The 121,896-nt window shown below is 40.1% G+C and overlaps 6 protein-coding genes, 1 long non-coding RNA gene and 1 pseudogene across 9 annotated transcripts; 3 read left to right on the top strand and 5 right to left on the bottom strand.

Annotated features, from left to right (window-relative positions):
• Nucleotides 1–3,377: 3,377 nt before the first annotated feature.
• LOC122672087 lies at nucleotides 3,378–5,170 on the bottom strand (annotated as a pseudogene).
• Nucleotides 5,171–32,375: 27,205 nt separating this feature from the next.
• LOC122670527 (pentatricopeptide repeat-containing protein At4g39530-like) lies at nucleotides 32,376–35,174 on the bottom strand. Its single transcript, XM_043867444.1, has one exon. It carries the CDS (start codon nucleotides 35,122–35,124, stop codon nucleotides 32,839–32,841), a length of 2,286 nt encoding a protein of 761 aa, XP_043723379.1. The 5' UTR covers nucleotides 35,125–35,174; the 3' UTR covers nucleotides 32,376–32,838.
• Nucleotides 35,175–58,530: 23,356 nt separating this feature from the next.
• On the bottom strand, nucleotides 58,531–72,281 carry LOC122670814 (pentatricopeptide repeat-containing protein At1g26460, mitochondrial). The gene is made up of 7 exons (XM_043867811.1): nucleotides 71,644–72,281; nucleotides 61,435–61,657; nucleotides 60,815–61,291; nucleotides 59,950–60,156; nucleotides 59,708–59,845; nucleotides 59,423–59,611; nucleotides 58,531–58,934 (listed from the first exon to the last, which is right to left on the bottom strand). Exons 1-6 carry the CDS (start codon nucleotides 72,249–72,251, stop codon nucleotides 59,426–59,428), a joined length of 1,839 nt encoding a protein of 612 aa, XP_043723746.1. The 5' UTR covers nucleotides 72,252–72,281; the 3' UTR covers nucleotides 58,531–58,934; nucleotides 59,423–59,425.
• A 4,391-nt stretch (nucleotides 72,282–76,672) lies between these two features.
• Nucleotides 76,673–87,073, bottom strand: LOC122672088. Its single transcript, XM_043869589.1, has 8 exons — nucleotides 86,808–87,073; nucleotides 86,592–86,676; nucleotides 86,380–86,421; nucleotides 81,195–81,363; nucleotides 78,222–78,274; nucleotides 77,867–78,097; nucleotides 76,962–77,008; nucleotides 76,673–76,822 (listed from the first exon to the last, which is right to left on the bottom strand). The coding sequence occupies exons 1-8, from the start codon at nucleotides 87,071–87,073 to the stop codon at nucleotides 76,768–76,770; spliced, it is 948 nt and encodes a 315-aa protein (XP_043725524.1). The 3' UTR covers nucleotides 76,673–76,767.
• Nucleotides 87,074–87,266: 193 nt separating this feature from the next.
• On the top strand, nucleotides 87,267–94,000 carry LOC122670815 (protein Asterix). The gene is made up of 3 exons (XM_043867812.1): nucleotides 87,267–87,463; nucleotides 87,701–87,801; nucleotides 93,795–94,000. Exons 1-3 carry the CDS (start codon nucleotides 87,314–87,316, stop codon nucleotides 93,856–93,858), a joined length of 315 nt encoding a protein of 104 aa, XP_043723747.1. The 5' UTR covers nucleotides 87,267–87,313; the 3' UTR covers nucleotides 93,859–94,000.
• A 1,829-nt stretch (nucleotides 94,001–95,829) lies between these two features.
• On the bottom strand, nucleotides 95,830–109,468 carry LOC122638235 (COBW domain-containing protein 1). 3 transcript variants are annotated; one of them, XM_043831101.1, is made up of 9 exons: nucleotides 109,177–109,468; nucleotides 108,721–108,938; nucleotides 107,174–107,288; nucleotides 101,683–101,772; nucleotides 101,293–101,478; nucleotides 101,080–101,199; nucleotides 98,400–98,510; nucleotides 96,103–96,184; nucleotides 95,830–95,997 (listed from the first exon to the last, which is right to left on the bottom strand). In XM_043831101.1, exons 1-9 carry the CDS (start codon nucleotides 109,339–109,341, stop codon nucleotides 95,936–95,938), a joined length of 1,149 nt encoding a protein of 382 aa, XP_043687036.1. In that variant the 5' UTR covers nucleotides 109,342–109,468; the 3' UTR covers nucleotides 95,830–95,935. The 3 variants fall into 3 exon arrangements, with proteins under 3 accessions (XP_043687036.1, XP_043687038.1, XP_043687037.1); XM_043831103.1 differs by lacking the exon at nucleotides 101,683–101,772; XM_043831102.1 differs by lacking the exons at nucleotides 95,830–95,997; nucleotides 96,103–96,184 and adding an exon at nucleotides 97,191–97,504.
• LOC122638236 lies at nucleotides 96,582–113,506 on the top strand. The gene is made up of 3 exons (XR_006329388.1): nucleotides 96,582–96,708; nucleotides 98,690–98,695; nucleotides 113,479–113,506. It is a non-coding gene; the product is annotated as an uncharacterized LOC122638236 (long non-coding RNA).
• Nucleotides 113,507–117,403: 3,897 nt separating this feature from the next.
• Nucleotides 117,404–117,988, top strand: LOC122672089. Its single transcript, XM_043869590.1, has one exon. It carries the CDS (start codon nucleotides 117,404–117,406, stop codon nucleotides 117,986–117,988), a length of 585 nt encoding a protein of 194 aa, XP_043725525.1.
• Nucleotides 117,989–121,896: the final 3,908 nt, after the last annotated feature.

Raw genomic sequence — 121,896 nt, forward strand, 5'->3', positions numbered from 1 at the left:
CAATTATGGTGTGAAGTTGGCTTATATCGAAAGGTATCGGGGCATGCAATGTGAACAGCAAAACTATGAGTGTTTACCAGTAAAGTGCTCTCTATATGTAGGTCAGCACACCCACCACCAACATGTGTTTATCACAGTAGTCTCACATTAATACAGGGAGAACGAAGCTGGGTTAACCTTTCCATTCTAATGTCGATCCACTTCGTGCACTTTTGATTAATGGTTTCCTCCCACAACCTTACTCTTATTCATGTGGAAAAAAAGCGGTTTGACGGTGGATGGATGAAAAAAACCAGATGAACATTGGGATTAAGTCAGATTGAAGCAGCTGGACAGCAAAGAAGATGACTTGTAAAATCTCTGATGAATCCTCGACAGCTAGGAGTACTGCATGTATAAATTCATACCCATAATCATTTTAGAATGATAACATCATGAGCAGCATGGTGGACCTTTCGAACACTAATTAACCAAGTAGCGAGGACAGCAAATGAGGGAGTTTTTTGAAATCCTATATTTCCATGTTTTTGGACAGATATCGCTCTCTCCCCCCCCCCCCCCCCCCTTCTTTCATAATCTGATATTTTTACATGTTCTATATAATCTAGTATGAGCACATACTTACCAAAAGAAATCTGGAAGCACAGCGGAAGGTGCCACAAGACAGAAGGAACGGGCTGTTAAGAGCACTTATGATCCAAGTAGGTAGACAGACAATCTGGGTCAGTGAAATCACATCACAAGGCCAAAATCATCACCAATTTTGGGTCAAATTCTCTCTGCTAAATGAAAGAAAACCAACCTTTTCTGATTTCAACAATGCTTTTACTTCCAATACAGGCTTAAGAATCGTTTCAATACCAACATGCACTATATCCTCAAGTCCAAGTTTTGCTGCAGGCATAGAAACAGAGGATGACAAGAAGATGTGAGCTGCAGAAGTACAGATGTTGCAAATAATTCATCACTAGTCTAGAAGGACTGCTTATAAATTTTATTCTCATTTGACTCATAAGCAGAATAGTTTTCATTCCACATATACAGTTTAGAGACATAGGCAAAAACATAGTTGCCATAGTGGCATGGCAAGCCCTGGTTATGGAAAAAAGAAGCAAAATGGAGTTTCCATTTCAACATACAACCCTGAAGAGATCAACAAATAAACTAAAGAAAGAGGACATTTATATTCTCATATGTACACCTAAACAGAGAGTTTTTCCATCACAATTTTGATTGTGGCTAGCAAATCATTGATGAATACCAGAATGAATTGTGCCCACCCAGCTACATGTCTCATGGACCCTTCTTGCTGAATTTAGACGTGGTTTTGTATCACTGAAACAAGGATTTTGAGTCCTTACACTAACTAGAAACCTAGATGCTACAGACCTCATTTTCAAAACCCATACATACATTCACTGACATTTGTTTGTATGTAAAATTGCAGCTTTAATTCTCTATTATTTGACGTTTTAACAAAAATTGTTTTCTTTGTAATATAAGACATCCTTAGGCAAAAGTTCCCATATATTGGTATTTCCTACTTACAACTTGGTACAGCAAGCAACCAACAGAGGTATGCAATCCGCTAGAGCTACAGATACCTTAATGAAACATTGACCAAGAATCCGAAGTCATGTAAAATATGGAACTAAACTCAGAAATTAAAAGAGCATTCATGTAAAGTTAGAATCTAGAGACTACAATGGCCCAAGATCAGAATCTTTCACATGTCAAACTCATACAGAAGAAATTGAATGGTCCTGCATTCCAGATCACTACGGTTGATTTGATTTATGATCTAGGAACTTAAGATTTGGTATTGGAGGATGGATTCTTGTGGACCGCTGCCAATCCAGATCATTGTCGGTCTCAGTCAGTGGATCATTAAGCTTACGATGATCTAGTCCTAAGCCATGGTTATGATGGTGAAAATCCAGAAATAAAGCACCTGAAGTTTATAAAATAATAACGAAGCACAGGATAGATGCTTAAACTCTTTAACCAAAAAAAGGTAAATCTTTAAGTTGATTCACAACGCTCAAAGCTAAACAAGAGCCGCACTACGGAAGAAGAAATTAGAAGGTGGAACCACACCATGTGAATCAGATAGAATATAGTGAATTTGTAACAAACTAACAGCAGAAATCAAAGAAAGAAGCAAGAAATCCAAACGAGAAGAATGCCAGAGTTTCAAGAGCTTGAAAATCAGACCTTTGCCAGAGAAAAACAAGAAAGGTCTCAGAATCAGCAGTAGAGTGTTCCGAAACTAATCGGAGTAAGTTATTGTATCAAGACAACTGTTCTTTTCATTCAACTGAAGTACTGAACTGAAACAAATGTAGCTAGTATTACTTACGACCCTGAGTCCTGGTTCACTAACAGTATAATAAAACACAGAGAATGAGAATCAAAGTGCAAATGAGCAAGAAAGCTCGGAATGTCAGGTTGAAATGAAGACATTCATCCAATGTAAACAGCAGGAGAACGCGTAAATCATAAGCTAAAAGCCTCACCACAAGACAGAAGGAACAGACTGTTAAGAGCACTTATGAAGTTATGATCCAAGTAGGTAGACAGACAATCTGGGTCAGTGAAGTCACACCATGAGGCCAAAATCATCACCTATTGCTGCTACTATTGAGAAAGAGACTTTGCTAACAACCATTTGAGAGAAGAAAGAAAAAGGAATAAAATGAGGCGAAGAATGTAAATATACAAGTAGATAAATTACAAAGAGGTAAAACCTGCGAGTCAACAATGAACCATACAAAAGCAGAAAGTATAAATACCGACTACAAAAGAGTTCAATTCATTATCAGTCTCACAGCATTCATCATAACTCTTCAGGAATCAGAAGGAAAATAACAGTATGCGTACTTCCTGTATACAGTCCAAGGCACGGATGTTGTCCAAAGTATCCAAAGATGGGGAGAGTCATCTGGAGAGACAACTGATGCTTGTAAAATAATATCATGGGCTAAACAAAATTAAAGAAATCTGCAACACTGCAGAACTTATAACTGACTCTCAATAAGGGCTGTAAGGGGTAGATAATCGAAAACGTCAGTGAAATACTTCCACACATTTGCATTTCCATATTTTCTCAAGCATTCATCATAGAGAACGTACCTAAAAACAACACCCACAAAATAAAGTATCACCAATAATCAGACCACCAAAAAAGAGAGAAAACATATAGTCCATGAGCATCAAGAATGATCATAAAATCAAACAGAAAATATGTACTACCCAGTTCATACCCCTTTTCTTGTTTAATTGTTCAAACCATTTGAAAATATGCACCAAGTCACACATGGGCTGTGTTAACATCAGTGGTGAAACTCATCTCTTTAGAAATGCCGTTGTGGGGCTGATCACGTGCTGACCGTGATTGGGTTCTGCAACTTTCTTCATTTCTTCAATCAGGAGTAAACTGAAATACTTCTTGCCGAAAAGGAAACCTTTTGATGATGAGTGAGAGTGTGTGTGTGTGTGTGTGAGAGAGAGAGAGAGAGAGAGAGAGAATGTTTAGAGCAATGGGGGTTTGTGAGAGAGGAAGGAGGGATAATTTTAATGTTTCATCCATCACTGCAGCTGCCACAATGCAGCCATCTGGGCTCCAAATGAAATTCGGGAAGAAAAACAAGGAGTAAGGTAATCAACCATAATCCAGATAAGTTGAACAAAAAATTAAAAAGAAAGTTCCTTCAGATCAATACCTGAGCTCTGAATGAAACTCTTGATGTATGAAAAGTAAGCTCTGCCATCTTTGCCATTGATGAGAATTTCCACACAGTTAGTTGATTCTCTGTGAACCCATGAGAGTCAGAAGCTCCTGGTCATTCTTGTTCCATAGCAAAGAGTACACTTGTGAGCCACCGCCCACTGAATTCAACCAAGCACATTTGTGTGTGTTCCAGAACTCAATACAATGGTCTCCTACACCCCCACTAAAGGCAAGTAATTACTTTAGAAGGGACAAAGCAAGAGCTTTCACAGTGGCCAAGTGGTCTTGGAGTCTATGCAGCCAGTGGGTTGAAGAATTTGAGGAGGCCACCGCCTTTTCCCATTTATCTAGAAGGTTATCATTTCATCCGCTTGCTAGTTGCTAGCAGAGGCTGATCAATTAAGTCCACATACCTCTCAAGTATGTCTTCTACTGGTTTCAACAATCTGAGACCTCTCCTTCACATCATTGTTTATGATCAGACCAGTTGGTGGCCTCCATGAAGAGTTCAAAGCTGCAAGAACAAATCAAAGTGAAAATTTTCTCTACAAAGAACTGATCAGAAATACCTGAAAGAAGCAATAAAATGAAGAAAAATCACATATCTTTCTTTTCATCGTAGCATCCCAAAACTGGAATTCATAATTGTAATAGCTGAAAGCAATGTGTCATCCATCAGGGGCTCATTGCTTCTACCCTAGTCCAATGAGTTCACATAGTAGTAATATCCAAAATATCAGGCACATCATATATATTAAATTCCAAAACAATAAATTAACATGGAGAGCATGCTTCAAAATACCATCAGAGCAGAATGTCAGAATCAAATTACACTGTCAAGTGTCAATAACCAACAAAAGGAAGAAACCCACCCGAGGAATGTGTCTTCGAGGCTTTGCGCTTTCGATTGTTGAGCAGCCTTAAGTAGGAAACAGCTCAATAGGGGTGGGTGGCTTGTCTTCGAAAGCCAGAATCCATGTTCTGTTCATATTCAGAATTTCTGCTAGTAGCTTCCTGTGAAAACGTCTTCCTTCTCTGTTCTGGTTAATGGCTCTCCTGCTGGCTTTTTTCGATCCAAAGTTGGCATTCGCCAAGGTTGTCCCCTCTCCCCCTCTCCCCCTTCCTCTTCTCCCTTGCCCTAGAAGTCCTCTCCAGAAGCCTCCAAACCAAAACTGATCTCCATCTCATCTCCCCTCTCCCTAAATGCAAGCACAGCAATCTCTCCCATCTGGCCTTTGCGGATAATCTGATGATTTTTTTTAAGGCTGATCATTCCTCCATCTCGGCAATTATGGACTCGCTTCACCTTTTTGAGTCCCTCTCTGGCCTCCGTGTCAATCTCCTCAAGTCCAAAATCTTTCTTTCTGGCGACTCTGTCTCTTCTCGAGAATCCCTCCTCCGCCTCTTAACCGGCTTCTCCATTGGTGCTCTTCCAGTCATCTACCTCGGTCTTCCACTGATTTCAGCTAGGCTCTCGAGTCACCATTGTACTCCTATGCTTGACAACATTCGCAAGCGTCTCCAGCTGTGGAAAGGCAAGCTTCTTTCTTACGCTGACAGACTCGAATGCATCCGTTCGGTCCTCCAAGCTACCTACATCTACTGGACCGGCATCTTCCACATTCCTAATTCCACCATCAAGGCAATTGAGCGTATCTTCTGCGCTTTCCTTTGGAAGGGCAGTGATACTCCTAGATTTCTCCACCCTGTTAGCTGGAAGTCTATCTGCCTCCCCAAATTTGAGGGTGGTCTCAGCATTCGCCACATTCGAGACTCCAACACGGAGGGTATCCTTAAGCTCCTCTGGAGAATCTGCTCTCGCCAGGATTTTATCTGGGTGTCCCGGGTCTACTCCCACCTCCTCAAATCTGACTCCATCTGGACTGTCCCTATCCATGCCAATTCCTCTTGGATCCGGCGCAAGATCCTCTACCTCCGCCCGTTGGCCCTCCGAGCCATCTCCTCCTCCATTGCTGATGGTAACTCCACCTCTCTTTGGCTCGATCCCTGGCACCCTTTAGGGATTCTCTATAATCTTCTTGGCCCTAGAGCCATATACTCCTCTAGCCTCCCCAAGGATGACCAAGTCTCCTCCCTCATTTCCTCTGGTTCTTGGTCTCCCAACCCCTCCCTCAACCCAACCATCAGCTCTCAAATCTGGGCAACCCTTCCCCAGCTGCTGCAATATTCCCCCCCGTGCGGATAAGGTCGTCTGGCTTCCCTCTCCCTCTGGTATTTTCTCTTCCTCTTCAGCTTGGAACCATTTCAGAGAACCTAGCCCCTCTGTCCCCTGGCACAACCTAGTTTGGTTTAAAGGCCACATTCCCCGTCACAGCCTAACTGTTTGGAGAGCCCTCAGACTTTGCTTGCCTACCCAAGCCTTCCTTATTCACCGCACCATCCCTGTGCCCCCTTCTTGTAACCTTTGTTGGATTGGCCGTAAAGACACTCCTCACCTCTTCTTTGATTGCCCCTTCACTTCCACCATTTGGAAAAAGGCCCTTTCTTCCATTTGGCCGCGTAGTAGAAGGATCAGGTGCTTTGACCGGGAATGGCTTTGGCTCCTCAAAAGTTTTGCCGGGAACTCCATTTGCGACATTACAGGGAAGCTGATCTTCAGTGCCGCTATTCACCATATCTGGATGGAGAGGAATCTTAGGAGATGGACTTCCAAATCTAGATCCTTTGATGTGATTTGGAAAGCCATCTCCTTCGATGTGTCCTCCAAGCTCAGCTGTATCCGTCAGAGGCCAATTTCGAACTCCCCGAGGAACAGACATGTTTTGACTTTTTGGGGTCTTGATACTACCCTGTTACGGTCCTCCTCCTCTGCGTAGGCTGGAGGATCATCCCCCCTCCCCCTGTTTTCTTCTTTCCTTTCTCTCTCCCCCCTTTTTTTCCCCTCTTGTACATTGGTTCTTTGGTTCTTTCCCTGCCCCCCCTTGGGGCTTGGTAATATATTTAATTACCAAAAAAAAACACTCCCCTCAAGTTGGAACATAGATATTAATCATGCCCAGCTTGTTACAAATGTAATCCACTCTAGCACTCCCCAAGGACTTTGTGAACACATCTGCAAGTTGCTCTCTTGTACGAACATAAGTAGGAGATATGAGCCCTTGTTGCAGCTTCTCACAAACAAAATGACAGTCTACTTCGATGTGTTTCGTTCTCTCATGAAACACAGGGTTCGAAGCAATATGAACAACAACTTGATTATCACACCATAGTTGCATAGGTGAGTCGTTTGTAAATCCAAGCTCAGTCAACAACTGTTTCACCCACATCAACTCACATGTAACATGTGTCATGGCTCGATACTCTGACTCTGCACTAGTTCGAGCCACAACAGTTTGTTTCTTGCTTTTCCATGAAATAAGATTCCCTCCAACAAATGTGCAATAGCCTGTAGTTGACCTTCTGTCAACAGGAGATCCAGCCCAATCAGCATCTGAAAAACCCTCAATCCTTCCATGTCCATGATCATGTTAGCTTTTAGAGTGGAAGAAGAAGAAGAGAAGAAACTTCAAGAGAGCAGCCACGGTTTTGGTTTGGTGTGTTGTCTCAAAACAAGAGACTAACATGCTTATATTAAAAAGAATATATAATTACATACATGCCCTTGGCCTCATACAAATGACACAAAGAATACATAAAAGAGGGGTTATGTACATATATACCCCTGATACAGCTATTCTTAACACTCCCCCTCAAGCTGAGTCGTATATGTCATACATACCCAGCTTGTCTAACATAAAACTAAAGTGATGAGAGCTAAGTCCTTTGGTGAAGATGTCTGCCACTTGTTCATTTGTCTTCACAAAAGGAGTACAAATAGTCTTAGAGTCTATCTTCTCCTTGATGAAGTGTCTGTCAACCTCAACATGCTTTGTCTAGTTATGTTGAACTGGGTTGTGAGCAATACTTATGGCTGCCTTGTTATCGCAATATAGACTCATAGGTTCAGTCGTCTCAAATCCCAATTCTTGAACAAGTTTCCTCAACCACAAGATTTCACACACACCATGAGCTATGACTCTAAACTCTGCTTCAGCACTTGACCTAGCTACCATAGGTTGCTTCTTACTTCTCCAGGTGACTAAATTTCCCCCAAAAAAGGTACAGTATCCAAAGGTGGATCTTCTATCAGAAATAGACCCGGCCCAATCAACATCTGTATACACTTCAATTCTCAAGTGACCATTCCTAGATAAGAGAAGGCATTTTCCAGGGCATGACTTCAAATACCTGAGGATCCTGTAAACTGCATCAAGATGTCCCATCTTAGGTGCATGCATAAACTGACTCACCACTCCAACAGCGTAGGTGATGTCGGGCCGGGTGAGGGAGAGATAGATTAGCTTACCTACTAATCTCTGATACTTTTCAGCATCCACAAGAGGTTCACCACAATCTTCCCCTAGTTTGTGGTTCTGCTCAATAGGGGAGGAGATTGGTTTGCACCCTAAGTAGCCTGTCTCTGTAAGTAGATCAAGAACAAACTTCCTTTGGCAAACATTGATCCCTTGCTTGGATCTTGAAACTTCAATCCCCAAAAAATACTTCAATGGACCGAGATCTTTGATCTCAAACTGACGAGCCAAATAAATCTTAAGCTTTGAGATTTCAGTTTCACTGTTTCCTGTGACCACAATGTCATCAACATAATCAATGAGAGTCGTAATAGTGCTGCCCTTCCTTTGTATAAACAATGTGTGATCAACTTGACTTTGAGTATATCCATTTTGCAGGAGGGCTTGTCTGAACCTCTCAAACCAAGCCTTAGGAGACTGTTTGAGTCCATAGAGAGCCTTCCTAAGGCGACACACTTTCCCATTGTCGTCAGGATGCTTGAACCCAGGAGGAGAGTGCATGTATACCTCTTCTTCTAGGTCACCATGTAAGAATGCATTCTTTACATCAAGCTGATACAATGGCCAATCAAGGTTTGCAGCCATTGAGAGAAGTACACGAATGGAGTTATGCTTGGCCACCGGAGCAAAGGTTTCCTAATAGTCAATGCCATACACCTGTGTACAAACCTTGGCGACAAGTCTTGCCTTTTACCTCTCCACAGTACCATCAGACTTGAACTTGACTGTGAATACCAATCTGCATCCAACAGGGATTCTCCCTTTAGGGAGTTCAATAAGGTCCCAAGTGTGATTCTTCTCAAGAGCCAACATCTCTGTATTCATTGCTTCTCTCCATTGTGGATTTGCCATAGCCTCTGCTACATTCTTGGGAATAGATATAGACGAGATAGCTACAGTAAAGGCTATACCTGTAAGGGAGATAGAATCATAGGAAACAAACTTGGCAATGGGATTAGTACATGCCCGAGTTCCCTTGCGGTGAGCAATGGGAAGATCTAAGTCTGAGGATGTAGAAGTAGAGGGAGGTATACCTGTCTCGATGGATGGAGGCTCAGGATGAGGAGACAAAGAAGGATTTTGGCAGGTCTTCTTTATAGGAAGCCATGAAGAAGGATTTCTCCTGTCCTTCGTATACACCAGTAGCTCCCCCTGTTCTCTGTTCACCTGTGCACTAAGAGGCTCCCCCTCAACAACAGTATCCACAGAAGGTTCCCCCTCAACAACAGTATCCATAAAATTTTTCTTTCCCTTGTCAATCTGGAAAGGGGAACTAGGGACAAGAGAGGAGAAAGGAAATGAAACAAACTCGGGAACCTCTTCACCCTCAACACCACCACCAAGAGATGAACACTCCCCCTGAAGAGGTAACTGAAAATACGGTATGGTTTCAAAGAAAAGGACATCTTTGGAGAGAAGCCACCGACGAGTAGGAGGATGATAGCAATTTATACCCTTTGGAGGTGGAGGAATACCCAAAAAAGATGCACTTTAGAGCCTTAGGATCCAATTTAGTGCGGGCAGATTTGCTAATATGTACATAGCAAATACAACCAAACACCCTTGGAGGAAGAGAAAAGGAAGAAGACCATAAGGGTAAGACATCAAGAGGAACCTTAAAGTTCAAGACACTAGACGGCATGTGATTAATAAGAAAGACAGCAATGAGTAGAGCATTAGACCAAAAATTTTTTGGAACATGCATGGTAAACCAAAGGGATCTAGCCACTTCAAGGAGATGACGATTTTTTCTTTCAGCCACCCCATTTTGTTGTGGGGTATCAACACAGGCCACCTAATGAATAATGCCATGGTCAGAAAAAAAGGTTTCCAAATCACTATACATATACTCCCCACCTTTGTCAGAATGAACAATTTGGATTCGAGTTTGAAATTGGGTATACACTGACTCATAAAATTTTTTAAATGCAACATAGACATCACTCTTGTGTTTCAAAAGGTAAACCCAGGTAACCCGAGAATAGTCATCAATGAAAGAAACAAAGTAGCGGAAGCCACGCAAAGAGGTAACATGGGAAGGCCCCCAAACATCAGTATGGATAAGATGAAAAGGTGAAGTAGATCTATTACCATTAGATGCATAAACTGTTTTACAACTTTTGGCAAATAAACAAGGTTCACAATGAAAAACATGAGTGACAAGAAAAGAAGTAAATTAATGTGGCAACAGTTTCCTCATAACAGAAAAAGAAGGGTGCCCCAAACGACGATGCTAAAGCAAAATATCCTCCTGAGTACGTCCACCTTCTTGCCCACAAACATAGGACTGAGCTTCCACAACAGGGGAAGCACCAATCTCCAAAACATACAAGCCGTTAGTTTCACAACCATTGCCAATCACCCTCCTCGTCACCAAATCCTGAAAAAGACAATGGGTAGGAAAGAAGGTGACAAAGCAGTTCAAAAATTTAGTCAATTGGCTAACTGAAAGAAGGTTAGTGGCAAAGTTGGGAACATGAAAGACAGACTTCAAGGGTAAAAGTGGTGTAACCTGGATATCTCCCTTATTAGAAATGGAAGAGAAGGAACCATCAGCAATTTTTACCTTATCTTTCCCAGAACAAACAGAATAGGAATTATACAGCTGAGACCTACCAGTCATATGATCCGTGACACCTGAGTCAATGACCCAAGGTATAGTGCCAGAGGAGGAAGAGGCCCGTAGTACAATGGAAGTAGGAGTAGCAGAGGAACCATCCAGGTGGGCCACAATCCGGCGAAATGCGGCAATATCTTCTTTGGAAAGAGAGGATGGATCAGATTCAATGGCTCCAACATGAGCCTTAGGCCCCTTCTTTCGCTGTCCCTTCAGTCCCCCAGAGGAACCAGAAGGGGGCTTCCCATGGAGATCCCAACAAAAGTCCTTGGTATGCCCAGATTTGCCACAATGGTCACATAAGAATCGGCCCTTCGCAGCTCCCTTATCAGCCCCCTTATCAACTCCCTTAGTGGAGTCCTGAGGGGTGGAAGAAACAAAAGCAGAGCGCTCAACAGTGGGAGTAGTCCCCATGGCACCCCTACGGGTCTCCTCACTCTGTAGATATCCACACACCTCCTCCAGTGAGGGAAGACTTGGTCGGCCAAGGATTTGTACCCTAAGAGGCTCAAAGTCAGAATTAAGGCCGCCAAGGAGAAATAAGACCCTCTCTTTCTCAAACAACTGGTGCACCTTGACCTCATCATCAGGACACAACTGAAGATCTCTATAGTGATCATACTCCTCCCACAGGCCCACAACAGGACTATAGTAGTCAGAGATGCTTCTATCACCTTGGCGCAGGCTAACAATTTGTTGGAGAAGTTGGTACACCTTTGTAGAGTCCCCAACCCGATCAAAGATACGGGCCACACTGTCCCAAATGTCTTTTGCAGTCTCCTTACCCATAAACCTTCTTCCAATCTCAGGCTTCATTGAGAAAAGAAGCCAAGCCATCACAAGAGAATTCTCAGTGTCCCATTTGGAGTACCCTTACTCGGTAGGAAGGGGGGCCTTGATGCTACCATTTATGTACCCCATCTTCCCCCTACACCGAAGAATCAATTTCATGGATCGGGACCAATCCAAATAGTTGTGGTTCTCAAGCTTGGCAATAGGAAGTTAGATATTGGGGCTCTCAAAGGAAGAAGGGAGAGGAGCTGTTTCCATAAGGGGCAAGGGTGTCTCGACATTTTTCTCACCCATATTTGATCTCAAATCAGCCACTTAAAAGGAGTAAACAGCAGCACTTCAAGCAAACAGGTTTGTCTCAAAACAGTAGGCACAAAAATAGGGCAAACAATAGCCAAAAAGGCTAGAAACACTTGTAGATCTTCAGAAAATACTCAAACAGCAGCGGAGTAAAGATGAGTAATGCTCCTTACCCAAAAACGATGCAAATGGACCATAAAAAATGGCCAAACAAGGCTCTATTGAAGAGCAGGTGCCAAACAAGAACTCTAGCTGGCGGAAATTCTGGGCAGAACAGCCAAACCTAGATGCAATGGGAATGAATGGGTGCTTGCAGAAGGTTAAAGAAAAGCAAAGGAGATCAAAGAGGACCCCCAAACGAAACTAGAGCACCAAGAAGCATTCCATTCGGATTCCAAACAAGAGAGAAACAAGCTGGAGAAGATGACCTAACCAGTCCTTCGAACAACAGCAGAAAACAGGTGAATGAAACCCTTCTTCAAACTCCAAACTTCCTTCAAACACTTGCAAACAGCAGGATCAATGCTCTGATACCATGTTAACTTTTAGAGTGGAAGAAGAAGAAGAGAAGAAACTTCAAGAGAGCAGCCACGGTTTTGGTTTGGTGTGTTGTCTCAAAACAAGAGACTAACATGCTTATATTGAAAAGATTATATAATTACATACAGGCCCTTGGCCTCATACAAATGACACAAAGAATACATAAAAGAGGGGTTATGTACATATATACCCCTGATACAGCTATTCTTAACAGATCAGAGTAAAGTAGACCACGTCCAAGAGCCTTCTTGAGGTAGCTCAAGATACGAATAACAACATCCCAATGAGATGTCCGAGGAGCAAACAAGAACTGACTCACAACACTGACAGGGAAGGCAATGTCAGGTCGAGTCACAGTCAAATAGTTTAGTTTTCCAACAAGTCTTTGATACTTCTTAAGATCACTAAGAACATCACCAACATCAGCTATAAGCTTCAAATTAGGATCCATAGGAGTATCAAGAGGTTTAGATCCTAACAACCCCGTCTCTGAAAGAAGATCAATGGCATACTTTCATTGTTAAAGTGTAATCCCTTTCCTTAATTGAGCCACTTCCATACCCAAGAAATATTTCAATCTTCCCAAATCTTTAGTCTGGAACTTCTGCTGCAAATGTACCTTCAGCTTCTCAATCCCTAAAGAGTCATCTCCTGTAATGACAATATCATCCACATAAACAATAAGAAATATTTTTCCTGCATCAGAATGCCGGAAAAATACAGAATGATCACTACTACAACGTGTCAGTCCAAACTCCAAAACAATTTCAGTGAACTGACTAAACCAAGTTCGAGGCGACTGTTTCAGTCCATACAAAGATTTATTGAGCTTGCACACCATACCACACTCCCCCTGAGCAACAAACCCAGGAGGTTGCTCCATATAAACCTCCTCATGGAGATCCCCATGCAAGAAAGCATTCTTAACATCCAACTGAAATAAGGGCCAATGATGAGTAGCTGCAAGAGAGATCAAGATACGTACAGAAGTAAGCTTAGCCACAGGAGAAAAGGTGTCCAAATAATCAACCCCATACACTTGGGCATAACCCTTGCCCACAAGGCAAGCCTTCAAACAAGCCAAAGAACCATCAGGATTCACCTTCCCCACAAAGACCCAACGACAACCAATAGCAAATTTACCCACAACCAGATCCCATGTCTGATTGACCTCTAAGGCCAACAATTCCTCAGTCATAGCAGCCTGCCAGCCAGGACTAGATAATGCCTCTGCAACAGACTTGGGGATAGGATGTTGCTCAAGAGTGGTCAAGCAAGTATGAAAAAGAGAAGATAAACCAGAGTAAGACACAACGTTAGACAAAGGATGTTGGGTACAACTCCGAACACCTTTGCGGTGAGCAATGGGTACATCAAGGTCAGAAAAAACAGCAAGAGAAGAAGGATCAGGAGAAGAAATATCAGGCGAAATATCAAGAGAAGAAGTACCTGGGGAATGATCCACCGACGAAGAAGATGATGGTAAAGGAGGAGCAGGGGGGCCCAAGTCTTCCAAAGATGGCACTGGAAAACAATATTCTGTGGCACCGATGCAGCTGGCGACAATGGTGGTGGAGATACCTGTGGAACAGAAGACGGAACAATATACAAAGGAAAATCATCGTCCAAATCAGAAGGAACTACCGGAGAATCCGTATAAGGAGTAGACTCAAAGAAAGAAACATCAGCAGTGACAAAATATTTCTGGAACTCAAAGGAATAACAACGATAGCCCTTTTGAGTTCGAGAATATCCAACAAAGATGCATTTAAGAGCTCTTGGATCCAACTTAGAGATTCCTGGACGATGATTACGAATGAAACAAATGCTGCCAAAGGCAAGGGGGGGTTAAGGCAAATAAAGGAGTAGAAGGAAACAAAAGGGAATGACGTATCCTACCATATAAAACAAAGGAAGGCATGCGATTAATGAGATAACACGCAGTCAAGACAGCATCAGCCCAAAAAGGTTTGGCAACCTTCATTTCCAACAAAAGAGACCGAGTGACCTCCAACAAATGTCTATTCTTTCTTTCAGCCACACCAACCTGTTGTGGGGTGTCGGCACAAGAAGACTGATGGATAATGCCATGTTGAGTCATAAAAGTAGAAAAAGGAGCAGAAAAGTATTCCTTAGCATTATCACTACGAAGAATACGTAAAGCAGTACTAAATTGAGTCTTAACTTCATTCACAAATGCACAAAAGATAGAGAATAATTCAGAACGATTCTTTATTAAATAAAGCCAAGTAACTCTAGAATAGTCATCAACAAAAGTAACAAAATAACGAAATCCCAACTTGGAGGCAACCGGACAAGGGCCCTATACATCTGAATGAACTGAAGCAAAAGTCTGACTAGACCTTTGATTGACTCTAGGGGGATAGCTCACACGATGAAGCTTTCCAAACTAACAGGATTCATAAGGTAAACGCGAAAGAGACTGAAAACGAGGATCCAAAATGCATAGACTCTGCAATGATGGATGGCCCAAACGACAATGGACTTGGTGAGGAGATGCTAGGCTTGAACATGCCACAGATAAAGTGTCTTAAAGTAGGTATAGTCCCCCTGACTCACGACCCCTACCAATCGTCCTCTTCGTCGTAAGATCTTGAAAGATGCATGAATCAGAGAAAAAGGTTACAGAACAATTATAAGTTTAAGTAAACTTAGTAACAGACAAAAGATTAAAAGGAAACTCAGGTAAATAAAGAACAGAAGATAAGGAAAAAGAAGGAGTGGCTTGAATAGTGCCTTTACCAGTTACTTAGCTAAAGAACCATCAGCTAAGGTAACACTAGAAGAAGATACAGAAAAGGAAGAAAATATACCTGAGACCCCAGTCATGTGATCAGAGGCTCCTGAATCAATGATCCATGGGCAGGAAGCAGTCGAAAGACATGCAGTTGCATTACCTGTCTGTCCGAAAGTAGCAGTGGAAGGTTGGGAGGACTAAGAGATCTGGAACTGGGTAAAACGAGCATAATCCTCATCAGACAACGTCACAGTAGTCCTACCCTCAGAAGAAGATGAGGGAGGTGTAATCTCAATAGTAGCAGCAGAGTTGGCAAACTGTTGCTGTGGTGATTTGCCATAAAGTTTCTAACAAAAGCGTTGGATATGCCTTGTACGTCCACAATGGTGACATGTCCTCACCATACCAGAAGATTCGGATCCTGAAATGGGTGCTTTCCCAAGCAAAGGAGGAATAGAAGCTTTCCCAGAACCTCCTCCACGCCCACGACCACCACCAGCCCCTGGTCCAGTGGAGAGACCACGGTTAGGTGGGAAAGAAGCTAAGTCTGAACTAACTGTCAACGTGCACAGAATCATGAGTGCTCTCTCGTGATACTCGGAGAACACGAGAGAAAGCCTCAGAGAGTGTGGCCACCTTGTCACCACCAAGTATCTGGGAACGCATAAACTCATATTCCTTCCCAATAGCACCTAAAAATCCCATAACTGCAAGCTGCTGTCGTTGGTTCTGCATCTGCTGCACATCAGAAGTAATGGAAAGCAAAGAGTTCAACTCCTCATACATCCTCTTGTACTCGGCAAAGAATTGGACGGGAAGGCCCTTTCGATCAGACCGATAGAAATCCTGAGATAACTCGTAAATACGAGCTATGTTATTCTGCCCAGAATACAGAACATCCAAATATTCCCACAAGTCCTTCACTGTGTCAATGTGAGTGACAAGGTCAACAATCTGGCGGTCCCTGGAGTTCAAAAGCTGTCCCAAAATACATGCATCAACTGTGTCCCATGTAGCATCATCCTTAGGCTAGGTTTTGGTTAGGTGATCCTGCTGATCCCTACCAATCAGTACCAGCCTAACAATCTTCCTCCATTGTTGGAAGTTGTTGATCCCCTCTAGCTTCGTCTCAGTAATCTGGCTAGATGAGGAAGAAACAACTGCACCAACAGCAGCCTTTGATGATTCACCCATTTCAACAGACACAAGGTGAACAATAAGATAACAACAACACTAAGATAGCAACAAAACCTGAGAAAGTCGATCTCAGCTCCAAAACCCTGAAAGCTGCAAAGAGAAGTTAATCTCCACTCCAATGAACCACAAGAATCAACAACCACAATCTTCAAACTCAAGCCTCAAACAAAATTGACTTCAGTCACCCAAAACCTTGAAAAATCGATCTCAAAACCCTGAAAAGGGTGCCCAACCTTCAAACTTCAAAGGGAGATTGATCTCCAACCTTCAACACACCAAGAAACAATCTCCAAACAAGGAAAGGAGAGTTCGACCTCCAAAATCAGGCTGGAATCACCTCCAATACAAAAAATCAATCTCAAGCAGCAAAATCCTCACAAAACCCTGACAGAAAAATCGATCTCTGCTTTTTCTCCAAAAATCGATCAAAAAACATGATCCAAACTGCTTTCTAAGGCCTTGAATGTCTTCTCCATGCCATAAACCAGAAATCACCAACAAAAGAGCCCTAGTTCCCAGTCTCCATTCCAGAACTAGTCTCTAAACAGTACAGAAATGCAGCATAGGGTGCTGCTACCCTCTCAAACACAAACCGAAAGGATTCTCAATACAGAAACTGAAATGGATCAATCACAAATGATTGAAACCCTTGAAGAAGGAAGAGACAAGACACTAGGAAGGTGTAACAGTCCCAAATAGAGATCTTGCTCTGATACCATGTAATAAAGAAGAAGAAGAAAGAGGAGAACAATGGAAATCGGTTAACACTTGGGGAGGTTTCCACTTAGTGTTGGAGCTCCCACATCATTTCATATATATATAGTGACTTAGGATACACAAGAAACACATTAGGAAATAACAAAACAGAAAATACCTAAACTACCCCTGAATATAACCGAAACTTAAAACAGCCTCTACTAACAGATATATTTAGCTGAACAAACAGATTTGAAGAAGGTCCTCTGTTGCAGGAGATTCTGACCATAAGGAACAAGCTTGAAGGGGAATTCCTTGGCAAGCTTTATTTCTTCTCGAGCAGCGGAACTTGAGCGAGGACCAAAACCCTCCGAGTAAGTCACGTCGTGCACACAGGCTACCATCTAAACTTATTATACCATTCTCCCTCTGCTGCTTCTGCAGAGACAGGGAGGAGAGGCTGGATCAATCGATGGTTTTAGACACAGTGGAAAATGGAAATTGAAGAAAAAAGATGTAGAAAACAAATTCAAACAATATCTTAATGAAACAGAGGAAATTATCTTCCTTGCAGTTAAAAGAGCTTTTATCGTTGGTTGTTATTTCCTCACCGATACATCCCCCCAATTGACTTTACTTACAAAGGTTAAGAGTACAATAGATTGCAATACATGTAAAGAATCAGAATCATCTAGGAGGGACTTTACAAATATAGAGAACCATGACTAAGTGTGGATATATTCTGTCCAACAATACACTAATGAATGTCCCAATCTGACGGGGTTGAATACCCAACAAATCAAAAAATCTGTATGGAAAAAAGAATAATAATGGAAACCAGTAAAACAAGTGGGTTGTGTCTTTCCAAGGATACAACACAAAAATTCAGAAATTCCAGAAGAACAGCAGAAGGGCATGCAAAACTATCATATGTGCCTATGATACTTTCATTTTATAAACTAAAGCTCACATGCGGCCTAACTTAGACATAAACCAGGTTTACTTATCATCTTTCCTTGTTTCTAAAGGTCATAGGGAAATTCATTTACATTTTCAAGTTTCGAAACGAATACTACAACAATAGCACTATCCAACAAAACGTTTCCAATCAATATGTGCATAAAAATTTTAGATCCTCGTGCAACATATATTGTACAGTTCAGTTTTCGGCAAATCATTATAATCATCCGATTCATCAGACACTATTCAACCCAATGCAAGTTTGATCAATCTAATGCCATCAACCATCCAACATGTAAGAACCCAAAAGGGCTTATAAGTTATAAGGAACCTCATAAACCATCTCAATTCTCAGCCCGTCGAGCAAACTTCTAAATCATTTAGAAAAAAAGAGACAGACATAATCCATACTAATGTAAATCTAAAAAGAACATGAATCTAAAAAGAGACATAACCATAAGAAACAAGACATGAATCTAAAAAGTGACAGGACATGAATCTAAAAGGAGACAGCACATGTTCCAAAGCAATTATTGAGGTTTATTTCAGTGTTTAAATTAGTGGGCGAGCCTTAGTGCAACAACTAAGTTGCGCTTTTGCCACCTTTTGGTTGTGGGTTCAAAACTTGGAAACAGCCTCTCCTGCGAAACAGGGGGTAAGGCTGCGTACATTTGCTCCTCCCAGACCCTATAGTAGCGGGAGCCCTGTGCACTAGGTAGCTCTTTATTTTTCAGTGTTGAAATTCATAGAGTACATAAATCTGAAAACTAAGCAAGATGAGACACTAACTATACTCCAACTCCAAGTGCTTTTTGTTGAAATTGTTAGAGTGTATGGACTAGGGGTACTTTAGTACATGTCTATGTCATATGTCCTAGAGTTGTATTTTTATCTTTTATTTCTGTTTCTCTTTTACCTCCCTAGGGAGGTCCTTGTAATTTCCTAAGAATGTCTTAATGAAGTAAATGGATGTTAGGAGAAGTAACTCCTAACATTCACGATTGTCTCCAACTGTCTTCTTCTTCCTTTCTTCTTCCTTCTTCTTCTTCTCCTTCATGCTGTTAATCCTTCCTCCATTACTAGGATCAATCAACTATAAATATTAACTTGGTATCAGAGCATCAAGGTCCTCTGGTTTGAGAGTCGGCTAGGGTCAGCCTTGTTTCCTTGTTTCTTCTACCTCTCTTTGGAACCCTTCTTCTCTTTAGGGTTCCATTAGGGGCTGTACAATGTGATGCAATACATCCCTTTAGAGTTCCATTCTTTGATTCAATATAGAATGGAGGGCCTGCAGATATTGGTGAAGAAGAGTTGAAGCTCCAGCAACTCCACAAAGATTACCGCCAGCCTCTGCAACTTTTTTTTTTGTTTCTCCCTCATCTCTCAACTTTTTGGGATGAGGTTTGGTGCTTTTGGATCGTTTAGGGGTGTCCTTTCAACCCCTCCAACAGTCGGTTGAAGAGAGAAGCACCTCGAGGAGTGTTGCTCCAAAGATTGCTGCCCAGTTTTTTTCCGCCAGTTGGTTTCTCTTCTCTGTTCAATTCTGCCTGTTGGCAGCTTGGTTTGCTTTGGGGCTGGGACCTTTTGACTCACCTTGAGGTCCTCTTTAAGGCTTCTAAGGTCTTGATTGATACATGAAGCAGGTTTGAGAGCTTTACTCTCATCAACGATACTGCCAGCAGGGTATTCTCTCTTCTTTTTTTCTGTTGAAGACCTTGTTGAGGCTGTGCTATCTTGTGTGGTTCTTCATTATTGTGAGTGGCAGATTTGATTAGTGTTATGGCCTTGGATGATAAGTGCTGCTGTTGTTTGGTTTGTGGAAACATTTAGTTTGTTTTCTTTTTTCTTCAAGTGTATGCTCTTGGCTGCCTGTTGCTTGCTGTTCTCCTTGTTGTGGTTGGGTTGAGGTGTCTCCCCATTTATACAGGGCTTTATTTTGCATTCCCCTGAGTTGTTTGGCAGTATGTCTACGGTGTCTGGGGCTGATTCTGAGGTCAGTGGACCAATTCCGGCCAGTGGTATCCCACTTTTGGCTTCCTTTGACAATCCCAACACCCAAATATCTGTTGTGAAATTGGACAATACCAATTACTTGGATTGGTCCCGTTCTGTGAAGTTGTCCCTATGCAATAGGGGGAAGTTGGGATACATTACTGGATCTATCAAGGCTCCTACTACCATTGATGCAGGCTATGTCAAGTGGGAGACTGAGAACTCCACTGTTATGACTTGGCTGATATTCTCCATGAAACCTGAGATAGGTAGGAGGTTTATGAGTAAGGAGACTGCGAAGGATATCTGGGACAGTGCCTCCAAGATTTATGATAGAGTTGGTGATGCAACTAAAGTGTATCAAATCCTTAAAAAAATCATCCATATGAAACAGGGTGATAAGAGCATATCTGATTACTACAACACTGTTATCAGCTTGTGGGAGGAGTATGATCACTACAACAATATCCACCTGTCTAATTCTGAGGATGAGGCCATGGTCTACAGGAACCGTGAAAAGGAAAGAGTCCTTATTTTGCTAGGTGGTTTTAACCCAGAATATGAGCCTCTTCGTTTGCAAATCCTAGGGAGATCTCCTTTTCCATCTCTGGATGACGTGTGCAGCTACTTGCAGAGTGAGGAAATCAGGGGAGTAACTATGGATGTTACCCCATCAACAGAGAGATATGCTCTTGTTTCTAGTTCCCACAGAGACTGGAAAAGTGGGGGAAGAGGCCCTCGTGGAGATCACCGTGAGAGGTTCAAATGTGATCATTGTGGGAAGCTTGGACACACCAAGGACAGGTGTTGGGATCTTCATAGGCAGCCCCCTGGTATGCGTGGTGGTTCCTCTAGTGCCCGTGGAGGCAAGCGAGGGGGAGCTAGGGCTCACTCAATGACGTCTGAGTCTGAGACATCTGGACCCCAACCTGCTTCTGATTCCCTTTCACAGGATGATATTGCCGCCCTCCGCCGCCTGATGTCTCACCTTGGAAGGTTAGCTACTGGTTCTACATCTGGAGGGTCAACTACTTCTGCCTCAGCTCTGCAGGTCTCGTCTGCTCCTACTACTGCACCCACCTGGATTATTGACTCTAGAGCCTCTGACCACATGACTGGTATGTCACAGTATTATGATTCCTACTCCATTTGCTCTGGCCGGGACAAGGTAAGGGTTGCTGATGGTTCCCTTTCTTCTGTCTCTGGTAAGGGTAATGTGCGAGTTACTCCCTCTATTTCCCTTGAGTCTGTCCATCATGTTCCTGATTTTGCTACTAACCTATTATTAGTGAGTCACCTAACCAAATCCTTACATTGTTGTGTCACTTTCTTTCCTTCCTATTATGTCTTTCAGGATTTGGAGACAAAGAGGGTTATTAGCAGTGGGACTGAGAAAGGAGGACTCTATCTTCTTGAACCACGGTTACCTGCTCAATCTACTGCTGCAGCTTATGTTTGTGGTCGGAGTGACCGTAGTACTTTAGAGTTTGTAATGCTTTGGCATCAGCGTTTGGGTCATCCCTCTTTTGTCGTTATGAGGAGACAGTTACCCCACTTGTTTACTTCTTTCCCTTCATCTTATGTTTTTCAGTGTGAATCTTATATTTTGCTAAACATTGTTGCACATCTTATCCTTATCGTGGTAATAGACTCGCACCTTTTTCCCTTGTTCACCGATGTTTGGGGGCCTTCCCCTACTTCTTTATCTAGATTTCGCACTTGTTCATTGGGATGACTATTCTCGATCTACTTGGACTGTTTTGTTGAAACAAAAGAGTGATGTTTATGATGCTTTTAAGGATTTTTATCAACTTATTAGTACTCAGTTTGGTACTCGCATCCAAGTTGTTAGGTCTGATAAGGGGGGTGAGTACATGTATGTTGGGCTCCAACAGTTCTTTACTAATAATGGCATCATCCATCAACTGGCTTGTGTTGACACCCCACAGCAAAATGGGGTGGCTGAGTGCAAAAACCGCCATTTGCTGGAAATCAACAGGGGTCTTCTCTTTGGTATGCATGTGCCTAAGACCTTCTGGTCTGATGCACTTCTTACTGCTGCCTTTCTTATTAACCGGATGCCAACTCCACTCCTTGGCTCCAAATCCCCTCTAGCTCTTCTTTCTCCTCATTCCTCAGTTTTCTCCTTGCCTCCGAGAGTCTTTGGTTGTGTTTGTTATGTTCATGTCAACAAATCAGCCCGTACCAAGCTTGATCCCAAAGCTCTCAAGTGCATCTTCTTGGGCTACTCTGATTCAACCAAAGGGTATAAGTGCTACCATCCTCCTTCCCGAAGGCGACTTCTCTCCAAAGATGTCACCTTCTTTGAGTCTCTCTTATTTTTCTTCCCCTCAACATTCTGTTCAGGGGGAGAGTACTAGCAGTGAACAGAATGCTGATGTCATTCCCTTTCTATCTCCCTTGCCTACCTCCACTTCCCCATTCCTATTTGATATTGGAAAGTACAAAGAAGTGGATGTTGTTGATGATGCTAATGCTGATGGTATTGTTGATATTGATGCTAATAGTGGTGGTGATGCTACCAGGAAAACAGAATACAAGGGAATAAGATTCAAAGAAGATGGTGTATTCACAAGAGGTGAATCCTTGTTGAATGGAAAAGGGAAGCAACCCTACCAAAACCCATCTTTGGATCCACATCCTCAGTCTCATCCTCCTCAGCCAGGTAATTCCACTCCTTCTGAATTAGATCTTCCCATTGCTTTGAGAAAGGGGAAGAGAGCCTGTACTAACCCCATAGCCCAGTTTGTTTCCTATGACTCCATCTCTCCTACAGGTATTGCTTTTTCCACTGCTATTGAGTCTTCTTCCATTCCCAAAAATGTCACAGAGGCCTTATCCGATCCAAAATGGATGCAAGCAATGACTGAGGAAATGGTGGCTCTAGAGAAGAACAATACTTGGACACTAGTTGATCTTCCTAGGGGGAGAACTCCAGTTGGAAGCAGATGGGTTTATACAATCAAGTATAGATCCGATGGTATAGTGGAAAGGTACAAAGCTAGGCTGGTTGCAAAGGGGTATAGTCAGGTGTATGGCATTGACTACCAGGAGACTTTTGCCCCTGTAGCCAAGCATAACTCCATCAGGGTTCTTCATTCAGTGGCAGCCAATAAAGATTGGCCAATGTACCAATTAGATGTGAAGAATGCATTTCTTCATGGAGATTTAGCAGAAGAAGTATACATGCAGCCTCTACCTGGTTTCAAGTGTCCCTAAGCTGAAGGGAAAGTGTGTCTCTTGAAGAAAGTTCTCTATGGCCTCAAGCAGTCTCCTAAGGCCTGTTTTGAGAGATTTAGACAAGCCATCCTGAAGAATGGGTATTATCAAAGTCAAGCTGACCACACCTTGTTTATCAGGAGAGGTAATGGTACAGTTACAGCTCTCATTGTCTATGTTGATGACATTGTGGTGACTGGGAATGATTTTACTGAGATAAACAGATTGAAGTCTTATCTGGCTAAACAATTTGAGATCAAAGACCTTGGACTCTTGAAATACTTCTTGGGTATTGAAGTATCTAGATCAAGGAAAGAGATCAACATTTGCCAAAGGAAATTTGTCTTGGATCTTTTGAAACAGACAGGGATGATGGGGTGCAAACCAGCCACTTCCCCCATTGATTCGAATCATAAACTTGGTGATGAATGTGGTTCTCCTCTTATAGATGCAAGCAAGTACCAAAGGTTAGTTGGAAAACTAATCTATCTCTCCTTGACTCGACTAGACATCTCTTATGCAGTTGGAGTGGTGAGTCAGTTCATGCATGCTCCTAGGAGTAGACATCTAGATGCAGTGTATCGCATCATTAGATACTTGAAGTCTTGTCCAGGAAAAGGTCTTCTATTTGCCAGGCATGACCATTTGCAGATTAAAGGCTACACAGATGCTGATTGGGTTGGTTCAGTCTCTAACAGGAGATCTACTTCTGGGTACTGTACCTTTGTGGGTGGTAATCTAGTTACTTAGAGGAGCAAGAAACAACCAGTTGTAGCTAGATCCAGTGCAGAGGCCGAGTTTAGGGCCATGGCTCACGGAGTATGTGAGCTTATATGGTTGAAGAGACTTCTTCAAGACTTGAGCTTTGAAACTGCAGGGCCAATGAGACTTTATTGTGACAACAAAGCTGCCATAAGCATTGCCCATAATCCAGTTCAACATGATCAAACCAAGCATATTGAGGTTGATCGTCACTTCATCAAAGAGAAGCTGGATTCTGGGTGCATTTGGACTCCCTTTGTGAAGACAGGTGATCAAGTAGCGGATATCTTCACCAAGGGTCTCATTCCTGGTCTATTTAGTGCCTTATTGTCCAAGCTGGGAATGTATGACATTTATTCTCCAGCTTGAGGGGGCAGTGTTAGAGTATATGGACTAGGGGTACTTTAGTACATGTCTATGTCATATGTCCTAGAGTTGTATTTTTATCTTTTATTTCTGTTTCTCTTTTACCTCCTTAGGGAGGTCCTTGTAATTTCCTAAGAATGTCTTAACGAAGTAAATGGATGTTAGGAGAAGTAACTCCTAACATTCACAATTCTCTCCAACTGTCTTCTTCTTCCTCTCTTCTTCCTTCTTCTTCTTCTCCTTCATGCTGTAAATCCTTCCTCCATTACTAGGATCAATCAACTATAAATATTAACTGAAATGTGTAGGATCGAATGGCAAAACCCAAGGGGGGTGAATTGGGTGACAACTCTTTTGAAAAAATATATAATAAAACTTAAAGACAATGTAAGTAGATAAACAAATGTAAGTGCACAAGGAGATAGAGTGGAGATAGACAAGTAAAGACATCAACAATTTAGGGTAAGACTCTGTAGATCCTTAGATCACACAGGCCTTGTATTTATATTAAGTAGAATGATAAGGATCCAAGTACAAATAGGAATCAACCTCAGTCCTAATCATATTAGGGATTCCTAGTACAACTAGGAATACCAAACTAGGATTCGATTGAGGGAGATAAACAATAAAAAAGGAGAAAAATAAAAGGGAATAAAGAGGAAACATCCTAATCTAACTAGGGGTACTTCCCCAATCGGTTAGGAAGCAGTCCTAATAGAATTAGGACTGCTTACCCCAATCGGATAGGGGATAAGTAACCTATTTCAACACTCCCCCTCAAGTTGGAGCATATATATCATGCATGCCCAACTTGACTAATATAGGATGAAACAGCTTGCTACTCAATGCCTTAGTGAACACATCAGCTAGTTGATCAGTAGACTTCACAAAGGGAACACAAATGAGGCCAGCTTCAAGCTTCTCCTTGATGAAATGTCGGTCAACCTCCACGTGTTTAGTACGATCATGCTGGACAGGGTTATGAGCAATGCTAATGGCTGCTTTATTGTCACAATAAAGCATCATAGGAAGATGAACAGCAACACCGATATCCTGCAATAATCCTCTAAGCTACAGAAGTTCACAAATGCCTTGTGCCATCGCACGAAACTCGGATTCAGCACTAGACCTTGCCACAACATTCTGCTTTTTGCTACGCCATGTGACAAGGTTCCCACCCACAAAGGAACAAAGAGGAGATAGATTTCCTGTCGGGGAACCAGCCCAATCGGCATCGATATAGGCAATCTTAGTGACCATTGGAAGATAGAAGAATTCCTTTTCCTGGAGCCGACTTCAAATACCTCAAAATACGACGGACTGCATCCAGATGAGAGGAATAGGGATCATGCATGAACTGACTCACCAAACTTACACCAACTACAATGTCAGGACGTGTGTGAGAAAGGTAGATTAGTTTGCCCACTAACCGCTGAAAAGCACCCTTGTCAACAGGTTCACCCTCTTTCTCCCTAAGTTTTGTAGTAGCTTCCATAGGAGTATCTGAAGGATGACAACCAAGCAGCCCTGTCTCAGTCAATAGATCAAGGACATATTTCCTTTAGGAAAGAAAGATGCCCTTTGAAGATCGAGCAACTTCTATCCCTAGAAAATATTTTAGGGAACCAAGATCTTTGACCTCAAACTCACGGCCAAGAAGAATTTTCAAATCCCTGATTGCAACATCATCATTACCAGTGACCACAATATCATCCACATAGACTATGAGAAGAGTAACCTTGTTACCAAGTCGTCTGATAAACAACGTGTGATCAGCATTGCTTTGCTTGAAACCTGCTGAGATCATGGCCTTATGAAATCTGTCAAACCAAGCCCTAGGTGACTGCTTTAAACCATAAAGGGCACGCTTCAATTTACAAACCCTGCCCTTAGTCCTGTCATTAGAGAATCCTGGTGGAATGTCCATGTATACCTCCTCCTCAAGCTCTCTATGGAGGAAGGCATTTTTGACATCTAACTGCTGAAGATCCCACCCAAGATTTGTAGCACAGGATAATAGCACCCTGACGGTGTTGAGCTTTGCCACGGGTGCAAAGGTCTCCTGATAATCAACTCCATAAGTCTGAGTGAACCCCTTTGCAACCAGACGTGCCTTATATCGATCCACAGAACCATTAGCCTTCTGTTTAACCACAAAGACCCATTTACATCCAACTGGTTTCTTTCCTGGAGGAAGGTTCACAAGTTCCCATGTGTTATTTTTATTCAGTGCTCCCATTTCTTCCAACATCGCTGCCTTCCACTTTCCATCTGTAGAAGCTTCCTGCCAATTTTTAGGAATCGAAACAGAAGAGAGAGAAGATACAAAGGCACGAAAAGAAGGAGAAAGAGAACTATAAGAGACAACCCGAGATATAGGATGTAAAGTACAAGTCCTAGTACCTTTGCGATGAGCAATAGGTAGGTCGGAGGAGGAGGGATTACCAAGAGATGGAGGATCTGGATCTGGAGCCGGCAATTGAATGGGTATTGGTGCTAAAGTGGATTGCATCTGCCCTCTGTTGGTTCTGCCCCTTGTGTAGGTGAGTATGTTGGAGTTGTCAATTCTCTTCTGAAATTCACCAATAGTTCTCTACATTGGAGTCAGCTCCCCCTGAATAGGAACATTAACATCACTATTTTCTATGGTCCCCCCCTGTAAAGGATTCCCAGTAGGTGAGGGAGGAACAGTCAGAGAAGGTGGGGCAATGTCCAAAGGTGACTGGGCAGCAGCCGTGGGAGGCTGGGCAGCAGTCAAAGGAAGCTGGGCAGCAGCTGTGGGAGGTTGGGCAGCAGCCGTGGGAGGCTGGGCAGCAGCCAAAGGGGGCTGGGCAGCAGCTAGAGGAACCTCCAGTGGAGGAATCTCAAAAGGCACATCTTCACTTGTACTCTCCCCCTGAAGAGGTGGTGAAGAATAATAAGAAAGCGTCTCATGAAAAACCACATCCATACTAACCAAGGTACGGCGGGAAGGGGGATGGTAACACTTATAACCTTTCTGGGTCGGAGAATAACCCAAGAAAATACAACGGAGCCCCCTAGGCTCAAGTTTGCCAGGGGAGCTAGTATTCCTAGCATAGCACACACACCCAAAGACTTTGGGAGGCACAATAAAGGAGGAATGGCCCAATAAAATATCAGAGGGAGTACGGGAACCAAGAACCCGAGAAGGTAACATATTGATAAGATAGGCAGCAGTGAGGACTGCATCCCCCCAATATTGAGAGGGAACATTCCTCGCAAACATCAAAGCCCTGGCCATTTCCAGGAGGTGACGATTTTTTCTTTCTGCCACGCCATTCTGGGCAGGGGTATCAACACAGCTAGTCTGGTGAATAATGCCTTGGTCAACCAAATACTTCTGAAATTGGGACTCAGTATACTCAGTTCCATTATCACGTCTCAATATTTGGAGAGTAGCCTGGAACTGAGTTTGTATCATTTTATGAAAATGTTGAAAACAGAAGAAAACCTGATTTTTAGTGTGCAAAAGATAAACCCAAGTGTTCCTAGAATGGCAATCAATGAAAGACACAAACCAACGATGACCAGAAATAGATGGTTTACGACTAGGGCCCCAAACATCAGAGTGTACCAAATTAAAACAAGTAGAACTTCTTTTATTTGAAATAGGATAATTGGAACGTGTCTGTTTGGCCAGAACACAGGCCTCATAAAAAAAGTCATCCTTAGTACGTAGGGTGACCAAACTAGGAAATAAATGAGCTAAAATGCCTAAAGGGGGGTGACCTAACCGAGAGTGCCACTAGTAGAGTTCAGAAGAGACCAAGGAGTTCTGATGCAGCAGAGATGGTAGTGGTGATGGAGAGAAGTGACCGTCATCAAGCAGATACAGGCCACCATGCACTTTACCCAATCCAATAGTCTGCCCAGAGTCCAGATCCTGTAATACACAATGAGAAGGAAAAAAAATGACTTTACAGTTAAGATCACGAGTAATACTACTAATGGAAAGGAGGTTAGTAGTAAAATTAGGTATGTGCAAAAGTAGTCAAGGGAAGAGAAGAAGTGCATTGTATGATTCTGTTCCGGATATGGAGGAAAGGGAACCATCACCACTTTGACCTTAACTTTCCCAGTGGGAGAATATCATTAAGCAGATTAGAGGAACCGTCATATGATCCGTGGCTCCAAAATCTATGATCCAAGGATGGGAAGCCACAGAAGCACAATGACCTCCAAAAGGAATACCTGACCGGGCAAAGTGTGAACCTGAAGGGGCCGAAGAATTGGCAGTCGCTGATGTAGTAGAGGCAGTGGCAGCAGAAGACCTGAGCATACGTAGGAGTGCCTGTATATCATCCTGGGATAGACCAGTTTCAGTAGCAGGGGCTGCAATAACAGTCGCAGTCTGATGTGCCTTGGGCTTTGTCTTTATCTTTGTCTTGGCAGCCCGCTTAGCTTCAAAATCTGCCGGTTTCCCATGAAGTTTCCAACACCTCTCTTTGGTGTGATAGGGTTTGTGACAGTGCTCACAAACAACATTCCCTCGTAGTAGAATCACCAAGAGAAGCAAGGCTACTAGGTGCATAAGAGGTCGGGCAGCAGCCCCGAGAGCCGATCTATCTGTAGTAGGAGGGTGCAACATGGCAGCCCTACGGTTTTCCTCAGAGGACACCAGGGCATAAGATTGTTCAAGTGTGGGAAAAGGTTTATAGCCCAACACTTGAACATGAATCTGATCATATTCCACATTTAAGCCAGCCAAGAAGTCATAGACCATAATCTTGTCCACATGCTTTTTATAGGAAGCAATGTCATCAACTGTAGTAGGGTGAAAATCAGAGAAGTGGTCCAACTGTTGCCACAGGCTGCGGAGAGTAGCATAGTATTTCGAAACAGAAAGGTCTCCCTGAGTAGTGTGAAGTACCTTTTGTCGAAGTTCATAAACTTGGGCATCATTACCAAGCTGCCCGTAGGTTTCCTTGCAAGCAGCCCAAATCTGGTCGGGAGATTCGTAAGAAGAAAATTATGTTGTAGTTCAAGTCATAGAGCCTATGAGGTATGACATGAGAACACCATTATTGGCAAGCCACTTAGTCTGAGCAGGGCCTTTATCACTGGGCTTCACACTAGTGCCATCAATATGGTCTGTGAGACCACGGCCAGCAATGGCAAAGGAGGCTGATCTGGACCATAGAAGGTAATTAGAGCCATCCAGTTTGATAGGGTTAGGCGAAAAACTGTGATAATCTGTCTTGTGGTTGCTATCATGATCCGAGGTAGCTGTAGAATTGGTAGAGTCACCCATACCGGCAGCAGAGAATGCCAAAAAATATCTTCAAGTGATATCCCAAATATGAGAACCAGCAGCCAATAAAAACCCTATATCGATATGGTCAGGGTTTTGAAAAAACCCTGAATTTGATGAAATCGATGAAGGATCCAAGGGGCTGAAAAAAACCTGCAGTGAATGGATTTGTACTGAGGATAAGGAGCCCTTAACAATGGGAGAAAAATCTTCCTGAAATCAGATTCCAAAAACTGCAGGAGCTCTAAATCCGATAGAGGTAGGGTGTTAAAAAAACCCTAATTTTGCTAATATCGATCTCAAGGAGGTCCTCTTCAATAAAACTGAACTGTGGGAGCCCAAATTGCTGTCGAGTGGGTCCAAATAGGTGGAGAAGAAGCCTTCAAAAAATCAGATACAGTAGTGAGCTCAAACTCCTAGATCGACAATTGTCAGGGTTTGGAAAAAACCCTGATTTGGTAAATATCGATCTCGAGGAGGTCTTGAAACTATGATCAGATCTGAGATAGGAACATGAAGCAATAATAAGATATTCCTGCTGCAGTTTCTGGTCTTCAAAAAAAAGGAGATGATGCCTTGTAATAGAAGTAGAAGCAATCCTCAAAGAACTGAAGCTCCAATTTGCGCAAGCTGGAAGTGCTGGTTCCTATCGAGCAGAATTATGTAGTAGCATCCATGAGGTAATGGGGGCAGCAACTGGATCGAAAGATCACCTCATCAGTGCTGCCCTATGTGACAATAGAGAACAAGGGAGAAGAGAAAGGAGAGACCGAGAGAGAAAGAGAGAAAAAAAAAAAAAAACTGAAATATCGTGGGAGATGGTCCCTAATTCGAGATTAGCTCTGATACCATGTAGAGATAATTGAATTAGGGTAAGACTCTGTAGATCCTTAGATCACACAGGCCTTGTATTTATATCAAGTAGAATGATAAGGATCCAAGTACAAATAGGAATCAACCTCAGTCCTAATCATATTAGGGATTCCTAGTACAACTAGGAATACCAAACTAGGATTCGGTTGAGGGAGATAAACAATAAAAAAGGAGAAAAATAAAAGAGAAAAATAAAAGGGAATAAAGAGGAAACATCCTAATCTAACTAGGGGTACTTCCCCAATCGGTTAGGAAGCAGTCCTAATTCTACTGCTTACCCCAATCGGACAGGGGATAAGTAACCTATTTCAACACTTTTGAAAACATATATAATAAAACTTAAAGACAATGTAAGTAGATAAACAAATGTAAGTGCACAAGGAGATAGAGTGGAGATAGACAAGTAAAGACATCAACAATTTAGAGTGATTCGGATCCAATTGATCTTGCATCCACTACCTTAATCATGGACCAAGGATTTAATCCACTATCAAGATTCCTTTCTGGCAGGAACAAGCCCTTATCAACTTAATCACAGTCCCTCAGATTGAACACCTGAGACACACAAATTAAGGATTTCCTTACCCAGGTCACACAAGCCAAGGATTTCCACCCAAATCACATAGGTCAAGGAATTCCTTCCACAAGTACACAAAGTACAATGAGCTACAAAAGCTCAAATACAGCTAAATGGTTTTTTTTTTTCTTTTCAAGCCTGTAACTGTACACACTTTTATGCTCAGATGATTAGCACAAGATAGCCCTTCTCAGTTGTTATCAATTTTTCTCAGTTCACAGCCCCTTTGCTTGATGTTCTCTTGTATTATTGTATTCTTGTGTTGTATTCTATATTTGACATCAAATGACTCAGCCTATATATATAAGCAACATTATTCAACTTATATACCACCCAAGCAACTCGAAGTTAACCATCTCAAGGGAAGTAGCCACAAATTCATTAAGGATAAAGTCATAAATACTTGATGAAGATCGTTGTGGACATCTTATGTTGTGCTCGTACAGGTATAATGTAAGATCTGTATTTTCTCTTAAGTTCTACTTCAGAATCAGAATCAAGAGTAAGTAGCATTGTCACAGCTATGGTATCATCAGAATTTCATTGACTATTATAGTGAACACCAGCGTAACTCAATAGGTTTGCAGAAGCACACAAGCAATTCTTACATGATCAAAACCAACTGAAGACACAGAACATACCAGTCTCTGTCAAAATAGAAAGATAAAACAACCAAATTGTAGCCAAAAATGTTTTCAGGTCTGTACCAGAGTATAAATCAATAGGTATAATGTATCCAGGCCTGGTCAAAAGGGTAACTAATTGGATTGAGTCTCAAATCTGACTCATTCCATTAACCCTGTGCCCTGCAAGTTGGAATGTGGCAAATCTAGTTCCATATTCAAAAGCCTAGCTCATCATATAAGCAACTACTCCAAGTAAGAGAACTGTTATAGATGTAAAATTACAAATAACAACTTTGTTGTGAGACATATCATATCTCTGCCAACATAACAAAGTTAATTATAATGACATGTTTTCCCCACCATATAATACAAATTCCATGGACAAGCATCACTATCAAACAAACAGAATATCAATAACTTAAAGCAAACTGATTTTTGAATGAAGAGAGCAATTAAAAATAGAAAACTAAAGAAGTTAATCCTATAAAGAAGAGAATTACAGCTAGGATTTATAGAGTTTTTTTCAGAAGCAAGCTAAACCTCGTTGAAGATAAAATAACCTTAAATTATTTGCAATCTAAAATTTTTTTATTTTCTACTGACATTCCATTCTCCATATGCTAGGAGGTTCTTCTTGAATTGCACGTTCTACGAGTTAATAAATAATTTAAAAGATGATGCTGAAAAGTGAGTCAGTACACTCACAAATTGTAGCTTTGAAATGGTCGGATGATATCAAGCATATGACATTTCATAGATGGTTGCTCGAAAATGATGGCCATGTGAAATTCTTCCTTACTGAATTCTAAGATACTTCAGATGATGAAGCCAGATCAATGGTTAAATGGACCATTTAAAATTAACCAGCAGTCAGAATTGTGTCCAAACCCAATAATTTTGAAATATATATTAATGTCACAAGCACTTCTTGCTTTACCTTGAAGTAGAAGGCTGTCACATAAATTTGATGAAGCTGGTAAGAAATATGGACATGAATTAGGGGGTTTGACCCCTGACATTGCTTGTGGGTCATGCTCAAGTGTTCCAAAGAAATGAGATGAGCTCAGCTCATAGTTACAACCTGCCATTAGCAGTAGTTTGTATTTCAGGGTCTTCTCTTTCACTATTAAAACTTGGATCAATTGAGTATGATTATTAGCACAAGGCTCATGACTTGTCAGTCTCTTTTATCTGCACCCAGCTGAGTCCTGGCTCTTTTCTTCCTCCTTTATCTTTGATACTCCTCCTCAGCCTCTCTACATCATCCCAATGACCTATTTCAGAATAAATGTTAGACATCAGAATGACAGACGTGGTATCTTGACCTTCCATACCCAAAATGTGGTCTTTGGCAAGCTGGGCAAGTGCGATATCCCCATGAAGCTTACAAGCGGCTAAGAATGTATTCCAGATAGATATATCAGGTCTGAATGGCATGTTCTCGATCAGGAGCTTTGCTCTATCCAGCATTCCAGCCCTGCCAAACACATCAACCATGCATGCATAGTGTTCAATGGAGGGTACCATACCATGTTTACAAGATATTGATTCAAAGACTCGAACACCATCATCTACTAGCCCACAATGGCTACAGGCAGACAATAAAGATGTGAAGGTCACCTGGTTTGGTTCAACTCCATGCTCCTTCATACTTTCAAAAATATTTAGGGCCCCGTGACCATTCCCATGTTGGGCATACCCTGCGATCATTGTATTCCAAGATACTACATCTACTTTACGTGACACATCAAACAGTCTGCTACTCTCCTCGAAGGCCCCACATTTAGCATACATGTCCAAAAGTGCACTATCAATGAACTCATCTATGATCCCATGTTTTATAGTACATCCATGGATACATCTCCCTTGTCCCAAGTCAACTAAACTACCACATGCCTTTAAAACACTAGACAGAGTAAAACTATTGGGACAAACCTTAGCGAATTGCATCTCTTTGAAGAGTTCCAGAGCATCTGTATGCATACCCAACTGAGACAATCCTGATATGATTGTTGTCCATGAAACAACATCCCTTTCATGCATTTTATTGAAAAACCATTGGGATTCAGCAACTGCTCCATCTTTGATAAGGCCATCCAAAAGAGCATTCTGCACTGTCAAATCCCATCCAAAACCCTGCTTAATCACATGAGGGTAGATGCTCCTCTCATGACCAGAACATGAGTTCATCAAAGCAACAAATGTAGCATGATTAGGATCAATCCTCCTACGACTCATATCAACAAATAAACTAATTGCTTTGACAAAGTTTCCACTGTGTCCATACCCACAAATCATGGAGTTGTATACAACTACATTTCTTTCAGGCATAGATTCAAACAATCTACAACTCTCCTCAATGTTCCCACATTTCATGTACATATCAATCAAGGCAGTGTTAATAACCAGGTCTCTCTGGAACACAGACTTCAGCACGGCTCCATGGATTATCATTCCCCACCCTATATGATTTAAGCCACCACAAGCTTTAAGAACACTAGAGAAAGTCGACTCATCTGGACTAAAACCTTGTAACTTCAATTCACCATAGAACCTCAATGCAGTTTGGTGAAGATCATTATTTGAAAATCCAACGATCATTGAATTGTACAAAGCAAGGTCGATGGATGTAATGCTATGGAAAATCTTTATCAAATTTCCCATATCACCTAATTTACCATACATGTCAATAAGAGAGGTTCCAACAAAGCAATTGGACTCAAATCCAGTCTTTAAGATGTAGCCATGCATTTGTTTACCAACCTCTCTCCTGCAATTTGAGCAAGCCTTGATAATACTTCCGAAAGTAAACTCTGTTGGTCTTAGATCAATTGCACGTCGTGCCTCCACAAACAATTCAATTGCTTCTTCATAAGAACAGAAGGTCACAAGTCCAGAGATCATTGAATTATAGAGTACAGGATCTCCAATTGGGCTTGAACTGAAAAGAGAAATGGCAGAGTCCAAGTCATCAAACTTTGAGTACATATCAATGAGAGAGGTTTTCACAAACGGGTTTGATTCAAAATCAGAAACAACCACCAGTGCATGGATTTGCTTCCCTTCGTTAACACGTTTCAGCTTTGAACAAGCCAGAATCAAGCTTGAGAAAACAAACTCGTTTAAACTTAGATCCAATTTTCGCAAATGAGGTACAAGTTCTAGGGCACACTGAGGAGTGTTCGATTGTGAATAGCCAGAAATTAAGCTAGAAAAGGAGACCAAATTCTTCTCAGGCATTTCATCGAAGACTTCTTGGGCAGAGAAGAAATCCGAAGACTTAGCATAGAAGTTTACTAGGTGATTGAAGAGTTGGGTTTCAGGTAACAAACCGAGTTTGATAATCTGGGCGTGAATGGATTTCCCAGAAGGAAGATGTTTGTGGCTTGTGGAGCACTTGATTGCAGAGACGAGTGAAGAACGAGTGGGTGTAGAGAGTCTTAAGACCACCATGGTCAGGAATCAGGATAAAGAATTCCGTGAAAGTGGCGGGAATAAATATTGTTTAAGAAACGAAGGGCAGTTTAGTAACTCTGATATGTCTTGCAATTGCCGTACCGGCCCGTACTGGTACGCTACGTCCAGTGACAAACCAACTAAATTTGAAATTTCCAAATAAAGACATTCTTAATACTAAAAAAAACCATTTTTGCACAGTTAAAGTGGATAGCTTTTCAACCAAAAAAAAAAAGTGGATAGTTTTAATTTGGTTATACAGCACATTTATTTCTAGCTTCCAATGCAACTAATGTTAACTTCCAAATGATAACAGAAAAAAAAAAACTTTTTCAAAGCAAAAACAAAAATTTTGATTGTTGTAATCCATGTTTTATGGAACGTGGGCTCCAACTCCTTTGTATATTCCTCTTTTAAGTTTTTAAAATTTTTATTCTCGTCAAAAAAAAAAAATCCATGTTTTTCTAATTGTTTTTTCATTTAATAGGAAAATATTATGTAATCAATTATGGTTACCCAAATCAAACTGGATTCTTGGCACCTTTTAAGGGGGAGTGCTATGACTTATAGGATTCATAGAACAAGGAAGACAATCAAGAGCCCCCTAGAACTGTTCAAACATAGGCATTCCTCTCTAAAGAATATCTTTTTCTTTTTTCTTTTTCTTTTTTTTATGAGAAGCAAAAAATTAATTAATAATCCAAAAAAAGTACAATGTCCTAAATATTGGTTGTAGAGAGTTTACTAGTCCTAGCCTGATAAGCTAAAACATGAGCGGGTTGGATATAATGTCCACGCTGCTTCATAATAGTTACATAACCAAATAAACTAAACGAAGTTTTGATGTCAAAAGGTAAATGAAAAAGTTTCCAAGGCCAAGGATAAGTATCAGCATCCGCCAGCCAATTCTGCAGCTCTACTGAGTTTGTCCAGATGTTCAGTTTCCTGCATCCCAATAGAAAGTGCCCCTTCGAGCCCTTGTTTGAGTCCTCTGAGTTCTGTTTCCTGTGCATTTCTTGCAATTCCAAAGTTCATTGAACCTGCAATAAACTGTTTATTTGAGATAATAACAGATCCCCACCCTTCATTCATAGATGTTGTGTCAAAACTACCGTTAGATATAAGAAGATGAGACTCCTGTGTATCCAATTGAAGGAAAAAAGATGGTGGTAAATAGTTGACCAAGGGTTGGGACTGTGAACTATGTTGAAGAGACCCTGATCCGTTGGAGGTGAGGCCGAGATCTGTTTCCCATCTTTGAATTTGTTTCATAATAGAAACAGGATTGGAAGGAACTTTCTGAAAAATTAGCTCTGTTCCGGCTGATCCATATGAAGTACATTGTAATGGCCATAATACAAATAACTCGGTTCCCTTCAATTTTTGGCTGGTCCATAATTAACTTTGAGGTTAAATCGAAAAAATTCTCTCCTTGCAAAATTTCGTTCGAAGTCCAAGAGTCCCTGCCGCCCAAATTCTTTTGGCGAAAGGGCAAGAGAGGAGGGCATGCCAAGAAGTTTTAGTTGCATCCTCACAGATAGGCCAAATATCAAAATCTGGGTTCAATCTTTTCAATTTATCCCCTGTAGATAGACCGTTAGCAAGAACTTTCTAGAAAAATAGCTTAAATGTTGGGTGTAGTTTCAGCTTCTAAATCTTGTTCCAAAGATTGCTATTACCTCTGTGAGATTAGAGTTACAAAGGTATGTTAGGGTTAAGGTTTAAACACAAGGTTGCTTAAAGCATTACACCTTGGGTATCTAGTTTGGAATATCCAGACTGCTGCCTCCAGCTAGTATTTATAAGAAAACTAGGGTTTAGGTCAGATGGGCTAATTATTAGATTGCCCCTCACAGCCTGAGTATTAATACAAGTAGGATTATATTAAAACATATGAAGGAATATTACATAAATACCCTTACAATCTCCTCCTATGTTCTACATATATCCATTACACATGTATAGGAACCATTGTTCAATCAGTAATTGAATCAATATAAATTGAATATCAATAATCCAATAAATCAAATAAGTAATAAGTAAACTTCAAGAAATAAAACTAGGGTTTTAGATCAAAAACTAAACCCAACAATAAATCCGAAATTCCACATGCAAGTGGTTAAACCAAAAGAAATAATCAAAAGGAAAAGTCTTTGCAATCCATGTGACTTTACTCATCAAGTAAGTCATCCTCATCGAGATCCAGGTTCAACCGGTCTCCTCCATCTTCGTCATTCTCTGTAATTTATCAAATATGAATTTCATAATATAATATGAATTCAATCATTTGTACAATAGTATCTAGTTCAACAACAAAAACTTAGTACATTCCATATATGGCTGAAGGTAAATAAAAAATAATAAGCATCATCATCAAGTTTCTGTAAAAGAACTCGATCCTATATAGTCTTTATCACAAGGACCATATCATGTTTCCATTTGGAATACTGTGTTCTTCATATCAGTCATAGATTTATGTTGTATCATCAAATTTGGAATGGTACACCATATTATGAAAGACATGTCATCAAATTTGGAATGACATAAAGACTAGTACAATATCATTGAAACATATCAGACATTTTTTATATTCCTTTGTGGAATAACAAAGTAAAGAAACTTCACATGAAGAATTTGCTACACCATTAAATTTGGAATGGTTTCACAAACCCCCATACTTAGTAACCTAACTAAGTTATCTGAAACTGTCCCGAATGTTTACCAAGGCTAGATGAGATTCGAATAATTCAAAATAATACTAGGTTAGGTTAAGACCTGACTAAATGATCTTTAACCCCATCTCCCCCGTAGTTTTGAATGTTCGATCTTTGTTCAATCCCTTTGTAAGGACATCTGCCATATTATCCTTCGATCTCACATCAATCAAAGTGATAATCCCTTGTTCTGTTCTATAATTCAGCATGGCCTATTTCAGCCTGATGTGTCTCCTCTTACCATTCAAGAGTGAGTTATTCACAATCGTCTTTGTTGCTTGATTATCACATAATATAGATATAGAGTTTAATTTGAAACTCCTTAATGAAATATCCATGATCAGATCATTTATCCACTCTGCTTCATCTCCTGCAGAAGCTAAAGCATAAAGTTTGGATTCTATAGATGACAGAGCAATACCAGTCTGTCTCTTGGACTTCCATGCTATAGCTGCTCCTCCGAGTGTAAATACATAACCACTAGTGGATCTGCTGTCTTCCAAATCTGAGCACCAAGATGGATCAGAATATCTTTCCAAAGTTGGAAGATGTCTAGTATAACATAGAGCATAACCAAGAGTAACCTTAAGGTATCTCATCAGCCTCGTCAGGGCATCCCAATGCTCTTTTTCAGGATTACTAGTGAAACGACTCAGCATGCCAACCGTAAAGACTATGTCTGACCTAGTGTAACTCATTGTATATATGAGACTACCAAGCAGTTTAGAATATTCTAACTGATTCACGGTATCGTCAGTGTTAGGTTTCAACCGTTTGTTATAGTCATAGGGTGTCTCAATCGATTTACAATCACTGTATCCCCAACTAGAAAGTAGCCTCTCAATGTAATGAGACTGACTAAGGGAGATCCCTTGCTCATCGAAGCTAACTCTCATTCCAATAATGGTGTCTACCACACCAAGATCTTTCATGTCGAATTCTTTAGACAATGTTTCTTTAATGTCTCTCACTACAGAGAGATCATAACCTAGAATCAATATGTCGTCTACATACAAGCAAATAATCACGACCTTGTTTGACTCAGACAAAAAATAAAGGCACTTATTCGAGTTACTGGTTTGAAAACCAAGGCTCTTTACTGTCTTGTCAAACTTTTCATGCCACAATTTAGGTGCTTGTTTAAGACCATAGAGAGATTTGTTTAATTTACAAACTCGTTTTCTAGAACCTTCCATGACAAATCCTTCAGGTTGGTTCATATAGATTTCTTTTGTTAGGTCTCCATTTAGGAAAGTTGTTTTTACATCCATTTGATGCACAACATAGTGCTCAATAGATGTTATGGCAAGAAGAATCCTTATCATTGTCAAATGGCAGACCAGGGAGTAGATGTCAAAATAATCTATCCCTCTCACCTGGGTATAGCCCTTAGCTACTAACCGTGCTTTATACCTAGCTATAGACCCATCCAGATTAAGTTTCTTTTTCAGTACCCACTTACATCCTATTGTCTTGGCCCCTTTAGGCAGATCAACAAGGTGTCAGGTCTCATTCTGCATTAAAGAGTGTATTTTCTCATCAATGGCTTCTTTCCATAACAGTGAGTCCCTAGATCTCATCGCTTCCTTATAGGTGGATGGATCAGCCTCTAAATGGTAGGTCACAAAATCATCACCAAAATTCTTGGGTACTCGATCTCTAGTAGATACTCTTCTAGATTCTGATTCAAGGAGCATTGTGGAAGTAGTGTCAGAAACAATTGATTCAGTTTTCAAAGGTGATTCTGTAACCACTTCAGTCAGACCAGATAAGGTCAGGCCTTTATCTCTAAGGAATTTATCCTCAACGAATATGACATCCCTAGATTCTATCACCACATTGGTTGATAGATCCAAAAACCGATCTACAGCATTGTCTTCTGCACAACCTAGATATACACAAGTGTTTGTTCTAGTTTCCACCTTAGGTCTCCTAGGATCTTGTATCCTAACATAAGCTATACAGCCCCAAACCTTAAGAGTGTCATATCTACAGGGATGAATGTGGTAGTCTATTTAGAATGTGATTTGCAGTCAACACTGCTTATCCCTAATAGCAAGAGGGCATGCCAGCTGTCAATAACATGGAGTTTAATATTTCTGTTAACGTCATATTCTTTCTTTCAGCTTGCCATTTGATTGAGGTGAGTAAGAAGCAGTAGTTTCAAGGATTATGCCTGCAGAGGCACAGAATTCCTTGAACTCTGTCAATTTGAATTCTCCTCCCCTATCACTTCTAAATCTTTTAATTTTCAAGTTCAACTGATTTTCTACCCTATTCTTGAAATTTTTAAATTTTCCAAATGCTTCATCTTTAGATTTTAACAGGTGTAAATGACAATATCTAGAAAAATCATCTATAAATATTATCAAATACTTCCGACCTCCTTTAATTGTGTAGCTTTTAAAATCACAAATGTCAGAATGTATAAGTTTAAGAAATTGAGTACTCATAGAAATCGGTCTGAAAGGTTTTCTAGTTATTTTGGTTTGAGCACACACTTCACATCTGTTAAATCTAATTGAAGTGTCTAAAGGTAAATTATGAGTTTTAGCTAATTTGAGCATTTTCCTATAGTTCATATGTCCTAATCTACAATGTAGTATTTTGGGATCAAGTGAATTATGGTTAACCTGATTTATTGTCTTATTAGATAAACTCAACCAAAACATACCATTTAAATTATAAGCACATCCAAAATAAAAAGAGTTAACAGACAATGTTACTCTACCACTGCTAAAAGTAATAAACATGCCAGCATCAAGCAAAATTCCAATGAAAATTAAATTCTTTTCAAAACTAGGAAAGATTTTAACATTTTTCAAAGTTAATATTTTATCTGATGAAAGAACCAGGTTCGCTGTCCCTTGTTGAAGCACTTTCACGACGTCTCCATTTGCAACAGTGACAGTCTCTACTACTTGAACAACATCAGTGAGTAGGTTCTTGCTATTGCAAACATGACAAGTCACTCCAGAGTCTAACCACCAATCTGAAGATGTACTGGCCAACCCCTTACCCTTGCCAACCATGACAACAAAGTTAGTAGGCTCAGTATTGTCCACCAACATGTGAACTTCCTTCTGTGGTGTGTCAGTGTTCCCTTTCTTAGGACCCCTACACTCAGATTCATAATGACCCTACTTTCCATAATTACGGCACTTGCCCTTCCTTTTAAAGTCAGTCTTTTTGGCCTCCAACTGTTGGAGTTCTTTTTTAGGTGGCTTGGACTGTCTAGATTTTTCTTGGATTGTGAAATTAAATTGGCAGATGTCTGTTGTTGTTTTATCATCTCCAAGTTGTTCCTGGCTCTGTTCTCATCTTCGATTCTAATGAATCGTTTGAGATCATCCAGCCCTACTTGTGTTTTCTTCCTATGCATCTCAGTTTTAAAGGAATGCCAGGTAGAAGGTAACTTAAAAATAATTACACCCACTAAGAATGCATCAACAATAGGGATATTTTCTTGGTTCAGTTTTGTTCTCAAGTTCTCAAAGTCTGTTACTTGAGAAAGTATTTCCTTATCTTCTTGAAACTTGAAATCCACACACTTGTCAACCAAGTGAGTCTTTGATAGGTCCTCCTCCATTTTGAATTGGGCTTCAAGGTTTTCCCAAATCTCTTTTACAGACTCATATTTACTATAGGTCTCTGCCAGCCTATCTGACAGGCAGTTCAATAGGTAGTCTTTGTAAAAATCCTCATCACTTATCCATTAGGCTTCAGTTAGGTCCGTACAATCAAAAAAAGTATTTGCTACAGTGTAGAAAATATTGAGGTACTTCAGTCCAAACTGAATCCTCCTTTTCCAAGAACTAAACTCAGAGCCACTAAAGCTTTCTAATTTGATCATCTCAATTGGAACAACGTGTTTCTCCATTGTTAAGTGATTTGTTTATATGCCCAAGTAAAAATTTAAATAAAAATAAATACTTTAAAGAACAATCACACCTGATATGAAGAACACTAGATTTAGACGACGGAGGAAAAGAAAGCGGCGGTGCAGCGGCATCAACACTTATAATGTGCACATTGGTGCTTGTTGGCACGGATTGCTGACTGCTAATACTAGCTGTCGGTGCGATCGTTGGCCGCTGATGATGGCTGTTGGTCACGGACAGGTGACCGAAACCAATAGAATGAAAGGAGAGTTTGTATGGATGTTTCCTTTTCTTTTTTTTTTTTTCAAATCCAACGAATCAAACAGCCTTGAGAATCACCACACAAAACAACTTTTGACTTTCTTTAATCAAATAATAACTTTGAAGAAAGATTTTGCCAAAGGTCAAATCACTTCTTCTTTTGATTTTTTTTTTTTTTTAATAAAATTAAAAGAAACGAATCTTGTGACAAAGCCCTTTCAATTCAAAGCAATTAATGCCTTTGAAAGCAATTAATGCGTTCACCCTTTTTATCTCTTGCTATCTAACAATGAAAGCACTGAGAAGATGCCAAAAAAAAAACCGAAGCGCAATTTGAAGAGCTCTTGACAAAAGGCCTCCTGATAGCTTCTGTAAAAGCACTTTGTGGTTTCCTTTGATCAAAATAGTAAGTAATTGGAGAGCTTTAAAGCCGATCGGATAACGCACTACCGTGAATGATAAACGCCAATAAATCCAGAACTGTGAAGTACGATCTCTCAAAACCAGATTTGTGAATTTCGAAGCCGAACGTGAATCAAAAAATTCAAAAATCCAAAGCCGATCTTGATCGTAGAGAAACGAAAATACTAATGCTTTAAGATTGTTAGGGTTAAGGTTTAAGCACAAGGTTGCTTAAAAGCATTACACCCTGGGTATCTAGTTTGGAATACCCAGACTGCTACCTCCAGCTAGTATTTATAAGAAAACTAGGGTTTAGGTCAGATGGACTAATTACTAGATTACCCCTCACAGCCTGAGTATTAATACAAGTAGGATTATATTAGAACATATGAAGGGATATTACATAAATACCCTTACAAGGTATGCAGCTGCCCTCTTAGTAGAGATAATCCCAGATTTATTAATAGATGTGAAAATATGATCATTATGAGAAGCTTGGGAGAGGGGGATGGATAAAATGGAGTTGGTAATGTGAGTTGGAAAAACAGATGAGAGCAAGGATAAGTTCCAAGATCTGCCACTAAGGAGTTCATTGACAGTGTTAAAAAAGGATTTGGATGACAGTCAAGGGGAGTGTAGAATACAAGCATGGTTGGAATCCAAGGGTCATTCCAAATATTGATATTGTTCCCTGTTCCAATTCGCCAGCAAATGACCTCTTTGAATTCAGGTAAAATTGCATAGATTCTGTTCCAAGTCCAAGAACCTGGGTTTTAAGTTAAGGATCTGTTAAGCAATGACTTGTTATGAAAGTACTTAGCACGCAGAATCTGAGCCCAAAGAGATTGTGGTTGGGTGATCAGCCTCCACACAAGTTTGAAAAGAAGTGCTTTATTGTGAATTAGATGAGTTCTAATATCTAAACCTCCATCCCATTTAGGTCGACAAATCTTGTTCCAAGAAATAGAACAAAAGCCCTTATTATTGGGGTGACCTCTCCAGAAGGAAGCACTAATGGCATCAAAGTGAGGTACAAAATTGATTTTGGAAAAAGAAAGCAAGACATTTGGTAAGTTGGGATGGAATTAAGGACAGACTTAATGAGGATAGTTCTCCCTTCTTGGGATAGAAGCTTACACTTCCAATCATTAAGCTTATGATGAACTCGGGTGACAAGACTTGAGAGGGTGCTTTTGTTAGAACGGTGAGGGAATAGATAGGTACCTATGTATTTGGAAGTGTTTTCCATTAAAGGAACACCTAGGATCCTTTTGATGGAAAGTTGGAGGTTGGATGGGTATTGGGGCTAAAGAAAATACTGCTTTTTGAAAGTTTCAATTGTTTGCTGAGAGAGCTTCAAACAGGTTCAAAATTGCCTTGATAGTGTGGGCATCTTCAAGGGTAGTACGACAGAATAAAAGGGTGTCGTCAGCAAAAAGGAGGTGGGTAATTTCAAGGGCAGTTCTTGAAATTTTTATGCCCTTGAATAGGTTAAGTCCCTATAAGCATTGAGAAGGCGGGAAAGACATTCCATGGTAACAATGAATAAGTATGGACTGAGTGGGCAACCTTAACGTAGACCACGAGAGGGTTCAAAAAAATCAAAACAACTACCCTCAAGTTTAATAGAATAGGAACATGAGAGAATGGTGGAAAAGAAAGGAAATCCATTTGGAGTTTTTAGAAAACCCCATTCAATCCTATTATATGCTTAGGACATATCAAGTTTGAGATCCATAAAACCAGTTTTCCCTCTTTTTTTGCTTTTTTAAAAAATGAAAAACTTCGTGGGCAATGATCACATTATCAGTAATTTGACGCCCTTTGATGAAAGCGGATTGGAAAGGGTAAATAATCGCTAGGAGAAAGGGTTTAAGTCTATTTGCCAGAATCTTAGTAATGATCTTATAGGAGACATTGCAAAGGCTAATAGGTCTGAAATCTTCCACATGACAGGAAGAATCATTTTTTAGGATAAGGGTAATAAGAGTATGGTTTACCCCAAAAGGAAGAGAGGAAGAATTGAAGAATTGGGTGACAAAGTGGAGGATATCATTTTTTTATGATATCCCAACATTTATGGTAAAACCCTACAAAAATGCCATCCACACCTAGGGCTTTAAGACTGCCAATGCTAAAGACAACAATCTTTATTTCTTCTTCAGAAGGACAGGAAGAAAGGCTACTGTTAGAGTCAAGGGAGACAATTGGATCAAAAAGGCATTCTACAAAGGTTGGATCTAAGGGGTTGGAAGTTGAGAAAATGCCACGAAAGTAAGAGGCAAAGAGATGAGCAACATGTGAAGTATTGGTAACTAGATTCCCGCCGCAATCTTTTATGGCAGAGATACGATGAGTTCTAGTATTTTGTTTAGCAATGGAATGGTAAGAGCGGGCATTTCTGTCTCCCTCTTTAATGTAGTGATGCCTAGATTTTTGTAATCAAAAAGTTTCCTCAGCATCAAGGATCATTCTGATAGAATTGGACATTTCAGCCAGAAGGGAGAGGGTGAGATCAGTGAGTTCACAAGATATAAGGAAATAGTAATAGTCAAAGAGTTGGTGTTTGAGAGAGTCAATCCTACCAAAAACATTTTTATTCTAATCTTTCAAAAACCAAGAGAGACCATTCAGTTTGATCATGAGATTATTTGCTTAGATGGAAGCCCATTTATTAAATATAAAGGGTAAGAAATCAGGGTGATGGAACCAGGCAGATTGGAAGTGGAATAGTTTCTGATAGGAAACTACGGGGTGAAGGATTGAATAGGAGTGGATTATGACCAGAACCAAAGGAGGGTAAGGAGCGGAGGGATGCAAGATTCCAAGATGCTAACCAAGATGGACAAGAAAGGCACCGATCAAAATGTTCCTTGACACAGTTTGGTGGTTTACGTTTATTGTGCCAAGTAAATCAGCAGCCAAGGGGACAGATTTCTTCCAATGGAAGTTAGAAATGATGGATGAGAGGAGGATAACAGAAGATAAGCATGTGTTTACTGGTGTACCTCCAAATTTATCATTTTGAGAAAGCAACTCATTAAAGTCTCCTAAAAAATACAAAAGGAATTTGTAAAGAAGAGAGAAAATCCTTAACAGTTTTCCAGAAGGAGAGACGGAGAGGAGGTTTTTTTTGGGGGGGGGGGGGCATAGATACAAACCAGGCACTAGTGAATCTAGGGAATGTCATTGAACGTTCCTTTGAGGTTTTGAAGAATAGATTTTCTATTCTATATTTCATGCGTTCATTTCTCCTTAGAGTGTAAACTTGCATTGTAATTACATTTTGTGCACTACACAACTTCATATGAGAGGAACAACAACACGACACAAGTTTTGAAAAATATGGGATATTGACAGAATATGTGCCGGGGAAGAGAAGGGACTAGTGTTGGGCCTGATAATTCCATCGGCAAGCATGTCACCTACTAGGCGCTCAATTTCAATTTTCTAAAAATGGGGGTAACGGAAGGGCGGACATTCACAGGCTGTGTTCCAGGCAAAAGGTGGATAGCGTGGTCTTGTGGTCGTGATGGACGTAAGTGATGAGGTGTGTGAAACACCATAGCATGGAGTTTGAGTAAGGTTTTGAGCTCCTCATTTTCATAAATAGTTGGTGGGATGGAAAGGGGTTGTAGATCCAGATGGAACAGAGCTACAAATGAGTTGGTGGTCATCATTCTTTGTACATCGTGGTACTGAAGTTGGACCGGTAGGGTAGTGGGATCACCAGTCAATACCACTGGCTTATCATTGTGCATAAACTGCTGAGTGGGTTTACCATAGTCAAATAAAACAGATCCAAGTTGAGCTAACCATTGTACCCTTAGCACAAGATCTGCACCAAATAAAGGAAGCACATAAGCTACAATAGTAAAAGAGTGGTTGGGTAACATCATTGGAATGTGCTTCACCAAGCCTTCACAAGTGAGGCGGTTCCCACTGCCCACCAATACAGAGATGTTTAGTGCTATTTCCACTATAAGCCCCAAGTACCGAGCTACCCTGCTCTGTAGGAAATTGTGGGTACTCCCACCATCGACCAGAATCTGAATAAGTGTGCCTGCAACGTAGCCAGTGAAGCGATGTGTAGACGGAGTTCGCCCTCTGATAAGAGAGTTATAAGACAGCTCTGTGGTGGTCTCTGGTTCAGGCACCACCGTGCTCAATGGATCGGTCATTACCATATAGTCTGGTGGTTCTTCAACCGCCGTCTCTTTATCATACTCTGAAAGGAAGAGTTGCCAATTCTTACAACGGTGGCCAGGGGAGAATTTATTGTCACAATTATAACAAAGACCCTTCTCCCTCCATTATTGCATTTTTGTTGGCGACAGACGCTTGATTGGTATTCGATTAATCTATAATGGAGTAGGAAGAGTAGGGAAGGTTGAGGTCGTCGACGGAGGTGTTGGGAGCAACCCTTGACTAGTGGATGAACGAAATAGAGGAGGATTTCATAGCTCCCATATTTTGGCTTCTTGGAGTCGCGCCAATCCGACGACATGGGACATCGTGGTTGGCCTAAATGCTATAACTTCATTCTTTATACCTGAACGTAGTCCCGATATGAAGCAACTCACTAGGAATGACGGCAGCACCGTCGTAGTTCGATTCGTCAGTGTCTCGAACCTTGTCTGATAATCAGCTATAGTCGTTGTCTGGAGAGTTTAGCGAGAGCAGCCTGTTGATCATCAAACTCAGTAGGACCAAATCTAATCTCGAGTGATCTGGTGAACGCCGCCCACGTCGTGAACTGTGCAGAGCGGTACATCCACTGGTACCACTGTAGAGCAGCACCATCCATGTGAAACGATGACACAAATAGGCATTGTTCATCAGGGGTGTTATGATAATCAAAAAATCGCTCTGCCTTAAACATTCAGCCACTCGTATCATTGCAGTCTAAGCTAAGGAACTCAAGTCAAATGGTGCGTGTTTAGATGTGGTTCACCGTAGGAGAGGGGTTGATGGTATCTGGTGTCATCGGAGTGACCATCACACCAAACCGTAACTTAGAGGATGGAGCTATCAGTCATAGCACCTGTTCTAGTCTTCCATCTATGGTGGTCAACCGTACAGCGAGCTCAGATATCAGCTTCTGTTGATCAATGAAGCTGTCATGAAGTTTCTCTAAAAGTTTTCCCTGATTTGCCGTCGTCTCACCCAAGCTCTTGACAGACTCATCAAGCAATCGGAGGCGAGTTCCTTCTGCCATGGGAGTAGCTTTCTCTCAATAAAAGCACTAAATGATAGAGTAAATTCACTAACTTCGAGGGTAGCACCTCGTAGAGACAAGAAGAGAGAAATTAGAGGAAATTCTATTCGTTGCCTTCATAATGAGTCTTTACATTCTTTGTAGGATCACGAGATCACTGACACTTCTATAACTAACTGGGCCCTACTACTACCAAATCAAATCAAAATTGATATGCACATGTTGTGCTTTTTTAAATGAAATCCCTCAGGCCAGATGGCCGTTTGACATGGCGCTTGTTGCAACGGATAGGTACATTAGCTGGCAATCCTGTTGGTGAGGTGTCACCTGCTGAGGTGTTTGTTGTCATGGTTGTATCATAGGTGGTGAGTTTGACCCCTAAGATCATATTTCCCACCTCTAAAGTGAAAGCAATGAAGAAAAAGGGGGCGTCATGATGTCAATCAGGTAGAATGAGGTCACAATAAATAGTCTAATTGAGTGGCGTAAGTGAACAAAATCTAGTACGTACCTTGTGATTCATTCTCAATGTTAGGCAACCAAAGATCAATATTCCCCATCCTAGCATAACGAAGAGGGCCATGTTTTGGTCTTTTTAACTCTATCGCAATCTCATGATACCGATCGAATGATTATGGACAAAATCAAGATGATGCAATGATTGATTTATGTGTCTATCCGTCTCCTTAAATTCAAATTCTTTAAATTTTTTCTCTTCTTTTCTTGGCATTCAAACATAGTCTCTGAGTGTTGTGGCAATTATGAAACTCAATTTTCAGGAAAATGAAGAGATCATCAACAAAAAAAGCAGGTGGTTGATAACAGGTCTCCTTTGATGAAGATCATTATCCTCTAAAGTTCCCTGTCCAGTACAGTTATCCGGTTCCTATCATAGGGGGCGACAATGACGACCTAACTCCTTGCCTGAACACACTGCCCGGGTGTGGTTAAGTTGTCATTTTTGCCCCCTATGAGAGGAATCAGACAACAGGATGGGGTAGGGAACCTGACAGGAAAAAAATTCCCTTTGATGATATGTTGATTTTCATAAAATTAGAAATTTCTCGAAAGGCAAACCTCCATTGTTATGATGAACAACGCAGGCATAAGAGGATCTCTCTGCCTAAGCCCTTTACACGGTTCAATTGTGCTGAAAACAGAGCCATTGGTTTTAGCTTTGAATGTAGTTGACTACATACAATAAAAGACCATATCACACCATTGATCAGAGAATTCCATGAATTCCATTATTGCTCTCAAAAAGGTTTATCCAATTCTATTCTAAGCCTTGGACATGTCAACCTTGACTATTAGAACTGAATTTTTCATTTTATATGAGGTCATATAGATGACATTTAACTAGCAATGATATGATTTTCAGTAATATGTCTCCCTTTGACAAAGATATTTATCACGGGGAGATTATCTTTTCTAGAAGGAATCTTAGATGGTTAACCATAAGTTTTGAATTGAACTTGTAGGCTATGTTAGGTTAATGGGGTGATAATTATGTGCGATAATTGGATTTTATGATTTAGTGATTAATGCAATCAGGTTGCTATTAAAACTTGGTAGGAAAGACCCCCATTTAAAGAAGTATTGCACAAAGGCAACAATATTAGTCTCTAACTTGTCTCAATGCTTGTGGTAAGAAGCATGTATGGAAATCATATGGACTTCAGGATTTAAGTGGTCCAATACTAAAAACAACATATTTGATTTTCTCAGGAAATGAGATTGAGAGTAGTGCCTCATTCTTTTCGCTGTAGATAGAGCACGGGATGAAAGAATGTAATAATTTTGAGTTTGATACACCAGATGTGAGAAATAAATTTTGGATATGGTCAGAGATGATCTCACCAATCACTCGGACATAAAACTCTCAATTGATATATATAGGTGTAGACACCTCATTTTGTCACCTTGGGGATATGTTTGATGATGATGAACACGAGTTTAAGAGTAGTGGAATAATAATTCTAATTTACGGATTAAAATACCCCATCTAATCAATCCTAATTACCAAATTAAATGATTTTCATAAATAATATTCTTATACTTAAAAATTGTTTGAAAATAACATCTTTCAAACATCATTTTAGAAAAGATTTTATTTTGTCTTTGTGGGATCTATGTCCAAAATGTCTATGTCCAAAATGGTCATTTTGACAAAAATGGTTTCTATTTTTTCATCTTATTTGAAATTATTTGAAATAAATCTTTTAATACCTTTTTAATCATCCAATTATGATATATAATAATTTTATAGATATTTAAATGAATTTTAATATTTAATTAGGATTAAACCAAACCAAGACTAGTCCAAACCCGAACCAAACCAAATAAGGTATGTGTGGCCAACCTGTATTACGGCGTTGAAACATTTTTCTTTGACGTGGAAAACCATGTGCCAATGTTGAAAGTCTTTCAATCTTTTTAGCACTCTTGACGTGAAAAATCCTAGTTTAGACGTCGAATAAAGCTGTCTCGATGTCAAAATCTGAGAATTTACAGACAAATATGACTTTTTATTCCGAGAGTTTTACACTCAAAACACGTTAAGACAAGCTTTGTATGAGCTATGGATGACTGTGACACAATCCTAGGAGTCCTGAAGTTCCAATCATGATTTAAAACCAGTAAATTGTGATTGAATTCGAATAAACTTCAAATTCCATTAGATAAGACCTTATCCCCCTTTTTTTTTTATCATTGATTAAGAAATCATACGTATTTCATCTAAAATCCAATGATTTTGGATGAATTTTGATTCCTTAGAGCTAAGAGATCAAGGAGGTCTCTCAAGGCTATGTAAGGCCCTTACCCCATGTTCTCAAGCATCTTTGAAGAATGCAAGAGAGGCCTTTTACAATGAGTTCTAAGAAATTCCTTATTGTGTTTTATACTTGCTTCTTAATTTGAGTTGAACGTGCTTTCCACCATAAGATTTAATTTTTACTTTGATAAGTATGTTTTCATACATTCCTTTGATTTATTATCAAGTTTGTTCAATTTATTATATATATATTTTTTTTCTCGGTAAAAATGTATGTTGTCATTGTCGTAAATGATCATTTTTTTTGTAGTGTTTCATTGATCAATATCTGATTTTGTGTACATTTTCATTATGATTCTTTTGCATCAATGTAGGTTAGACATAATTGTTTAATTTCAGGGTTTTTTTAGACCTTTTTTTTCATGTTTCTATGCTTTTTTTCTTGAAAAATGTCTCATGTTAGGGTTCAATTTTCTTACATTCATTATCTTCATGTTTTATTTATTTTAATCCATGATTCTTCATGAATTCAATATCTTTGTATCTTTGTAATCCTTTGTTAGCCACAATAGATTATAGATCTATCTTGTTTCTTAGAATTTACCATATGATTAGAATGCATCATGTGCATATAAGTGTGATTTTAGATGGTTAAAGGTGTAATATCCATACATGATTTTTAAAGTATTAATTTCAATAGATAATTAAGGTTTTACGATTTCTTAACAACAATGATTTGAGTTCCTTTTTCATATAAGTTATTTCATATCGCTAACTTTATTTTATAGTACATGCATAGAGGTATATTTTCTTTTCAATTCTTCTTTTTTTTTTTTTTAAATTCATGGGAGTCTTGTCTTTATGTTTTCTTTTTTTTATACCATATGTAGATTATGATATGATGCATATGTTTAGATTATAATATTTATTATATTAAAAATTTTTTAAACAAATAGAAAGACCGAATCATCTAATGAGCGGGGAGAGTCTCGATAGTAGCAATCAAATCTTTGAGAATCTTGATTATAGAGTGAAAATCGCATGTTAGCACGCAATAGCTTTCACGCTAATTGATACGATTTGTTGAAGTGGATTCTCCTTGGGTCTTAAACTCTAATCTAGATGGTGAATTCATACTCCTTATTCAGTTATTCCTTCGTTTTTAAGAGGATGATATCATTCCCTTTTGAGGGTGGAGAATAATCATTATTCTTATGATCCCCACAATTATATCTAAAGTTCCTTGCCTTAGTCATGGCATAAAAGATTTTTTTCCTCTCAATTAAGTTTCTTCAGATTTTTCACTCAGTATATTAACAAGACTCCTCAAAAGAAAAAATTGCACAATGATTATCATAATCAATGTTATACTCATATGTCTTGCATAGAGAATTCTAGAAGTGGCTTTTGGTTTGATCTGCAATCTTAAAAATCTCTCTGTTCTATTTTTTCAAGACTGAGGTCAGCTTCTAATTTTAATATCGAGATTTACTGGCTACCTTGAACAACTAAGGTCCACAAGATAATGGAAGGTGTTGAGACAAAGGATGTTATGAAAACAATATGTGATTTTTTTTTACTTTTATGTTTTGGTGATTACATTATATTTGTGTGTGAAAAAAACTATCTTGTTCTTTCAACTACTTTAATGAGTCTACAGATTCTAAACATTGTGAAGTATGTCCTTGAGCCCAAGAATCAAATTGAAAAATATCAAGCTGTTTAAGAGACTTTGTCATGGAGTGACGGAGCACAAACTTGAGTAGGAATCCTTGTCTTTGCAGTACCTGTAGAGAATAAGTAATCTTTAGCAACAAGATGATAATATTCTTTTTTTTTTATCACAGATAAATCAAGTTAAACTTCATTTAATCAAGTTAAGGATTAGAATTTCTAGATCAAGCTCGGAACATGTGGACCCAAGAATTACTACAAATTCAATTCTTTTTACCCTTTTACAGTACACTTGGTATGTTTTCTATCCTTCAATTGATTTTCTATCATACAATCAAATGGAATTGATTCTCATAGATGGTTAGAACCATTAAACTACTAAAGCTATTTAGTTAGACGACTAATAATCTTTCCTAGTGTTGGGGTGATATTGATGATTTACATACTCCAATTATATTCCCAAATTTAAGAGTGAACATGAGCATCCTCTTATTCCAAAATAAGCATCAAGTCTCTACTTCAAGTCATCAGTTAATATATTGTTGTTTTCTTTTTTATACCATTACAAAATTAATTTCTATTTTCTAAATTCTATCTTTACTCTAGGTCGCATGTCATCCTACTTGAATAACAAGAACAAAACATGTAGATGGGCCAACAGACCATACCTTATTCCCAAAAAATAAAGAAACAAACAAAGAAAAAACAGTTCAATAATGCACAAGAAAAATTCACCAATATCTTGATCCAATTCATCAAACTTTATTTACCAGATCTTACAAGTAGGGCCCAATCTTCCACAACACGAAAAAATTGATACTTTCATCTTAATATCTTTCTTGTTAAGCATCTCAAAGACACAACAGTTTCCCTCTAAAAGAACGTTTTTTCAAGCAAATGCATTCCAACCACCACTAAGAAGTGCTTTAATTCTATTACGAAGAAAGAACCGGGTAGTCCATATTCCTCCATTTGGGAGTTGAAGTTTGACACAGTGAAATTCCTCGATGAAATGAACTCTTGCAAATACAAGAGGAACATTCTGCACTAGGAAAAAAAAAACCATTAAATGTACAAACATAATACTCAGTACTCAACAAAGAGAACACTAAAGAAAATAAAACAAAGTTTAAATAATACGTTTCAGAGGAAAAAAGAGAAACACATGCAGAGGACAACATTCGTTCAGAATACACTTGTAGAGTACAGTATTCGAACCAAAACAATATGTTGAAGTCTCTTAGTATGTATGTTGTAACAGGAACTAAAAGCTCATTATGCTCGTATAGGTGTACATGTATAAATACTCATACATGAATTCAGTGTTTTACTTACAGAATTGCACGTATTAATGTACAGTTATGTATGTACGTACAAGTGCATGCATACATAAGGATGTGTCAAGTTTGAATAGATGGTGTGCCCCTTCATGTTTAAATTTGAATTCAAATTTCAAATTTAAATCTCAAAATTGAGTTTGATGCCAAAATCATCACCAGGTAAAAAAATGGACTAAATTCTACATCCGCGCCCGACCTTGTACTTGCATTTACAAGTTACCTTTAGGAATCTCAAGTCATCACATATTTGCATACAAAACAAATAAGAGTCAGAAGGAAAAATGGTTTTAATGTTTTGAAACTTAAAAATAAATATTTTAATAAATTAAAATCCAACAACTTAGACATCTTCTCCTTTAAAGGCTAGTTTTTAAGGATGAGTTCTACCCAAGTCCTGAACAAGTGGTATTAGAGGAAGGAAGAAGTAATAATCTCACATCGAATAAATTTCTAACATTATGATATGTCGTAGGGGTGTCAATTTGGCCCGCCCTGAACCCTGACAGGGCCTGGGCCCGGTATTTGTTTGGGTTCTAATTTCTCATAACCCTGGAAGGGTCGGGCCGGGCCTGGGTTGAGGCTTCGAGTTGAACCCGACCCGTCCCAGCCCGACTTTGATTAATTGTTAGACACGTTTTAGCCTTTTAGGTTTCATTTTCCCAATGCTCAATCTCAATAATTCTGTTCGTCTTTTGTTCTCTGATTCTCTCCCAAGTCTCACGACGAAATCCTTCACCTCCTTCAACTTCAAGCCACCATCAAGCCTTCAACCTGCTCTGCAAGTTCTAGAAATACAGGTAATGATAATCTTTCTCTCTCTGACTGCGTCCTTTCCCTCTTTGGTTTAGAGAACTTGAAAAAGACAATTTTCTTGGATGGATTCAATGATAGTCCTCATTTTTTGCTCAACTATGGGTTTGAGGAGCTTACACTTACCAAGAGGGACTTTCAAGCTTCATCAATGGCGGCTGACGCTGAAAGAGAGGAAGCCTAGGGTTATTAGAAACCCGAATCTAATACGCGGTGCATTATTTCTCACTTTGTGAGTTTCAGTTTAGTGTTAGATTAGAAGAGTCTGATTTTACTATTTCCCATGCTATGTACATAAGGAGATGTAAATTGCTGAATCAGTGAATGTAAATAAAGTTTTTATTCGTTTTCTTTTCGCCCATCTGTTTTCATTTCCATTTCCTCTCGTTTGAGAAATGAGGACCCGTTTGAGAAATGAGAATTTTATGATTTCCATGCCCAGTCAAATCAATATTCCCATTTCAATGCTAGTTGGTGATCTATATATTGGATATGACATGAAAAACCAAACTACATAAGTCGGGTTTGTCTAGTTGTACCCCCTACGCACAGAAAAAGAATCATCTTCCTCATTTTCTTGAATTACTATAATCACTTGATGCCCAACTATTTTCCTGTACTCGGTAGAGTCATCTCTAACAAAAATTTCACTTTGCTTCCATGTTCGGGCAACTAGATACCTTGTATCCTAGGCCTATCTTTGTCTGCCACTATATGAGCAATCTGAATTCTTTTGACAAGCTCTCTCTCTCTCTCTCTCTCTCTCTCTTACTCAATGGTTTCTTTTTTTTACTCTCAAGAAGTTGCATTCAATTTGATGTCCAAGGACTCTTCGTTTTGATGACTCTATATGTTGACTGATATATAGACACCCTTTACCAATAATGGTGTTGCCCTTGTTGTTCTTACAGTCCTTCATAGCTAGGTTTTAAAATCAGGATATCTGCCGATTTCTAATAACTAATAGCAACTGAGAATCGGATATATTTTTTTTGGGAAAAAGTTCTTGTCCGGGAGTGTGACCTACGCCAGCACTCCCATGAGTCTATCTCTTTCTTTCCCATGTGAAAAGACATCTCTGCTCCCTTGTTTTAAGGAGAGAGATAGACACACAGGTGTGCTGGCGTAGGCCACACTCCTGTACAGAAAACTGCTTCCTATTTTTTTTTATATTAATGCAATAATGCAAATAGGATCAATCAGGGCTAAATCGATCGGCCCTACCCAATCAGTGTCAATCAAGGCCGGGCCGGGCTAGGGTATACCCTGGCAGGGTCGGGCTTGGGTTGAGGGATTTTTAGGCCCTGGTAGGGCCGAGCTGGACTTGGGCCTAGTTTAAAACCCTTAGGGTTGGACTAGGGTTTAGGGCAAGCCCGACCTAGCCCAGCCCATTGACTCCCCTATGATATGAAGACATGTATATACATATTGTTACCACAGTTTTAAGAATTGGTATCGATCTTGATCGATATGAGTAGTTCATTGATACATATGTATCAATATCGATTATGGGAGCGATCGATACCGTTACTGTGTCATGAACTAATCCATGATTGCTACAAGCCGCTCAAGAATTCTAATGGTCCAAAGTCTTTGGCAAGTGGACTTCGCTATTGCAAGTACAACATATGTCTATGTTTATTGGAAAATGTCTAACAAAAAATTAAAATGTTAATAGAAAAATATACGACCATTCACTGTTGATACCAAATTAAGTTGGTGACGCTTGCATCAACTTTGAACCTTCCTACGCCACTACCCCAACATTGACAGTAACTACCAAATCGCTAATTATTCATCTAATGGTCACTTCATTGTAGTCAGGCTTCTCAAATTCAATAGGACAGATGTTCCAGTTCCACCTCATCATGTGATATTTCTATTTTCTATGTGTAACCACAGTTACTTGGTTGGTTGGTTAAATTGAGACTTGAATTATACCAAATTATCACTTTCCCTATTGAGGAAGAAGTTAGAACTGCGGTATTTAGCATTGGTGGTCTAAAAGTTCCTGATCAATGCTCTTAAAGTACTTGATCATGATGGCGTCCCACTCATTTTCTTTAAAAAAGTGTTGGGATTTCTTAAAAAATGATGTGTTCCTTTGTCCACAATTTCTTCCTTTAGGTGCAAATTGAAACATCCTTTCTTTAATTTAAAAAAAAGAAAATGCTAAACATGTTGAGGATTTTCTTCCCATTAGTTTGTTTACTGTTTCATAAAAAATTAATAAATAAAATTCTCGCAAATAGATTAAGAATTGTTCTTGATAAAATGAGGTGATATCAGGAGACAGGTTAACTACCTGTACTAAGGTGAATGCTAAGAGAAACAAAGAGCGGTTAATGATGCATGCTCCATGCACTCACGTGGGGGCTTCAACATCTAAGTTAGCTTCTCAACTTGTTTCCACTAGAGTGGGACCCACATCACCTTCCATGTTAGTAGAGATGCCCAGTGACATGCGACCTCTCCTTCACCCAAGTCTGTTTCTCAGGGAACTAATGTAGTGCAACCCCAACGCACACCCACGGTTGGGTCTACTGCAATTCGTTTCACTACTCTTGTGGAGCACGATTCAGAAGAAGCTGAAGTCGGCCATGACTCAGGTATGGCGATTGTTGTGCATGAACACGATCAAAGTCTGGAACGGAGCAACCCCGTGCAAAGTTCCTCTCTCACCATTTCTAGATGATAACTGGCATATACCAGGTCCCATGGTACATTATCGGGTTGATTGAAGACATCCATGGACTTTGCACTGTTTTCGAAGCAGTAGTTTTTCATTTCATGTTCGAGAGCTAAACAAGTGTGCTGATTTCGTAGCAGGACTTCTTCCATCTTGCCAAGAAATCAGTTTGAGACTTAATTGCCTCCCAGAGACACTTTCCGCGCTCATACGGGATGATGTCAATGGGAAGAAATTTTTTCAGAAAGTAATCCCCTTGTATCAAATTATTTTATATTAATATAAATCTCTTTTTTTCCAAAAAATAATAATGAACGGTCTTCTTTGTCCTATAAGAGGCAAAAATGATAATAGGAAATGGTTCTTTGTCTGTGAATTTCGCCTACACCAGAGCTCCCACGTTGCCTAAGTCATCACTCCCAGATGTCTCTCTCTCCTCAAAACAAGAGGGCAGATATATCTTTGCACTTGGGAGGAGAAAGATAGACACATGAGAAAGCTGACATTGGCCACACTCGACAAAAGTTCTTTTCCCCAATGATAACATAGAAATTTGTATATTTTGCTTTAAGATCAATACCTTCTGTTTTATATAGTCCACATCAGATGAGGTCAGGTTAGCGTAACAATGCATGGTTAAATGGAAAATATATTTTTTGAGCAAGAGATTGCTACATGGTTGTGAAGCCCCTGCCTCAGCGTAGGGCCAATGAGAGCACGCACAAGGGTATCAACAATGATGGAATTTTTTTTTATTTTAGAGAAGACGATAAATTCATGCGCTAAGCACAAGAACCACACAACCAAGCAGCATTCTTTTTTCCATATTTTATAAAGAGATACTTTGGACAACACCCTATTGACACCTCATAATCGGTAGATTATTTCATTTTTAGGTTGTTTTTTTCTTTGCAACATTGCTTTGCTGACATCTTATATCTCATAAACCATGGGCAACCCACGCTTGGGAGAGAGAAAGATGAAGCACTGGAAGGGGTTGACGAAGCACAAGGGTGAAGCGAGATTCTGGGCACACCGCCAGGGGAAGTAAGTCTAAGGAGGTACGAGGATTCCACGCATGATTTTAAAAATTGGGAAACGAATCAGTGAATCAGCCAATTTCATTCAGAATCAGCTGACATCGATCTCGATTTGAACCGCTCCTAATCATTGATTGCTGAATTAGAATCAGATCTGAATCAGCCAGTTTGTAGTCATTTTCTTTATAATCAATCTTGAGTCATACCCATTCATGGGCTGATTCTCAATTCATGAACCAATTCGATTTTCCCATCAAATAACTTAGATTCCCGATTCCTGAACCGATTTGGATCCGAGTCGGATCCAAATCCTCTCTGATCGATTCCGAGTTTTAAAACATAGATTGTGTCTACTGGAAATAATCACATCCAACCAAGTTAGTCCACTTGACATCTGGTAGACCGGAGATGCTTGCGTTTCTTACGTTACTAACAAAGTACAGAAATGAGTGAATGAATGAATCCTCTCAAAAAAAAAAAAAAAAAAAAAAAAAAAAAAGAAATTGCAGGAATGAATGTTATTTTGCTTGATTATCTAGAGCTTCACAGAAAAAGCACAATGACAGTACCGGTACTACCAGTACCATGGAATTATTAATTTATTCACAGAAAATTCTACTCCAGACTTTTTCATTTATTTATGAAGTCCTACATTTTTCATCAATGTTCAAAAATCCCATTTGGATAGATAAGACACAAGAATGCGGGCAAAAGAGGAACTAGCATTCCACTAAAACAGTAGTTTTCCCATTAAAGATCCTAAAAAGAATAAATTCAACAAAAAGATATGGCCGTCGAGGACTACAATCCCAGACCCTCCCGCCGCCTTTGAATCCTCCAAATTAAGTACAATTATGTAATTTACACAAAAAAGGGGACTGGCTCTCTGTGGAAAGGTTTGGAAGGTATGAAGCTTACTTGGTGAACCAGAGTATGAATAGTCAGTAGTCCCAGAACAAACGGTGGAAACCTCATGGGGCAGAATAGCCCAAATCAACTACCCTGCAGTTACAGAATACATGTAATATAAGGGTAAGGAACTAACACTTCCCTCAGAAGTGATGGTGGAAGTAAAAAGACAAAAGTACACATCAGCTAGTGCCACAAATGGAACAAATGCAGGAAGCAAGGAACCATCATTCAACAGGTCTCGTCAAGATCTCCAAAGCCAAAGTCAGGCAAGTTGTTCATGATTCAAACCACAACCAACTGAAGGAGTTGGTATAACACTACCTGATTAGAGCTGGGAAGGGTATTTCAACCACCATAACTCCATCCTTATTCCTGGGCCACTTGAGATACTTCTATATAGCAGATTTTTTTTTTTTTGGGTGGTTGTGGTGGTGGTGGTGGTGGTGGTGGTGGTGGTGGGGGGGGGAAGGGGACCTGTTAAATGTTGTCTTCAAGACATTCCCTTGTGCCATGCATGTGACCTGGCATTGAGGATGCCATCCTGCCTGATAAATAGTCTTTGATGATCCAAGAATTACCTCCTAGGGGTAGTTGGTGCTGTACTGAAGATTAAACAGCATGTTCCTCCGGTTCTCAGTACCCATTCGAATAGTAAACTTTTTAGCTTGGGAGTCCACCAAATCATCAGTATCAAAATCTAACTCCCGGATGCATCGCCGCTTGACATTTTTCAGTAGCTCCTTGGATGGTGCAAATCCTGCCTCCACCTGCCCAATGAGTTTTCATCTCATGCATTAGCCAGCTAGCATTCATAAGATATACAGGGGCCATTTTTCATGTTACAGAGAAACAAAGGTTCATACCATCTCGTCAATCACTGCGACGGCAGACTTTTGATCACGATTAATGAGATGAGCATTAACCAGCAAAGTATATGACATCGCATTTGGTTTCACACCCAAGCTTGCTAAGTGCTCAAACACCCTTGAAGCTTCAAATGTCTGCCAATCATTTTTCAGATAAAATTAGTACCAGAAAAGAAATATTATATACTGCCCACAGAGGAGGTATTGAATGTAAAGAAAAAACGTATTGCACAAATCACCTTCTTCAGCTTCCCAAATGCACACATCAAAGCATTGTATGAATGGATATTGGGAGTCAAACCAAAGCCATTGCTAATGGCCTCGAAAGTCTGGTAGGCCCGATCAAGGTCCCATATGTTTGCACATCCTAATATTATACAGTTAAGAGCAGCAACAGACTTGTATGGAGGATCTCCACGACTCAAATTCTCCAATTGAAAATAGACCTGACACATTTTATCATGAGAGCTGAAAATAAGTCAGACAAAAGGCATCAATGTGCACATATGCCTGTGTGTGTGCATGAGAGAGAGAGAGAGAGAAGCACCCAGACAACATACAAGCACATTAGCCGTTGCATGGCCTATCAATGTACGTGAACAATTACTTGAAGGTCAATTCAGTGCAAACATTCTCATATGAATAGAAACCTAGCAATTGTCTCTCATAACCAGCTTGATCATCATCAATTGGTCATCTTGTGTAGGTCATAGGCCCTCGGGGCATATGTTTATCTTATCAGTCATGCTATGGCCCAAGTCAATCTAGGAACATCTTGTTCTTATCCCATCTAAGATCCAGGAATACATTGGCAGATGAGCTTCCTAGAGATCTGTTACTCATCTCTAACCCCCCATGAGAGAGAGAGAGTGGACTACTGGTGACATAAATCAAGAGAAGTAAAAATCATTGATTAGTTTTTAGCATCATTTAGGCAAGTACTCAAATACTTGTGCAACCACAGGAAAGTTTACCCTCAAAGATATTTTGAAAGCCATCATGGAAAAACGTAAAGCAGGAAAAAAAAAAAAGGGAAGGGGGGGGACACGACCTAAAAAATGCATACAGAAAGATGGGGAAAAAAATATCCCAGAAAGGCCATACCGCGTCCAGAGTCTCAAAACCATTCTTGCAGCATGCTACAACCAACGGATACAAAGAAGTAAAAGGAGAGAATAGATCCTCTGCTTCACTAGAACTCCCATAAGCAGATTCAAATTCATGCAGAGTACTAAAAGCCTTCTGTAAATTCCCCAGAGATGAATAGGCATATAGTTTCCCAAGATAAGATTCTGGGTTGGGGGCCCTCTTCTGGCGCAAGGAGCGATGGAGGATGGTCCATGACGCATTTACAAGATTAGCATTATAGGTCCTAGCAGCAGTTCCCAGTGCTGACACAACCAGTCCTTCATCCACAGAGAGCAGAACAGGAGGTCTTGTTGTTTCACCACGAGCAATCCATTTGGCCAAAAACTCCAAAGCGTAAAAGGCCAATTTGCTATTATCCTCTTGTAATGCTACATCTGCAATATAATTAGACAGGAGCCAGCCTGGACAGAGAGATTTGTTTTGATCCGTTTTCTGGGAACACACAAAAGAGGCATTACAAAACAAAGAGAACAAAAAAAAAAAGTGTATATTCCTTCCCCCTCCCCCTTTCCCACTTTTTTTTTTTTTTGAGGGGGGAGGGAAGGGGAGGGGAATTACTCGAATTGGTAGTGTACCTTGCACCTCTCTATGATGGATACCAATGCATCCAACCTCCCAGCATTAACACAACTCTTTACACAATCTGAAAACACCCTCATTGACACCATGTAACCAGATTTTAGAGTTAAATCCAAATATTTTAGGGCAGCATCAATTTGATTCCTCAAAAAGAGCATGCCAATAACCAAGTCATATGACTCATCATCAGGCAGAGATTCCTTTCCTGTCAGCAGCATCCTGATATCAAAAAGACCCATTCATCATAAAACAAGAAAGTCTTACCAATAATAACCAAGTCATAAAGATAATCTATGATCAATGACAAAATAATGCCACAAAAAGTGATATACATATTAATTTAATGTAACATAAAAGTATATCTAGAAAAGAAGAGGGTGAGAAATGGACCCAATGGAAAACAATTAAGCTTTGGCTTTTCTAGCTGATATGCATTTGATTTCTTTTTAGCAAGGCTTGTGCTCATAGCTTTATGAATTTTCAAAATGCTTAGGGTTTCCAGCCAAACCAGCCATGTGATGGTGATCAAACTTAGGTTGAGTGGAGGTGATGCTGATCAGGTCCTTTGCTCCAAATTATAGCCAATTGTGATGGTTGGATGTTGAGAAATTAAAGAAACAAAAAAATAGAAAGTTGAAGAATATCTCACAGCAGTGCTGAGTTTGCTGGTCCCAAAAACCCACAAAAATAAAAAACTGGAATAAACTCAGAATTAGAAACTTAGGGTTTCCAGCCAAACTATCCATGTGATGGTGATCAAGCTTAGGTTGAGTGGAGGTGATGCTGATCAGGTTCTTTGCTCCAAATTACAGCCAATTGTGATGGTTGGATGTTGAGATATAAGAGAAACACCAAAATAGAAAGTTGAAGAATATCTCACAGCAGTGCTGAGATTGGGCTCCAAAGTAGGGGTGTCAATAATACCCGGCTGGCCCGAACCCGCCTTGAGCCTGGACCCGACCCGACCCTGATCTACCAACCCGAAGGGCGGGTTAGGGTTGAGTTTTTGGCTGACCCTGGCAGGGTCGGGTCGGGTCCGGGATAAGACCTCGGGCTTAGCCCGGCCCGGCCCGGACCCGACCCTGTATTAGTTATAGATATATAATATTATATATTAATGTATATATTATAAAAGAAAAGACAAAAAGCCAATAGTAAACCCTAAAATCTAAATCCCTTTTCATTTTTTCTCTTATCCAGATCCAAAAAGCCGCCGCTCGACGATCGTGCCTCCATCTTCCTCCTTGCCTGCTATCAAGCTTCAGTGAAGATCAAGGAAGCTGCTTACCTGCGTCGAGTTCTTGCGTTCGTCTTCTCTGCTGGCTTGCTTCCAACAATGTTTGTTCATGGATTTTGGCAGAGAGAGAGAGAGAGGAGATTCGCGAGTACTCTGGTAGTCTGGTAGAATACTAGGGAGTACAACATGAAGGTACAATTATGCAGATAGGCGTTGGATAAGAAGCAGAGTTTGAGCCGAAGTTTGTTTAGTTGAGTCCATAGTAGAGTCTAATTCTATTTATGTTTTAATTAGGGTTTCTTGTTTCAGTTTTAGAGTAAGAGTATTCAATTATTTTTTTTAAATACCATTGTAATCCACCGATACTCAGATTTGAGAGTTTTGGAATGAGATTTTTTTTGGGTTAACCGATGGTTGCCATGAGCCTTGCGTGCACTCCTCCCTCCACTGATTTCCTTCTTCTTTCTTCTTTTACCCAGCTGCTGTCTGCGTTTATTCCTATTGGTTGCTTATGCTATTGAGGATTGAGAGGCCTTGGGGGTGTGGTTGCTACTCTCAAAATTTCGGAACAAAAGACCTCCGGATGAGAGAGATCTATCTCTCAAGAAGATTGAAGCCCTGTTCCGCCCGGTTCATTGGCCGAAGGTTGAAGAAGACTTCAATCGTGAGTCTAATTCAAACCCCTATTTGTTTTATTTCCTTAATACCCCTGCCCTTTATTCCTTATTCTCCACTTAGTCTATTATTTTGCTTTGTTCCAAGTGTGACCCTTCACATTAGTTACAATCCCTTCTTTATCTTTTCACTCTTGCCTACCCAAATACACTATTAGTTTCTGTTCATTTACAATCCCGCTCTTGTTCTTTTAAATCTTCATGCCATTGAAAGTTGGAACTTTATTCGTAAATGAATATCATAACAGAACCAAAGTATATGTTCTTCTGTTTATGGTGGGTAGATAGTTCTCTCCCTTAAATTCAAGTCAAAATGTTGCATTTGTTGTATTGGCTATTGATAAAACATTAAAGCCTCTTGCAATATATAAATTAAGCTCTTAGGATTTATGAATTTTTAATGTTTATTCTTTTGCCAAGCTTTGTTCTTTTTATCTCATGTGTTCAATAATTTGAGTTCTTGAGGAAAATGTAATTGAGGTACTTGAGATAAGCTTGCAGTCAAGATTTATACATGTTTGTGAATTATTTTTATTTAAATTTACAAGTCCCTCTCTCCCTCTCTCCTTCCCCTCTTATTCTTCTTCTTTAAAGAATTTTTCAGGTTTTTTTTAGATATATTTTTTGATATATATCAATCAGGGTCAAGACAGGGTCAATCAGGGCCAACCCGACCCTGCCCAACCCTATCAGGGTCGGGTCGGGCCGGGCCGGGTTAGGAAAAACCCTGGCAGGGTCGGGTCAGGGTTGAGGGTTTCTTGGCCCTGCCAGGGTTGGGTCAGGGTCAGGGTTTAGGTTAAGGCCTCTAGGGTCAGGGTCAGGGTTTAGGCAGGCCCGGCCCAACCCGACCCATTGACACCCCTACTCCAAAGGAGATCAAGTATAGGTCTTGATAGGATGGACTAAGCCTCCAAATTGGAGCTGATTCCAATGGTCAGAAACAAAGGTAGAAGAAGATTACCAATTTGGAAGGTTAACTCCAAATTTAGAAGGTAGGAGCTACAGACCAAATCAGCCTACAGAAGGATCTCAAACTGGGATCGAGTGTAAGGTTCAATGGCAGGGTTTAGCCCTCCAAAACTCAGCCAAGTCTCATCAGTAATTGCTGAGATACGAAGATCCAAAGGTTGCAGCAGCAGAGAACTAGGAAGAGGTGCAACCGCAGGTGTGGGGATGGATTCCCTGGCCTCAGTTCAGCAGCAGCAACTCCAGCAGTCATTTGGGTTGATCTCTGGTCCTTCACAGATGCAGCAGCAGTGGAATAATGTTGACACAAGTGTAGCGGCAGAGCAGTGGAAGACTCACAGCAGCAGTCACCAACAGACCTCGAGTAGGGGCAGGAGGAAGGAAGAAGATAAGAGAAGGGAGGGATAAAGATGCTTCAGCTCTCTCAGTCAGGTTTCTCAACCCTTCATCCACACAAGGATAAAAACTCAGTTGCACTCGAGCCAAACTCATACTCATTCATCTTCTTAAAATCGTGGGGAGGCTTCTAAAAACCTTTACAATAAATAGAGGCCTTATACTTGCACCTCAAGTTAAAAGAAAATAGAAACTACTAAACTGAAAATTAGGTCCTCTTTGGTATCACTTTTCTTTCTTTTTTTTTTTTTCTATTTACAAAATCATTACTGAAAACCATTTTTGATGAAAAAATAAAATGTGTTTGGTAACTAGAAAACATAATTGATTGTAGAATGAAAAATAGGTTTGGTGCAAATGATTTTTATCACAATTTTTTAAGAAAGAGTCCAAACCCAAAACCCATATGTAGTTTAAGTGGTGGGTGAAGAAGGCATCTCTTCACCCATCTTCCTCCCCAATCTGAAACCGTCTTTCTTCACCTGATTTCTTCTCCATCTTCTTCTTCTTAACAATAGATAAAAAATTCAACATCAAACGCATATCACTCCAATAACAATAGATTCAAAGCTACATACTTGACGACATTCTAAAGGCGGACCGAACTGAGATCGTTAGCTTTCCGGGAATCACCGTTATTGACCGGAATAGAAAAAATTCCAAGCGCGAGAAGCATCAAGAGAACGACATACAGCATATAGAAAATAGCTAGGAGGAGTCTTAACGAAGACGATCCCCTGTTCGGCATTTGAATGTGTGAAACTGATATGATCTCTCAAGAACATGTGGAACCAACTGGCATAGAACCTGATGGAGCTGGCACAAATCGTGAAGCAACCGCCATGACTCAGCCCTTGAGAAGGAGCACAAGGCATCGTACAAGACCTGCTAATTTGGAGGATTAAGTGTAAGGAAGGGATAGACTGATGAATAACAGAAATGTTAGAAGGGAGAACACGTTACAGATATGACGAATTGTATTTAAATGGACCTTGGGTAATGTAGTCCTAGGTAGGTGTAGTCCCACTAGGAGCCAGGGTAAAGAGGTCACACACAAGGGCTGGTCGATTGGGTTAGTGTTCAGAAATCTAGGTCAAAACTAGGGTTAGGGTTGGACAATGGTATTAGGGTTTATGGGGTTTTAATGTGCAGATCTAGGGTGCTTTTATGGTATATAAATAATAGGGTTTGGGAAGGATTTAAAATTTTGCAATTCTGGACAGAATTGTGTTGCAGGTTTTGGGCTTTAATGGAGTGAAGGAATGGAGAGGGTAGAGTGGGAGTTATGAGCTGGGTTTGGGATGGAGTGTAGGAGGAAGTGTGGGGGTTGTATACTGGAAGTTTGGTTTGAAACTGATGGACAGAACTGTAGTTATGAGGGAGTCCTAGTTATGGTAGGAGTTGCAGGTTTAATGGAGGTTAGGGTTTGATGGATGGAGGGGAAGGATATATGCAGAAAACTAAAATTACTTACTGGTTTGATCTCCTTCAAAGGCAGCAGTAGCAGCTTGAAGAAGCTCGATTGAAGAAGAAGAAGAACCTCCCGGTACTGGACAGACGCAAGGAGTCGCAGGAGTCCACCCACCCTATCCACCTTGAGATCCACAAGGATATACACTCACAAAGAGCAGCAGCAATGGCAGCAAGCATAAAGCTGAGTTTTTATTAATCAAAATTAGTATTCAATGCTGGCCTCCCTTACAAACTTATATAGAAGACTCAAAAATAGACTTAGACACTAAAAAGGAAAGGCCTAACCCTATCCCTAACCTATTAGGTAACTTAAACTGACTAGGAAACTAGCATACTAAAGGAAATAGACTCAAAACATGGTTGGACTTATAGAGACCTAATCCGGCCCAACTTACATCACATGACCACTTAAGTTGTCACATGACCACTTAACCAAGTCACATGATCACTTAAATTGAACCAATTGGATGCAACCAATTTGAATCTGTTCAATTAAAAAACATAAACATAAACTAAGTATTGGGCTAATCCCGTATGCAACCTATATACCCAAGTTTAGGCTCATTAAAGTGGCCTATTACATAGAAAACCCTTGGAAACAAAGGCCCAACATGTATATAACCTAACCCTAGGCTTATTTCTAAAGAAATAAGCCAATTTCTATGATGAACCTGCACCAACTCACCCCAACTTGAAAAAATTCGTCCTCGAATTTTGCAGTGATGGGGGGGGGGGGAATCAACATGTGATCAGCAGCTTTGACCATCCCCAAACAAAATTCCGATGAGGCAGGAACATTGGGGATAAAGTCTTCAATGCGTGGAGCTTGCTCTTCGAAGAACCATGGTGGCATAACAAACTCTGTGTTCTTTCTTTGAATCAGCAGCAACTGTCAACGTCTCGTCCATAGAGCCTTCAGTGTTAGCAACCTTCTCATCTAATGCATGAGAGACAAGCTCCACCTCTTCAAGAACAGCATCTTGAAGGTCATTGTTTTCCTTTGGAATGCTCTCAATCAACTTTTCATCTCCTATTGTTTCAGCTTTGTCTACTTTGTTCTCTTCAATGTATACCTCTTCAGTAGAATCTCCTACAATTGTGTCTTGGACTTCCACATCAATTTGATGGCCGAGCTTCTCAATTATGATCTCAACTACTGGTGCAGCTTGGTCTACTTGAATTTCTTTAGCTATCAGTTCTTGAATCTCTTCAACACAAACTGCCTTAGTAGAATCTTCTGTTGGTACATCTGCCATTGGTGAAACTTCAAACACAGTCGATGCCACTTGCGTTTGAGTTGACATGTTCAGCAGTCCCTGTGGTTGTACAGTCGATGTGGTCACCTTTGGTTGTAACCCTTTTAGAGTAAACAAATGGTATAGACGGTGCCAATCAAGAAGGACACACGAGTTGTTTTCAGGTTCAATCCAACCTTGTTGCTCGTCCAACCAATTACAACCTACTGCAATAACGCTCCTTGGAGATGGTACCGGCTTACACCAAGCACCGTCAGAGTATGAGGAACACACAAATTCAACAAAGACTTGACCTGTAGGCATGATGCAAATCTCTCCTGACTGGGACAACATATCCACCACGGATTGTGAAATCATGTTGTTGGATCGCCTCTCATCAACAAGTAATATGGCTGTGCTCCCATTGGGTAGAAGAACTCGGGTCTTAAAAACGAATGGAGGTGGGTCTTTCGAGGCTTGGTTGGAGCTTCCCTCCGCCATAGCTCTGATACCAATTAATGTAGTCCTAGGTAGGAGTAGTCCCACTAGGAGCCAGGGTAAAGAGGTCACATACAAGGGCTGGCTGATTAGGTTAGGGTTCAGAAATCTAGGTCAAAACTAGGGTTAGGGTTGGACAATAGTAATAGGGTTTATGGGGTTTTAATGTACAGGTCTAGGGTGCTTTTATGGTATATAAATAATAGGATTTGGGAAGGTTTTAAAATTCTGCAATTCTGGACAGAATTGTGTTGCAGGTTTTGGGCTTTAATGGAGTGAAGGAATGGAGAGGGTAGAGTGGGAGTTATGAGCTGGGTTTAGGATCGAGTGTAGGAGGAAGTGTGGGGGTTGTATGCTAGAAGTTTGGTTTGAAACTGATGGACAGATCTGTAGTTATGACTTATGAGGGAGTCCTAGTTAAGGTAGGAGTTGCAGGTTTAATGGAGGTTAGGGTTTGATGGATGGAGGGGAAGGATATATGCAGGAAACTAAAATTACTTACTGGTTTGATCTCCTTCAAAGGCAGCAGTAGCAGCTTGAAGAAGCTCAATTGAAGAAGAAGAAGAACCTCCCGGTACTGGACAGACACAAGGAGTCGCAGGAGTCCACCCAACCTATCCACCTTGAGATCCACAAGGATATACACTCACAAAAAGCAGCAGCAATGGCAGCAAGCATAAAGCTGAGTTTTTATTAATCAAAATTCATATTCAATGCTGGCCTCCCTTACAAACTTATATAGAAGACTCAAAAATAGACTTAGACACTATAAGTATTGGGCTAATCCCGTATGCAACCTATATACCCCTAGTTTAGGCTCATTAAAATGGTCTATTACATAGAAAACCCTTGGGAACAAAGGCCCAACATGTATATAACCCAACCCTAGGCCTATTTCTAAAGAAATAAGCCAATTTCTATGATGAACCTGCATCATTGGGTCATCAATGAAAGCCAGCCAACTATTTTGTCCTATCTCTCTATCTCTCTTTCTCTCCTTCTCTCTTTCTTCTCAAGGAGGTAGCTCCCTGGTGAGAACCCACAGCCTAACTCTGATGTGAATCCACCTCCCGATAATGGTAGCTCAATTGATGTCGTAGCAACAGGGGATGGGGTTTCTCGAAGAAGAAGAAGGAGATTGGAGACCGGAATATTGGAGAAGATGAAGAGGAAGAAGAGAGATTGCAGGTAAGGAAAAAGAAGAAGAGATTACCGAATGGAGATCTGGGCAATGTCAGCGACCATGGTTTGGGTTGCTGCAGGGGTGGGGACGAGTGGATGGTGATAGGGGTGGAACAGAGGATGGTGGGGCGGGTGCGGTTGCAGAAGGAAGAAGAAGAAGAAGAACAACAAGGGGCCTGTCAGGACTTGTATTTCTGATTAAAGGTGGAAATGACGCTTCTACCCTCTATTTTGGGATTCATAAGCACATGCTACTTAAAGTCAGCAAAAAAATGACACAAAATCGTTTTTGGCCATAATCCATAATGGACTCTTGAGTCAAGAGTCCATTATCATTTTGGGGGTCTTTCAATTATTTTGATGTTTTGTAAATAGAAATAGGGTCCATAAATTGTACCAAACACTTGTAAAAACGTTTATGTGTCACAAAATGAAAATGAAAATGAAAAGTGATACCAAAGAGGCCCTTAGAAACTAAACTTGGAAATAGAAACTCAGAAAAGAGTAACTAGGATTGACTCAAAAATAGAAACTAGATATAATCTTCAAGCCTTCAAGGAATCTTCTAAATCTTCCAGCCGATGGTGCTTCTTGTGGACCCCACTTTTAAGTGAACAAATATTGCTGCCGATTCTCGTTATTGGTGGTCCTTACCTCTCAATATGGCTCCATCGATTCTAGCAAGTAGCCTTTAAATACTTAGGCCCCAACAGACAAATATACCCCACTTAAAGACTTGAATCACTTATAAATAAAAGACTATTCTGCCCCCATGATCTTCTAGTAATATTCTCACCAAACCAAATTAAGGGGCTGTGACACTGTTCACGTGAACAGAGTTTCGCCCTCTCTTCTTCTTCATGTTTTGATCTACACTGTTATGGCTTCTTATCGCTTCAAGCAAGGGTTTCTCTTTCCTTGCCTCATCAAGATCAATTCTGTATTCCTCCTTCAATGAACAGCACAGAAAACCAACAAAGCATGTTTTTCTTTTCTCTTTTCTCATTTTCTTCCCTCTCAGAAATAACATAGAGCATTGATACATGTATTTTTGTTTATCCATCAAGCTACTTTATAGTATTCCCTCCTATGAGGAGATAAAGTTAAAACCCTGTATGAGGAGATAAAATTAAATGTAACCGACCCCATTTAGTTGGGAAAAGGCTATGTTGTTGTATTGTCTTGTTCTTCAACACTCAATTTATAAGTAAGAAACTAATGTATCCACAACCATTTTATTGCTTATCTCGTTTACTGTAAATTTGGCTTGTTCGATTACAAATCTACCTTCTCTCTTTGTTTTTTTAGTGATACACAAGGCTTATGCATCTCTTTTACTAGTTTATAACATTTTGAACGTTCAAGTATTCAAAATATCAAAATTTATAATTCCTTTTTTCTTCTAATTTGATCATGGAGATTTTTCATTAGGTCAGTGCCTAGAGGAACAACCAGGTAAAACAAAAAAAAGGAGCAATAGAGTTGCACAGTTCATTTATTTAAAATAAAAACAAACAAAAGAAAATAGTTAAACAATTCCTCCCTAGCTCAGGTAGAAGCCGTTTTCAAACAACTAGGCATTTAGCCAAGTTATTTCCCGTCATGTTGCTTATAAGTATCAACTTATTGCATGTACTAATGTCCATATACACAGGACCAAGGGTATCTTATCGAATATAAATCGGTATTAGAGCACAAGATACGGACTACTAAATTACAGAGCTTCTGGGAATATAATTCTCACATGCAGCCAAACAGATAGGACAATTTTTTTTTTTTTTTTTTTTTTTTTTTTGGGGGGGGGAAGAAAAGCAAAAAAAAAAAAAAGAGTGGCTATTTTCAATTTTCAATAATACTGATTTTTGTATAATAGGAGTCTTTCTACAGGAAAAGTTGTCCAGAAGTCCCACGCACTAGTAAAGCAGCATATTTTGTTCCATACAAATCTTCGACAATATCGCAATGGTTGAACACTCAGTCCAAGTGGGGATATTTTTGCCAAAAAGGTGTGTGTCATGAAAAAAGAATCAAGTGACCATGGATCATCCTCTGGCTTAAAATTGACTAATCATGTTGACGATATTAAGCTAAAATATCCAATGACATAAGAGTATGGTCCTAAACTGCTCATTTCTTCCATATGCAATGGCACTAAGCATGTTTGGAGTCTGTCCGTGTCATTTTAAGCAATTCATTTCATGTTTGAAACGAGTAAAAATCATCTTTTCTGGGAACACAACGCAGAAACAGGTTGGAAGGGAGGGGGGAACTGGCGGCACCTTTCCACAAGAATCACACAACCTGAAACGTGTAATTAAACACCCAATGGTAATCTTCATGCTAAACTTACTTACAATAGAGGTACAGTAACCAAGGGGGGTAAGAAGCCGCCGTGTCAAAATAAGAGAAGTAATACCCAAATCCATACATATCCACTTCAAGAAAGGCAATATTTAATCATGCACAATGCAGTTAGCACTAGCACTAAGAATACCACAAAACCAAATGATTGAGTAAGAAAAAGAAGAAATGATCATGGGATACCGTTCAATCAATTTCTCAGCAGCCTCAGTCTCCTGCGCCTGATACATCCCCTTCAACACCAGATTAAACGATGCAGTGTTCGGCGTAATGCCGTAATCCTCCATATGTGCCACTAGATCGAGAAGCTCCCCAGCAGAAGCTCTATTCATTAAGTTCGCCCTCAGATAGTGATTGTACAGGTTCACATCGGGCCTATTCGGCTTCCCGTTAGTATCGAGAGACCTAATCCAGAACTCGAACAATTGCTTGATATCAGCCCATCGCTGCGAAGTCATCCAATCGGCGAATACATTCATGAGGCTAGGACCATCAAGCGTATTAGACAAGGCTTGGATCCTTGAAGATGATGATGCCTGCTGAATGAAACCTAGTGGAACGAGAGACTGAGCGAGGCTAGGATCAGGGATTGGGTTTCTCCAGTTCTCTTGGTAAAGAGGACTACCAGATGATGGATTTGGAGGCAATGGAGTCGAGGATAAGATTGTGGGTTCAGCAAGTTGGGGTTCCTGAGAGAGATAAGGGAAAGTGGAGATCGTTCGGAAGGAAATGGGGTTTAGAGTTTTGAGATAGGTCCTGGTTTTAGAAAGAATCGCCATTTTCGATGCCATTTTCGAGATAATGAACGATGTACCAGTGAATCCGTCGTCAAGGGATCTCTGCTTTTCTACTGTAGAACTTTCATGGAGATTGCACGGACGGAAATGGATTGCTTCAGTTGGAATAAGATTGGTTCTTCATCAGGTGAGTTAGAGTTGGTTCGGATTGAAACGAACCTACAGACTGCCCGCAGCCCCTTTTTAGGGTTTTTTTCGAGAATCCGAAACTACAAGGGTTGAGGTGTTGAGCGGAGCTGACCTGACCTGACCGGAGTGACGCTGCTGCCCACAGCCCACCACACTATATCAGGAATCTACTCATTTGGGGCTTCCAATACTAAACCCTGATTGGGATATGTCTGTTTTGTTTGATAAATCATGAAAGGGCATTTAAGTCATTTCTAAACTCTCATTTCACCTCACCTCACCGGATTTGGCTGCTGTCCGGCCGTGGCGGGAGCTGGATGGTCCAGCACCACCTTAAGATGGAGACACATGGCCTTTAATAAATCCAACGGTCAAAAAAGACAGTCTCATTGTAACCCATATTTACCCATCTTCGTCTCTTACCCTCTCGTTTGACGAAACCCGACCCGAATGGAATCAAAACCCTCGTTTCTCTTCCTCTTCCCCCTTCATCTCCTCAAAACCCTCGCTTCTCTGCAACTTTTATCTTCCTCAAGGGATCCGGTGACGGCGAAGGCGAGGCTAACCAGGTAAAATGAGCATCTTCTTCTCTTTCTCTTCCCCCTTCCTCTCCTCCACCCCTGCAACCTCAGACCACCACTTCCACAGTTCCACCTCTGCTTCTACAGATTCAATTACTTAATTTCGCAGGTCCAGTCGTACCTAGTCATTGTTTCAAGATTTATTTCTTTGAACGATGGACCGCTTCTTTGGGAAGATTCTCCCTGGGCGATTCGACAACCTTAACGGTCTCTATTTTTGTGTCGAGATGATTGATAAAAGGAGAAACAGAAGTAACAAAGAGGGTTGTGATGCATGCGTCATACTCCCACTGTGCCGTATGAGAGAGGATTTGAAGAGCAAGTTTAGAAAGGCCTCAAAATATGCTATTTCTCAGGTACTACGAGATGGTGGGTGAACCAGCTCTTCACTTGAAAAGGATTGCAGAGTTTATTGAGTGTCCCATCTTCTCAATGGAAGAGAAGGAAGGGGTGGTCCATGAAATCATAAAGCTCTGCAGTTTCGAGAATTTAAGCAACTTAGCACTGAATAAAATTGGAATAGTGATTTTTGTTTTTCTAACGGTCCCATCCCCTCCATTTCCACGTTTCACTATTTAAATTGAAAATCCATTCGTTCCATATCTTAAACAATCTGAGTGGCATCAATGATCGAAGGAAGGCATCTTCTAATCCATTTTAGAGGAAAATTTTTCAGGAGAAAGGTTGCAATATCAGAATTTTTTTTTGTTCCTCAAATATAACTAATTTGATACAGCTTGGCTTGGTTAGGATTTGTGGAGGAACCAAATCCTATTCGCTCACCCCTCAATAGGTCATACGCCACTCTCTGCCTTGCGGTTGTGCCGTAGTGGGCCTTGTGGCCCCCTTTCACTGTTTCACCTTTGTTGGTTTTGCTTCTGGCTGTGAAGGATATCTCTGCAGATTACCTGGTTACCGTCACTGTCGCCGTTCGCCGTTCGCCGTTCGCCGTTTAAATGGGAAGATGGAGCTGTTCACCTAGGGTTTGAGCAGAGTTCCCTCCAGGAAAGATGGAGACTATCAGAAAGGGGGAAGAGGCAAGAGAAACTAGAAACGAGAGTTTTAATCTATGGGTTTCAAAATGGTCAAATATTTGGATCGGGTTTCCTCAAACGAGAGGGTGAGGGAGGAAAAAGGGATTACATTATGCCATGCCTTTTTTGACCGTTGGATGTATTATAGGCCATGTGTCTCCATCTTAAGGGGGTGCTGGCAGCTCCCGCCACGGCAGGACGGGAGCCAATCCCACCTCACCTCGCCTCACGTTGGAAAAGAATGAACCCCAAGTGTTCAAAAAGTCAAAACCCACCCATGGACCCATGGGTTGAAATATCCGTATCGAATCGCCCGAATCAATATGACTAACCACAGATTACGAAATAAAGGGTAAAACTTTTACCAAAAAAAAATATAGAGGGTAAAACTATAAAAATAAATAAATAAAAAAAAAACTAGAATTTTGAGAAAAACCATGGGCAAAACTGTTCAATTGAGGAGCTGGTCCATAATGGTATCATATCGGTTTCTGGGATAGATGAAACCCAAGCCGATAACGTACACTAAATCCATGCATGGTCCAACACTTTGGACTCTTTTTAATGGTGGGAGCTGATTATAATGGAAAATCAATCTCTTTAATAGTGATAGTAAGTGTCCAGATTTGGCCCTGATGTCTGATCTCGCCTAGAACCCAAATGGGGCCTAAGTTGAGATACCAAGTTCTGAGGATGAATCAGGGCAAAAAATTTCTGGTCTTAAGTCAAGGCTAGGTCAGGTCAGGGTTGAGGCCTCAAGCTGAGCCAGGGCCTATCTTCCTCTTCTTCATCTTTTCCCCAACTTGATCCAACTCCTATATCTCCCTGCCCTCTCCCTATGGTTAGGGTCAATTAGGGTTAGCCTGGCTTAGTCCTAAAGACGAATCAAGATTGAATTTTTTTTTGCTTTGAGTTAGGGATGGGTTGGGCCGGGCTCAAGGGACTCATGGTTGGGCTGAGTTTTAAAAAAACCCAGCTCAACCAGATCCTGTTGCACCCCTAGCTAATGGTAATCTTCTTCATTCTTTTGGATTCAGAAAAAGATAAAAACTCAGGATGAGGATGTTTAAGCCAAGCCACACTACTTGAAAAAAAAATAAAAAAAAATAAACCCAATCATCAGAAGAAGCAAAAGACAACAGTGGCATTTGGCCATTGAATGATCTACTTACATGGGGTCCACGAAGCACCTATGTAGACATTCCAAGTCAAATTTGAGGGCCCCAAAGACCCCTGGAGCTGGATATCTTCTTTACTCTTAGTACTCATTAGATCAGTAGTATCTCAGACCTCCATTATTTAGTCAATTTAGATGTGTAATTATGATGGCCTCATGGCTAGGATGGGGCTCCTCTGTGGCAAGGCAGGGCGTCCGGCCCACATTGAACGGCCAGAGCACCTAGGCACAGAGCCCCATCTATCACCCGTGTGTTGGATTGCATCCAAAGGTGCTCCTGACAGTCCGATGTGCACCGGATACCCTGTCACGCCAGAGGATCTGGGTCCCTCATGGCTATAGGGTTAGAATGAAACAATGAACAATTTGATTCCTCAGGTGCTCCTGACAGTCCGATGTGCACCAGACACCCTATCACGCCACAGAGGATTTAGGTCCTTCATGACTATGGGTTAGAATGAAACAACGAGCAGTTTGATTGGAAACATTTAGATGGGAATGGGCTATTTCCACCCTTGATTTTGCTCATTCCAGGCAAAGATTCTTCATTCGCAGAAAATCATCATGCAATGAATGTAATGAAATGAAGCCTGTAATGGAACACTAATGCCGATGATACTTAAGACTTAAAGTAATTGAGGATATATCATCATAATTTGCTACACACCCACTTTAAAATGCTAAGAATTACTCAAATTCCATGGATTGGTAGAACTCTATTGTTTTATTTTTGTTCATATGTGAAATTGCAACCCGATTAGAGTTTGTCACGTGACAAATAAGGATCGGGCTCCTCTCCAGCGGGCGTCCAACGGCTGGACTGGTTGGATGTGCAACAAGATGTGTACCTGTGCACATCCCAGCTTGCATACAACCAGCCCAGTTGTTGGATGCTCCCTGGGCACTGAGCTCGCTGGAGAAGACCCGGATCCAGCAAATAAAGCTTTGGAAATTCAAGGATACAGAAAAGTGCATGGTAATGGTCAGGAATACTATAATTGTGTAAATACATACATGAAGATGCATACCAATACATAGGGGTATTTGATTGAATTATGCTCCAAATTTGACTTGTGAAATAAACCATAAGATGACCCTTCTATCCAACTATCAAAATAGTTATATCATGTGTTCAGGCGGCAATAATTGAAGTGGTCATATAGAAATGGTAACCACAAGCATGTAAGAACTATTTTTCTAAACAGGGGGAATTTTTTTTCAAAACATCCTTTCTTGTTTACACTGGCCCCATCCCTCACTGTTAATTGTCCAGCCCAATGATTTAAACGGATCTTCAGTCAATTACCAATAGGAACCCAAGTTGACTCAGCAGTGTTGCCTGATCTAATCCAGATAATTGAAACCATTGTTAGTCTGATATGTTACAATAAGAAAAAAAATTGGTAAAGCTTTTTCCACTTCATTTGTAGGGTTCATTTACAGATTTGACTGATGATTCAAACTTCAGTATTTTTTTTCTTTCTTTTTTTTTTTTTTTTGGGTGGGGGGGGGGGGGAGAGGGAGTTGTACTAAAACTTCTGCAACCCTTTTACATTTGCTCTCGATGATAGCTTCCTTTCTTTGCTGCTTCATGAAAAGCTTACATGCATTTCTTCCCCCGCCGTGGCAAATATTTCATCCACCCTGCAAGTTTAGGTAGAAATATATCTAAGAGAATTTTGTTACAAATCACAATGGTCAAGTTTGCATGATTATGTCATTAGAATAAGATCTATGTTCGAGTCAAATAGATACAGAACGCTTTTCTCTTCTCTTAGCTTACCTGTATGAATCTAGGTTCACCTCTGCAAGCCATGCTGTTAGGTATACCTGTAACTCAAATGATTCAGAGCGTCAATTGATAGCAACTGAAAGGGATGGGTGGGGAGGAGGAGTGGGAGAAGAGGGGTGAAAATTTTCTAGACCTAACATAGATCTTTTAGCTAGGTGAAATCCCCCATTTCAGCTGTGGAGGGATGATGCAGCCATCTTCAAAATCCAAAAAGGGGGCCTTCAGATTGGCCACATGTATAATTTCCCCTGACCATATCAGCTGCAGTGCCCCTGACATTCTGACTGGCCACATTTGAATTTCAATACACATTGGGTTTTTGTCTGTCCATGGTATCACCCATTGAAGTTACAAAACATTTCAATTAAAAGTTCCAAGAAAAGCGGGCTTCCTTGAACTGTGTAGGTAAGCAGGGTCGCATGAGCAAAATATTTTCTTTTGGCTGAAAACTAGATGCCATGTGGAAAATTTCTTGGAAGCCCAGATCTCTTTTTGTTCAGACCAGGCACACCTGTCTCAAAAATCTATTGCAGATTAATATTTAAGGGACAGATCAAGGGAATAGATCACAACAATTTCAAAAAGTTAAAATCTGGCATCAGAGCGTGTACTTTCTTGGTAATCTTCACACTAGAATTTGTTGGGAATCGAGTCTCAGAACATAAAAAAGAAAAAGATGAGTTTTGCTGATCTGGAAGTGTTTCACATGTGTAGTAAGTGCTATTTATAGACAATAGTTTGTTCCGAAATGTAGAATCCCCTAGATTTTTCATCTTTATTTTTTTTCCTATTCATTTTTGGTGCCCTTTCTCCCCCCCCCCCCAAAAAAAAAAAGAAGCACATACACACAAAAAAGATGCACCGATATTAGTTATCTAAGACAAGACAACCATTACCTGTAAAATCTCTTGTCTTGGCTGTTGATCAGATCTTACAGTACTTGGATCTTCAGATTCCCAACCCTTTAACCTTGGAAGAATTGGTTGACAAGTTTCTTTGGAATAGAGGTTACTAATGGTTAAATCATTGAATTCTCCCGGATAAAGCTCATTGGACCAACATAACTCATCACCTTCTTGTGGAACTTCCTCACAACTGAGGGAAAGTAACTCAACCAAGATAAACCGCTATCCAGATCAAGAAATAAAATTGATGGTTAGAAGGGGGGGGGGGGGGAGTGGAAGGAGCTCACACAGAAGAAGAGCTCATGCAACATGGAACATTATAGACAACAAAACAAATGGCTGTTACCTTCAAACTTAGCTCCAATGCAAACATTTGAAGTAGCTCCTGTCCCAAGTTCTCTGAAATTGTGCAAATGTTAACATTATCATAGCCATTCAACAAAATGATCAGTTTAACCATCAGAAAGAAAATATTTTTCCAGATAGTATTTGGATCCCACTATGTATGGTATTGCTAATGAAACAATCAGTTTAACAGGATGACTTCAAGAATGACGAGGAAATAAACCCAATTGCAGGCTTAAGATATGAAAAGCATTGTCAGCTTTGTGGTATACTGAATAGCCATGCTTCAGTTGAAAAGTTTAAGACTACAGATGATGCAGTTAAATCACCTAAATGGGCTTATTTTATTAGAAATAAGCTTTGAGTTGGGTTACGTATGTGTTAGGCCTTTGATCCAATTATTGTAATAAGCCACTTAAATGGGCCTATAATATGGGCAGAGGCTAGGCATATGGGAAAACGGGATTAGTTAAATGACTTTATTTCTTTATTTTAATTGTTAATTTTTTTTTTGGTGAATAAAAAATTCATTACAAAAAGAAGAAGAAACAAGGGGGCCCCAAAGGGGAAGGATATACAAGGCAAGGCCCAAAGAAAAGAAAAAATAGAAGCAATCTACACTAGGAGGAGTGCAGGAGGCTCCAGAAGCAAACAATATGCTGATTTCTGGAGGAGTCAACACTCTGAAGGGCATTTGACATCAAAAGAGATAGAATCCCAAATCTGCTGAAAAGATCTTGAGTTTGAAGTCCATCTTCTGAGATTGCGCTCCAACCAAATATGGTGGATGGCAGCGCTAAACACTAGCTTGTCCACTTTGTCAAAAACCGAAGAATCTCCAAACTTCATGTCAACGAAGATCCACTCATGCTGAAATGGCAAAACCCTTCGCCTACAAGGCCAGCAACGAGCAAGGAGGCCAATCCAAAGTTTGGAGGAGAAAGGGCAGCCAAAGAAAAGATGGTCAATGTCTTCAGAGACATTCCAGCAAAGGATACAGGAAGGAGAGACTGCAATGTGACGCTGGAGGGGAAAGGACTGCGTTGGAAGGCAGTAAGAGAGGACACGCCAAGAGGAGAAGCTGTGATGGGGAATATTAGCCTTGAATTACGCCAAGGAACAAGAGACCCTTGAGTTCTTATGAGATTCCAAGAAAAATTCAAGCAGCACCCCAAAGAAGAGGTTTTCCAAGAAACCAAATCACCCTTACCAGCTGGCCTCCTAGGGATACTATTAAGAGAGGACCAAACAAGAGCCAACTGGGTGGAGGATGTGGCTGGAGGGGCCCAATCACCATCCAAAATGATATCAGAGACCATAGTTGTAATTTTTTTTCCGGTGGGCATATGGCCATAGTTGGCTCTGAAATTTTAAGGGAAGCTTGTTTTAGGCTCAAACATATTTAAATCTTCAAGTTGTAAAACAAAGAACCCAATTTGGTGTTTTGGATTTGCACCCTTGGTTGGCAGTACACGTCGAACCCTTAATGTAATATTGCCTATTCAGCTATTCTACACATTGTTTGAGTGACCCCCAATAGTATTGAGTGAGGATATGGCAAAATAAATCAAGGTCCAAGCTTTTTCCCCCCTTTTCTAGGTCCAAAACCATGAAACTGTCTTGTTTTCTTTGAAATTTCGAAGAATGGGTCGAGTTGCTGCCTATTTATAAGGTGGTTTGTACCATTTCGGCGAGATTTCAGTACTTTACTGAAATCTCACTGAAATTTCGGTCGAGTTTCTCAAAACAATGTTGATTTGACATTTCGTAAGAGATATCGTCTTGAGCAGCTCGAGATCCTCGAGTTTTCCGAGATCTAGCCAAGATCTCGGTGAGTTTTAAAACTATGGCTGTGACACTGTTCATGTGAACAGTGTTTTGGTCTTTTCTTCTTCATGTTTTGACCTTCATCACCTGAAGTCGAAGATAAAGCTCAAGTGATAAAGAAAAGACAATGTTTGAAGCTTCAAAAACGGAAGTTCAACGAGTAGAAGATTCTACTAAAGATGTTTATGTTGAAGAGATCAAAGTAGACAAAACTGAAACAGTGAAAGATCAGGTAGTGGTAGAGAACAACGAAAAGAAAGCGTCGACACTCATGATATTGTTCTTGAAGAGGTAGAGCTTGTGCCTCAAGTCTTCGATGAGACTTTCCATTAAACCAGATCTCGACCCTGGCAGCAGTCAATTCTTGACTGCACCAGGGTCCATCCTTGTAAACGTTTTCCAGATTTTACGGAATTCTACTTGCTAATTCTGAATCACCCTATGGTTAGAATCTGGCCATTGGAACATTGCAGCATTTTGGGATTTTGAACCTTGGTCAAAATCGGACATTCATCAGAAAAGGTTGACTTTGACCCTATTGTTCACCTAAATTTTGTTTCAGAGTTTTGTTGAGATCCTATTATGGGGGTGTGTAATTCTGAACATAGAGTTCATCCTACCTAACCCCCGACCATCTCATATCTTATGGTCAATTTTGCACTACAAGTGCAAGAAATAAGTGAAGAAAAGACACCAACAGCATTGTCAATTGGAACAACTACGCAGAAGTTCTTGGATGATTGCTGGATCCTTTGCAGAAAATCCTAGCCTCTCTGGAAAAGTGAACTTGGCACTTCTTTTAAGTGTTATTCTGTGTGGAAGTATAAAAATGTAGGTATTTTTACAGGTGATGATAAAGTCAGTACATTCTCTTAGCGCTAAAAACAAATTAATTTGGCTAATGAAATTTGACCTCCCACTAATTTGAGTGGCAAATAATTGGCAAGTTAATGCCAACATTGGTTTGGTTAAAAATAGAAAGCCCTAGTTAAATCCCTGTCCTGGCTCTATCTGTAGTTCTTATTGTTTCCCAATTTATCAAGGGCGTGGAATTAAATATGTAATTCAGTTTAACAGTTGTCACCCCAGAAATTTGGAATTTCCTAAAAGAGGATTTATAGAAAATGTACAGCACGAAAAGCGTTACCAAAAAAAGGGATTGGCCAAAATGTGAAAACTGGAATCCCCCCACCATCACCACTGTCATTCGTATCCTCAGAATAACTAGAGAACTGCACAAGTGGGCTACCGGCTGGCCCTTTAAGGAAACATCGCATGGAGCTACAAGTGTTGACCATGTGAGAGACAACGGCCACCTGTAAATAAGTCAATGACATACAGCAAGATCATAAATGGAAAAGTCAATGTCATCAGATACTGTGAAATATTGACTGATTCAAGGATTTGATCACCATTCTGGAACAGTTAATTAACATTTTCAATAGATGAAGTTAATTGACATATGTATCCATCAGTAAATGCCATTTACAAAGTATGAGGTAAATACAAAACCATATTTATTTTTCGTAAATATTGAAAACAAAAAAAAAGTACTATCAAACATATAGCTTAAGATAGAGGATCAAAATAGCAATGAACTAATCACAGTACAAGATCTTGGTGAGATCTCGAAAATATCTCTGTTTCGTGCAGTCCCGAGACGAGATGGTAGGCAATACAGGATTTGTGCAAGATCTCGGTCGAGATCTCGTGGTATATCTAGATCTCGGTTTGACTCGGGACCAAACCAATCTATAAAAAGGCACCCTCTTGGCAAGATTTAAACATAAATTCGATTTCTGGCCTCTCTCGCTCTGTTGTAAAGAAAAAACACTTGGAGGTGAGGGTTTCGGTGCTTTTTTTGGGCAAATCTCACCTCAACTAAAGTATAAAGCTTGGAGATTCAAGATTGAAGCTTCAACATCAAGAGAGAGATAGCTGCATTGCATTTCAAGAACAGCTTTAGGTAAAAAGAAGAGCAAAGCTTGATTCGACAACAACAACAACAATAACAAATTAATAACATGGTCGTTTTGATGATCCAGCCCAACACTTGTTTCTGTACTAGCTACTCTCAAATGGTAGGACTTGTTACACACTTACACTTGTATTTGTTTAATCTACGTTTCTTTCCAAGTTTCTAACTGTTAAAGTGTATCGGATGGCTAGGGCTAGAGAGGAATCTCTACTAGGATATAGCATGGTTTAATAAATGCTCAACACTCTAACCATTCCGTCTTTGTTCGTTGCCAGGACTCAAAGGTGGTTATAATGGTAATTTATGTGGATGGTATTATTATATCTGGTAATGATGCTTCTAGTATTGCTCAAGTTAAGGCTTATCTTCACCAACAATTTTAGATGAAATATTTGGGTATTCTCAATTTTTTTTTTTGGGTAGAACTTCTTAAATATTTTCTTGGTATCTTGGTATTGAAGTTTTACGCAGCAAGAAAGGTATTAGCTTATTGCAAAGGAAGTATGTCCTTGCTCTCCTATTTAAAATTGGAATGCTGGCTTCCAAACTCGTTGATACTCCCATGGATCCACATCAAAAACTTGGATCCAGTGAGAGTGCAGACTTTACAAATGTACATCAATATAGGAGACTTGTTGGCAAACTCATTTATTTGCCTATTATTAGACCAGATATTTCCTTTGTCGTTGGAGTTATTAGTCAGTCTATGCAAACACCAAAGAAGATTCACTGGGATGTTTCTTGTCGTGTATTACGTGCTCCACGACTGGTTATTGCACCTTTGTGGGAGGTAACTTAGTCACTTGGAAAAGCAAGAAACAGACCATTGTTGCTAGATCGAGTGCTGAAGCTGAGTATCGAGCCATGACACATACTATTGCTGAGTTGATGTGGGTAAAATCGTTACTTCAGGAGTTAGGGTTTCCTATCACTCAGCCTATGCAGATGCTTTGTGACAATCAAGCCGCCATTTATATTGCCAATAATCCAGTGTTTCATGAGAGGACAAAGCACATTGAAGTTGACTGTCACTTTGTTCAGGATGCTGTTATGAAGAAGTTGATTTCAACACAATTTGTTTCCACTACCAATCAACTGGGTGATGTGTTTACTAAGCCATTGTTTGGTCCTGCTCTCCGTAGTATTGTTCCAAGTTGGGTCTTGGTGATTTGTACGCTCCAGCATGAGGGGGAGTGTTCAAGTGTATCGGGTGGCTAGGGATGGAGTTAATCTCAATTAGGATATAAAAATATCCTCGTCGAAATTCCTCTCTAAGTCATTCCTATTTCTATTGTGATTACATCTAGGTTTAGTTCTAGATTTATTTACTTTCTGTTTATGGATCCTAGTATGATTAGGAGTTCTCATTTGTAATCTAGTTCTCTGATTATAAATAAGACAATGAAGAGGGGGACCAGTCAGTTCGATACAGTCCCCTTTCCTCCTCTCCATCTTCTCTTCTCAGTCTCGGTCTTGGTGCTTTAGTGTTCTGATCTGCTACACAACAATTATTAACAAACCGTCAAACCATCACCATAGATGATTATGAATATGATGTCTAATGCTTAAATGGTTTATGGTTTGATTTTTTAAATTCTTAATACTTAATTAAGTTGTTTTACACCTCTATTTTAATTATGTGTTCTAAATATTGCGTGGAATAGCCTAGGGTAGAGCTCACCTATGTCGTAGACTACCAACCTAGGGTTCAAAGTCAAAGTATCATTGTAGGTTTGAATTTGTAAAAACTAATGTTTCCATTGTGTTTAGAATCCCTAAAATAGAGTGGATGACAAGTTTCAAGACCTATCTTGGCCATATGGCCACCGAAACCCACCACCGAGTCAAGACGGGGAAAAATACACCAACTCGCCGAGATCTCGTCAGAACTCGGTTTCGTGGCCTGGCAAAACCAGGGGCGAAACCGGAACCTAAAACCTTGGAACTGATAAAACATATAACTTGATAATAGCAATTTAATGAAACAAATTACTTGCACAAATAAGCAGAGAAATATAACACCAACGCCCCATTTGTTGATTTGAACTCTTTTTTCTTATTGAAATGAAAAAATTTTCTAAAGGTTCCAAGAAAATATTATTTGTCTACTGAAGTTCAAGATTTCATATATGTAGGACAAGAGTATATGTATACTCTCTGACGCAGTGGCAGTCGAATGGTTGGACCGGCACAACTGGGTTTGGAAACCCAAGCCTAGAGGGAACCGGCCTAACCCAGGTTTTTGGTCTAACAAGGACTGGTAGTAGTTATTTATTTCTTTGGGTTAGTTCCTTTTATTATTTCATTTATGTTGATAGAATTGTAGGAGATAGACTAGTAGTTTTGAATTCTATTTTAGTTTTAGAATTGGAATAGGAGTCTTTGATTGTTTCATTTCTTCTATTTATATACTTGTAATCAAAGACAAATTTTTAGATTTTGGAACAGGAAGTTTATTGAGTTTGCTTACTGTGAGTGAGGCATGATTGTGGCTGCAAGAGTCTTTTCCTTTGTCCTTCTTCACCCCCATTGTTATCCTTCCATCTCCCTCTTTTTTATTCTCCCTGCTGCTGTTTTCCTCTGTTCCAGCGGTACCTTGGTTTCCCCAAAATCAGATTCAATCAATCTCCCCCCTCTTGTGTTTTCCCTCATCTTTTGGGACTCATCTAACCTACCCAGGCAACACCAATCGCACGGTCTCTGTTGATTTATACATTGACACTGCCCTTCCCTAATAATTCGAGCTTTTAGGTGAAACGGTAGCGAACATGGTATCAAAGAAGGGAGGTCAAGTGTTCGACTCCAGGGAAGTGCATCGGAAGAATTTTCCCAAGGAAATGCTGTGAGCTCCACGTGCAAGAACCACAGGATCTTGGCCTGCACGGGCGGAGGAGTGTTGATGTATACATTGAAATTGCCCTTCACTAATAGTTTGAGCTTTTAGGTGAAACGGTAGCGAACAGTCTCACTCCTAAAATCATATTCTGTTCAGAGATACTTACCAGTACTCATCTGAACTTGACTTCGATTTCAGAGTTGTTCCAGTCTTTGGATGCTGGATCTATCCGATATTGGAGTGAGGATCAAGGGAACTCTTAGGCAATACCGGGCTGAGAGCTATAGGGCCATCCAAGGACATTCTTGAAATCCCCAATCGATCTTTTCCCTCCTTGTTGATGCTGGTTCAAGTTCTGGAGGTTGAAGACAACCTCTCGGTTCTTCTTCAATCCTTTCTTATATTTGGCTTGCCAATATTATCTCTCCCTTTTGGCCATAGTCCCTTTGGTCCTTTATTTTATTTTTGTTCCAAGTTAGCCCTCCTTTAATTAAAAATGGCCTTCCTATCCTTTCTTCATTGTCTTCCTAAGTTACCTTTAAGATTCTGTTTAAATTAACAAAGTGCCATCTCTTTTGAAAACTCCAGACTATTTACAGAATTGTTGCCGCTTCCTTGTATTTTGATTTTTATTGTTTGAGAGGGCCCATAACCGATCCAAACCAGGTTTTCAGAACCCCGGATTACATCAATCTCTCTGTTTTGCAACTGAAACCACCCTCTCAATCTCTTTCCTTTCTCCTTCTTAGATTTCTTAAATTTTTTCCCTTCTTCTCCTCCCCCCCCCCCCCCCCGGACTCTTCCCCTACACTCCCTGAGGATTGGTGGCATTCTTTTCCAAGCTTGCCTCTTAGAAATATAGAGTAAAAGCCTTAGGTATTCAAGATGAAAACATGTGGTGACAGGTGTTTTTAGTGGTTTTATATGAAACTCAAGGGATCTTGCTTTTGAAATCTCTACTTTCATATGAAAAATAAAAGAAAAGCAGATACATTTTCCAATCACTTGGTGCTTCTGAATATCCTAGGTACATGTTCACTTAAATCCTTCTATTCCACCAGAGATAAAATATTTCCACATTGCTGGTTGACCAACCAAATCCACTCAATGGTGAACAACCAAGCCAAACAATGCAATGAACTGACCTTTTAGGAGCAAGTCTGGGTTTTCTGACCCACAAAAGAAGTTGGGAATGACCATACAGGCACAGGTTGATTTCAAAAGTAATGCAATTTCCTTGTTAGATGGATTTTTAGAAATATTACAATGTAGAGAACATAACTTGACAAGTTTTATGAGCTGAGGTTTGGCACAATCATCTCCATTCTTTGCTTCCTACTAGTATACACCAATGGCATTTTCATCAAGGAACAACAGAGGCAGATTATTTTCTCCTGTGACACAGTCATAGCTAACTTATCTAGTGTAACATACATACTACTTTTTTACACATCAACCCTCCAACTTAAGAAATATTAGATTATGAATAAACTAATCATGGATGAGAAGTGTACATACCATATCTTTGTAAGAAGATAAAAGTTTTCTCTCATGAGATTCCTAGAACAAGATTCAATAAGTAAGAAGAAGATACATTCATGTCTTAAGAATAAGATATGAGATCAAACTGAAGAAAGGAAACATTAACATGCCAAGCATAAACAAAAATCTAAGCAGTTGATAAAAAATCAAACTCAATGGAAGAATTTTAGTCAAATATAAGAATTTACTTGCTGTAAAGCCAATTTATGGCAAGCTCTCTTTCGAATATCCGCCATATCGCTTAAAACGCCCAAATCCATCGCAGGCATGTATCTGGCTCAACATTCCGCACAAAACTCAGGAACTATTAGAATTATGCTCTAAGAAAAAGTAGAAACAGCAAATGAGCAAACCATAGCGCAGACAGTATATTGAGAAATGGACGCAACGAGAGTATCGTAAACCTCTGTGAAAGACAAGCATTAACAAGGGATGTTGCGTGAGTTCTGCCACTGGCAGACGCAGACACCCATTGTTGCTTGTAAGATAGCAACTTGGACCATTGGTTTCTGAGATTTCGCTGCGCAGCAGGTCTCCATAGTCGTGTTACAGAAGGGGAAAGAGAAGGAGAAGCAGTGTTAGAGTTAGGGTTGCGGTCACTGCTTTGAACGTTCGATTCCTTTATCCCCGAAGAAGAAGTAATGGAAGCAAGGGCTTCCGTAATAGCCATTTCAGTGCACGCCTTTTTGTGGCCTTCTTTGTGGTTGTAGCCAAATCGCAGAGAATAGAAGTTGACTTTAGAGTTGAAAAGCTCGCAAATGTGGTATCATTTTACAATTTTACCTTCCCTCTTTGCCAAGAATACCCTTTGGACTTTGGAGTTGGTTTCAAATTACATATTCTGCCCTTCTTTCCAAAGGTTACCCAGAAAAAAAAACTCCCACAGGTTACAGGAGAGAGAGAGAGAGAGATGTCGCATAACAACTCTTCTGCAAGCGATCCACGCCAACCTTTGACGGCGAAGCCTTATGTACCGCCAACAGTGGCTTCACAAGATCTTCCCATCAATTATGCTGGCTTCATTGCGATGATCTTCGGTGTTGCCGGAGTCTTGTTCAGGGTATTTGCCATTCTTTACATCTTACTTTTGTTTCTCTTGTATCATGATTCTCGGTTTGGAATTTATAATTCCTTAATGGGTTTTTTTTTACTGGATTGGGAAACCCCTTTCACATGTATTCAGGTCGTACAGATCTATCTCTATACGATTTTTCCTATGCAAGCTATGTGGACAGATGACCTCTGGATTTGGATTAGACTAATTGATGGCTTACATTGATAATTTCTTCTTTTTCAGTACAAGCTCTGCTCGTGGCTTGCTATAATATTCTGTGCTCAATCACTCGCCAACATGCAGAATTTCGAAAATGATCTAAAACAAGTTTCCATGGCCATGATGTAAGTAAAGCTCTTCTCTGGACCTTGGTGTTTCTGAAAATTTTGGGTTTTTCCTGGTGCTGTTGTCTTTCACAGTCCTTTACTTTTCGTAGATTGTTTCTAGTATGATTTCTAGTTTTCTAAATATATTGATAAGTTGTTAACTATTGAGATTTCTTAAGGAACTTTATTCCAACTGATGTCCCCTCCCCACCATCTCCCCTAAGTGTCACTTCTACGGGTACAGCTTTCTTTCGTTTTCAACCGTAGTCGCCTTACTAAGAAAAAGAAAACCTTCAAAAAAGTATCCAACCCTTTTAACATAAAAACATGTCTAATGCCTTAAGGTTTATTTGAAAAGTACAACACACACCGTGACTGGTGTATGGCTTCTTCATTAGCATGGAGGTGTTTAACCACTAATTTGTCCAGTCTTTCTCCTTCTTCATTGCTATTAATCTGAAATTTTGTTTCTTAATATTTTTTGCTTAGAGTTTGGGTCCTTATTTCACTCGCAGATCTTCATTTTAAGCTTCGCTATTGTAGTTCAAAGGACACTGGTACACACTACTTTTTTTGTTTATTTTAATGTGGGTTCTGTTCTGAGACTTTTGTATGGGCCAATTAGCATAGAAGGTTTTTAGCTGAACTCAGTTGTAGACTGGAAAATATGATTGACTGGACAGTCCTAATGGTCAACAGAGGGGATTTTGGTCAGTGATTTCACATGCTTTGGGCCAATTAGCATAGAAGGTTTTTAGCTGAACTCAGTTGGAGACTGAAAAATATGATTGACTGGACAGTCCTAATGGTCAACAGAGGGGATTTTGGTCGATGATTTCACATGTTTAACTGGTCATCAAAGAGAAACTGTTTGTTCTTGTTTGGGTTTGGTTGGACTGTAAAATGTTTGTGATACAAACCAAATGTGCTCTTTCATTATTCGTCCACATCAATGGGCATATTAGGAGCCTGTTTGTGTGAGTTCACAGCTTCACATCATTCTCATTTGCATAAACAGAGGAAGTAGAGCAAGTGGGAGGAGCATTATTATATGATACATTGGAATATTTGAAGTAGGTATCTAAGTCCATTAATATATGAGTTGGTTAATATAGGTTTGAACAAACATCTTCTGTACCAAAGAAAAAATGAAAATAAATATCATTAAATTTGTTATAATGCGTTAGTGGTGGTGCTAGTTGGTTCCAAGAATAAGTTAGGCTTAGAAGTAGGCATGGAACTAAATCTTGGTCAAAACTGAAATCTCTGAGTTGTCTCAGTTTCGGGCCTGGCTGAAACGAAACCCAAGTTTCAACACTGGTTTTAACCCAGGGAGACCCAAGGTCGAAACCCAATGTTGAAACCTTGAAACAAGATCCAGCATGTCTCGGTTTCAGGCCTGACCAAAACCAGGTCTGAAACCGAGATCTCGATCCTTGGAAGTAGGACCACTATCTCCCAGCAAGAGCAAAGGCTACAAGAGGGTTTTTTTATTTTATAAAAGCTTATGTGTAGCCTTCAAGGGCGGACCTTGGCGCAACAGCAAGGTTGCTCCATAGTGACCAAGTGGTCGCAGGTTCGATCCAAGAAACAGCCTCTCCGCGAAGTGGGGTTAAGGCTGCGAACGTTATGACCCTCCCCAGACCCCACAGTGGCGGGAACCGCGTGCACTGGGTTCACCTTTTTTTTTATGTGTAGTTATTTTTCTTCAGACATTTATGACTCCTTTGGGTAGTTTAGCAAACACCATTTGCTTGTACCACTAGTTTCCCTGTAGTTTGTGGAAATATTTGCTATGACATAATGGACTTCAAGATTCTAAACATGAAAATGAGTTGACTTTATTTTTGTCATTAATTTTTATTACCATTCTCAGAAACCTTAAAATTCCAAATCTGTGGCAGTTTACATAATTAGCACCTTCATGAACCACTTGGAGATCCGTTCAACACTAAACAAGGAAAAAAAAACAGGCATTGTGTCCTCTAGGGTTTTCGTGGATGAGATGTTCTGTATGATAGCTTTAACTTTCAAATCTTGTTGAGGTTGGCAGTCCAAACCAGAAAAGTCCTCCTGGTTAAACTTGGAACTGGGGATAAAAAACAACTTTGTCAGGTAAAGAGATGATTTGTCACGACCATTCAAGAGAACAATGATCTGACTGCAAGTAACATTTTTGCCCACTTCTACCAGTGTTTACCCTCCAAAATATAGGAAGCTGCCACCTTAAATCTATCTAATTAGAATCACCAACCAAATAGTTTTCATTCTTTCAACCCTCCAAATTCCAAAGGGCAGGGTTGAGCAACTCTGCCACAGCTTTATGCAGCTGCTGATTGCTGAAGCTCCTTGGTCAACAAGTAGATTCTTGAAGGCCATTGGAAGAGAAGAGGCATGGCACCAAACTTTGAGCTAGCTCACCTTTCAAAAACAATGGTTTTGAAGATTGGTTGATCCCAATCTAGATCATGATCAATGGGGACTGATCTGATGTGTCCTACAGAAATTGTAAACACTTAGGTTACATTTGGTTGCACTCCCAATTCTTGATTCTATTGATTCTTGCTCTCTAGAATCAATTTGGGAGTGGAATTCTGCTTGGCATGTCGGGTTCAATTCCTTGCTCCCACAGATTGAACCATTGTAAAACTTCACCAAGAATCAAGAATCAAGGAGCATTTTAAAGATGCTACTGCGATCCGGATTAAGAAAAAAGAAATGAAACTATCCTAATTCATTTGATCCCAATAACCCACGCCCCCAAACCCTCTCGATTCATTTGCTTTGCCTATTAAGAGCATTCCCATCTTTGTGAGGCTTGCAGAAGAAGCCCAGACCAGAGAGAGAGAGAGAGAGAGAGAGAATCGATCACAAGGAAGCACAAATGTCAAGAGACCGAGCAACCAGGTAATGAGGAGCTCGGCGAAAGCTTCTTCGATGGGAGTAAATGCTTTAGTACCTGTGGTTTTACCATCTGAGAAGCTGAAGAAACGAGAGAAGAAAGCAAAGAATGAGTCAGTTTAGGAGACTGAAGAGAATCAAAGTTCAGAAGTCACAGATGCTCCATTGGAGGAGGTTTCTGGCTCGAAAACCATATCACCAAACCCTTTCTTCTCATCTCAATTCTGCGAAATTCTGCCAGTCCTGGGTCCTTTCAGGTTGCGAAGATGGTTCATGCGTACATTGCACGAACTGGGTTCAAATCAGATTTGTTGATTTTCAACAATCTTCTTCATGTTTGTAGCACAGATGGACTTATTTTGGATGCACCGAAATTCTTCTAGAAAATGCCTGAAAGAGTTGTCTCTTGGAATGCCATGATTTCTGGACTTGTTGGTTCGGGTTTTTTTATTTGTATGAGGGGTTTTCAATTTACCATGAGATGGGAAGGTTGGAATCATTCCTAGTCAGCCGAATTTTGCTTTTGTTCTGGTTGCTTTGACTAATATGGGTAGCCTGGTTAATTGCAGACAAATACATAGTGTTTAGATATGGGTTCTCATCTAATCTACTTGTGGGAAATGCTCTTTTGACAGCTTATGGTAGGTGTGGTGACATCAAGGGACCAAGAGACATGTTTTTGATGGAATGAAGAATTTTGATGAAACTTTATGAGAAATCTTATTAAGAGGTTATCTTCAACTAGGTAGTTCCAGTGAAGCTTTTGATCCATTCGGAAGTTCTCATTTAATAGGAATACCCCTTAGTTGTTTTGCACATACTAGTCTTATAAGATTCTGTGAAAGCAGTGAGCTTATTGATCATGGAATGCAAATTCATGGTTCATCATTAAGGTCGGGTTGGACTCTGACGTTTCTGTAGTGAATTATCTTATTGCAATGTGTGCAAGCTCATACCTCTTATTAGAGGAAGCTACATGTTTGTTTGAGGGGGCTAAGCTTTCGTGATATTGTTACATGGAACTCCCTTATTGCAGGTTATGCATTGAACAGTGAAGGAGACATTGGGATGGGTCTTGTTGGCTGCTTTAGAGATTAGAGAACAGATTCATAGTTGTATCATCAAGACTGATTTTGAGAAGGTCTTGCTCCTTAGAATAGCCCTCCTAGAGATGTATTCACAATGTAGCAAGTTAAGAGCATGGAAAAAATATGTGGCTACCTCAAGGCTTCAATGACTGGCAAGCATATCCAAGCTCAGATCCAAAAGTTGGGACCTTTTTCTGATACAAGCTTGATGAAATCTTTACTGACCATGTATGCTAGTTGTGCAATGATGGATAATGCATCCAAAATCTTCAAAGAGATCCCTTTGACTGACTCTGTTTCATGGAATGCCATTGCTTGTGGTTATGCACAGAATGGATTCACTGAAGAATCCCTCAGATTTTATATGTTAATGAATGAGAATGGCTTAAAACCTAACCACATGACATTTGCAAGTATTTCCAAGTCCTGTGCGAAATGCAGAGACCTGAAGCTTGGGTTGCAATTTCATGCCCTAGCCATCATCAGAGGGTTTGAATCATATATTTTGGTTTCTATTTCATTGATAAACTTGTATGCAAAGTTTGGAGACATCAATGATTCATCCAGGATTTTGTAGAATACCATAAACTATAGAGATGTGATCGCATGGAACTCCATGATTTGTGGTCATGCATACATGGGTGTGGAAGAGAAGCACTGGATGCATTATTAAACATGAAAACCGCAGGAGAAAAACTGAATTCTGTAACCTTTATTGATGTTCTTTCTGCATGTAGTCATGCTGGCCTTGTACCAGAAGCAGAGGCCATATTCAAATCTATGTACAGCCATTCAGAGCTTGCTCATTAATTTGGCAGGCATTTCTCAAGCTTGTAGGAACAATGAAAATATTCAGCTCGAAAAGGAAGTTGCAGAGAAAATAATGCCAGTTGGAACCACTTGATTCATCTGCTTATATCCTCCTTTCCAACATCTATGCTTAAGTAGAGAAGATGGAGGAGAAGGCAGAGATGAGGGGGAGAATGTCGGAGAGTGAAGAAAGAAATTGGGTATAGTTGGATTTGGAATTGATTCAAGACAAGTTGCAATTAAGAGATCCACTATTGATTTTTTCACAAGATTGTATTATTTCCTTTGTAAATGAATCTCTTAAAAGTCAATTAATAAAGTAGCAGTAGGTTTTATGAATAAAATTTGTTATAGGAATTAAAAATTCTGAGGGAATTGAATGTTTGAGGAGGGGAGGGGGAGTGGGGGAGAGATTGCTACAATTATTGTAGACAACTAGACATTTATCTTTTCTTCACTTGAAAATGTGAATTATGGTTCAAGCTTAATTTTTCTCTCACTTTGACTCGAATTTTGTGCCTAAACTTAATGAATGATGGAAAACCTTCTGAGCTAACTCTAAATATCTTTAACTCGAGATTTGGCTCTAATCGTACAAATGGATGTACTGCCCATCTAATGAACATTTATATTTATTAGACATACTTACCCAAAAAAATATTTATTATACATTCTCCTCTACTTGCTTTATGAGAATACAATCATAAGCAATAATGGCATTTCTGTAAATACTATGTAGTTTTTTAAGCCATAATAGCATTTTCATAATTAATAAAGGTAGTGCTCTAATTGATTATGTAAAAGAACCTTCCAGACACTGTTCCTAATCTTTTTGTGTTCCAGAATTGATTTACCAAATGCCATTTCTCATTCTATTGGAACAGAATCAAGAAATATAAATTCTGCTTAAGATTGAGTCCCACGGAGCGTGAGTGCAACAAAACGTAGCCTTAAGTCTTAGCTGGAATGAGGGAACAAAAACTACATTACAAACATGATCAAGTTTAAGGTGGTTTTGATGTGATTATAGTAACACAAATAGTTGAAAGAGATGATGTTTCTGAATTAGAACCTGGAAGCTAACCTGCATATTGGGTGAAAAATAAAGTTGCCTGTCTTGAACTTTTGATTATTGTGCCACTGTGGAAAAATATAGCGTCTGTTATTTGATAGGCATAATACTAATCTCCTTACTCGTGTGAACTCTGCCAGGTTTGCTATTATGGGATTGGCATCAAAGTACTTCGGACCTTCTCGACCAGGCAAACAAAGTTAGAGCTCCAATTTTCTTTGGCCTGCAATCTTGAGATGAATAACAAACTGTACTATTACTGATGGGAATTTCTCTTATTTGAATATTATATTGAGTTTTGGATTAGTTGGCTAGAAAACTGTTTGAAAAAATTGTATTCGTTTTAGTGTGCTAGATGGTTTTCGAAGATATGCTTGTTCTGTTGCTTACTGCTAGCATGTATATCTTGTTTTGGATACACATTTTGAATTTTCTGTCTTATGATCTGGTCTTTATGGTTGGGATGGCAGATATACAGTGCCAATGCAGCATATGGTAATGTTTGTTTCAGCCATAGGTTCAATCAATCTTGCCGCTTTGGTGAGTTGCTGAGTCTTCCAAATATGTGGAGATCGGAATACAAGATAAATGGAATGAGTGAACTGTATCCGTCGTAATGGAAAGATTATTGCTGCGTTTGTATGCATTCTGGATCATAAACATGTTCTGAAATGTCAAAAAGGATATTGGGTATACATTCTCATTCTCAAATCCTAGGACGCGTCTAAGAATGAGGCCCATTCTGGAATGCACATTTAATCCATTAGCATTGTATGATGCTCTGAAGATTGCTTTCATGACACAGTAATCAGTTGTTGAACCTAGAAGCATGAGCCTGAAAATGCTGTCCCTCTTGTGAACCCCTTGCAACCACTGGTAACAATAACGAGCCTTCTCTTCTCCAATTTTGTCTGTTAATGGTGAAACTCAGATTTTAATCTCTTCTGAGTTCTCTTTCCATGGTTACTACTAATTGGGACTGGCACAGCCTCCACGCCCATCAACTTGGCTACCCAAACTGGTTTGCACCAGAGCACGCATTATGCAGCTATAGTTGGGGCTAACCCAAGAGCTCTCTTTGATTCTAAGATCTCTGCGGCAACAAAATGAGGTTCTCCCCTCTTTATTACCACCACTAGCAAATGGAGCCAATATCCGGAATGAAGATCAATAGGCATTCCTCCCGTGCATTGTGAACCAAGGGTACTAATTCAATGCATTCCTTGAAGAAAATACGATATACGCCAGAGTTGTTCGTCCATGACATTCTACGTCAAGATGCATCAAAGCCATCAAACTTTGCTTTGCTCATCCAACTCCAGCTGCAATATCATCTCCTGTAATAGCCGCTGGAGATTTTACCCTTAAGTTGTTCGATGAAATGCTTAGGGATTTCATCTTTATATCAAGAATCCATTAAGAGAAGTAAGCATTCTAAAGTCAAGAATGCAATTTAGCAAAACATGCATCCAAACAATGTTCTCATTCTCAATTAAGAAAGAATTTTACATTCTGAGAATTAAAATGCACATCCTTGGAATCGGAATGCTATTCCTACCAAACATAACGTAATTGTTTTCATGAAATTAAAGAGAAAATCCAGCAGCTAATATTGAAAGAAGTCATTAAGAACTTAAATAATAGATAAATCAAGTAACGGTGGTCTGGTACTTCCACGCACAGGTTGATTGGAGCTCATGTAATGGAGCAATTGTTGAATATGTGACCTTATGATCTTATGTTTACTTACCCTACCCGTTCAAATTTCCCTTTCCCAATTCCCAATATGCATCAGTGAAAAGGCATCTTAAGAGTAGGTTTAAGTCTTGAGAAAACCCATATTCAAACTTATTTTGCTTACATGGCATTATGAAGCATCAAAAAATAGTTGACAAGTCAAATTTTGGACAGATTGGTTTGATAGTTGGGAACAGAAGAAGAGTTTTAAATTCATGAAGGTGCACACTGTTCGTATGAGGACTATTAAACAGCCGATTCTTCTCCTGTACGTTTTAGCAACCACTTGAACACATTTGTTGTTGGCTCCAAATTTTTTAGGTTAAAACCTGACCAGCCACAAGCTCCGGTTGGATCGAATCTGGTTCTGTGCAGCCTGACTCGATATTAACTCCTAATTAAAAGGATAACAGAGCACCCGAGGGGAAATTGGAGAGCTACAGAAGACCTGAATTTTAATTGAAATTAGCATTAATTCGGGTTCCATACAACATTTGATCAGCAAACACCTCAGCTATAACTTGGTTGTAGTTGAAACCAACTATCACGTTGATGAATTACTAGCTATGAAGCTGTCCCTGAGAATATCTTCATCTAAATTTTGACCTGCAGCCCATAAAAGATCAAGAACATCAGCATAAAAAGTGTGTATTTAGGAGGATTAATATGGACAGAAACAAACAAAAATGGTATCCAGGATTAGAGCTTTTCCTATAAACACAATCTTGGTCATCTGATTCTCTCCCTGCTGCCATTTGCGAGCTGGAACAATCTCATATATCTCCCTTACAGCCTGCCAGTACATTCAATATATTAAAATTTCCCTGACACACAATTATCCAAAAAAAAATTTCCAAGAAAGAAAATTACTACCTATTCAGATTATATTTACTTTTCAAGGCAAACAAAGTTCATTTGGTTTTAACTTTGAATTGACATAGGACTGGGTTTTAAACACAGAAGGTTTGCTTGCTTTGGTTCAGAAGTTAAATTTTGAGTTAGAAAAGGTCTTCCTTTTTGCTAGTGTCAGAAGATGGTTTGCTGTTCCATAGTTGTTTGACTTAATAATTGAGACGACTTGGTTTCAATTATCATTTTGGCATAGGATGAGTCCTAAAATTTTACAATGTTTAAATAAGTTTCAGGGTATGTTAGGAGGGTCAACTCAAGTCTATGGATTCTTTGATGGTAAAATGGGATTTGGGCTACTACTTCAGCATCTGTTTAAAGTCCATTATTACTGAGTGATGCAAGTGTAACTACAAGGAGCTTTCCTCAGAACTTTCATACTGGCAGGATTAGCTTTTTAACTAGGGTGTTGTTTGATTCTTTCTTCTACATGATTTGCCTCTTTGTGATAAGCATGAAGATTTAGTTCAACTAGAACTTTTGTCCAATCCTAAATTCTTCAGTGAGAAAGATGTAAATAGATGCATTTAACTGGGTAATAGTGCTTTATGGTGCAGAATGTATGGACTATATCTGCTAAAGCACATATTTCATTAAAAAGCAGCAATGATTAACTATTTTGAAAATTAAGTAGATTAAGAGACTTAAGAATGTGAATTAGACAACATTAAATTCAAGTTAGAACTCAAGGGACCTTGAGCAAACAGGAGAACTCAACAGACTACCCATGAAGTCAATTATCTCCACAAGATGAACTACCCTTTCATGTTGGTGGACTGGATGCCAGTTCAAGTATCTCACTGGATCTGCATTGAATATTAGAAAGTTAATGACTTCCTATATGACCAAATTAAGTTTCAGGTTACCATGCTGAAACACAAAAATCAATCGAGCAACTGCTTTTTCACTTTATTATGATGCAAAATGGCCAAAAGATGCAGAATATGAGGGATGGTCGCACAGAGAATCTTCACAAAAGCAGCTAATACATAGATCACAAGGCAGGATCTACTTTATATCCTTCATCTCAAACGATTGGGCAAGGAAGGTAGCAACAATATCTTGTCCACGCATTGAAGTACCTAGTTTTTTATTCCCTACGACCCTGAAACCCAAACACCAGGACTTGAACAAACATTGGCATGGGGAGTGCCCAACAATCCTTTCCCCTCCACAACCCAACAAATGGTTGCATGCGCCTGATCTGCCAAGACAAATATAAGGCATGTTTCATGCTGTGCCGAGTTAACAAGACATGGGTGCTTATATATGAGGAAAAGAGATGCGTATAACTTGAGCTAGTTCTAAGCACTGTTATGTTTTTTTACATCTCATTGTTATGTACTTGACCGATACGCCAAAAGCTCTAGAGCAGATGGAACGCGTTAAATCAAACCCTTTAACCTATCCCATACTAGGCTGGCCCAATCTAGCACCTATACACTAGAGTGGGCCTCATTAGACACATAATAGACCACCACATTTCGCAGCTGTCATCCTCGGCGGCTCTCACTCTAGGCAGCTTTCACTCAGGCAGTAGGTAGCCCTTTCCAAGCGGCTCCACTCTGCTCCAGGGATTTTGCATGGCAGCAAGTAGCCCTTTCTTGACGGCTTTCACTCCATTCCGAGTAGCCCTTTTCGTGACTCGAACCCGTGACATGGTGCCTGGCTCTGATACCAAATGTTAGGTACTTGACTGATATACCAAAAGCTCTAGAGCTAATGGAACGTGTTAAATCAAGCCCTTTAACTATTAAATACTAGGCTGGCCCAATCTAGCGCCCATACACTAGAGTGGACCCATTGGGTACATAACACCCATGCTCTCTTGAAGGGTTTATATTCTAGTCCTTAATATACTCTAATCATCAAATACCACAAATGCAACACTCTAGAGGGAGACAGAATATTGAGGTGTAAGACTCAGAAGAGGAAAAAAAAATATTGAGGTATGAGAGTCAGAATGTAGAACACCAAAAGCACAATAATTAGATTTTAAGCCCATGAAAACAGTACAACAATATCTTTCGAAATGATTCATCCATTGCAAAATATTTCTAATAGAAAAGAATTAAATGGTATCTATGACCAAATCTGACCTGTAATGTATGCAGTTGATCTGAATTTTGGACACTTAAAACCCCTTTACAGCGATAGACATCCATGTTATACTTCTTCTCCCAGAGAATCTCTTCAAGCCATGAACGGAACTGGAGAATGAAATTGAAATCAGATACATGAATATTGCATACCATAGGGTCAACAAACTGATTTATAGAGGAAATATTGTCATCAGAAGTATCTTAACTAGCCTTTCAAAAAGAAAAGAAAAGGAAAAGAGAGCAAAAAAGCTAAAAAGCAAGTAAGCAACATAATCAAACTATCTAAGTTGTTGGTCTATCTGTAACTACCCTGCTCAGTTCCATCTCTACGAGCTTCTAATTCAACCCCTATCTGGTAACGGTAAGCCCCATCAAACTCCAGCAGAATCAACATCCATCCTGATAGCAGGTCCATTTTAACTTCCTTAGTATATATGCATCCCCCTGACTTGAATTCTAAGGCACCAGATCAGCATATCGCAGAAGGGAAACCTGATGTAGACAGGTTCCTGAGCCAGAAATATAGCCCCAGAAACCAAGGGGCCAGATCCATGACACTAATTAAGTGGAGCAAGTTCATGGGCCTTTAGGCCAACCAGCTTTGGGCTGGGCCAGCCATGCGGCTGGGTGTTTTCCGGTTCACTGCAAACCAGATCATGGGGTTCTATAGCTGAGATTTCTAATGTTTTGTTTTTAGTACTTTCTACTTTATGTTAAAAGCTAGGATATTTAGTTGATATTGAGTTTTCTTGCTGTACAAATTCCAATTGGCGTTGCAAGGGACTTTCTAATTCTGTTTCTTCCTTAGACATGGCTATTGCCAATTTATATATACTAGACTTTAAGGAGTCCTCCCCATAGTTTTTAATGAAAGATGATTATGCTGGTTTTGACCAAAACCCAGTGAGATGCATAGTCTGTGAGTGACTGTTCTATCTTTTTCTTCCTCTTCTTATATCAATCGACTGATTTAGTTTCTATTTCGTGTTCTGTGTTATACTCAACTTCTGAGACATATTCGAAGACTGTTGCTGCTGCTGGGATATTTGTTTGATCCTTAGAAGAGTGCCCTATTGCTGTTTCATTAGTTGCTGGCTTGGGAAGACAAGAACATGACCTGCAGTTCAACTTCCCTAGTGTTTCTTGCTGAGAGCTTCAAAACCCAGGAACTGCATATCCAACCATCAACTTATGCCAGTATTTTGACAGCCAAGTACATTCCATTTTCCATATAATTTTTTCAATTGCAGTTGAAGGTGATCACATGGTTAGGTTAGTTGTTATCATGGTTCGAGAACTCGGTCGAAACTGACAGTTTTCGACCAAGATATTTCGGTCTGAAACCGAGACGTAACCAAGGGTCGAAATCACAAGTTGCATGGTTTCAATGGGGATAAGTGAATTAATATAGGTAGAAGTTTGTTTCTTTGGGGGAATCAGAAGAACAAAAATTGGGATAGGGGAGTCTGAGTAGATATAGGGTAAGTATAAAGGAGTGATAGTAATTAGCCCTATATTTATTAGTAAAATTAACTAAAAACATGAGCATCTTAGGCTACTAGAACTTCTTAAGTTTGCAATGGAGATAACACCAACTTCAGAGATTTTATGCTAACTCTAAAAATCAAATTGCATTCAGGAAACCTCATAAGTGAACTTGTATGATGATTAAAATGAGAGAGAGAGAGAGAGAAAGAGTCCATATGTTGATCATGCTAGTTGTGTAAGTGTGTTACCCCACTGGATTGGCAATATTAGGAGTTAGAAAATTTTGGTCCAAACAATTGAAAGAAGTGAGAAAGAAGGCACATACCAAGATAGGACCATAACCAATATAATGTAGAGCTAGGGCACTGTTTACCTATCTTACAGTGAGGATCAATAGGCTGTCCAACAGTAACTTTCAGCGGTTGCAACAGGCCTTCGAATGCTTCTCAGAAATAGGTCGGATCACAGAAAATAGAGGAAAGAAGGGATAGGGATGGGTCTCTCACTCATGGCCTCTCACCGTATTTTCGTCTCTCACTAATGGCCTCTTACCACACTCTCTCCCAGAGCAACTGTCTCTCACAGCAACATGGTAGTAAAACAACTCCTTTTTTCCTTTTCAAACTCAGATTGTGGGCACTGAGAGCCCATTCTCTTTATTTATAATGCTTAACATAGTCATTACAAAATTAGCAACTCTCAATAGCGTGGGGGGGTGCTTGGCTGCCAATAAAATTGAAAAAAAAGAAACCAACATAAAAATAGAAACTCTAGCTATTGGCTCAATAAATATGCAAGAAAATATAAACTACTGAAATAAAAATTAATATATAATATTCTAAAAAATATTGGCAGCATCTCATCCAAGCCAGCTGTCAATATTAGGCCTCACAACACTGTTCATATGAAAAGTAACCACGTGAACTGTGTTTTTGGTCCTTTTCTTCTTTATGCTTCGATTTACATCACAATATCAAGCAGCAGATTCCCAAGCAAAACAAAGAAATCTAGCTTAGCCTCAAATTAGTAATCTCATGAATAGAACAAAACTAACACAATGAGTGATTTTCGGAGTTAAGCTTGTAAGTCCACCTGAATGAAATAAAAAGAATCTAAATAAATTGAAGCCTGCATCTGTACCTGTTAGAAGCACCATGATCAATAGCTTTCTAGACAAAAGTGCACATACCTTATCAAGATTAACCTTACGCTGCTCAGAAATGCACAAGGTCCGCACCCCACTGTTATGAAGATTCATGGTAGATGCAGACTGGTTGTCTTTCAACAGAGCTTCCAAGTGAGCACCATGCTGTTAAGGAAAACTGTGTCCAACTAAGCAAATGAAATGCCAATCAAAGTAGAAAAGGTACCCATACATGACTGAAAAATATTTTCAACTAACCACGGCATCATAGGCCCGGCAGTCCAATATCTTTGACAAGTCAACCTCACACCGGACAGAACGGATGATATTTGCAAGAGAATTAATCTCATGGATCTCCTTTTCGAGTTCTTCTATAACATCTGCACTCGTCGATTTGGAATCCTCAGGAGAGACCAGATCAACCTTATTAAGAATTACCATATCCTACATGGAACACCAAACTTATTAACAACTCCATTACCCGCATCCATCATGTCAATAAAATCAACTGGTATAAATATACAAGCATAACAGTTAGAATGAAGACAAGAATGGACTAAAAGATACAGAGTCAGGGTAATCAGTAAAAGTAATTCATGGCATACATCTACATCACCTACATGAGGGAATAAAACACAAGATAATTACCGCAAATGCTATTTGAAGAAATGCCTCGGGAAATGAAGATGAACCACTATGTTTATTGAGCTGCAGTCGAAGGTTTTTTGCATCCACGACCTATTTGGATAGGAGAATTACAAATAAGAAGATAGTATAGCAAATTTAGTAAAAAGATGCCAGGAAAAAAATGATAAATAAACCACGAAAAATGCATCCATTTGAGCTACACCATCTAAACATAAAAAGTTACTTATCGAGGATTTAAATATGGAAAAATTACAAGACTAGATAATAGTGGGTTTCTCATTACCAAACTACCCACCTAATGTTTGGGTTTACAAAAATAACCAATACAGTATTCATCTCTGAACATGAAGCATTTTTGACAGTTTTACCCCTAAACCTTACCTTCTCCGATCAGCATGCCCACCCTTTCCCCCAACCTCTGAAGCCCTCACAACCTCCCTGACCACCCCTAAATCAACACCGGTAAGCCTAGCCCCTACACACTCACCGTACAAGCCTTTGTGAAGCTGCCCCTGCACACTGGCCCCAACCCACACCAATCATTGCAAGCACCACCACACATTCATCATCGTCCCTGAGAACAAAATAGCGCAACTCATCGCCCCGCCTCTCAACCCATCTATACCACCCGCCCCAGCATTTGCACACCCCTGTTTCAATCCCTCACCGCTGCACAGCCCCTCCTTCGACTCTGCTCATAGCATCACTGTCACTGCAGGGTAGCATTGCCATCAACTGCAGAAAGGAGGTCCATCAATATGAGTTTGGAAGGTCTTGCAGCCCTATTTGAGTTTCCTATGGCATCCACCATCTCGAGTTTGAAGACATTGCTTTGTTGCAGAGATCCACTCCTTCCTTGATCTCTCTTCCTTCTCCGTCTAAATCTGATTTGTGTTTTTTTTAATTTTTGGAATTGGGATTGAAGACAGATAAACAGACTTAAGGAAATTTGTGAGCAGAGCAATGGAGAGGTAGTAGTACAAAATATAGAGAGAAGAAGGGCGGAGAAACCCAGGAAGTTGGGCTTCCTAAAGACCGCCTGGGAGTTGAGATTTAGGAATGGGTTGAGGCCATGAGGGTGGGACCGATTGCAGGGGGTTGGGTGTGGTTGCAGAAGAAGAAGAATAGGCGGTGGGGCAGGAGGGATTCCAGGGTGTTGGGCAGTGGTTGCAGCGGTAGGGTGCACGTGATGTGTAGCGGGCTCGGCTTGCAGCGGCAGGGCGGAGCGAGTGCACGCAGCGGCTGCAAGGTAAGAGGCCGGTGTGATGTAGATCGAAGCATGAAGAACCCCCCAAAAAAAAATACTGTTCATGTGAACAGTACCTCGCCACACTGTTCACATGAACTGTGATTTTGGGGCTGATATTGACTGCTGGCTTAGAGGAGTTGATTTTTGGTGTTATTTTTATTATTAGACACTTATTTAGTTCCTTATTTGAGTTGCAATCCTAATTAGGAATCCTAGTTCTGTTAGGAATCCTAGTTAGTGTCTTGTTTCTATTTTATAGGTTTTATTAATTAGTTTCTTACTTAGATTTAGGATTGGGTTGCTTTGTAATTGGGCTATTATAAACAAGTATGCGGCTGAACACAAAAGAGACAGGATTGAAGAGAAAAGAGCTATTGATGAAGCTGTGAGATGCAGCAACACTGAGATACCATGGGTGAGAGAATGGTGGGCTAAGATCGCTGATCCTATCCACCCCCCCTCTTCTATATCCCTTTCTTCTTTTTTTTCTTATCCATTTATGTTGTCCTTCATATGTAAACAGAAAATAGCAATAAAAGAGTTTTAGTTATTTAACTTTGTTCTTTTTATTGTATTGATCCTGCTGCAATCGATCTCCCACTGGTGTCCCTGGTTTGAAGTCGAGTTTTGCATTAAGATGTATGCATGTGGGACTGGTGTTGAGTGACTGCAGCAGCTGGGCGCGGAGTGAGTGCAGCGGCCCTCAGCATCTCCAAGGGGGTTCTGATGAACCCACCGTAGGTGCCGATAAAGGCGGCCATGACCAGAACCACCTTTGAATCCCAGGAGTAGATCGATAGCGTTTCGATCAGGGTGAACAACCCTTGCGCGGGAGCAAGGGAGGGTGGGGATGGGCAGAGCGCATGGAGGCTGTGGGGTGGAGGTGAGGTGACACGAAGAGGGGCAGGGGAGGCTCAGATTGCAGGGGTGGGCAGGAGAGGTTGCAGACATGGTGACCGGAGAAGGGTAGGTGGAGGGAAGTAAGAGTAAAACTGGCAAGAAAAGTAGGAAGAACACAGTATTTGATAGTTTTGTAAAGCCAAACCCAATATTGGGTATTCTTGTGAACTGATTCATTGAGTGGATAGCTTGGTAATGGAAAACCTAAGACTGCCTAATCTTGTAATTTTCCCTTTAAACATTGGCTGATCCTTATTCAGATGGCCTAATCTATATCGGAATCAGTGGCCACTGAACTGAGTTTAGCATGCAGATCAACCTGGATTGGTATAATTAGAACAGATAATCCTCATTACTAGTGCAGCACCATTGATGTACATCAAAGCATGAAGAAGAGAAGGACCAAAACAGAATTTGGGAAGAATACTGTTCATGTGACACTGTTCACGTGAACAGTGGTAGGACCAATATTTGCCTTGTGTGGGAATGCTTTTTAGAAGATCTTGTGGGTTTTATCGCCAAAGAAAGCAAAATCCGCCTAGAATGCATTCCAAAAATGCATACCAAACACTGCTCTAGTTTCTAATTTGTAATATTTCTAGAAGACAGATCTTAAAACAGGAGTAGTTTCTATTTTAAAAGTTTCCAATCTTGTAATAGATGCTTTTGTTGTATATAGGATATAAGGGTGGAATTGTCCTTAGGGTTTACTTGGTGTTGCCCTAGGAGCTCTATTGTCTTTGTACATCATATCTCATTAATATAAATAAAGGTGGGCTGGTGTCTCGTAGACACAAGTCACAATTCCCAAAACCAACAGCTTTGTTATTTAATACAGAGAATGGCTGGACAAAGGCCACGATTTCAGGCTTTTTTTTTCCAAAAAAACAAAGAAGAGAAGCTTTTGCTTTATGTTGTGAGATGCCAACGGTGAGATACCTAGGTCTGCAAGAGACAGACCAAGGCCATAGGTCATAGGTGAGAGGCCTTGCTCATATCCCTTTCTCCCTTCTTCCCATCTTTTTCTATCAGTCGATTCCTTCTACTTTCTATTTCATTGTTCTGTGATATAACCAACTCCTGAGATTATGAGAAGCATTTGAAGCTCCGAGGATACTGCTGGAGTTAATGTTAATCACTGAGAAGACTGCCCTGCTGTTACACTATTGAGTACTACTTGGAGATTAAAGATCAGACCCTGCGGTTACATTGAGTTGGTGATTCCTGCAGCGAACTTCAAGCCCAATACAGTACAGATCCAACCACCAGATTCAGACTTTCTTTTGACAGAGTGAAACTCTTCCAAAGGCCTTCCTTCAATGGTAATTGCTGCTCCATCTGATGGATGAATAAGCTGGTCTCAGTGAGTTACTATTTTGAAGCTTTCTTTCTAATTTGGGAACTCCAACATATTTCATCATCCAGCAATCAGAATAGGCTAGGATTTTGAGGACTTATTTCAATCTAGAAGATCTACTCTAGACTGGAAGACCATCCCCATCTGAGGTTGCTTTGTTACTAATTCTGAGTTACTTTCTAATTCTGGAATTCTTTCATATTCAACCATTAGTTTGGCCTGAGGTTTTTGAAAGGGTGGTCCATCCCTAAGTGACCTACACTCGAAGGGGGGTCTCAGTCCCATAATGTTTACTAAGTTACTAATTCTGTTATTAACTTGTTTCCAGTAAATTTTGTTTGTTCAATGTCATGTGATAGACCTGAGATGAGAACTAATGTAGTCCTAGATTGGTAGAAGACCAACTAGAAGCCAATAACCAGGATCTGACATGAATAGGGTAGTTCGAATAGGTCAAAATAAGTGTTTTTTGGTTCAATTAGGGTTAGGGTTTCAGGTTTTTGGAAAGAGGAAAACATGGATTTTTAGGGTTTATGATGGTCAGATGAGGGAGCAACTTGGATTGAGTTTTCCCTAGTATGAGAGGAAAATTCGATCAAAGTTTGGTGTGATTTGGCTGGCTGGTTTGGTCTGGGCAGAATTTAGGTATTAGGAAAATTGAAAACAAAAAGGGGAATCCTAGGGTTTGGGCTGTGAGAGGATTGGAAGAAGAATTGTTGGGGATGGGGATGAATCAAACTCACTGTTGTTGCAGTGTTTCCTTGGATGTGCAGCTTGATTGACTGTAAAAACTTGAATAAAAATCAGAACTTGAAAGTAAATCTTCAAAGGAACCAACCAAGCTTCACATCGCAAGGTGTCAATTGGATCAAACACCAATCTCACCAACAAACCACCCGGACTTCCCACCACAAGGTGTCAATCGGATCAAATACCGATCCCACTAGCCTTGATCAAACACAAGACAAAAATCTTCAATGGAGAAGAAGAGCAGCAAAAGCTTTTCATTAATATCACAATTCGTGTTCAGTACTTGCCCCCCTAACATCCTTATAAAAAAGACTCAAAAATAGACTCCTACACTAAAAAGGAAATGCCTAACCCAATCCTTAACCTATTGGGTAACTTAAACTGACTAGGAAACTGAAAGACTCAAAACAAAGTCCTAGTCTAGCCCCACTAAATACTTAAAAGAGAACTCCTAAAACACCGGTTTAATTTATGAACAAAAACACCAAAATAAAACTAAGTATGAAACTAAAACAACTAATCCCGTATGCAACCCTATTACCAATACTTTAGGTCCATAAAAGTGACTTATTACATACAAAACCCATGGGATCAAAGGCCCAACATATATAGAACCCAACCCTAGACTTATTCCTAAAAAAACAAGCTTATTTCGGTGATGAATCTACATCAAGTACTGTTGGTTTCTTTGGTGGTTAGATCGCATCCTTAAGTAGTGTTTCAGATTCTCAAGAGTCCTAGTGTTGAAACACCTTGCTGTTAGGTGTTACTATTATTTTTATTGCTGATTTATATGTTGTAACCTACTGGTGTTGATTAAAAAAATGATTTTACTATGTAATCAGTTCCTACTTGTCTATTTGGGAATTGGTTCTTACATTAACTTTACATCACAAAATCTCTCAAAATCTTCAACTTTGTTGCATAAGAAATTAAAGAGAACACATTTGATGCTAGAATTGAAGGGTTGGGTTGGTTACATTCTACAATGTAGCATTTTGAAGCATAGTTGTTAAGGCAACCTTTGTAGGAAGGGCATATTCCACTTCACTCCTTTGCATGAAAGCCACATATTAGCATGAACAAGAGATCTAAAACATCAGAATTTTTTCATCTAACCTGTATTCTTACCAAGAATAACGTCGTTGAAAATTAATAAAATAAAATCACATATCCAACAGAGGAAGCATCCAATGGCGACAGAAATAAATCAATCATGGTAGAAGGAAACGCACAGTTATAATAGAATCGAGTTTGACAGCTGATTCTAGTTGATCATCTAACCAAAGAACAGATGCAAGAGGGGCAGGATTTGCCAATCCTGTGGTCTCTAGTAAGATGTGATCAAGTCTGTTGACACCAAAACAATTAACATCAAAAGCATAAGCTATATTGGAAAACCTAGCAATAGCCAACAAGAGATGACATACTAACTATATGAGAGCACCAGAAAAACCCTTATCATCCATTACACAAGCTGAGAATATGTTGACATGTAAGATGTAAGGAAATGAATAACAAAAATGCAATACATATATGTGACTCTAGCAGTCTTCATCCATAGTAATTGATGTAGATAAGTTCTACCATTGCAGGAAGGGAGGAACCAGGCCTCTACCTTAGCCTATGGTTCCTTGAATGAACAAGTTCTGGTTCAACTGAACCAGGTTCAGTTGGTTCAGGCCAGGCCAAATAGGTCTGGGTGTTTTCTGGTTCACCCAAACCAGTCCTAATTAATCCAGTCCAAGTTGTAGTCAAAGAAGGGTCAAAAGTGATTAATGAATGTGTGCAGAATTTGAGATGCATTGTCCACTTAGTTATAATTCTAAAGTCTTAGAAGATATTATTTCAGTCAATAAAGTTCATTAATGGTTGTGTAAGTCTTTGAAAATGTGCAGTTCATTGAATGGTCAAAGAGTGTAGGAAAAAGTCACAATGAGAGTTTAGAACCATCCCAACCACTCTACAAAGGGTAGCCTGTAAGCATTTAGAACAAGTCAAAAATAGAATGAAATTTCTAATTTTATGCCAATAGCTGTGAGATGCGATGGAGCCTAGTGAGATGCCTTGTTTTGATTGTAAGATGCTAACCTAGGCTTTGGTAAAAATCATTGGTCATATCCCTCTTATCTTTTTCTTACTTCCTCCTCTTCTGGAATTTTTTTTTCTTTTTTCAACTCATCCATCTATTTGACCTTTAAGTTGTGCTGGTAGTTTGCTGTTGTTTTGGTGGATTCCTGAAGGTGTTTGGTTGCTGATCATAATCTACAAAATGTGTACAAAATGTAACATGCACTTCATAGGCAATAGCTTCCCCTGTCAACCATAACATTGAAAAGATAAACTCAAAAACAACTGGGTATGCACATTCTATGAGGGCCACTTCAAATTTATTTTGGTAGGACCATAGGAGAAGAAATTGACACTGTATAGGTTGTTGATAAAAAGCAAGTATTACGGGTTATTTGAGAAATCATTAAGGACAAGTAAAATAGGACAGCACGAGTGTCCATCTGACAGCTTAATAAACCATTGTAGTTGGTCATGCAAGCTATGAAGTGATGGAGAACAGATATTGGACATTTGGATGTATCAATCCATTTTTTCTAATTAACATTTCACCAATGTGATATGGTAACCAACTACTTGATCACTTTCCATGTAGTTTCTGTATGGCTCAGCGAGTTTCTGTTGTGGTTATGTAATTAATCAAATTAAGATACTTAAAATAAAGACCCGGATTAAGTGAGTAACAACCATTTAACAGATTAAAAAAGATTACCTATCCTTCCTTTGTACGAGTTGTTCTAAGGCTTGAACCAAACTATGCTTAACGGTGCAACAAATGCAGCCATTTGCTAGCTCCACCCATTCCTCAACGAGAGCACCACCTTCTCCATCATTTATCATTGCCCGCTCGACTCCAATCTCCTCACCAAACTCATTCAATATTACAGCAATCTTCTTACCATGTTGAGCATTCAAGATGAAATTAACAAGCTGACATATCACCAATCCAACTGTAAGTTGATTCATCCCCCGACATGATAAACAGTTTACTCAACGGACTCGAATGCGATAAACAATGCAAGTAAAGATCAAGAAGAAAAAGGGAAACTTTAAGCTATACTACTTCCACCTTTTTCCTATTTGAATTGTCAGTAAGTACATATGAATTACATAAAAATCGAGGGGGACATCTTGAATTTGAAGGTGGCCGATCAGGAGATGAACTTACAGTTGATTTTCCCGCTCCAAGATAACCGGTAATAATGGTTACACCGACTGAACATTCACTGTCTATTCTTCGATTCTCGGAGGTCTCAGATGATTCCAATGAGTTCGTTTCGTTGATTACGTCAATCTGAACTGCAAGTGGTGGAGCATCGTCGTCGTCTTCCATGATCCAACCAGAGGATTAAAGCTACCAAAAGACTTCAATCGACCTAATTTTTTAAAAAGAAACTGATACGGTAGCGCCTCAAATGATTTTGCAGCGGCCGGCGGAGGGGAATTTTTCTTTTTTTGGAGGTAAAAATGATTTTTGCACGACCTCGTTGGTAAGGCTAGGAACGCAATGGCTAGTTTTCTGCCACGTGGATTTTACTCGTTCATTGACCGTTGGATATAATAGACATTGTTTATGAGATAAAAAATAAAGGGTAAATTACATGACACCCTGTAAGTTTCTCCTTACTCAATTCACCTCCTCTTAGTTTAAAATTCACATCCATCCTCCTCTATAATAACTTTTTTTTTTTTTTTTTTGGTAGACTCCTCTATAATAATAGTGTTAACTTCAAATAATTCAAAATTTGAAAAGACAATTTTAACCTCAATCAAAATAAAATAAACAATGGCAATTGAGGTATCCAACATTTGTAAAAAATGCACTTTAGATACCCAAAACTTGTAAATTATATTTAAGATATCAATTTCCAATTATACTCCAAATCACCACCACCACCACCGCCACCGCCACCCATTCTGCTTACATAGACTTCATTACGCTTACAATTTCAAGTGTTGACTTGAAATTCAGTTTTCATGCCCAAACTACCCTTGGATTAGAGTAAACTTACTGTTTTACCATTATATCAAAAAGCTCCAAAAAATTGACCTAACTTTCAATCTTCGCATGACCTGCAACTCAAGAATCCGATCGACCTGCTGCTTTAGTTATCGGCGAAGATCGAGATCAGATCAACTACTTGGAGATTAAAATTTCACTAGAAACCAATCGAGAAACAGTGGAGTTCACTGTTGGTTGGGCTTCCTTCTTGTCATCGCCCTCTTTTCTCAGATTCAGATGCTATTCCTCCTTGGAATCGAAGCACGAAAACAACCCATTTTCCACTAAATAGTGAAATACAACAAAATATTTCAAATCGTTGAATCCATCATGTCTAATCTTCAGCTCTGTTCAAGCCTAGGAGTACCAAGGACTTTTGAGATTCATTTTTTGAGCATGACTTTCTAGGGCTGTTTTAAGGAAAATCTTGTAGTACCCGATTCTCATACTTTGATGAAATGAGATATAATTTGATCCAAGTAATCATCACACATGGTTTGCAAATTTGTAACCACGATACCGATCGATGTTCTATGCTATAGTGAAAAACAAATTTTCCTTTGCACTTTTCATTATCCAAAGAGTGAAAAAATATTCCTTTTTTCCTTGAATTAGAAACTTAAGATTCCAAATTGAGAGACAGAGAGAGAAAAAATTTTCTGAGGGATAAGAAAACCCCAAATATATCGATATTATCACATGGTTGTGATTATGTTGGCACCGATTCTCAGGGATTTACTATGTAAGTGGATTCAAAAAGAGAGATATAAGCAGGAGGAAGAGGTTGTTTGTATTTGGTTGAGATTAGCAGTGAAGTGTTGTTTTTGTACTGGGTTTATCTTCTCTCATGTCATATCATACTACTGCAGTTCCCAACTTTCTCGAAAATGTCTTCTATTCACAACAGATGGTCAAAGTCACAGGTTTGTTCAGAAAACCCTAAAACCATAAGAAGCAGAAAAAGGTGGAGAGGATGACGAGGCAGTTATAAGTTGGGGAGATTAAAGCAGCAGGTCGGTTGGAGATTGATGTAGCAGGTCCAGGTCAGACGAATATTGAAGATGCAGGCTGGCGGAGATGGAGAAGGAGATGATGTTGGCTCCGGTGCTGGTGCTGGTGCTGGTGCTGGAGAAGGTCATTCCTTCATTACACTTGATTTTTGGGTTTTTTGATAAAGAGTAAAATAGTAAGTTTACCCATATTTGAGGGTAGTTTGGGTATTTAAACAAAATTAACTTGGTTACATCATCACTTAAGGGTAAAATAGTAACTCTACCCATGGCCAAGGATAATATAGAAATTTAAAAAAGGTTAACTTGTTGCCTTCGTCACTTAATTGCATAAAAATAACGGTGTGGATTAACTTGTAATATATTTCTCTAATTAAGGGATGCATAAGTGAATTTAAAACTAAGAGAAGGTGAGTTGAGTATGAGAAAACTTACAGGGGTGTCATGCAATTTACCTAAAAATAAATAAACTTACAGGGGTTGTCTCCCCGGATTGAGAATGTTACCAATCAGCCCCTTAAGTAAGCGACGTCGTGATTTGAGAATCCATAGTGCTCATCTCTAACGATAAAAGACCAAAGATCTTCTTCTCCTTTTAACCTTTCGAGAAAAGGTTGGCCACATCATTGGTGTACCGGCAGTTAGTGTCCCCTGCCTGTTGTGTCCTCTCTCTTTCCCTCTTTGAAATGACTTGTATGATATCCCATCCCACTCTCCCATCGGTGTCGCTTGATAGTTTACTGCACACGAGCGGTGTGCTTATCTCACTCCCTAATCTTTTTATATCTTCATCTACAGTGGAACAATAACATTTTCATCATTAGACCTTATAACATTATTGTTCACTCAAGTTAGAAAAATCAGATTGTTTTTTTGGGCGAGCCACTAAAGTCGAGTAAAAAATGATTAAACTTAAAATGGTCGAGAGTTACATAGACTCGAGCAGTGTAAAAATTATTGACTAAGTCTGAGTTTGCCCAAGTCAATGGTTTATACATTTCACATGATATTCACCGAATCCGGTCATTCTCCCCTCTCCCTACCTTCATCTTACTCAAACTGGTTTGTGGAGACATTGTTGCATCTCTCAGAAACGAATTGAGATCCCGAATAGGTACCCTGAAACTTTCAAGAAGCTTAGCCAATACACCAACCTCATGTTGTTGTTTTTATCACCCATGCACAAAAACCTAAGGCTATGTTTGGTTAGAGAGAAGGGAAGGGAGATCATAAAAAAAGGAAAATTTTACAATCATGATTATGTAATCTACCTAAATCGGTTTCCATATTAAGCGAGTAGTTTCCTGCACAAGAGCGTAGGGTGTCCTAGCACCTCCCGTTCTCTATCTCTCTCCTCAGGGCAGAGAAATCATTTTATGTCTTGAGGGGAGAGATAGAGAGCGGGAGCTGCTAGTACACCCTTCGCTCCCCCGGAAGCAATCATTTCCTCTCAAAGAAATTAAGAAAAACATGAATCGCCCTAACCAAGTTTGACTTGCCTAAGGCACCAAGTTTTAAGGAGGGTGAGTTGAGTGAGAAAACTTAATTTTCCAACTATGATTCATCTATCCACCATGAATATGGCAACTGACAAGGGAGGCCGATAAGGATTAACCATGACAATCTAATTGACATTGATAATACGATCATGGTGTTTGACGCCTAGAAGAAATGATAGTTCAACTGCCACATCCAATAGATTGTCCTAGTCCTAGAATTTCTATTATTATCAGTTTACAAATTGGGGGAGTTGAGAGGGCTAGTATGCCTTTCATTCACTACTCCTTCCAAAATGGATGTTGACATTGAAAGAAGACTACAAAAGCAGTAATCCTAAGTCTATGTGGCATAAAATACAGTTTTGATCTTAGTAATAATAACAGCAAAAAAATTAGGGGAGAAAGATTGCTACATTGCCCTTGTACAGATTCCTTTATACCCTCCTCACATTATATATTGTGAGATCCACATGGACGTATCGCTCTCTCCTCGACCATGTGGATGCAACCATTTCCGAACCTCTCTCATTGGTTGTAATGTGCAGATTCCTTCTTACGCTGCCCTTGTAGGAAATCCTCCCCTTTTTTTTGTGGGGGGGGGGGAGGGAGGGTTTGTAATAGGGGTGCCCATGTTGACCCATGCCCGCCCTAGGCCCGAATAGGGCGTGGGCTACGATACCCTGGCCTTGAGGGCAGGTCAAGGATGGGAATTCTGACCCTGAGTCAGGGCCAGGGTTGAGCCCAGCCCAACCCAACCCTGCTTCTTCTTCTTTTAAGATTTCATTACTAGATACATCATAGAAAACTTCAATCAAGATATGACAAAACACAGTTGGGAATACTAAAGATTCAATCTTTTTATATCCATTTTGCCTTATATGTTGCACATAGTAAATATCAACATCAATCGGTCATGGCTAAGTAATCTCCTAGTGAAATAAAAACCATAAGTATTAAAGTTTGATTCTTATCCAACTTTTATTGGATGTCTATTAGCCATTGGAATGGTGATGCTACCTTGGAATTATGAACAATATTCCCAACACTTGAAGAGAAAACAATAACAACTGAGCAAGAACAAAAAACGAAGAAGAGGAGAATAATGGAATCAAGAAAGAACCCAACTCCTGCATCTCCTTTCCCCTTCCCCATGGTCAGGCCCATCAGGGTTAGCCTAGCCCAGCCTTGACGATGGATCAGGGTTGGATTTTTAAGACCTTGAATAAGGGTCGGACAAAGCAGGGGCCCAGATGAGGAGACTCAGGGTGGGTCTGGAGTTTTACAAAGCCCAACCCAACCTAACCATGTTGCAACCCTAGTTTGTAACATCTCAGTAATAGAACGACTACTGGATGGTCAGGGTTTTTAAAAAAGGGAGAAAGAATGCTACCTAGGTGTGTGCGGTGCGCTACCTTTGTGCCTAGACATAGGGGCGGGCGAAATGAATGCCACACCCCATTGAAAGGCAGAATTTCCCGGGGCCACGGCGGACATTTCGCCCAACCCCGTGTCTAGGTGCAGGGGCATACCCCACGCGTCCAGGTAGCGTTCTCTTTCCCTTAAAAGAATTAGATCAATCGGCCTAGTCTCTATAGACTACAACTGAAGAACAATTCTATATTGCACCAAGAGCTATACAAGATGAGGCGGTGCTAATTGAGATAAGGGTCCATAGGGTAGGCAACCTATAATTATGTTAAAAGCAGTTTTTAAGGGGATTTAATCGACAGTTCAGACTTGTAAGGTTTCTTTAGGGACCACCTTGAAATTGCCCCCCAACCCCTAAGGAACCAGCACTGTTTGGGAATCAAAGACAACCAAAAGAAACGTTAAGTGTTGGCTATTACAAAATTGCTTTGATTCCACAATAAAGCGAAGTCCTTGAAATACCTATTTCAAGGTGTGATCCCCCTTAATATTTTTTGGTCTATCCTACTCAAGGGCCCATAGGCCAACTACAAGGTAAGGGGAAGGCTAAGACAAGCCCACAATCTACAACTAAGGGGGGAGGGGGGAGGGGGGAGGGGAGAAAGGTGCCTTTTTTGGCACAATATGCAATCCAGGAGAATCGATCCCTTGACCTCCTGGGGGGAACAATTCTATATTGCACCAAGAGCTATACAAGATGAGGAGGTGCTAATTGAGATAAGGGTCCATAGGGTAGGCAGCCTATAATTATGTTAAAAGCAGTTTTTAAGGGGATTTAATCGACAGTTCAGACTTGTAAGGTTTCTTTAGGGACCACCTTGAAATTGCCCCCCAACCCCTAAGGAACCAACACTGTTTGGGAATCAAAGACAACCAAAAGAAACGTTAAGTGTTGGCTATTACAAAATTGCTTTGATTCCAAAATAAAGCTAAGTCCTTGAAATACCTATTTCAAGGTGTAGTCCCCCTTAATATTTTTTGGTCTATCCTACTCAAGGGCCCATAGGCCAACTACAAGCTAAGGGGAAGGGTAAGACAAGCCCACAATCTACAACTAAGGGGGGAGAGGGAGAAATGTGCCTTTTTTGGCACAATATGCAATCTAGGAGAATCGATCCCTTGACCTCCTGGGGGGGCATGCACCAACTTGCAATGCCACCAACCAACCGAGCTAGCGGTTGCTTGCCCCCCTTAATATCACTTGTGAAAGATTATATAAATATGTTCATCTGGTTCAACTTCATGTTAGTAGCAAAGAGCTTTTGATGCAGGAGAATAAATAGCTTTAGTAGCAAAGGAAGGAAAGATCAAAAGATTTTTGACGATAAGAAGAATGAATCACTCCGGACCACTGCAGGGGTGTGCACATGGCCTGCAGGACAAAGCGCGGTCGAAACCACAAACTAAGCTAAAAATCAAAAGCCAAAGACACATGGGAGTCCCATGGGAGCCAGGTGAAGGAACCCAATTCTCTATTAAAAACAAGGATGGTTATTATTACGTATGAACACCCAATAGAGTTAGAAACAACAAAAGAGTTATATTCTAACAAACATAGGTACTGAACTGATTAAGGGTATTCCCATGCAAGCATTATTGGGTTAAACTAACCTAATGGATTTCAAATGATTTTTAAAACTCAATTCAATTTTATCCTTACTAGATTCATGGTTTCAATTTTAAGTATTGGATCGGGTGTATCGGTCGATCCATATCTCAACTGTGCCCAATATCGATACCTACTCCATCTGATATTTGTGGAATAATTCTTACTGAAGGTAAAATTGTTCAAAAAAGGAAGGACTAAGTTTCCCTCCACTCATAGAGGACGGTTTACCCACCATCTTAGGGTTCACAAACCCCTCCTAGGGTTTTAGGGTATGTTCCAAAATACCCTCCTGATACCCTTTCCCGCCCTCTCCCGCGATCCCATTCACCATGGGTGGAGGGAAACTCAATACAAAAAAGAAAACCATTTTTTTTATTGAAATTGAGATGGAAACTATCCAATTTGACTCAGTACAACTGATACAAATCGCTGATATCAATACAAAACTCAATACCGATATTTGAATCCATGACTGGACTAATTCTTGCTATACTAATCTCTTAATTTTAAGATATGATATCAAAGTATTCGCAATTAGGGACGGAGTAGGCTCTTTGTTGACATGGTTGTCGTATTATGTGTTTATGAGAATCAAGATTCTAGACACAAATGCGGGTACACATTTGTGTGTGTATCAAATTTGATCATCAAGAACCCTGCATAGTTTACTGTCAGATATTTATGTGTGGCAACATATATCTAAGCTATCTCACTTATTCTCTCTCGTCTTTCATTATTAATACATGTGAATCCTTTTATTATAAACTACATCTAAACATAAAATGCACATGGAAATTTGCTAGAAGGAATCATGGGGTGTATTAAAATTGGTTAGACAAACTTTTTAGAAATAAAAGGATATTGATATCGATGCCTAACTAAAATACTTAAAGAGCAAACAAAAATTGGGGGGGTAAATTGGTCATTGAATTGACAAAATGGAATTGTCGTCTTAAGCTTTCGGGGTGTGGCTCCCTTAAAGGGTACATGTGGATGGTGGTATGGCCAGCAAACGCCGAGAGATACAGAGAAAGAGAGGGTGCGCAATGCACAGAGAGCATGCGGCAGCACAGGGATGGTCACTTTGAGGAGTGACATGTGACACTGTGTGACAACGAACCTGTAAAGGAGATGACTCTAGTACAGACCCACAGTTAGTTACATAGGTTCAATGAGATTGTAACACATGGAGTCTGTCAGTTATGAGATGTATTCTCTCTATATATATTGTATCTTGTTGCATTATCAATTAATGAAAATCGTCAGTTTCTACATGGTATCATCAGCTTTCATATTCTCACGAATTCTTTTTTTTTCGATCCTTGGGTCTGACAGCTTCTCCTTCACGCCATTCTTGATCTAGTCTTTTCACGTTTTCTTCTCTTTGCTTCTTCTTTCTTGAACTTTCTTGACAGAGCTTTGAATCTCTGCTTTCTTGGCTCTGTTTTTCGTTTTCTTGGGTCTACATCTCTGTTTCTTGGCGTTCTTCTTCGATGTCTCAGCCAATTTCCGTCAATGTTTCGCCTACACTGCCATTAAAACTCACTTCCACCAATTACTTGCTCTGGAAAGCTCAGTTTCTACCATTATTGAGAGGCCATAACCTTCTTGGTTATGTCAACGGCACTTTCCTGAGACCAGCTTCTTTGTCGCCTGAGCTCTCTTCTGGCTCGGTCGTCTCAGTTCCTGCACTTGATCTCTGGGATCGCCAAGACTAGCTTATCCTGAGTTGGCTTATTTCCTCTCTCTCGGAGGAAACACTACCTCATATCATCATTGCTCGCACTACTGCTGAGGCTTGGCAAACACTTGCTCGAGTTTTTGCCCCAACTTCTAGATCCAGAATCATGGATCTAAAGGATCGCTTGCTTCGTCTTTCAAAAGGCACTTCCACCATATCTAAATTTTTGCTTGAAGCTCGATCTATTGCAGATGCGCTGGCAGCAACTGATAATCCGGTGGCCAATGAAGATTTGATTCTTGCTGTTCTTCGCGGCCTAGGCGATGAATATAAAGATTTTGCGACATCAGTTCCTCTACGCACTGATTCTGTTACGTTTCTTGATCTTTCTGGTCTCTTACTCAGCCAAGAGTTCTACCTTTCTAGCACAGCCGCGATTGCTACTGCACCTATTTTGACTGCTAATGCTGCTGCTACTGGTTCTGATCGATCTCGGTCTCATTATCGTGGCAACCGTCGCTCTCAATATTACTCTTCTCAAGGCCGTAGGCAATTTTCTGATGGGAGATCTGCTGGTTTTGATCAGAATCATTCTCAAAGTTCTTTGAATTATCGTGGTCATTACAATAATTCTGATCGATCACGCCGCTCTGGTCAACAGCGTTATTATACTTCATCTCAGCCTTCTTCTCCAACTCAGAATTCATACCAGCCTGCAGGGGATTCCCCTTCTTTCATGAACACACCATGAAGCATCTGTCAGATTTTTCGCATGGAGGGACACTCTGCTCCTCAGTGTCCTCAGCATTTCAATCATGCATTTCTTGGTAAGTCTTGTTCCTCTGTGCTCTCATGTGCTCAATCTTCCGATTCAACTCTTTGGTTGCTTGATAGTGGCTCTAACAACCATATAACTGCAGACCTCTCCAATTTAGCTATCTGTGATTCTTATAATGGTATTGACAATGTCATCGTTGGCAATGGCCAAGGTCTGTCAATCTGACATTTCAGTTCCACTTCTGTTATGTGTGCTAATCATTCTTTTTCTTTGAACAATATTCTCTGTGTTCCTAGCATTCACTGCAATTTACTTTCAATCTCTCGGTTCTGCTCTGATAATAATGTCTATTTTCAATTTTCTCCTTCTTCATTTGTGTTTAAGGACTGCCAGATGCACAGGACACTATGTCAAGGCCTGAGTAAGAATGGGCTCTACTATCTTTCTTTCACAAAACCACATTCCTCTGCTGCTTCACTGACCGCTTCATACATAGTCACTACCTCACCAGGAGCCACTTTGTCTGTTGCTGCTCCATCCATCGATGACTGGCATAGGCGCCTTGGACATGCTTCAGTCCGTTGCATTAGGCACATTCTTTCTTCTTCTCAAATTTCTTTTGTTGGTTCCTTTACATCTTGTAATGCTTGTAATTGTTCTAAATCACACAAACTACCATTTTTGTACTCGGACTCTATAAGCTCTGGCCCCTTAGATTTGATCCATAGTGATCTTTGGGGTCCAGTACCAGTTACTTCATTTGATTCATTTAGGTACTATGTGATATTCATTGATGACTACAGCAAGTACTGCTGGCTATATCCCATTTATCGTAAATCTGATGTGCTCGATGTGTTCATCCGTTTTAAGGGCTTAGTGGAAAAATTCTTTAATCGCCCAATAAAAGCATTTCAGGCTGATGGTGGGGGGGAGTTTCAGCGCCTAACTCCCTTTCTTGCTGCCAATGGCATCTCTTGCCGAGTGTCCTGCCCTCATACCCAAGAACAGAATGGGGTTGCCGAGCGTAAGCATCGGCACATTGTGGAATCGGGGTTAGCTTCTCTATTTTAGGCTGGTATGCCTGAATGTTTTTGGACAACGGCTTTTCAAACTGTTGTTTATCTAGTGAATAGGCACCCTCTACAGGTTCTTCATTATTTGTCTCCATTTGAGCGCTTATTTGGTGACCAGTGAGATTACATGTCTCTTCGGGTCTTTGGGTGTTTATGCTACCCATGGCTTCGGCCTTATGCTACAAATAAATTGCAACCTCGCTCACGGCCCTGCATCTTTATTGGATATTCACCTCATCACAGGGGGTATCGCTGTTATGAGTCCGCCACCAAACGGATTTTTATTTCTCGACATGTAAAATTTGTGGAGTCCTTCTTTCCTTATGGGGACCTGGCCCATCAATCATGGCCCACTTACACAACTACTGCCTCTTGGGTGTCTCTGCCGCCTGTTGTGCTACCTTGTTCAGCTACTGTGCCCACGATTGGGCAGTCTAGGTCTGGCTCACTTCATCCATATGTGGATTTATCTTTGGGAGCTTCACCGGAGCCCACTAGGCCTGCGCATACAGTGCCTACTCGTTCTACTGGCCCATCTGATATTACTGATCCACCAGGGCCTGTTACTGCCTCACTTGGCCCATTTGTTACTAGTCCACCAACTGTTGATCCTCTGCTTGTGTCCAATGACATTCCTCACCACCCAATGGTGACTCGGTCCCGCACTGGGACACTACAGCCCTCTACCCGGTTGAACTTAGCTACTGTGGTTGACCCTGAGGTGCCTACTTGCTATACTCAGGCTACGCGTCACACTCATTGGTGCACGACTATGCAGGAGGAGTTCAATGCTCTTATTCAAAATGACTCTTGGATTCTTGTTGCACCAAATGCCAATCAGAACGTCATTGGCTGCAAATGGGTTTTTAGAGTTAAGAAACGATCGGATGGTTCTATTGATTGGTACAAGGCTCGTTTAGTGGCAAAAGGATTTCACCAACGCCCTGGCTTTGATTTTGGTGAGACCTATAGTCCGGTTGTCAAGAAGGCTAATATTCGAATTGTGTTGTCTCTTACAACCACTCATGGATGGCCCGTCTGACAATTGGATGTTTCCAATGCCTTTCTTCACTGGGATCTAGTAGAGTCTGTCTATATGACACAACCCATGGGTTTTGTGGATGCCGCTTACCCGCACCATGTGTGTCACTTGTGGAAATCTTTGTATGGCTTACACCAGGCCCCTTGGGCATGGTACACCAAGCTTAGCTCCTTTGTCTTATCGCAAGGTTTTGTGGCTTCTCGCACCGATACATCATTGTGTATCTACCGATCTTCATCTGTGGTGCTCTATTTTCTTATCTACGTGGATGATCTTCTTATCACTAGGAACAATTCATCCGCTATCTCAGCCTTTATTAAGGCCTTATCTGGAGCCTTTGCTCTCAAGGATCTTGGGCCACTCTCTTACTTTCTTAGCATTGAGGTCCAACGCACTGAGGTTGGCATGCATCTCACCCAACAAAAGTACATCACTGACTTGTTGGAACACACTCACATGTCTTCAGCCAAGCCTATTTCCACGCCTGTTGCTAGTGGGACTCCCCTATCAAGTACATCTGGGGTTCCCCTTTCTGATGGCACTCTTTATCGCCGCATGGTTGGGGCATTACAGTATCTTTCTATTACTCGGCCTGACATAGGCTTTGCTGTAAACCTGGTGGCACAATTCATGCATGCCCCTACTGATCTACATTGGGGTGCGGTGAAGCGTATCTTACGCTACTTATGTGGCACTATATCTCATGGTTTTTTTTTGGGGGCTCGTTCTTCAGTCCAACTCACCGCTTATTCTGATGCTGATTGGGCAGGCTGCCTTGAAGATCGTCGTTCCACAATAGGCTACTGCATCTTCATGGGCTCGCATTTGATTTCTTGGTGTTCTCGGAAGCAAAGGATTGTTGCTCGCTCGTCTACGGAGTCAGAATATCGTGCTGTTGCGGCTGCAGCAACTGAACTTGTATGGATTCGCTCCCTACTGGATGAATTGGGGGTGTTTTTGTCTTGTGCTCCCACACTTTGGTGTGACAATGTGGGTGCTACCTATCTCACGGCTAATCCCGTGTTTCACTCTCGCACGAAACACTTGGAGATTGATTTCCACTATGTTCGTGAGTTGGTTGCTTCCAAACGCTTGCTTGTTCGCTATATCTCCATGGTTGATCAGATTGCTGACACCTTCACTAAGGGTTTGTCACGGCAACGATTTTTGGTACTTCGGGACAAGCTCGCGATCTCCAAGGAGATGACTCTAGTACAGACCCACAGTTAGTTATATAGGTTCAATGAGATTGTAACACGTGGAGTCTGTCAGTTATGAGATGTATTCTCTCTATATATATTGTATCTTATTGCATTATCAATTAATGAAAATCATCAGTTTCTACAGAACCTGGGGAGAAAATGTACAACATGTTCTGCACATTCCCTGCATAAAATTGATGGGTGCAGCTCCCTTGCCCTCTAATCCTCGAAGCTTCAATTAATAAGTAAGTAATTCCATAAGCAATTGTATATATAGCTTAATTACATTTCAAAACACATTTCCTTGCATACATGTGGTACGGTTCTCTTTCTTTCTGAAGCAGCACATGTTTTGCACGTTGGACACGTACGTGTACGGTGAGTGTAGCAATTTGTATGAAATGGAGCGGGGATGAGGGCTTCACATGGACCCACTTACTTTATTTTTTGAATCCCTTTATCAAAAAATTGTTTGAATTTTTAAATAATTTAAAATAATGATTTCAATTATTATTTTAAAAAAATTTGTTAGAGGTTTAAGTCTTTTTTAAATATATAGTTAAG

Source organism: Telopea speciosissima, chromosome 8 (genome assembly GCF_018873765.1).
Source record: "Telopea speciosissima isolate NSW1024214 ecotype Mountain lineage chromosome 8, Tspe_v1, whole genome shotgun sequence".
Lineage (NCBI taxonomy): Eukaryota > Viridiplantae > Streptophyta > Magnoliopsida > Proteales > Proteaceae > Telopea > Telopea speciosissima.

What these genes read in the sequence shown, in the direction of transcription:
- LOC122638235 (XM_043831101.1), bottom strand. Translation starts at nt 109,341, where the DNA reads ATGGAAGACGACGACGATGCTCCACCACTTGCAGTTCAGATTGACGTA. An exon ending in GTAAGGTTAATCTTGATAAG is followed by an intron (nt 98,511 to 101,079) that starts GTATGTGCACTT and finishes TTCATTCTCCAG; the next exon opens with TTCCGTTCATGGCTTGAAGA. An exon ending in GACCAAGATTGTGTTTATAG is followed by an intron (nt 95,998 to 96,102) that starts GAAAAGCTCTAA and finishes TATGGGCTGCAG; the next exon opens with GTCAAAATTTAGATGAAGAT.
- LOC122672088 (XM_043869589.1), bottom strand. Translation starts at nt 87,073, where the DNA reads ATGGCTATTACGGAAGCCCTTGCTTCCATTACTTCTTCTTCGGGGATA. An exon ending in ATAAATTGGCTTTACAGCAA is followed by an intron (nt 86,422 to 86,591) that starts GTAAATTCTTAT and finishes ATCTTGTTCTAG; the next exon opens with GAATCTCATGAGAGAAAACT. An exon ending in TATCTTCTTACAAAGATATG is followed by an intron (nt 81,364 to 86,379) that starts GTATGTACACTT and finishes ACTTATTTACAG; the next exon opens with GTGGCCGTTGTCTCTCACAT.
- LOC122670527 (XM_043867444.1), bottom strand. Translation starts at nt 35,124, where the DNA reads ATGGTGGTCTTAAGACTCTCTACACCCACTCGTTCTTCACTCGTCTCT.
- LOC122670814 (XM_043867811.1), bottom strand. Translation starts at nt 72,251, where the DNA reads ATGGCATCGAAAATGGCGATTCTTTCTAAAACCAGGACCTATCTCAAA. An exon ending in CCATCATAGAGAGGTGCAAG is followed by an intron (nt 61,292 to 61,434) that starts GTACACTACCAA and finishes GTGTGTTCCCAG; the next exon opens with AAAACGGATCAAAACAAATC. An exon ending in GTTTTGAGACTCTGGACGCG is followed by an intron (nt 60,157 to 60,814) that starts GTATGGCCTTTC and finishes AAAATGTGTCAG; the next exon opens with GTCTATTTTCAATTGGAGAA.
- LOC122670815 (XM_043867812.1), top strand. Translation starts at nt 87,314, where the DNA reads ATGTCGCATAACAACTCTTCTGCAAGCGATCCACGCCAACCTTTGACG. An exon ending in TTGCCGGAGTCTTGTTCAGG is followed by an intron (nt 87,464 to 87,700) that starts GTATTTGCCATT and finishes CTTCTTTTTCAG; the next exon opens with TACAAGCTCTGCTCGTGGCT. An exon ending in CAAGTTTCCATGGCCATGAT is followed by an intron (nt 87,802 to 93,794) that starts GTAAGTAAAGCT and finishes GAACTCTGCCAG; the next exon opens with GTTTGCTATTATGGGATTGG.
- LOC122672089 (XM_043869590.1), top strand. Translation starts at nt 117,404, where the DNA reads ATGGATCTAAAGGATCGCTTGCTTCGTCTTTCAAAAGGCACTTCCACC.